The following is a 118,831-nucleotide window of genomic DNA, read 5'->3' as shown; positions in this document are numbered from 1 at the left end:
GCAAAGCGAACTTGATGGCTGTCATGGGCAAACTTGAGAGTTCAGGTGGCGCGGAGGGTGTGGCGGGAAGGTGGGAGGGTGCAGCCCTGCTGAACAGCAGGGAGAGCCACAGGAGGTACAAGGACCACATCTGGGGCCCAGCCAGCCACCACCTCTGGCATCTAGTGCACTGAACTCCAGAGAGCACAGCAGAGTGCCTCTGGTGTTTGCTGGGCAGGGCGGGAGTGGGGACAGGGACAGAGCCTGAGGCGGCCCAGGCGGAGGAAGTGGGGACTGAAACTCTTCCCCCAGCTCCTCAGGAGGTCACCCAGGTCCCCACTACTTTTAAGAGGACTGAGACTGCTCTCTCCAGCCCAGATAGTGAAAGTCAGATCCCACCTGCCGCAGAGGAGCAGAGGGGCCCTGTTGTGGGATACACCGTCCCAGCACTGGCTCTCTCACAGCCCTGGGCAGAAACTGGAGACGCAGCAGCAAGTCCGCTAGATTGCACTCACAGGACACCCTCAGGCCCTCTGTGGAGAGCTCCCCTTAATCCAACCAGATCTTAATTCTCTTAAGTGAGACCATTTACTGCAGGTGGTGGGTGTTCACTACAAAGACGGAGGTTACTTTGTCTTCAAAATGTTTGTTGAAAACTTAATGTGGCAAAATATTGCCCTGTGGTGTTTCTAGGTGACCTTGACTGTGGGCCCAAGGGTGAGATTTGGAGTGAGGATTGGCTGAGACTTTTTAACCATCATGCAACATTGTTAATCTTCTAAAAAGAAGGGCTAGTTTCAGTTTTCCCTGCTGAAGGGAAAATTGCTCCATGTTTCAGGGGAATTAGTTCAACCTGCTCCAAGATCTATGCAAACCACTTCCCTGGACCACAGCTGCTTCCCCAAAGCACGTTTCCTCTGAAACGAAGGTAACGTCGAAGTTGGTGAGTGAGCCCCAGACTCTTCCCTGGCTGTCAGTTAGCCAGTGGTAGACTTGTAAGTTAGTGTCCAAGGTAAAATATAGCCATATGCATACTATTTCCCAACCACCACAACACAAATAAGACACACGCCAGAAAGAAATGTTTCAGAAACTGTCCTTGTGGTTTTAGGAGAGTCATAGGTGATAGAGATTTGAGGGGTGTTGGGTGCGGTGGCCATGCCTGTAACCCCAACAACTCAGGAGGCTGAGGCAGGAGGATGGCAAGTTTGAGGCCAGCCTGGACAATTAGCAAGACCCAGTCTCAAAATGAAATAAATAGAACTGGGGCTGGGAGCAGTGGCACTTGCCTGTAATCCCAGGAGCTCGGGAGGCTGAGGCAGGAGGATCACGAGTTCAAAGCCAGCCTCAGCAAAATCAAGGCACTAAGCAACTCAGTGAGACCCTGTCTCTAAATAAAATACCAAATAGGGCTGGGGATGTGGCTCAGTGGTCAAGTGCCCCTGAGTTTAATTCCCTGTATTAAACCAAAACCCAACCACACTGGGGATTTAGCTCAGTGTAGAGCTCCCTGGGTTCAATCCTCAGGACGATTTAAAAAAAAAAAAAAAAAAAAGGTTGGAGGTGAGAATAGAGACTAGATGGGGTGCTGGGGTGGAGGACGAGAGGCAGAGCCCATGCTGGGTGTGGAGTACACAGTAGTCGCTCACCAGCTCCTGGACACTCCTGGGGTGCTGCCGCTGTAACGCTGTTCAGCGGGAGGAGTCCTGGCTTCCCTGAATGCAGGACGCGGAGGCGAGTGCGGAGTGGAAGGTGGAAGGCTTTATTAAAGGGCAGCAGAGAAGACTTCCCACCCGGAGGAAGAAAGGGACCCAGAAGGCAGAATCCGTGGAAGGGGAGGTCTTCTCCCTTTTATATCCTTGGTCTTCCTTTGCCCTCCCACATTCCTGCTGTGATGGCCGATGCAGGTGGGAGCCTCAAAAAGTGGGAAACAGGTGGAGCGATGGGGCGGGGGAGAGATCTGGGCAGGAAGGGCCTGGGTGTCCGGCTTTTTGCTGAGAGCTACTTCATTCACAGTTTTCAGGACAGCCCGGCCTTGCGGAAGCCAATATTTCAGTTCCCCAGGTGGTCTTCTGGCTTCCCTGGCTCAGAGTGGACTCCATTTTCATGATTGGACTTGATATTAGACCCAATTTACCCAACTACGCTAACTGCCTATCTTTGAACCTGGCTTCCGTGCTGGGGTGGAAGCCAGGTTTGGGCCAGGTGGGGCCAGCGCTCTGGCCCTGAGCCAGCCCAGCTGTCCTGGACCCTCGGTCACTTCACATCTGGGGGCTTATTTCTAGCTGCCAACCTGGCTGGACTGAGGGGTTCCTGGAGACCCAGCATTATTTGGGGTACGTCTGTGAGATGTAGCAGAGGATATGAGCACAGAAGTCTGGGTGGACGAGGCAGGGAAGGTCCACCTCAGTGAAGTGGACCCCCAGTTGCCCAGGAGCCAGTACAGGACAAATACCGAGGGCAGCCTGGTCTCCCTCCAGCCGGGCAGCTGACCCTTTGTGCCGCCTGGGACTTCAGAGCTGGGCTCCTGGGCCTTAGCCCAGCACAGTCTCTGGCAGCCCCAGGATCTCGGGCCTTCTGCCTGGGACTGGGAACCGCACCACTGGCCTCTCTGGTCTGCAGCCTGGGGCTCCAGTGAGCAGCTGTGTTCCTGTGCAGTGTCGGGCTTCCGTCTCTGTTTCTGGGCAGACATGTGCTGAGCTCCTTGGAGCCTCTGAAGGGAGAATGTCTTTTCAGAGGCCATGAGTGGAGACAGGGCTTAAGGTCCCCAGGTGGCTTCAAGACCAGGAAGCCCAAGGCCAGCCTCAGCAACTAAGGAGACCCTGTCTCAAAACAAAACAAAACAAAACGCGCTGAGGATACAGCTCAGTGGTAAAGAGCCTATGTTTCAAACCCCAGTGCAATAAAAAATAAATCAATAAGCTGGAATTCCATCCAGGTGCGGTGGTGCACACCTGTGATCCTAACAACCTGGAAGTCTGAGGCAGGAGGATTGCAAGTTCAGGGCCAGTCTCAGCCACTTAGGAAGACGCGGTCTCCACATGAGAAACTAAAAGAGTCGGGGATGGAGCTCAGTATAGAATGCTGCTGGGTTGGATCCTTAGTCAGAAAACTGATTATGCTACCTTTACTCTCCTTGCCCCCTTTGATTCAATGTCTGCACACATTCATTGCATTAAGCCGAGAGCTGAGGAGTAAGGTGGATGGAGCAGCCATCATTCACAGAGCTCACAGCTGTTACCCCAGGGTCATGGGACTGAAGGTTCAAATAAAACGGCTGCTGGGAACGCGGGGCACAGGCTTGCTACTGCGCCTGAGAGGCATTCCTCTAACAGGCAGGCTGGGAGAGGCCACCTGGAAGGTTCTCGCCCCCAGAGGGAGAACGGAAGGAAAATGGCGCAGGAGAGGAGAGCCGCTTCTCTGAAGCAGCCTGGAGAGGGCTGCCCCTCTTCCCTCCAGGTGACTCTGCTAAGGTGGGATTGCAACAAATCACGGAGTGTATCTTAAAGCAAAAGATGGAAGCTTTAGTATCAGCTGGCGGTCCGGATCCACCAGCCGGTGGGCCAAGGGGTAGGCTGGAAGTGTAAGGCCAGATTCGTGGGACCCCAATAGACCTCCAGGAACCGAATCCGATGCAATCACACAAGAGTCTTTATTGCCAGCTCCAGCCTGGACTCACAACCGTTCTGACACAGCGGTCCCAGGGAGTGAGTCCCGGTCCTTTGTCCAGTGAGATTTTATAGGTTTTGGGGGATACTGTATGTGTCACAGCATCACACAGCAAATCATTCCATACCACGGGAAAGTCAAACAACAACTCAGCATTGATTAGCACAGTCACTGGTGGGAACAAGTTGGGTAGGGTGATTGGTTAGTACAAGAGGGGGTTCCTTTGAACTGATTGGTTTAGGCCACGTGGGGTGTACGTGCTGAACTACATGGTTTCCCAACACGTTATCAACCACCATAAACTACTGGGGGGTCATCTGGCATCCCAGGTATTTCCCTGTCTCATGCTGATTGGAGGTTGCTAGGGGGCTGCTATGGGTCCCCACCTAGCCTGACTGATGCAGTAGACCTCTCCTGTTATTTGTAGACAAACATCTCAGCAGGGTGGGAATGTGCCTAGGAGTGCTCTGTGGGTCTTTCCAAGGACAAGGGTCACGGCCCCTTCCTTAGGACAGGACTTGAGGTAGAAGCTGCTGTTATTTATTTATTTTCAAAAATGGAGTCACATCAGTTTCTCATCCCCCCTTTGTCTGAAAACCTGGGGACCAATCTTGGTTCCCTCAGTTGGGGGTCTATTTGGGCAGGACCTACATCTTGGTGGGATTCTCCTTCTGGGTCTAGGGCTTGGGAGTGGGTACGCAGAACCATCATCTGAGCTGTGTCTACTCTGTCCTTGACGAAAGCCCCTAGCCTGTTCAGAATACCTGGGCCAAAAGTCAAGACTAGAAGCAATATCACGAGTGGTCCTACTAAGGGGGACACCAGGGTTGCCAACCGGGGGTCCTGTTTCCAGCGACTCAAGTCATCCCCGAGAGTCTTCTCTCTCCCTCCTCTTAGCTAGTCCCTCCTCTTAGCTAGTCCCTCCTCTTAGCTAGTCCTTCCTCTTAGCTAGTCCCTCCTCTTAGCTAGTCCCTCCTCTTAGCTAGTCCTTCCTCTTAGCTAGTCCTTCCTCTTAGCTAGTCCCTCCTCTTAGCTAGTCCCTCCTCTTAGCTAGTCCCTCCTCTTAGCTAGTCCTTCCTCTTAGCTTGTCCTTCCTCTTAGCTAGTCCCTCCTCTTAGCTAGTCCCTCCTCTTAGCTAGTCCCTCCTCTTAGCTAGTCCCTCCTCTTAGCTAGTCCCTCCTCTTAGCTTGTCCTTCCTCTTAGCTAGTCCCTCCTCTTAGCTAGTCCCTCCTCTTAGCTAGTCCCTCCTCTTAGCTAGTCCCTCCTCTTAGCTAGTCCTTCCTCTTAGCTAGTCCCTCCCTTAGCTAGTCCCTCCTCTTAGCTAGTCCCTCCTCTTAGCTAGTCCCTCCTCTTAGCTAGTCCTTCCTCTTAGCTAGTCCCTCCTCTTAGCTAGTCCCTCCTCTTAGCTAGTCCCTCCTCTTAGCTAGTCCCTCCTCTTAGCTAGTCCTTCCTCTTAGCTAGTCCCTCCTCTTAGCTAGTCCTTCCTCTTAGCTAGTCCTTCCTCTTAGCTAGTCCTTCCTCTTAGCTAGTCCTTCTTGAACTTTTGTTAGGGAAGGGTCAACAGAAAAGCAACATTCCTCTTTTAAGGCAGCATGTAGTCCCCCTTGGTGCCCAAACACCAGGTCCAACCCTCTCCGATTTTGGAGTACATCTTCCGATAGGGAAGTTAGGGACTCTTGCAAATGGGCCATGGATTTTCCCAGCTCTTGAATGTCCAAGTCCACCCTTCTGGTAAGCTGTTGTAGGAGTGCTTGGAGGTGATCATGGAAGCCACTCCTGTCCCTACTCTGGCTAGACCCAGCAGTGTTCCAATTGTGGTTGGAACTACAGTTATTGGCTCCCTGAGTGTTCTGTGGAGCCCTTCCTTGTGGGCTAGCAGAACTTCATCATTAGAATGAAGAGTTCTCTTAGCACTACCTACACTGGTACGCAAAAGGTCTTAGTTTGGTTCAGGACTTGGGTGTGGATGCAGGGAGCGAGACCACCACTTGGGTCGAGCAAGCCCACCGCATGTTTTCAGGTGGAACCAAGTACTGGGGTGATGAAACGTGGGCTCCCCAAAGGGTTTTGTTTCACAGTGGGGAGGGATTGGCTCCTCTGTCCCCGTAACACAAGTGCCTTGACCTGTTGAAGTGTTAGGCGGGAGGTGGAGGGGGTCCCCCGACACGGGAAATCCTGTTACTCTTGGTCTAGTTCCCAGTGGCTGCTATCCCCTCATGAAAGGGAGGTCCAGCAGTGTGACAAGCCAGCCGTCAGTGGTCATTCTAGGCTTGGTCTCATTGAGTAGGCAGACTGACCCTTCAAGGAGGCCAAAAGGGTGTGTCCCTGCACTTCCGGGGAGCTGGGGAGCTGATGGCCTGGAGCTGGTAGTGACTGAGGCTCTCGGTGTTACAGACTGAGTGACTGGGGGTTCAGTAGGTTTCAGGGGTACTAACACTGTGTCGGACCCACGGGTTTCACATATGTGGGTGTGACAAGCAATCTTAAAGTAAACAGTAATCCTGGACCATACCCCGATTGTCGGACCCACGGGTTTCACATATGTGGGTGTGACAAGCAATCTTAAAGTAAACAGTAATCCTGGACCATACCCCGATTGGTACGACCTTAATCCCCCGGTGCGCCCAGCCTCCCACGGACTCAAGTCTTCTCCAGCCTCTGTAGCCTGAACAGAAACTGGGTTGCATAAAAATGAGGCGCGGGCCCCGAACCTAGGGTGGAAGCTTTTTCGGGGGAGTACACCCCGTTTGACTGAGGTAAGACCATCTGTTACTGGTGGGGGCCAGGCTATTGACCCCGTACTCTCACATCCCCCACATTTTGGAACTTGTGAGCTACTCCTTCCACCTCCGGGGCGCACATAAAAGGGCGTGCCCTGTAAGGCTGCCCTATTCAGTCCGTGCCCACATCCAGGGCCTCTTGACCTGACGGGGGCAGGTGCGTCCTCCCCTCGTGGGACCGCATTCTGGTTTGCCTTTAAGCCCAGCTCCAGTCTCTAATGTCCCAGCTACCCATGGCCAATCGGCCTAGATCCAACTGTAACGTGGGCCAGCCATGACCTCTAGGGCTTCCGAGGGAGGTGGAGTTGAGAACGACCCCAGTTCCCCTATTAATTATTAGCCAAGCTCAGTTATAGGGCTGATGTGGGTTCTGATTCTGTGTTAAAGTCTCACCAAAATGCATCTCTCCTCTAAAAAACATGACCATCATTTTCAAAAAAGAGTAACATGGTGACAAAAACCTACAGCTAACAGCCGCTGCTGGACATCAACAGCTGAAATATGGCACCCTGACCTAGTTTTCTCTATATTTAAGCTTAAGCTTAAAGGGATCGTCCTTATTTCTGACCTCTTGCCACCCTGGCTGATCTGGAATGAAGTCCTTCACCATAGCCCGGGGGGCCGCAGGCCTGGCGTGGGTGTAATGGAGCCAGGCCGCGATCCCGGCGACCTTGGGGGGAGTGGGACGGTCAGCACCACTACCTAGGGTCCTTTCCAGCCAGGTTCCAGGTTTCCTCGCCGATGCCTCTCGACCAACACCCAGTCTCCTGGCCTGAAGCGGTGGGGTTCCAGAGGTGGTCCAGGCCCACAGAGGGCCTTGAGTCGTGGCCACGCATCTTGGTGGGCCTGCTGCAGGGCCCTGAGGGATTGTCAAAGCTGGTAGTCGTCATATTCAGTTAGCCAGTCCGACTGCAAATCAGGACTCAAAAGGGGACGCTATTCCAGACATGATTTCAAAAGGGGCGAGTCCTATTCTCTATGGAGAGTTCCGTCCTCTCTCAGGGCATAGGGAAGGAGAGCCACCCAGTCACCGCCAGTCTCCATGGACAATTTAGGTAGGGTCTCTTTTAGAGTCCATTCATCCTCTCTCATGTCCTGAGCTTTGGGGTCTATATGTGCAATATAGTTTCCAATCGGTCCCCCAAACAGTAGCCAAGCTCTGAATTACCTTGGAGACAAAAGCTGGTCCATTGTCTGACCCTGTCATCACTGGGAGGCCACACCTGGGCAGCATGTCTTCCAGCCGCTTCTTCGCCACCATCAGTACTGTCTCATGCTTGCTGGGAAATGCTTCAACCCATCCTGAAAGAGTCTCCGTAAAAACTAACAGATATTCATAGCCACATTTTCCTGGTTTCACCTCAGTGAAATCCACTTCCCCAAAGGAGTGTTCCAGGCCGACTGGCAGGGCCTCAGCACCTCCAATTCCAACAGACGCCGGATGTGGGTGTCATCCCCACTCTGGCTACCATGGACATGGGGTACTGTCAGACCCTGACGGGGTCTGCGCCAGGTTCTAACTCAATAAAGATTGCAGGCCTCTGCTCTTGGAGTCCCATCCCGGCCCATCCCGGCGGTCTCCACCCAGGCCCAAGGGTAGGACTGCAGCCCCTGTCTATGGGGGCCGGCTGCTCCTGAGGCCAGTATCCATCCTCCAGGGCAAGAGTTAATTCCTGGATGGGGCGTCCTCCAGAGTCTGACACTGAGATGCCCTCAGGTTGGAAGTGAATCTGAGCCCCAATTTGAGTAAGCAAGTCTCTTCCCAATAAGGGGTACGGACATTCTGGAATCACCATGAATGAGTGGGATACCTGGCCCAGCCTAGGTCCACTGTCCTTCCGGTAGTCCATGAATATTGGCTCATCCCAGTTGCTCCCTGTACCCAGGATGTCTTTCCTGGTAACTTTCTCTGGGGTTTCAACAGGACTGAATGCTGAGCTCCAGTGTCCACCGGAAAGTCTATCTGAGTCCCCTCCACCTTAAGAGTTACCCTGGGTTCGAGGAGGGGAGCTGAACCCCGTCCCCCTACTCACTATCTGGGTTGTTCATAGTTAGAACTGGGCGAGGGTGGCCCCCTTCTCCTTGGCCCCTAAACTTTTGGGGACAGTCCTTGAGCCAGTGCCCTATTCCTTGGTTCTTTGACGGATCCCGACTCCCTCTAGGAGGGCTCCTCTTACCCCCTGGCAGTCCTCCAGTCCTGGGGGTCACTGCCGCTGGCTGTTACCAGGACTCTCTCATCTCCCCGGTGGCCTTCACTTGTCTGTCTTCTGGCGAGTCCCGGTTGTCGTACACTTTCTGGGCTATGGCTAGCAAGGCCTGCAAGGTTTCCCCTTCCAAATCGTGCAGCTTCTGTAACTCTCTTCTGGTGTCCGGCGCTGGCTGCTTTACAAAGGCCACCACTCGGCCGCTCAGTTTTCTTCCGTTTCTGGACTGTCCAGTAGCCTCTCTAAACACCTGGCTGAGGTCCCTCTGTATCTGGGCCAAGAGGGGAGGTTTTCAGCTGCCATTAGGGTGTGGCGGTCGCCGGGAGCCTCTCCCGGCGCGGTCCTGGCCTGGGCGGCTCCGGGGACAGGTGGGGTCGTGTGCATTATATCCGGATCGGTCGTGGCCGGACCATCTGGACACGCCCTCTCCCGGGTCTGCGGAGTCCGAGCACCTTGGACGGTCAGCGCAGGTGGCCTGGTGGGTGGAGGGCGCTGTCCGAGAGTCAGTCTGATGGGTTCTCGGGAACCTCGCACTCTGGTTTCTCCAGTTGTACAACGGCCAGTGGTGACGGGGCGGAATCCCTGCCTCGACCGGGGTCTCTCCGCCCCCCCCCCACACCGTCATCAGGGCAGGGACGGGCGTCAGGGGCCAGGGGCAGGGTAGGGATGGCGCGGGGGTCAGGGACGAAGGGTTGCTAGACCCCGGCGGAGACAGGAGTTCCTGGTCCCAGCTGCTCTGCAGAATCGGGTGAAGGGTTCCGGGGCTGGAGGACGGGCGGGGGCGCTGGCCGCCACACCATTGCCTCCTTAAGCGCCAGGACCTCTGAAGAGTTTCTCTGCAAAAAAGGAACCAGCCAGGAAGGGGGTTTCGGACTAAATCCTGCCAGACCGGGATGAAAGGCACCTGGTCCCCGTCCGGAGCTACCTGGGAGAAAAACGTGGGTTTTAACGAGAAGTTCAGTTTCTGAGTCAAAAGTGCCACTAGGTGGCCATCCAACGCCAAAAGAAGGCCATTCAGAAGTACAAAGGGTCCGAAGTTTTCTTTTTTTTTACCGCAACACTCAAATCTCACCCTCTTCCCTAACCTCATCAAAATGAGACACTAGCAAAGAAAGGGGGGTAGTCCGAGTCTGTCCCACTTCGTCTGGTGTCAGTCCCACGAAAAACAATGCTGTCACACTTAACAGAGACACAGACACAAAGACACACAAAGACACAGATGCCCTTTTCAGAGTGGGGTGCTGGTCCCAAGCCAACTGGGGCTTTCCCCTCAGACAAACAGATTGGGGGAGTATCCCCCTCAGATGGGCTCTGAACCCCAGATTGGGGAAGTATCCTCTTCAGATTGGGTCTGACACTCCAGATTGGGAGAGTATCCCCCTCATATTGGGGTCTGGGACGTCTCCCAGGAGCCCCGGCTGGTGACCCTATGTCAAGGCCAGTTGCCAGCCCAGAATACAGATTCTACGGGCCGTAGTCAGAACAAAGCAGACAACAGACACACAAATAACAAGACTCATCAGTGTTAGACTCTCTGGTTCGGGGGTTCTGGGGTCTGGAGGATCCCAGACGAGCCCCCAGATGTAATGCCAGATTTGTGGGACCCCAATAGACCTCCAGGAGCCGAATCCAATGCAATCACACAAGAGTCTTTATTGCAAGCTCCAGTCTGGACTCACAACCGTTCTGACACAGCGGTCCCAGGGAGTGAGTCCTGATCCTTTGTTCAGTGAGATTTTATAGGTTTGGGGGGATACTGTATGTGTCACAACATCACACAGCAAATCATTCCATACCACGGGAAAGTCAGACAACAACTCTTAACATTGATTAGCCCATTCACTGGTGGGAACAAGTTGGGTAGGGGTGATTGGTTAGTACAAGAGGGGATTCCTTTGAACTGATTGATTTAGGTCACGAGGGGAGTACGTGCTGAACTACACGGTTTCCCAACATGTTATCAACCCCCATAAACTACTGGGGGGTCATCTGGCATCCCAGGTATTTCCCTGTCTCATGCTGATTGGAGGTTGCTAGGGGGTTGCTATGGGTCCTCACCTAGCCTGACTGAGTCAGGGACACCTGGCACCCCAGACCTCTCCTGTTATTTACAGACAAACATCTCAGCAGGTTGGATATGTAATTAGGAGTGCTCTGTGGGTCTTTCCAAGGACAAGGGTCACGCCCCCTTCCTTAGGACAGGCCTTGAGGTAGAAGCTGCTGTTATTTATTTTCAAAAATGGAGTCACATCAGTTTCTTAGAAGTCTACACCCTCGACCCCTCCTGGGGTCCCCGTTTTATAGTCCTAAACCACATTAATCATAAGTGGCTGCTGCTATGATTCAAACTCCATAAACAAATGTCATGAGATCCAAAATCACTAGCAGAAAAGGGAGTGGGCCAAAACATCCCTAGTTGACTACAAGTTGAAGAACGGTTACTAACATCTAGACCATCAATCTCTGACAGGGCACATTGTCCAAGAAAAAATGGGAACCAAAGAACAATTTTACATTGTATAAGAATTGCCATTTTGAGGGGCTAAGGTTGTGGCTCCTTGTAGAGCACTCACCTAGCACATGTGAGGCCCTGGGTTTGATCCTCAGCACCTCATAAAAATAAATAAATAAAATAAAATTATTGTGTCCAACTACAACTAAAAAATAAATATTAAAAAAGAATTGCCATTTTAACTTTAAATCCTAAACCGAGGAGTAGGATAGCTGGGTCAAATGGTGGTTCCATTCCCAGTTTTCTGAGGAATCTCTATGCTTAGTGGTTGCACCAATTTGCAGTCCCACCAGCAGTGTGTGAGTGTACCCTTTTCCCCACATCCTCTCCAACACTTACTGTTGCCTGTATTCTTGATGACTGCCATTCTGACAGGAGTGAGATGAAATCTTAGAGTAGTTTTGATTTGCAGTTCTCTAATTGCTAGAGATGTTGAACACTTTTTCCTATATTTGTTGATCAATTGTATTTCTTCTGTGAAGTATCTGTTCAGTTCCTTAGCCCATTTATTAAGTTGTTTGTTTTTTTGGTGTTAAGTTTTTTTTGAGATTATTTTAAACCATGACACATAGAAAAGACCACAGACTCCAATTTTTTTTATAACTTTATTTTATTTTTTTTATATGTGGTGCTGAGGATCGATCCCAGGGCCTTGCATGTGCGAGGTGAGCGCTTTACTGCTGAGCCATAACCCAAGTTCCTCCAATTTTAAATCAAATAAAAGCAAGCATGTATTTGTGTACACTGGAATTGGCCAGGACTATCTCTCCCGAAGACCCTGTGCTAGACGACAGTACCCCAGCTCTCTAGGAGCATAGTTTTATAGCACAGAAAGTTGTGAAGGGGGGGTGTCTTGAGAACTTACAGATAACAGGATTTTGACAAGCACAATACAAAGGCAGATAGTAGGTTAATGATCTACATGGCTTAACATTTCAAGGTAATGAATAAATTTAGAGTCAATCAAATTTAGAATAAATTTGGAGTCAATCCTAAAGGATTGATACCTAACCATATTTGGCAGATGGACATCACACACTTGCCAGAATTTGGAAAATTAAAATATTTGCATGTTACAGTTGAAACTTCTTCTGGATTTTTGATGGGCTCCCTTCATGCCGGAGAAAAAAACTAAAGATGTTATAGCTCATTGCTTACAAAATTTTGCCACTGTGGGCGTTCCAAAACAGTTAAAAACAGATAATGCCCCTGGTTATACTTCTACCTCTTTTAAACAATTTTGCTCATCATTTGGCATTACTCATATAACAGGAATCCCATACAATCCACAGGGACAAGGCATAGTTGAAAGAGCTCATCAAACTATTAAAATGTACTTATTAAAGCAAAAAGAAGGAATTGGGAAGGGGTATATATTCCCCAAAGATAAACTTAAAATAACCCTTTTTACTCTAAACTTTTTAAATTTGGATTCATCAGGGCTTAGTGCTGCGGAAAGGCATATGTGTCCAAAAAATGTACATAAACCCAAGGTACTTTGGAAGGATATTCTAACAGGACAATGGAAAGGTTCTGACCCAGTAATTGTCTGGAGTCGGGGGTCTGTTTGTGTGTTTTCACAGGGAGAACAGCAGCCGATTTGGATTCCAGAGAGATTAACTAAGGTTCTGACCCAGTGATTGCCTGGAATTGGTGGTCTGTTTGTGTATTTCCACAGGGAGAACAGCAGCTGATTTGGATTCCAGACAGATTAACTAAAGCGATTTCTACAGACAAAAAAGAAGATGTGATATCCAGAACTCCAGTTTGGTTATTCTTACATCTTCGACAGAACCAGAATGCTTTTTTCAATATCTATTTTATCATTGCCCTTTCCCATATTTTGTTTTTTTGAGCTCATACAGACCTAGGTTAATGTTTTGCTGATCAGTTCTATTTTTTGACTATAGAGTTTTTAAACATTGCAATGGAGATTTCACCTGTAAAAAGTTATAAGGCCTTTACTATTATGTTATGTGTCGTATGTATTATGTGTGCACACTTGTGTTTTGTGTTTGAATGTACGTATGTCCATATGTCATATATGATGAGCGCTCATGAAAAAATTGATCCAAATATTTTTTTTTAATTTATGTGATTTAAATGGTTTGATTTAAATTGGGTAAACAGCTGTTGAAGATTGTTTTAAAATGTGAACAAAAAAGGAGGTTAACAGATCTGTTTGTTTACTTTCACCTTTCCTTTTCATTATATTTAATAATTCTCTTAAAGATAATGTAAATTGTTAAGAAAATTGTTTTCTTTTAATGCCTTCTGGAATGTTACATAATTTTTTCTTTAGCCATTATTGCCAGAATTCCTATCTTCATCCCAGTGCATGAAGACAAAGATAAAACCAATCTACAGCTTCTGCAATAGCCATCACTGAACTGCTTGCAGAACTTGCCTGGACTATGTATCACTTGTATGCATTGTGAACTCACCTGTATGCATTGTGAACTATCTGTTAGTGCAGCGACTTGTGGTAGTGTTGGGGTATTTATGCTGATGGTGTCATCGGTGGTACAATTTTTCCAAAAGGAGCCGTCAGCTGGCTTGGTGTATCTTCCTCCCTTCTGTCTGTCATGATCGTTCAGCTAAAATTTGGGGGCCAACAGAGGTGAGGCAAAGACCTCACCCCGCCGCTGGTACGAAGACCTCTACACAGGTGTGGCTATATACTGGACTGGTAGTCAGTGACGGGTAAGATCCAATTACTATGGTACCAACCTAAGACAGGAGGCTGATGCCTTGAGGTCAGCTCATCTGATAACGGGTAAGAACCATATGTACTATTGGACAACCTAAGGCAGGCACGGTCCCTAAGCCACATGCTTGTTGTTTAAACAGAGAGGGGGAAATGTTGAGAGCCACAGCTGAAGGGGCCCCAGCAAACTTTCAGACTGCCAGCTGATGATTGGCTCACAGCGGCCCCAGCAACATCTAGCTGATTGGCTTCTCTGCGGTGATGCTCATTGGGCTGTTTCCCTGCCCTTTCAGACCACGGAGCTGCTCATTGGGGGACTTTTTTGGCTCCGCCCATGCGACCCAGCCAATCGGCCTCAAGAGCAGGAGGATTGTGGGAGGAAGAGGTTGTTGGGGTGTGTGGCTTGTGGGAAGCCGGTGGTGGCAGTTGGGCTCTGAGGGTTTTTTCCTGAAGAGCTGTTTTGTTTATCTTGTGTGGTTCTAAAAATAAAGTTAGTTTCTTTTGACAAGTGGCTCCTGAATTGTGCCCAGCCAGACTACAGCATTCATCAGAATTTACGAGATGCCACTGAGGTTTCAGAGAGGGTTGTTATCTGGTCAGGGGGAGCCAGGAATGGGTGAGTTCAAGGCCTGGGCAGGCATTCCAGACAAGTTTAGAAATTGAATAATTTATAGTAAAACAGAAATTAACTTTTCATGACTTTGTGATGAGATGGCTCCCAATCTTGTTTCTTTCTTTTCTTTTTTTTTTTAAGAGAGAGAGAGAGAGATTTTTTTAATATTTATTTTTTAGTTTTCGGCGGCAGACACAACATCTTTTTATGTGGTGCTATGCCAGGCGAGCGCACTACCACTTGAGCCACATCCCCAGCCCGGCTCCCAATCTTAAGGTGGAATTAGGCTGGGTTCATCAATCATCCTAGATATCCTAGAGATTAATTCTTTATCGGAGATGCACATGGTAAAGATTTTCTCCCAATCTGTAGGTTCTCTCCTCCAGTTATTAATTGTTTCGTTTTCTGAGAAGAGACTTTTTAATTTGAATCCATCCCATTTATTGATTCTTTTTTTTTTTTAAAGAGAGAAAGAGAGAATTTTAATATTTATTTTTTTTTTAGTTTTCGGCGGACACAACATCTTTGTATGTGGTGCTGAGGATCGAACCCGGGCCGCACGCATGCCAGGTGAGCGCGCTACCGCTTGAGCCACATCCCCAGCCCAAAGTTTGACTCTCTTTTTCTTTTTTTGCAGTGCTAGGGATTGGACCCATAGCCTTGTGCATGGGAGGCAAGCACTCTACCAACTGAGCTATATCCCCAGCCCCCATTTATTGATTCTTGATTTTACTCCTTGCACTTTGGGAGTCTTGTTAAGGAAGTCAGGTCCTAGGCTGATGTGGTGAGGATTTGAGCCTATTTGTTCTTCTATTAGATGCAGGGTCTGTGTTCTAGTCTTTGATCCACACTGAGTTGATTCCATAGAACTGGAAAAAAAACAAAAACAAAAGCATACATATAAATATATATATATATATATATATATATATATATATTTATATGTATATATATATATATATATATATATATATATATATGGAGTTAAGCTGAACACAGTGACGCACTCCTATAATCCCAGTGGCTCAGGAGCCTGAGGCAGGAGGAAGGAGGATAGGGAGTTCAAAGCCAGCCTCAGTAAAAGCGAAGCACTAAGCAACTCAGTGAGACCCTGTCTCTAAATAAAATACACAATGTGGCTCAGTGGTCGAGTGCCCTAAGTTCAATCCCTGGTATCCCTGCCCAATATACATGTGTGTGTGTGTGTGTGTGTGTGTGTGTATGAAGTTACACGAGTTGAATCTTCAAAGAAAAGAAGAGGCAATTCAGGAGAGAAATCAAATGTGGAACACCACATGGCCATCACCACATGGCTTCTCCAACCTGGGCCTCTTCACCGCCGTCTTTCTTTTCTTTGCTCCTGGGGACTGAACCCAGGGGTGCTTAACCTCTGAGGCGCATCCCCAGCCCTTTTTTAGTTTTCACTTAGAGGCAGGGTCTTACTAAGTTGCTGAGGCTGGCTTTGAACTTGTGATCCTCCTGCCTCAGTCAGGGCAGTGGAATTACAGGTGTGGCCACTGTGCACAGCACATGATCCCTGTCATTGTGACCCCCCTCACCTCCACCAGCAGCTCCACTTCCAGCAGGAGCGGAGGTTAAGCTGCTTGTGTGGCCACACAGGGGGTCTAGACAGAGCCCAGTGATCCTGGGCCACACAGTCCTTACCTGGAAAGCTGACCCACCTTTACCCTGCTATGGGGGACCCCGTGGCCCCTCTTTAAGACAGAAATCAAGACACAGCTTTGTAACTGGGAGCCCTGGCCCAGCTGAGGCGGTTTAGATGGTCGTGGTGAGGGCAGGAGGGTGTGGGTGAGGGAGGGTGCCTGCCACCAACCAGGACCAAGATCTTGCAGAGAAGAGATCTTGAGCCTCCTGGCTCAGGCTCGCTGGGCAAACTGAGCCCACCTGCCCTGGACACAACTGGGCCCTCTCTAGCCCAGACCCAGGCTGGCTGGCGGGCAGCAGGGGGCCGGGCCACGGAGGAGGCATGGGGGACTCCGTCTGCACCCGGCAGCCACCCCCTGCTCAGAGGGCCTGGAGGAGGGGCTGATCAGATGGGGAGTGGGACCCCAGCAGAGGCTCCTGGGGCCGAGCAGCTGTGGGCCCACCCCGGCAGGTCCAGCGACCCCTCTGTCCAGGCCACCTGTTCCAGAGCAGCCTTTCGGGTCTTGATGCACAAACGCTCCTCCTTAAGGTGCAGGGAGCCGCTGCCCCGGGAAGCCGCATGCGGGGAGTCAGCTCTTCTGATGGGGAGCGGGGAGGTTCCCGCTGCCAGGCTCCAAACAGCCCTCACTGGTAGCCTGAGGCGGTTTGCAGAAGCCGGATGGCGCCTGTCACGGGGAGCTTGTCAGGGGCGTCCAGGGAGCACCGGCAGTCAGCACCCCTGCAAAGCCTGAGGGAGCACCCTGAACTCCTCCCCACCCGAGGAGCGCCAGCCTCTGAGCGGCCCCAGACTGGGTCAGGAGCCTTCTCCCTGCCCCTCTCAGCGCCCCTGGAGGGGCTAGGGCGCCGGAGGTGCCAGGAGGAGGGGTGCGGAGGTCAGGGAGGACCAGCTGCTGCGAAGAGCAGGTCCTTGACGGAGACCAAGCTCTGCGCACCCTCCCTGGACCCCCGTCCCCGCGGTCCCCAGCTCTCCGCTGGGGGAGAGGACGGGCATTTGCAGGAGGAACTGGGGCTCCTGTTTCTTCCCTAAAATGGAAGACGGACTTGGGACCTGCGGGTGTTGGAGGAGGAGTAAAGACTGCCCTGAAGCCAGAGGGCTGTGGTTCAGACTGGGCAGGTCCTTGGTCCTGATCATGAGACTCCCACGACCTGGGGAGGGGGTGCAAACATCCGTGGCAATACAGGGTCCCACGGGGAGAAGGAAGGGTTGATGCCAACCTGGGCGTGGGGGCACATGCCTGTATTCCAGGGGCCTGAAGCAGGAGAATTTAGTTGGAGGCCAGCCTCAGCAACTCAGTGAGGACCTTTCTCAATATTAAAAGGTGTGTGTCTGGGGGGGCGGCGCTGTTGGGGATTTAGCTCTGCCTAAATTGTCCCTGGGTTAAATTGCCACTACCAAGAAAATAATTTGAGACCCGTGGTATGGCAGTCTGGATGGTTGGTGTTTTGGAGGGACGATAGCCAGGGTTGTGCTGGGCAAGTCCTTTACCACCGAGCTACATCCCCAGCCTTTTGATTTTGTATTTTGAGTCAGACACTCATAGGTTGCCCCCCGACCTCAGAGCTCCTGCCTCAGTCTCCTGAGTCGTGGGATCACAGATGCACCATCATGCCTGACTTGGCTGGTCGGCTTGAAGTAATCTTTACAGTTGAAACCTTCTCAAATGTCCTGACTTGATGCTCAGTCCCCTGGAATCATGGGTAGTGGACAACGCTTGCTTTGGGTGACCCCAGGAGCTGTGCTAGGGAGGGAGGGGCCCCTGGGGGCCGCTGTGAGGAAGGGCAGGTGCTGACAGGAGGCACCAGGGAGCCCACTCTGGGTGGAGCCTGGGGGCTGCCCCATGAGCCCCTGGTGTGGGGCTCAGGGGGCCTCCTGTGAGCTGCCTGTGGCAGAGAGGTGGGACTGGAGGCAGTTGCAGGAGATGAGTGCCTTCAGGAAGGAGGAGGGGTGTTTAGGGAAGAGGTTTAGGACAGCTGAGGGTTGGCCAAATGTGGTCAAGTGTGCATGACAACCAATGCAGGGCTTCAGCCATCTCTAAGACCAGCCAGGGCTTCAACGGGCTGCTGTGCTGTGTGGGCCTGGCCACCATGGGGCTCCAGAACTCGCTTGACAGCTCCAACCAAAACTCCCTTCCCGTCAAACTTCAGCTCCTCCCCTGCACCCGCCCTCTGCCCTCCCTTCTGGCTCTGTTCCTGGTCCGCTGTGAGGGACGCGCTCTGCCCAGGTCCTTCAGCTCTGGCTCACCCTGTCGCAGGGAGTCAGGATTTTCTTCCCCGTCAGGGTTGCTTAACACTCCCTTGCTGGGAGGGACTACGTGTGCCACCCACCGCCCACTGAGGGGCCCAGAGGTTGCTTCCAGGCCCTGGTGGTGTGAGCAGTGCTGCTGTGGATGTCCACGTGCAGATGGAACAGTTGGTGCGGGATGAAAACATCTTTTTTTGTAAGTTATATTCCCTGGTGGCATGTTTTAATTACTTGATTTTTTTTTTTGCCATCTATTATAGATTTTTGCTCTTTGGTTATGATAAGGCTTAGAAAAGACATTTTTTTATTATCACAAGTTTGAAGTGATAGCAAAAAAGATAGAAAAGGAGAAAATTACTAACAGTGAAATCTGTGCTTGTGTGTCGTTCCTCTCCACAGAGCTGTCTTATTTTCCATCGGTCTCACGTGCCACCTCTTGACATATTAACGTGGTGGCATCATCGGTGGTGGGTTGGTCCTAAAGACATGGCTCCGTGGCGGAGGCGTCGTGTTTGCAGTGTGGGGTGCTCTGAATTGTCTGCATCCCCTCTGCTCCCTGGATGTGGCTTACTTTCCAGTTCTTTCCTTCCACCCCTCTCTCCAGTTTCACTGTCCTTAGCATTTAGGACAGGTCTGGTGGCAATGGACATCCTCACTCAAAAGCTGAACGAGTCGACCTGGCCGTGGTTTCTGCGTGGTAGCTTTGTGAGTACAGTATTCCCGGCTTGCAGTTCCCTGAACACCTGGTCCCACTGCCTCCGGCCTAGAGCCTTCTGCAGGGAAGTCGGCCCAGAAAATTGGAAGACCCTGTGTGTGGATTATTTTCTTTGAGGTTTGCCACCTGTCTACCCACAGGCAACGTGAGTGTGTTGTAGGGTAGACTTGGTGGCCTCGAGTCTGATCTTTGACCTCCCTGTACCTGCATATGCTTTCTAGTTTGGGAAGGTTTTCTGTCACATTCTCTTTCTATAAGCTTCTCTTGAACCCCATTAGCACCAGTATTGGCTCTTTCAGTGCTGTCCCCGGGTTTCCATCAGATTTCCTGTTTCCTTTCCCTCCTCCCACTGCATGTCCAAGAGCCTGCCTCTGAGACCACGGGTTCTTCTGTTTGATCTCTTTGGCTCTTGATGCCTTTCCTCATATAGTGAAGGTTGCTTGGTGTGTTTCTTAGCTCGAGGAATTGTGACTTCTTGTTTTTTACTTGCATGTGTTTTGCTGACAGAGCACTGACTTATTCTCTTGAAGCTCTTGTTTGGTTCTCACAGCTTTGAATTCTCCACCCAAGAGATCGTGCATGCCAGTGGCCACGTAGTCGGTTGATGGGCTGACCTCGCCTGTTAGGTGAGGTCATGGTCCCCTGGTAGTTTGATGCCTGTTTGCATGTGGCATCTGCACGTCCCTGTACAGGGTGTTGGGTTCCGGTCCTTCCAGGGGTTGTAACTGGCTGCATGGGTCTTCGGATTCTGCGGTCAGTCCATGGTTCAGCCCCGGAGGGAGGCTCAGTCCAGGTTTGGCCCGAGTCTGTGGTTGGTGCGTTATCACGGTCTAAGGTGGGGGCTACGCCCACTTTCACTGAGCTCTGCAGACGGAGTGTTGTTCAGAATGAACAGGGTGAGGGGTTGCCTGAAGGGAGCATTCTCCCTCTGCAAGCCTCTGCCTGGGCAGGTGCAGCCTGCTGCTCTGCCCACCGGCACCGGTCTGCAACCAGGTGCCACAGGAGTTTACCCATGGATGGATTGGCCCTAGGTTTCTATGCCACCATTTGGGACCACCTCTCTTTTCTCTCCCCAGTCAGATGCTCTTCCTTTTTTCAGCCTAGAGCAGATAAAGGATGTGGGAGTCTCAGGGCCACCAACACTCAACACTGATCACGCCAAGAGTCCACAGCCCAACGAGCTGTTAGCACTGTCCATCTGGGCTCCTCTCTGGGTGCACCAGGCAGACCAGCCAGCTGTGGAGAAGGTGTCCTTGCCCAACACCGGGGTGGCTGCCCACAGCTGTCCTCTATGTCCAGGACAAGAGATGCCAGCTGGAGAACACTTGGTCAGACCCTGCCACTTATTTTGATAACTGGAATTTTACCAAATTGGTAGCTCCTGCCTCCTAACGTTGAGGGTTGGCCAAACTGTCATGCACCAGAGACACACCTTGGCACTTGATCTCAAGTCCTCATGGCACAGTAGAGCCAGACCAGAAGCCGTGCTGGCGTCCACCTCTGCCAAGGGATGGAGCACGTGGTCAGCTCCGGGCTCCCTTCAGCAGTCCCTTGAAGGTGTGCCGCTCTTCCTCGTCCAGCTCCGTGAGGGTCCACTGCAGCCCAGAGCTGCATGTGCACCTGGTCCCCTTCCATCGCTGTGGAGGCTGAGCCGTGGCCTATGGGGAAGGTGGAGCTGGGGGAGGGGCCAGCCTCAGCCCACAGCACTGACTCAGTCTCCTTGTGGGTGAGCAAGGTCCTCTACCCTCGTGGGAAAGATGAGAGATGCCCAGGCACAGGGGACAGCCCTTCAAAGAGCCAGCATCAGAGCTGGGCAGGGGGAAGCACGCCTGTCCTCCCCGTGGCGTGGAAGCAACCTTCCAAGGTAGGAGGGCCGCAGATTCCAAGCCAGCCTCAGCAACTTAGCAAGACTGTGAGCAACCTAGTGAGGCCCTGCCTGAAAATTAGCCATTTTTTCTAAAGGGCCAGGGATGTGGCCAGTGGGTCAATACCCCTGCGTGCAATCCCTGGTGCCAAAAACAACTTAAAAAAAAAAAATAACCCAGCATCAGTGGCCATCCTGTCCATCCTGTCACTAGGAGTTCTGGGACAGTGTTTATGACCCCGCCGTCCCCCAAACTGCCCCTGGCACAGGTGAGGCTCAACATGCCCATCTGAGGCTGAGGCTCGTGGACATGCAGGGCAGAGCACTTGGGTTCCCGGCAGTTGCCACCAGTCTGTCCCACGGCATCCAGTCAGCTGAGATGCTGTGTGCATAGCCTGGCTTTGAACTCGAGGTCCTCCTGCCTCAGCCTCCCAGGCTGGTGGGGTCACAGGCCTGGGCCACAGTGTCCAGCTGGTCCAGGACTGTCGATGCACACGAACACCACTGACAACGTGGTACCCAAGGCCACAGTGATGTGCTGTGCTTGACGTGTCCAGCTGCTCTGTCCTGCCTGACTGTCCCCATGTCCCTAGGGAGGCAGGAAGAGGGCCCGCCACTGGTGCAAGAGCAAACAAGTGCCATCTGCTCGGGACGCTGGGGACACCACCCTGCTTAAGCCCTGGCATCATTAGACACGGCCCTGCTCAAAGCAGCGGGACCCTACAGGGCCTGGGCCCTCAGTGCAGGTGGGCTGCCTCCAGCACGCACCCTGCCCTCAGCACAGGGGGCTCAGTGCGGCTGGCACCCACCCAGGTGCAGAGGACCAGGGCAGAGACACCTGGTGGGGACTGAGAGACACCTGCCGAGGGCAGCCCTCCACGCTGTCCTCTCAGTGAACCCTGAGGGCGGCCCAGGCTAGAAATCACCACAGTGGAGGCCAATGACCAGCACCACCTCACCATCGCCCACATGGCAGACTGATGTCAGAGACCACCGAGGGTCAGGCCCTGGGTGGCGCCAGCAGGCCAGCGGGAGCCAGCGAGTAGGTGCCTTCCTAGGGGGACGCAGCAAAGGCTGACGGGGTGCAGTGGAGGAGAAATGCGTCTTCTTCAGGTAAAAAGGCCACATCATAACTGCAGCCCAAATTCCCGAGTTTCCCTTCCTCAGTCCATGGGAGGACCACCCGGAAGCCTGGGCGCTGGAAAACAAAACGCTCTCAGCTGCTGGGTGGGGCGGCTGGGCCAGGAAGGGGCCAGCCTGGAGGCTGGACTGCAGCTCCCTGAACACTTCCACGTCCACGCGGGGAGCTGGGCCCCTGCCCACTGAGGCCATGCCCCAGCTGCAGGGCTGGGGAGACCCCCACCTAACCCAGCAGAGGGCATCAGTGCCAGGTCCTCCTCAGGGAGGGAAGCACCCAGAGCAGGGCACGTCCTCTTCCCTAAGGCCTGTCTGAGGGGACCCGGGGCAGCCCGAGTGGCTTTAGATCAGCACATCAACATGGAGTGTTCTTGCTCAGGGCAGAGCCAGAGCCCAGGAGGCTCGGGTCAAGAGGCTCCACCCTTCCAGGACATGGGCTGGGTGTCCCCCACCCGGAGAAGAGGGGGTGGGGCCAGGGCTCAGGACCCACCGAGACAGCAGACCCCTTCCCCTGGAGCCCGAGGCAGGAGGGACTGGGCAGCAGGAGGACGTCACTCCAGCCCCCGCAGGTGCCAGGTCTGAGGGACAGAACAAGACCAGCTGGGCTGCTGCAGGCCTCCAGAGCTCAGCTGTCCTCCGCCCACGTTCCCTGACCCACCCTGGCCTGAAGGACGGGGACCAGCAGAGGAGACCTGGCCTGGAGGCCCAGCAGCATGCAACCCTCGCCCCAGGGATGCCCTTACCCTCCTGCAGCTTAAGCCCCAGCAAGATCTGGCCTTTCCACCTCCCTGGCTCACGGTCACCTGGCATTAGCAGGTCAGTGCCCTGCCCTGCCCTCACCTTAGGCCTCAAGCCAGGGAAGGGACTCCCCCAGTATCCTAAGGACGTGTACCTTTCCCCACAGGGACCCGCCATCCTGCACCCCAGCAGCCCCAATGACAGCTGTGTTTGCTCAAAGCCCCACCAACAGAGTAAGAGGCAGAGGTCTTCTCCCTTTTACATAATTAAGAAATGGGACCTGTGACTCTCTAATCGGCATTTCAAGGTCCCCAGGTCTCGGAAGGTTGATTTCCCTAGCCCATTTCAGTTCTTCCTCAGCACTGACGACTCCTCGTGAATCAGACAGAGAAATATAGTTCCCAGCTTGTCACGTGGCCTTTGCTTGCATAAAGTATTTTTTAGAAATAGAGATGGTTTAAAAACCTTCATGATTTCCTTTCCTCTGTTGCTTTTGAAGTTGATCTTGGGTAGGGACGTCCTCTCCAGGGCCTGGTGGTAGGGACACTCAGGCGTCTCCTCCTGGGGCTGCTGGGGTCCAACTCCTTTCTGCATTTGCGCCTCTGACCACGTGGAGATGGCCCTGGAGGTGACAGTCCCTCCACCCGCCAGAGACGCCCTGCTGTCAGAGGGGCATGGGCTGATCCTGCACCTGGCTCCTAGGCCGCCCGCCTGCCTGTCTGTGCCTCTGTCAGGCCTCTGCCCTCAGGAGGAGGCTTTGGGCCCGTGTCTTAGGTCTCCTCCTCCTTCCTCTCCCTTCCAGTAGGTTCCTGGAGAGGCCTGTGGAGTGGTCAAGTGGCATTCTGGGGCGCGAGTCTCAGCCCCAGGATCCTGATGGACAGAAGCCTTGGTGGGAGCCTTCCACGCAGGAGCGGGGCTCTCTCTCCTTAATGGGTCACTTCTCCTCCTAGGTCCTGCGGGGAGCAACTTCCTGCTTTTCTCACCTGAGGATTCCTTATGGTTAAGTTAAAAGGAGGCACTTCCTTTCCTTCCTTTCCTTCCTGGGCTAAGGCGCCTTTTCTGTAGTTGCTTCTCATTCCATCTGCACTTTGACCTCTGTGCATTTTCAGGGGCTCTCTGGCCGGCCGCGGTGAGTGCCCACTCTCTTATTGTCAGGGTGGTTTTCTAGGGAGACTTGTGGCTTTCCAGCTCTGCAGTCAGATCATCTGTGACGGGCTTCCCTGTCCCTTTCCAGTCCTCACACCTTTCTCTGGTGGCTCTCTGACTGCCAACTGAAAGCCGTTCCTTAAACGTGAAGTCCTGGTGCCTGTGGCCGACGCACTCTCTGTGGCCTGCGCTGTGTCTGAGCAGGTGCGGCTGGAGCTGCCCTGGCTGGTTCCTGAAGTCTCCTGTCTGCGATGGGCGCTTCCCTGGGGTTCTCCTGCAGAAGCGGTCACTCTAGGTGGCCTCCACCATTTCAGGCCTGCGTTCTGCCCAGCCTCCTGCGTGGGCTGTGAGAGCTCTCTGGCAGTTGGAGAGGTGGTGGTCAGGGCTCCCTGGACACCCTCTGCCTGCCTGGTCCCGCCAGGATCAGGAGTTTGCTGCCCGCCCTCCTGGTCTCTGCAGGAGCTACAGCCTCCTGGGCCAGGACTGCCCAGAGTCTCGCCTTCCAGGGCTCTTGCACTGCGGTGCTGGGGACCCCTGGGGACCTCCACCTTGCTGGGCTCCATGGGAGACTGTCCTCAAGTCCCTTTCCTGGTCCCTGCTTCTGAGTCACCTCAAGCGCCCCGTGTGACGTGCTCTGCACCAAGGAGAGTTGATCCTGGCTGTCCAGCTCTGTGCACTGTGGACGTGAGAGCCCGCCTACCTGCCCACAGGCAGCTAGAAGCCCAAGGGAGGGTGGTGTGCAGGTGCTGGGCTGCACAGCTGGGGGCACTGAGTGTCCTGGGGGCAGAGGACAGCCACCTTCTTCCCTCCACCCTGGCAGACAGTTTGCTTCCTAGGGCCCATCAGTGCCTCACTTTCTGCCCAGACTGATGTCAGGCGCTTGGCCCTGCATGTGCCTCTACACGTGTCAGCTGTGGGCCTTCCGTTGACGCCTCCCCTCCACACTGAGCTGATTAGTCTCCTCGGTGGGAGCTGAGGGTCTCACTTCCTTCCTGTGCCCAGCAGCCTTTCTGGCAGACGCTGCCCCTCCTGGAAGCAGCAGAAGGTGTCCTCCCGAGTAGGTGTGGACTCCCACAGCCCAGGGGTAGAATTACCTGACCTGTCCTTGTAGCCCTGCCCCTCTTGACCTTTTTTGGATGGAATTTTCTAAAGAATGAGGGTCCCCCCAATAAAAGTTCACTTTTGAAAGTGCTCGCTCTCTCGCTGGTCTCTTGTGACATTCCTCAGTGTCCCATTTGGGGAGCTTGAGGCCAAGAGCGGAGGAGCCCTCCTGAAGCCTGATGTAAAGGTAAGTTGTGTGTCTGTTTTATTTGGTGTCCTAGTAAATTCACTCGAGCGACCTTTAGTTTAGCCACTGTGCTGGTCGGTGGACTGTTCTCCACTTAAGTGGGACATTCTACTTTCCCAATCATCCTTTCATGATTTTCAGCCCCCTCCCCCCTTTATTGTGGTAAAATATGCACAACATCCCTTTTTGCTGTTGAGACAGGGTCTTGCCAACCTGCTGAGGCTGGCCTTGAACCCTCCAGCCTCTTGCCTCAGCTTCCCGAGTCCCTGGGAGGACAGGTGTGCACCATTTTGCAGTGCACATCTGTGCTCACAGGATACACTAACAGTGAAGGGGGCTTGCAGCATATGTCCACAGCGAGGTCTTGGTAAGGCATGAAAAGCTCAGTGCGGTCACTGATGGACGCAGCTGAGCACAGGACAGATGCTGGAGGCTGTGCACCCATCTCATGACAGGGCTGCCTGAGGCTCAGGGGCAGGGAGGGACAGGCTCGGTTTGCCTCCACTTGCAGTGTGAGGTGGAAGGACTGTGTGGAAATGTGTTTTCAGAAAGCCTTTGTCAGGAGAGAAGAAAAGAGCCCCCTAGACCCCAAGAACTGTCAGGAAGGCGGTCAGTGTGGCCAGCGCCTTCCCAAGTCACCTGAGAGGCGGCCATGTGTAACCCGCGCTCCTGCTTGTCATTCACCAGTGACAAATTCCATCTCAGGGATTCCCAAGTGTTCTGAGATAGGATAGTTTATTGGGTTTTGAAAATGTCCTTGGAGACAGACCCTCTCACTAGATCTTCTACCCTTTCAGCCTCTTCTCCAAGGCCACGGAACAAATTAAAGACCGTACCCTGCAGGACACAAGGGAAGGGGCTCAGGGAAGGGACACCTCTGTGCCAGGCCCCGCAGTCCCCCGCACTTGTCCCTGGGAGGGGGCGGGAATCAGGGTGGAGGGGATAGGCTTGCAGCCTGGTTCCCCATGGGTGCTCCCTCACTAATCCATGGAGATCTCGCAGGGAGGTGGGTCATTCTGACTGAAGTCGAAGCAGAAACCTTCCTCTGGCGAAGGCTTGCTCACTCTGCAGAACAGAAAACAGCCCTGTGTCAGTCACACTGAAAATCTCACCTTCTCCCTTATTTCCTCCAGGCAGATTGCAGAGATCCTGGGATGCTCCAAGGGACAGACGCCCCGTGATGAGCAGAGGTGGCGGGTGAGTGTTCAACACTGGACTCCACCCTCCCAAACCCCAGTTGTCGCTTGGCCAATTTCTGTGACGTCAACTCTCCAACTGACCACATCCAATCTCAAGCTGCCAGTTAGACACCACTGACCAGCGTTGATGTTGGAAGCCCCAGTACACGGACACACGCGCACACCCACACGTACACACAGGCACACAGAGACCTGGGGTTTGGGGGCGAGAAGCCAATGGATTTGGAGTTATGCTTTAAAGAGAGAAAATGGTAATAATTTCTGTGGCCTGGGTGTCCCACCACTTCTTGTTCCATTTTCACAGCCACCCCGAGGACACCAGGGGTGTCCCCACGACTGGTGAGCAAGACGCTGAACCTCGTCAGCTCTGAGCCAGTGACCAGACGCGGTGCAGGCAGGACCCGAGGCCCAGTGATTCTCTGGGCCCCGCCTGCACCCTACGACACACTGACTCGGATATGACAGGCTCGGGGCCCCTGTGTCCTGCTTCTTCTGTGGATACATGTGTCTCCTGTTTGAGATGCCTCCGTATGTCACTCCCTGGCGTGAACCCCGTCCCCATGTACTGTCCCCTCAATGTGCATCTTGGCAAGACGCTCCAGGGAGTGGGAAGAGAGCAGCGCTGGCCATTTAGTCCAACGTACTTGGGTCACTGGATGCACATCCTCAATCCCTGCCTCATGCCATTACTGCTACTTGGCAGAGAGAAGATGGTAATTGGAGAGGACAAGAGCCTTGCCCAGGCCTCCAGCTGGACACATGGGGCCAGAACTGAGACGCAGACCCCCAAGGCTCAGGACACACAGCCAAGTCGGTCCACCCATCGACATCGGCCCCCCGCACTCGACACTCTGAATGGCTCGCCAACGTCCAGAGGGAGAGCCACGGGCCCAGCACCCAAGGGTCCCCCACAGAGCGAGGACAGACTGCACACTACGCACCACGTCCCCACAGGAGGAGCACTGGGCACTGGGGTGGGGGCTACAGTTCTAAGTCCACGGGCTCCTTTCTAGAAGCCGGGGCCGATAGCTGCCTGGGATGGCTTTGGTCCTGAGGGTGGGGAAGAGTGATGTGTAAACGGTGTATCCCATTACACTGTTTCCTAATGTGTTCACTAGTGAATCGCATAGTGCAATGGGAACGACGTGTTCCTGACTGTCAATGGCACAGATCAATATACCTTACACCGTGGTCCAATCCAGGTCTGTATTAACATAACTTATAATTTGTTTCCAAATATGAAGTTCTGTTTGTAAATACAGATCCTTCTCAGGTCGCGGTGGGATGGCATTCTGACTAACCAGTGTGTTAGGGTTCAGATGTGAGGTGTCCCCAGGAGCTCACGGGTGACACAATGCAAGGATTAGAGGAGAAATGATTGGCTTGTGGGAGCCCCGACCCACTCAGTGAACTCACCCCCATGGGGTTAACAGAGTGGTGACTGGGGCCAAGGGCAAGGCTGGAGGAGGTGCCTTCGGGGTCCTGCCTTTGGGTAGATGTCTGTGTCTGGAGAGGGGCGTCTCTGCCTCCTGGTCCCCCTGACGTGCGGGGCGTCCCTCAGCCACTCTCCTCCAGGATGCCCTGCCTTCCCTCGAGCCCCGACGAAGGGAGCTGACCTTCTAGGGACTGAGACCTCTGCCACGTGAGCCCCAGATGGACTTTTCCTCCTCTGCGGTTGTTCTGTCAGGTGTTCTAATCACAGCAGCGAAAAGGCTACGCCACCACGGAGGCTGAAGACGTTGTCAGACACACACACACCTCACCGCCTGACCCACTGAACCCCACAGCTCCACCTTGCTCACCTACGGCCCGGCAAGCACCCAGCACCCAGCTTCCTGGGTAATAGCGGACAGGACGCCTCACATACTGCTGAACTCTGCACTGAGAGGGAGAACCGTGTGCACGGGTGCCTTTTTTACACCACTGTAAAGCCAAGAATTGTAGGTCACCCCCGTCCGCATGAATGTACGTTCTATCTACAAATGTAATGTGTGCGACTTGTGTTACGGTGCCAAGTCCCTTTATGGGCTCCCACCTCCCACCCGCTGCTGGGAACGGGTTTTACACTCACCCTTCTGTTCCTGCGACACCTGGGCAGGAGCTTCCCTTGCATGTGGCAGCAGTGAGCCTGTACCCAGCAGCTGCCCAGGGGAGCCCACACCGACGACAGGCAGCTCACCTGAGCTTCCGCAGGACTCGCCCGGGCAGTGACGTGGCCAAGCACAACAGTCGAATGGTGCTGTTGTCCAGGGGGTTGCCCCTGAGGTCCAGTTCATTCAGACTCTTACTGAAGGCGACGATGGAAGCCAGGATCTTACCGCCTTCTCTGGTCAATTGGCAGGAATTCAGGCTGCAAAAGAGAGGATGTGAGGAGCCCTGGGTGGTTCCAGCCAGACTGCCCAGGCTCACTCCGCAGGCCCTGGGCATCCCCCTTCCTCCGTGATACAGTCCTTTCCCCAGCCCTTGGATAGGGACCAGGGCTGAGAACCTCACTCTGAATAGTAACCTGGCACCCTGGAAGCAAGGTTCTGCAGTTCTGGGCCTCCCCTCAGATGCCTGCTAGGTTTCTCTTCCTTTTGCACTGGGTGTCCACCCCAAGGTCGCTCTACCACTGCCCAACATCCCCTTCTACTTGGAGAGAACTTCTCCAGAGTTGCTGAGGCTGGCCTTGAACTTGTGATCCTCCTGCCTCAGTCTCCCTAGCCACTGGGAGGACGGGGGGGACCCAACACACCACCTGGTACACTTCCTGATCTCGTGGAACCCCAAGGCGCTGCTCAGGGCTGCACTGTGTCCCCTCAGAGGGCCCGTGTTGAAACCCCAGCCCAGGTGTGACTGCACTTGGAGACAGTCTTTGTGGAGGCACTGAGGGTGGACCCCAGCGGGCTCTAACTGGTGTCCCTGCAGGAACAGGAAGTCCAGGCGCACACAGGCCCAGAGGGAAGACTGAGGACAGGGAGGAGGTGGCACCAGCCCTGGGCACCTTGAGCTGGGACTCCCGGCCTCCAGAGGCCTCCAGAACCCAGCCACCTGCGCTCAGGGCATCTCCGTCTCTTGGTCTGGGCACTTTGCTGGGGCAGCCTGATGAACACATGCAGTTGCTGTGTCAGAAGCCGGACTAACCATTAAATGAGACGTGGGCTGCCTGACTGTCGTCCCCAGCTGCAGGCCAGCCTGCCCGACCAGCCCAGGGCGAGACCAGCCATTCCCAGCCAGGATCAGCCAGCAGTGAGCGCTCAGGCAGCCTCGGGCAGTGGGGTGGATGGGTGTGCAGCAGCAGCCAGGTGCGGCTGCCCTCACAGTCTCCTCCTGCCCATCAGCCTGTCCTTCTGCCACCAGAGGATGCCCCCACGGCTTCCCAGCACCCACCTGAGTTCCTTTAAGCCACAGTGGGAGTGTAGCACACCTCCGCTCAGGAATGCCATGCCGATATCTCCTATGTTGTTACCCCCGACATCCAGGCTTCTCAGGTTTGGGTTGGTCTCAAGGACGAGAGCCAGGTCCTGACAGATCCTCAAAGTGATCCCACACCTCTGCAAACTGTATGGCAACAGCCAACACAGAGACCTGTTATCCCGGGCACCTCCCGAGGCCTGGAGGAGGCCCAAACGTCTCAGTATAGACTAGGCGCAGGGAGAGAAGAACCAGAACTAAGAAACATTACAACCATGTCCTGGAAGGAGAGTGTGATGGTCCCCGTCTTGGAAGAACCAAGAAGCAGACACTAGGTTTGGAGGTGACTGAAGCCTGGGGCCCTGGGGACAGCTATACTGCTCTCAGGGGGTGCACTGCAACATTCAAGAGGCATCAGGACAGAAGCCAGGTACCACAGCCGGTGCCCCGAGGACCTACACTTAGATTTCATGATGAACTTCTTCCTTCACCGGGGCGAGGAAGTTCCTAAATGTTCATGATTTTCCAAGAGTTATGCTAAAGGGATAGGTCTGAATACAGACATTCTGTCTTTTAGGCAGATATTTACTTTTAACCAGTTTGTATAGAGATTTGCACCCACTGACCTTTTTCTAAGCATCTCCTTTGGGAGGTGGGGAAGGGCCCAGGGCCCTGCAGCTGCCCAGCCTAAGCTCTGTCTGCGAGCCCCACCCTCCCCCTGACCTTTCTGATGCTGGGACAAATCGGGGTGAATTCCCTCAACAGAGTTTTGGAATTTGCCTGCTGCCGGGCTCCTTACTGCCTCTGCAGTTCACGGAGGGCACTACACAGCACTTGTCCTTTCCCACTCTCCTGCTGTCGCTGCTATCAAGATTATGGTGTCCTCCAGTGTCCGTGTGGGGCTCTCTTCTCTTTGCCGTCTGCAAAGACTCTGACAAAACTGCTCTTCCTTCAGGGTCTAGTGAGAGTCGCTGGAGCAGGCTTCTTTCTAAGCCACACTGGGCGGGTGATCTCGTTGTGTGCATGGTTTGGAAGCGTTCACGCTTCCCTGCAGCCCAGCACTGAACGGCGGCTCGTCTGTCCTGAGATGCGGCAGAGTGTAAGCCAGGTAATGAGTCTCAGGACAGAAATGTACAGAGCCTCACTAATTCTTGTGTGATCACATATTGGAGCCCAGCACTTGATACACGGGTAAGTAAGCTGTGTTCTTAACTGGTTTGGACCTGACACTGAACCCTCAAGTAGTTAACCACTCAGCCACTTCCCCAGCCCTTCTTATTTAGAGACGGGGTCTCACCCAGTTGCTTAAGGCCTCGCTCACTTGTTGATCAACTCCTGATCCTCGAGCCTCAGCCTCCTGAGCCGCTTGGATGACGAGAGTGTGCCACCACGTGATCCAGCTAGTAAACTGATTCAACTTCCCCGCTCAATTTCACCATTGTGTACTGCAACTCCAACATTTCACACAGCATGCAGGGCCGGCACCACACTCTGCGGGAGAAGGTGGATACAAGCGGCCCTCTGCAGAGAGCAGCAACGAACTTGCACTCTTCTGGCCCTTTCGGCTGTCGGCGCCATCTGTTTCTTTACTTCTCTCCTGTTCCCTGCATCTCTGTGGTTTGGCAATTGAGACAATGTTGAGCTGGGCACACTGGCTCACGCCTGTAACCCTAGTGGTTTGGGAGACCAAGGCAGGAAGATCCCAAGTTTGAGGCCAGCCTCAGCTATTTGGCCAGACGCGCGTCAATTTAGAAAGTCCCTGTTCTTGGTCAAGAACAAGTTTTAGAAGAGGACTGGAGTGTAGTTCCGTGGCTGAGCACCCCTGGGTTCAGTCCCCGGTACCTCTTGCACAAGTGTGCCTCATCTTTGGCCACTCTTTCTTGCATTAGTTCTAACCCACTGTGCAAAGCATCTGTGAGGTGAACCAGACCCTCATCTCTAGGTGTTCTATTATCTGCTGCTTCCACGGGGTCCCTGTTCCTCAGAGTTGAAAGGTGATCTTTTGTTGAAGCAGAACATGCAACGGTTTGACCCACGAGTCTGAGGTTGGGGGACCTCTCTCTTGTCTTCTTGCCACTGTTCCTTATCTCCTTGGAGCTTAGGTTCTTTTCAGTGGGTTGAATTTATTGACCTTGGAAGATCCATTTGGAGTATGTCAAGGTCACGGCTCATGTCCTCCATCATCGGCCCCCACAGAGGATTATTCCATGGATTTTTACGGGGGTCTGGCTGACACTAGTTTGGGATTCTTGTTTTCTAATCCAGTCTGAAGGATTTGGGGAGAACCTCTCGTGACCTACACTTAGACTACAGCTTAGGTCTATTGCTCTTCCATTTTTACATATTGTGCTGAGGTTTTGGTGGCTTCTGTCAGAGACTGACCGGCAGCGTAACCCACCCCTGCAGGAAGGAGATGGCTGCTTCTCCTGCTCTTTACGATGGCATCTGACGTCCCTGCAGCCAGGACCACGAGGTTCATGCTCAGATTTCCTAGGGGATCAGGTGAACCCCCCCAACTCCGTGGAGCCTGGAATTCTCAGGCAGGCACCTGATCAGGACGCGCTGACCTCCCGCTTCCCGGGATTCTGTCAGGAGGCTCCTGGCTGCATCAGCCTGAATCCCCACACGGATGCTGGGTCCCATCGCCACGTTTCCCCTGGAGGGAGGGCTCTGTTTTCCCTCCTGATGACACAGGTTCACCTTGGGCACACATGCCAGTCATCTAGGCCAATGCGCTGCCACCACAGGGCCCTTCCCTGGGTCACCATCCCTACGCCCCTGAAGCACCTGCCCCAACCTGTGCATCTGAGGCTCACAGGAACATGTCTACCCGAACCTCAGCCCGAGAGCCTTCAGCTCCCTGGGAAAGGCACAGACACTGTCCTTCCTGAGCAGGGGGCCTCCCCAGCCAGGGGCAGGGCCTGGCCACCAGGCCACCCTCCACGCCTACCATAGCGTCTGCAGTCTGCAGGTGGGCTGTCGCAGGGCCTCACACAGCTGTGCCACTCCCTCGTCCATCAGGGGGTTTCTGCTGAGGTCCAGATGGCTCAGGTTTGCGTTGCTCAGGAGAACCTCAGAGAGGTGTGGGCAGAAGTGCTCACAGATCTGGCAGCCGGCCATCCTGGGGGGAAGCAGGGGACAGCAGGTCACGTGAGGGCCGAGGTCCCAAGGATGGCTCAACTGCACGCTCAAGGTGGTCTTTCTGTGGCCCTGTGTACGAACTCAGTGGGACCCCATCTCCCCTTTGAGTGCTCCTTACCCACGTGAGACAGGCAGGAGGAACCAAACCGACACAGAGCCTCATGAGAAAACCAGGGGTGAGGGGCACAGCTCAGATGCCTAGAATCTGTCAGTTCTAGTTCTGACTCTGCATCTCACCCCGTCCTGGGACAAGCCTTCTGCCCCCTGAGGCTGTTGCCCAGAGCCCGGGTGACGTGCAGGGTGACGTGCATGGGTCATCTCAGGTACCAGATCCTCAGCTTGTCCGGTTCTCGAGAATCCTAGCAGGTTCTAATGGCTTCTTACAAGGAACGCTCTGCCACGTTGGGAGAGCCAGGGGGCACAGGAAAGAACAGAGCAGAGGTGGCAGTGGGGTTTCAACAGGGGCCGCTTCTGCTCCCGTTCACAGAGGGGCAGCCCGCAGCCGGGAGGCCCGGTGACTGCTGGAGAGCAGCAGACCCGGGGCTGGACCTCGAGCCGTGGATCCTCAGCTGGTGCCCTGAAGCCCTGCTGCGGTCTCAGCTGGTGGACAGAGCGCAGCAACCCGGGATCCTGCGTGCCCCTTGCCCACCCCAGTCCACTTACACCAGCGTCTGCACGGTGCAGTATGGGTGTCGCAAGGCCGCGCACAGTGTGGACACACCATCAGCCAGCTTGTTATCACTGAGGTCCAGCAGCGTCAGCTTCCTGTTTTTTGCCAGCATCGAGGCCAAGGCCTTGCAATCCGAAGCGGAGAGGCCCGAGTCCTGAAGCCTGCAGGGAATGGACACCACATGCTCTGGGCTTCCCTGTCTGGACTGGCCCCTGGTGCTGGTCCTGCCAGGGCCTGTCCTTCACGGAGCCTCCTGGGGAATCCTGTCATCACCCCCCAACCCCCGTCCGCACAGCTGGGCCCAGACTCAGTCACTCTGTGCTTACCCCCAAGTCACTTCCCCGACCCCAGGGCAGCCCCACACACGATCGTGTCCTGCGAGGCCCCTCCTGCCCTCCAGCCTGGGCCTCCCACCAACCAGGCAGTCTTCCTGGAGGTCTCAGGATGCTGTCCCCAGCACGTCCCCTTTCCAACTATTGCCCCACTAGGGTGGGTTGGCGTTGCTCAGGGAGAGTGTGACAGTCCTCCCCAGCAGAGGTGACGCCTCCTAGACAGCATCCCAGGGGAGAGTTGACCCTGAGGGGGGGTCTCTGCCTGTAGTGTGACTCCCATCTCCGTGGCTGTCCCTGCGCGTTGGCACACACATGCGCTAAGCCCCCGGATGACAGAATGGACATATTCACAACCTACACAGGTGCGCGTCCATGCAGGTAAGACCGCCAAGCCTCTGAACACAGCCCTGTATTTCCCCAGGGAGATTCTGCCGCAGCTCCTGGGTCTAAAGATGCCTGTGGCTTGAAGATATTTTCAAGAAGTGAAAACAATAGGATTTGGCCCACATCATACCCTACCTCCAAATTAATTCAAAATGGATCACAGATTGAAACCTCAGAGTCTAAATGATAGGGCTGGGGTTGCAGCTCAGGGTTGGAGCCTTTGCCTATCATGTGTGAGGTTCTGAGTTTGAATCTCAGCGCCACCGAAAAGTAAAAGCCCATCAACAACGAGAACACATTAGACCAAACTTCCTAACAATGAACAAGTTCAGAAAATGATCTGAGACCTTGGGTTAGGCGATGGTCTCTGGCAGGCTGCACAGAACACACGGGGAGCACAGAAACAAGAGGAGGCCCCGAGACCCTTCAGAGCAGGGCTGTGTGCCAACCAGATGGCGTGCACATCGCGAAGACTGCACCCACCACGCAAAACGTGTAGGCTCAGGTGAGGGTGGACGTCCCTCCAAGGAGACACACAGACGCCCTGACAAAGCAGGACAGCACAGGAGGGCGTCACGCCCCCAGCGCTGGCCATGGCAACAGCAGGACAACCAAAGGCGAGAGCAACCTCACACTGTCCAGGGAGACCAGAAACTAGGCAGCAGGTCCCGGCAGGGGACTCGGACTCAGCCAGGAAAGGACTGAGGCACTGACAACCCTCAGCCTGTTACCACTGAGGTCCAACTGGAGGGCAGCGTGGCAACCTTGCGCTCAGGGACTCAAGCTGTTCCTGAAGGATCCCAGGCCGTGAGTCGACGGAAGCACGACGTGCAGAACATGAAGATCCATGAACCCTGAAGCGCATCTGTGGGTCCCGGGGATGGACACCCAGAGGACAGGCATGGACTCGTGGGTAGGGTCTCCTCCTAGGTCCCGCAGACCTTCCAGAATCAGAAGGTTGTCATGGCTGCACACCCCTGAGCCTCTGCTAAGACCACTAGATTCACTCTTCAAAGCACGGGGTTTGGGGGTGCGTACTGTTCCTCGATCAAGCTCGATCGGCAAAGGGATCTGGGTCTTCATGCTCGCGAGAGGAGTGCCCAGAAAAACAGCAGAGAAAGAGCTGTCGGAAGTGTGTGAACATCACTGGGCACAGTGATGGGCCCCGCCCGCCGCCCCAGAATCCCAGCAGCTAGGGAGATTGAGGCCGGAGGACCTTGAATTCAGAGCCAGCCTCAGCAGCTTGTTGAGGCCCTAACACCTGGGGGCGTGGCTCTGAGGTTAAGTGCCCCAGGGCTCATTCCCCAAACAACAACCAAAAAAGGACCTAAGTCTTGGGTACCAGAGAGCAAAGAGGATGAGTCCTTATTTGATTAAAAATGCTTGAAGCAGAACAGAGAGCACAGTTTCCAGGAGAGGGGTGAGGTGCTGGCCAAGAAACCCTCCCAAGGCAGTCCAGGTGATATGACCGGCCTCCAGGCCCTCCTGGTCACTATCCAGCTCCTCCTGCCTCCGCCCATCACCAGAGGTGAGCACCACCAGGCCTCTAACACCACAGTCTTCCCATCTTGAAACCTCAGAATGAAACCCTGTGGTCCACTCCTGAGTTAGACTCTTTCCACCAACAATATTGGAGATTTGTCTGAAATGTTACCTGGGGTTGTGGACCAATCGCATGGGATCGGAGAATGCAACCACAGGTTTCTTGTCCATTGAGGGAAATTTCCACTTCTCAGGCCTTAGGAGGTCCTGCCCTAAATGTTCCAGTGTCCCTCTCTCCCCAAACTGAGCCACCAACACCTGAAGCACTTCTCCTGGGTTATGTTGTGCCCAGACTGTGCCACAGCTGAACTGGGGTTTTGCAAAGCGCCCGTATGGATTTAGAAACTAACTTCCCTATCCTGGTCTCGATTTCTGGAGAGCAGACCTCTGTACCCAAGGGACAGGAAACAGGACAGAGATGCCCACGTGGAAGCAGCCCAGTCCTCTCTGGAATCCACCCCCGAGGCTGGCGGGCAGCACTCACAGCAGCTCCTGAAGGTTGCACACCGGGTTGCTCAAGGCACCGCAGAGGAGCCAGAAGTCACCGTGGGGGAGCCGGGTGGAGGTCATGCTCAGCTGTTGCAGGTTTGGGTTACTGGTGAACACCTCAAAGAAAATCTCGGTCTCACAGAAAAAGAAAACTTTATTTGTCCTGCAAAAGGAAAGGTGACTCTGGATGATTCTGATCCAACCATCTCCAGCAGCGCAGCGTGAACGCCTGCTGTGGTCACCCCTGCGCCATAAATGACCCATGGGCCATTTCCACGACCCAATGGCCTGGGTGGGTTTACCCCCAAAGGCCACGTTTGGAGACGGTGTGGTTGGCAGAAGTAGAGGAAGCCATGGAGTCTTCCTTCTTGTAGGGGAAGCAGAGCCCAGGGTGCCTCTGGGACCCACAGTGCATGCACAGGCCGACCACCAAGGAAGAGCTTCCCGGGCAGCAGGGGTGCTGGGCTGAGACACCTCCCTGGGGTCCAGCCTCGACCTCAGGCTGGCAGGGAGACTCAGCAGTCTCCACGCCCCAGGCCCATCTTCAACTCACTCGAGCCTCTGCACGGGGCACGTGGACTGTCGCAGCTGACAACACAGGACCAGCAGCGTCCACCTGCCGAAGATGCTCTCTACCACCCGGAGTTTCTGGAGGTGCTCATTGGCGGTGAGCACAGAGCAGATCTGGCGCCACCAGAGGAGAGTACGGCTCGACCTGTAACAGGAGAGACGAGAGGTTCTCCACAGAGGTCACCTCAAGGCAGTCACAGCCTCTGAGCACAGTGTCACCTGCTTGGACCCCAAGAGGGGGAGAACGAGGTCAGCTCTCCTCCTGGGGCCACTTCTCAGCCAGGACCCTTGGTCACGCTGCAGCCTTTCAGGCCCATACTGCCCAAGGGCCGGGGCTCCTGGCACCACTGGGCAGGGCCAGGGACGCCTCTGAGCATCCTCCAGCTCAGGACAGCCCACAGCAAGGCCATAGCCCACCCAGGCCACCTAGGTCCTGGGGTTGGAGACCCTCCCTTGTTACCAGTGGAGGCTGCTTCCAGGAAAGAGGAGGCAGGAGGCCAGAGCCAGCCTCCAGCCAGATCTCCTGGCCTCCAACTTGGCCCTGGCCCCATCCTGACCCTGCCGTCTTGGTGGGCTGACGTGACCTGTGTGTCCCGTTTCCTCCCTGCAGCACCACAGTAGGAGGGTCCACCTGGTGGCTGACCGAGTCAACCAGGAGTCTCAGAACACAACAGCACTGGTCTGCAGCTGGGAGGACAGGGGTCTGGAGCCTGGTCCCAGGGAGCGACCCAGGGTGACGCCTGCCCAGGGCCTGGAAGGGAAGGGAAGGGAACGCACCCCAGGGAGCCTGGCCTCCCCCTCAGGACAGTCCTTACTGCTGCTTTGGTGAGGAGACCCGTGCAGCTAGGAAAGGGCAGGCTCGGGGACGGGGCCACGGGCTCCCCACGAGAGCTGCTGTGCACTGCATGAGCAACGTGCCCCATCCACGAGCGCAATGGGAGACGAGGGAGGAGGGACCCAGGGCTGGGCTCAGCGGTGGAGCGCGGCCCTGCACCTGGGGGCTCAGGGCTGGATGCTCAGCACCAAGTCAAAATGAGATTAAGAAAGCTACTGTGAACATCTACAAGTAAAAATAATTTCATTAAATATTTTCAGTTGTAGTTGGACATGAAAATAAATATCTTTTAATTTATGTACTTAGGGGAAAAATATAAGGGGGAGAAATGAATTACAGTAGAGGGGTTAGAGAGAGAAGAGGGGAGGGGAGGGGAGGGGGGAGGGGGGATAGTAGAGGATAGGAAAGGCAGCAGAATACAACAGACACCAGAATGGCAATATGTAAATCAATGGATGTGCAACTGATGTGATTCTGCAATCTGTATATGGGGTAAAAATGGGAATTCATATCCCACTTGAATCAAAGTGTGAAATATGATATATCAAGAACTATGTAATGTTTTGAACAACCAACAATAAAAATTAATTTAAAAAAAATTAAAAAATAAAAATATCTTTATTTAAAAAAAAAAATTATGTACTTAGGAGGTGCTAGGTGACCACTCTACTGCTGAGCCGCAACTCCAGCCCCAAGTAAAAATATTTTTTATTAAAAAAAATACAGTAAAATATAAGATGAGTCAAGACTACTGGACAGAAAAGGCAGGCAGTGACCCCAATCCACGTGAAACGCCCCGTCACCAACACCCTGTGAGCACACACAGATTCTGAAAAAGGGTGGAAAGAAAGTGACGGCAGGGACTCACATGGGGTCTGGTCCCCTCTCTTCCGGAAAGATTTCTGGGACTGAGACAGTGAGCTCCCTCAGGCTGCAGCAGTATTTTAGGCAGTAGGCAGCAACCGCCAGGTCTGGCCTCTCCCGAAGGGGGAAGTGGGCCTCGCGGAGGCTGCTCATCAGGTGGCTGGCATAGGCGTCACTCTGCACCTCGAACAGGGCATAGAACAGCAGCAGGAACTCCACCTGCTCCTCAGGATCCTCGATCTCCACCAGGATCCTCAGACATCCCAGGAGCTGGGGCGCCAACTCCCGCGACCTCTGCATCCCGAGAAGGGCATCCAGCCTCTGTTGCTCACTTTCATGTACGAGGCCAAACAGGAAGCAGCCCATGAACACCCAGCTTGCTCTGTCTTTCCTGAAGAACGTCAGCAGCATTGCCTCTATGGGCATCACGGCCCGGCTGGGGTGGTCGCGGGGGCTGTCCAGCAGGTAGTACATGGCCGCACAGAACTCCTGCATGCACATGTGGATGAAGGAGTAGGAGCTCCCCGACTCGCTGTACTTGCGGAAGAGCCTGAGGTCCAGCAAGGTGGGGGTGTCAGTGTCCGCTATCCCGTTCCTCCTGAGCTCCTCTTTGCCAAACACCCACGTGTCGGTCCACATGCCCTCCGCAGCCAGGGAACACAGCGCCTTCAGCAGGCCTTGGCCCTGCGGGCTGGGCCGAGTAGCGCCCTTGGGTGTGAACGCTTGAAACATGAAAGACAGGAACACAGAGCTGGACCTGCAGCAGGTGGCTGCCAGGTCCCTCCCGCGCTCCATCTCCTGTTTCAGAGAGGTGCACACCATCCAGCAGAGGAGGGGGATGTGGCACATGGTGAAGAGATGCTCATTGTTTTGCACCCAGCTGAAGGCTGCCATGGCTCGGCCCCTGTCTTCAAAGGAGCAGCAGAAATACTGCTTCACGTGGCTGTCCTGGAAGCGTCTGAGCTCTTGCATGTTTGGGTGGTCCAGTTTGCTCTCCAGAGCTTCTGGGCGCATGGGCATGGCAGCCAGGAGCAGAGCCGACTCTGGGAGAATCTTCCTCCTCAGCAGGCTACTCAGGACCGCCTCCACTGAACGCTCCTCCCTCCAGTCAAGGCACAGCTCCGACTCGGGCTCTGTCAGGGTGCACTGCAGCTCCTCTAAGCTGTCGACGATGAACAGGATCCTCTCTGGTTGGGCCACGATGTCCGCCAAGGGGACAGAGTCATCGGGCCTTTCTCTGGAGATGAGCTTGGCCAGGCTGGTCACCCTCAGCTGCTTCAGTTCTCGGCAGCATAAGTAGAAAATGAAAGAGAATTTGTCCCGATAGAGGGTACCGTCTGACCAGGCCAGCATCAGCTTCATCAGGAACCTCGTTTTGCCCACTCGTTGTAATGCGCGGAGGACGACCGTGTGAGGCCTCCTGGGTACCCTTGGAGTGAAATACTCTTCCAGACTTTCACGCTCTTCACGGGTCAGTGTCTGGTCAAAGCAGCCAGGGATCTCAGTGAAGGCGTCCCTGGACCACATGCTGATCAACTTCTTCTGTATGTGAGTTTGATAGGCATTTGCTGGTCAGCAAGGGCAAGAGAAAAACACAGCACGTCAGAGTGGAACCCCGCACAACCTGAAGGCTTCAACCCGAATCTCTCCTATGGGAAACAATGTCCTCAGGGCCTGCAGGTGTGGACACTACCTAAACCACCAACCAGACAGCCCCGAGGGTCAAAGGCCTGCCAGGCCAGCTCCAGACACACACACATGCACACACACGCACACACACACTCACACACCTGTTCATCTCTGCCAGGAGAGCACAGAACTGCAAAGCTCTGCTGGCTTCCAACTGAAGAGTGGAATGCAAACCAGGGAGGGGCCTCCCCATGCGGAAGCAGGGCTCTGTGTGGGGACAGGACCCTGCCTCTGGGCTGTGGTGGTGCCCAACAAGGGTTAGCACGGGAGGAACCTTGGCCTGGCCACTGTGTCTAAGAGACTGGCACAGCCTGCGTCCCCCTGGAGGGAGCCTGGTGCACTAGACGTGACAGGGCCCTAGGATTCACCCAACTCCATCCTGGTGAGCCTTCTCGTCCTTGGCAGGGCAGAAGGTAGAAGTATCCAATCAAAAGCCAAACAACAAAAGGGCTCAGCCTCTAGAATCCCTTCAGGCTGAGCTGAGGCCGGGTCCTGCTCTGCAGTTGCCACAGGCTCTGGTGACACGGGAAGGCTGGGGTGCTGAGTGACATCAGAGGGGACCCTGCCACTAGGTGGTAGACGGGTGAGGCTGAAAGGGCACAGAGGGCCGCAGGAACGCGGGAAGTGCACAAATGAAGGCCAAGGAATTTAGCAGGGATGGCTGGGCCAGCTCTCAGGTTAGGAAGAGAGAGATCCAAAGGACTCCACAGAGGAAGGCAGCCAAGACCAAGGTCACTCCCTGAAGGACCAAGGTCACAGAAGGACAGAGCCTTATCCTGAGGGTCCAGTGGGGGTCCTGGGGGAGGCAGGGAGACCACCAGTGGCAGAAACCACATTTAAACAGGCAGAGCCGGAAAGCCGGAGCTGAGGAAGGCGGCTGGCCAAGAGGACAGGACCTTGGGGACACCTGTGCAGGACCAGCGTGAAGAGCCCCATCGGGCACCTCGCAGCAGACTCCAGAGATCCCCGACTGACCAGGCAAAGGACCATGCACAACACCACCTGGGCCTCCAGGGCTGTGCAGCCCAGGGGTCACAGCCATCCTGCCTGCACCTCTGCCTGATGAATGGAGTCACCCCCAGGGCACCAACTCAAACCTGGGGGGGGCACCTGCATCTCAGGGCCTTTCCAAAAGGCCCCAGCCGCACCTGACCCACCCGAGCGGGAACTCGGGTCCAGGTGCCAGGTGCCAGGTGCACCAGCTGTCACTGCTGCAGTCTGCGCCCAGTCACAGCCCTCTGCGGGGGGAGCTGGCCCAGGACAGTTCCCAGCTGTGGGTGGGTTCCCGTGACCACGCCCACCTGCCCTCTCTGCCCTGAGGTGGGATGAGGCTGCTCCCCCAGCCTGGGCAGCTCTCCCCTCCATGGCTCCCCCTGGAGACCCTGCGCCCCAGCCCCTGCGCTCTCCCAAGGAGCCCACCACTCACCTGCGCTCTCCCTGGCGGCCTTGTCACAGAGGTCCTTCCTGTGGATCTTGGGGAAGATACAGAGGGCCAGGTCCCATGCTGGCTGCTCCCCATAGCGCTGGGTCATCAAGCCCGCCAGGTCCTGGCGCTTGGCCTTCTTCACCTGGGCCCAGGGAATGGGCTGGAGGCCGCGTTGCACAGTCTCCTGCTTGAGCAGCTCCTTAAACTTCACGAGCTCGTTCTTCCTGAGTTCATCCAAGTACCACATGAGGCGGAAGTCAGAAATGAAGGACGCTGCCATCTTGTGCAGGCCGGAGAGGAAGACGCTCAGAGACGGGGACCAGGAATCAGACAGCCTGAGGGAAACATCAGGGTGGCCGAGTTACTCAGAAGGAAAGGGCCGTGCTCAGCCTCCTCTGGTCCTGGGTGAGGGCTGGGGACCCCCCAACCCCGTCCTGTCCTCTCCTCACTGACGTGGGCATGAGAGCAGTGGTGACTCGGACACCAACCTGCGCTGGCCTTCCTGTCCACCCGCATTGCCTGCGACCCAGCTCAGGCGGTGCCCGGAGGGAGCCCGACAGAGCCCCAGGGTTAGCATTAGAGAAGCTTCCCCGGGCAGACAGACAGCCTCTGCCACAGCCAGCTGCCACACAGGACGGTGGCAGTCGCAGCAGGCACGGGCCTGCCCTCCCAGGCTGTGGGCGATGGCGGGAGGATCTCCAGGGGGAGGATGCATGGAATAGTCCAGGAGACGCAAGCACAGCACCCCACTTCACCTGCACCTTCCACACAGAAGCCGGCACAGAGGCCCCCAGAGGGCGGTAATGGTCTCCTCAGTGACTGATGGAGGAGCCCTGCCCTCCAACACCCGCCGCTGCCTTCTGTCGAGATTCCATGGAGAAGAGCAGTGCTCAGCAGAGGAGGCTGTACAGCTGGAGGCCGGGCAGAGATGAGCCTGGAGGGAGCCCAGACCTCACCCAGAACCCAGCAAGTCTGTGAGAAGGGGCAGGAGACCAGAACAGACGCTGGGGAGAAGCTAGGGGGTGGGACGTTAGGGGTTGAGAGTCGCTGGACGTCACTCCTCACCCAGAGGCTGAGCACCGGACTCTGAAGGAACAGCCTGGTCACCCACAAACGTGGCTCAACTCACTGCACTGGTCATGCCAACCGCTGGGGACGGTGCCAGGCCACAGGCCCTCTCCTGTGGTGGCCTGGGAAATGTACAGCCGCCCGAGGAGCCCTCTGGAACAGCCTCCTGGACTGTGAGAATAAACTCCGGCTTGAGAGTCCCGCAGCCTAGGGAGCCTGTCACTGCGCCTGGTCACAGGGGTACGGAGCCCTTTGCAGTCAGCACCCAAGTCTGTTAGTGATCCCCCAGTGTCGGTGAGCCCCTGGGACATCTGTGTCTTAGTAATGGCAGATGTTAACCTGGGGGACAGTGGGGCCAGGGACCCACAGGGACCACCCTGGTGGTAACTGGAGGGCACCTGGGGTGGGGGACCCACAGACTCTAGGCTCCTACTCTTTCTGGGCCTACAATATTTCCAAAATGGAGTCTAGAAACCTAGGGAGAAACCATCCTTATTGATATAGGTGTGTGGGTGGTAGACGTAGGTTTCAAGTCGCACGTCTTCCCAGGGACATCTGCAGAATCCTACACACAACGGAGCCCTCTTCAAGCACACACACCTCATTCGCAGCAACTGACTATTCCCCGAGTCATAAAGCATTCCTAACACCACAAGAAAGGCTGAAAACAGACCATCTTATTCATCAAAAACGCAACAAAGTCAGGTGCCGATAATTCAATGATACCGTGAATAGGAGTGGAATTTCATTCAGGTGTGACCATTAGGCAGCATCTCCCCCAAATAGTAGACTAGGTGATTTAGAAAAATGAATAAATAGATCTTAATAGCATTAAAGGTTAGAAAAGGAGGGGGAAACACGAAGCCATACACAGAATGAGAACACTATTACACAAAGGTGCCCTTCACGGGCTCTGAAGTCAGGGCTTCTAAGAAACCTGCTTTGAGTGACACCTTGAGTCAAGGCACAAGGATGAATCTTTAGGCCCCCAAGAAACAGGCCCAAAGCCAAGATTCTCTGCGAGGCCCTCCAAGCAACATCGGCACCAGCTGGGTCCTGGTTCCCCCTGGACCTGCTGAGTTCCCAGGGCGTGGTTCCCAGCCCTGTGTTAGTCCTGCAGTGGATTCTGAGGAAGCCCCTGTTTGAGAGCCACCCACTTTGGACAAGAATCCTGCTGGCACTCTGTGCCGAGACCTGCGATCCTGGTGCCGGGCCTCCTGCTCCGGTCCGGGGCCCTCTTTACAGGGGGTTCAGATTGCCACAGTCGCATTTTAAATGCCCTCCCAGACACATACAGGCTTCTACCCCCCCCCACCAAGTCTCCAGACTTTCCCCGACCCCCTGCAATAGCATGTAGACTACAGCAGGTGGTCCTCAGGGCTGGCTGTGACCCCCTGCAGACGTCAGAGGTGGGCCCGTTACCCTCAGAACCACAGAGGGTGAACTGGGTTGGAAACAGGGCCACGGTGGACGAACCGAGTTCAGGTGAGGTCGTTCTGCAGTGTGCTGGGCCCCTACGCCACCAGGTGGGCGTCTTTACTACAAGGGGCACATTCAGACCCAGAGGAGGGGAGAATGGCACTGAGAAGCCCAAGCAGCCAAGGAGCAGAAGTCAGTGGAGACAGAGGGATCTGCCGCAAGGCCTCCCAAGGAAGGGACCCTGCCCACGTCTCCCCTCTGGCAGCCGGGCCCCCGGGACTGAGACACCAACCTCCCTGGTCTGAGCCACTCAGTTGGTGGCACTGTGTTCTGGCAGCCCCAGGAAACCAAGGTAGTGTTACCCTCAGCTGAGCAGAGAGGACCAGACAGGGAGGATGACGGGGCCTAACACTTGTTATGAGAGCCCCAAAGGAGAGGAGAGTGAACGTGGGACAGAAGAAGCAGCACTTGGCCCCTGACTCGGCAGCGTCCTCGCAGGAGTCCCTGCCCCACCATCACTAGGTCATTCTGGTTTCCCTGCAGGGTGCAGCCCCTGAGGAGAGGCATTGACCACTGCATTCCCAGCCTGGCTTTGTGTTAGCTGAGCTAGTCACCTGCCGGCCAGGGCTCCCACCTGCTGCAGGTCGGCTGGGCTGTGGTTCTGGTGGCATTCTGGGGCCTGAGTGCGTCTGCCACTGACAATGGGTTTACTGGGATGCAGCTTCCTGTATGCCGCGGAGCATGTGGGAAGATGCCTCCTGGAACCTCCATTAACTGATGGGACACCTGCATCTGCTCCTCAGGGAGCTCAGGAGCATCAACACGTCCACACTGAGCCTCATTCTAGGGAAACAAAGACATTAAAGACAAGAAAAACCTGGACGCTTTCCACAGTGGTGGTCAGGAGGAGGAGGACGTTCCCCAATCAGTGGTGCACTTAGACGGACAGAGGATTGACCAGCTGCTGGAGAAAGCAGCCAGTCATGGAAAGTGCTGGAAGTTGCTGATTCAAGTCTAACCAGAGCCCTGACCGGCGCTGTTACCCTCAGAACCACCGAGGGTGAACTGGGTTGGAAACAGGGCCACGGTGGACGAACCGACTTCAGGTGAGGTCATTCTGCAGTGTGCTGGGCCCCTAAGCCACACAGGTGGGCGTCTTTACTACAAGGTGCACATTCAGCACAGATGATGATCCAAGACACAGGGAGGATGCCATTAGAAGCCCAAGAAGGTGAAGGTGTCAGAGGTTAGTGGAGACGAGTGTGAGCAGGAGGATGAGAAACCTGCAGACACATGAGGCTCTTTCCAACAGCAGATTCACACCCTAACGACTTCTAGACGCTGTCAGAAGATGACCTTTAGGAAAACTCAGAGGCCTAGGGAAGGAACAAATTCCTTTTGGAGTCTGGTGAGGTACGAGACGGAATTGAAATTCATCACCGTGCCAGTGTGAAAACCTGAGGAGGAGAATACAATCAAAATCCATCAATGGGGTGGACTTACACTATAAAGCTTCTTGTCAGTGAAAGAGTGAGAGAGAAAGCCCACATCTGGGAGCACATTTTGCCCCATGCACATCAGATAGAGCACTGATCTCAGGATACGTAAAGAACTCAGAAATCTCAACACCCCAAACCCAATCAATGAGTGCGCTGAGGAGTTGCACAGATGCTTCTGAGAAGAAGCTGTACATTCCATCAACAAACACATGAAAAAATGTCCATCTCTAGTAATTAGAGAAATGCAAAAGTACTCTGAGATTTCATCCCACTCCAGTCAGAATGGCAGCTATCAAGAATACAGACAACAATAAATCAATAAGTGTTGGCTGGAGGGTGGGGAAAATGTACACTCACACACTGCTGGTGGGACTGCAAATTGGTGCAGCCAATCTGGAAAGCAGTATGGAGACTCCTTAGGAAACTTGCAATGGAACCACCATTTGTCCCAGCTATCCCACTCCTCTGTCTACACCCCCCAAAGGACTTAAAATCAGCATCCTATAGTAACACACCCACAATGTTCATAGGACCACAGTTCACCACAGCTAAACTGTGGAGCCCACCTAGATGCCCTTCAGTAGATGGATGGATAAAGAGACTGTGGTACATAGACACAGTGGAATGTTCCTCAGCAGTAAAAAGAATAACTCGATGGCATTTGCAGGTAAGTGGATGGAGTTGGAGAGTATCAAGCTAAGCTTAGTAAGTCAATCCCCAAACTGAATACGTGGATGCTGATCATGGATGGGGGTGGGGCATGGGAGAATGGAGGAACTGGGATTGGGGAAAGAGGAGGGAAGGGAGGGGACATGGGGCAGGAAAGGTGGTGGCATGAGATGACATCCTCACCCAGGTACACGTAGGACTGCACATGTGGTGGGACGCTCTGTTGTGTACAACCAGAGAAATGAAAAGTCCTGCTGCACTTGATACGATGAATCAAAATGCATTCTGCTGTCAGGTATGCCTAATTGGAAGGAAGGAAGGAAGGAAGGAAGGAAGGGAGGGAGGGAAACCTGAAGAGGAGTACCAGAATATCAAGGGCCCAGCCTTCCTCTCTGGGAAGATGATCAAAGTAGACATCTGACAGCAATTTCCAATAAACCCCAAACAGATGCTAGAATTCAGATATAACCGAAGAGCTTTTATCTGCCAAAGCAAATAGAAGGAAAAACTAACATCCAGAAAACAGCCATCGAGGATGGAACAGGGTCATGGAACAGATGGAATAAATAGGAAACCAAAACATGCAGGTGGAATCTCTTAGTGGTCAATGCACAACACAAGGGTCTCCCTGGTCCAGGGAGACCGAGCTCTGAGCAGACAGAAACACACACGCTTCAGGAGGCGTCAGACAGCGACGCCCCAGAGAGGAAGAGGAAGCATGGGGATTCTGCCCCGCGCCACCCCTCACCCTGCGAGCTCCCGACCAGGAGCCGCCCATGAACACCAGCATGGATGCAGAGGCCAGGAGACCCCGGTGCACAGGAGGGAAACTGTGCCTTTCCCGAGGACAGTCACGTGGCCCAGGCACACCTGCTCTCAGGGCTGGCGGGAGGCCTAGGAGGTGCACAGGTACCCAGGACACTGCACGGACTGCACCAGGAACCAGCCTCACAAAGGCAACGGGGAGCCTGCAGACACGGCAGACCTTCCTCTGGGCACCACTGCTGGAGCAGCTGCAGAACACATCATGACAGAGGGCTCGTCCATCCGCCATGAACTGACCCCAGGAGCAGGTTTCAACACCTGACCACACGGATGCTGTGGCTAATTCACGTCCAGAGTCAACTGCGGAATGAGGAGAAGGTGCCAGAGGCCAGGACTTTGCTCTAAGGATGTGGCCCAAGAAAATGGGGTACACAGTCCTGAGCTGAAGTGACCTTTACTCATGCATCCAGGGAACAGCCCGAGCCGGGTCAGGAAGCCACAGTGGCCTGCGGCAGGAGCTTGAAGTTCCAGGAGCAGATCACACAGGCACAGAACAAGGAACATCAGGACAGAGTGCTCCCAGGGACATTAAACATGAGCTGGGCACGGTGGCCACGCCTGTCGTCCCCATGACTAGGGGGCTCAGGCAGCACGGTTTCAAGTTGGAGGCCAGCCTCAGCCACATGGCAAGACATGGTCTCAAAATTTAAATAATATTAAAAAAAAGGACTGGGACGTGGCTTAGGGATCAAGGGCCCCTACACCCAACCCCCCGTCTTAAGAAACACAGATACAGGACGCGAAGTCGGTCAACTCCGTGAAGACAAAAAGGTGAGAAGCCCTACGAGGTGGGATGAGAAAAAAGCCAGGTGCAACCCCCCAGGAAAGAAAGCGATGGCCACACACCTGGACGGCCTCACAGCAGATGGCGGCCACCTCCAGTCAGTCCAGCTGACAACTGTGGTAAAACACACGAATTCGTGGAAAAGAACAAGCTTCCTCTTCTGCTTCTGTGTGTCATGTTTTGAAAGCTATTTGTTGTAACATGTAAAAGAAATGGTACCCTCCAACAAGACTCTGGCTCAAACACCTTCTGCAAGGTGGGTCCACAGTTAAAGTCCCTTTATTTTCCCAGAAACACACACGCTCTCTCCGCCCTTTTAAACACAGGCACACACTGCTCCCTTCAACTGAGGTGGAATACTGAAAACCAAAGAGTGCACTTGAGAATTCAATCAAGAGTTAATTCTCTTGTGAAAACAAATTTTTAAATTTGTTTTTACTGTCGTCAACCTGAGGGTAAACTGCTTATGTAGGTGGGAGAGTGTGAGTGGATGTCCTGAGGTTGCTGGGCTGAGGTGGTGGGTGGAACACTGATGACCAGACCAGAGCACCTGCAGGGCGTGGGTGCAGGGGTTCAGGGGAGTTTTGGGGTACCTGGTGCCACGTGCACACACTGCATTCAAGGAGCAGGACACCCACTGAAGCAGAGTGAAAGCCGCAGGGCAAACGTCATGCTGGGGCCTCGGGTGAGGGCCAGAGACTGGCTGTCAGGCTCCCTTCTCCTCCCAGCAGATTTGTAAGTGAAGAAACAGCACCCTGGTTCCCTAGGCTGCCATAGCCAAGGCCACCAAGAGGTGGCCTGAATCAGCAGACCTCGATGGTCAAGGCCCCGGAGGCCAAGTGCCCAAGGGAAAGCTGTCAGCAGGCCAACCCCACCCCACCCCACCTGCGGAGCCTTCCTGCCTCTCCCGGTCCTGTGGGCAGCTGGCCCTCCTGGCGTCCCTCAACTGCAGAGCCCTGGTCTGGCCCATCCCCGGTGCCTGCCTTCCTCCAAGGACCAGGCCTCACAGCAGGGCCCACCGTGCCAGGACCAGCTGGCCACGGCTGAACACACGCAGGGCCCTCCCTCGCCCCTGTGAGGCACCGGGGAGGGACATGGGTGCATTTCATCAGGTGGAAACAGTTCACCTCCACACAAATAGCAAGGATCCCCTTTGGTTGGTAGGGAAAGGTCTCCCCGAACTCGTTATTTCATCTTCCAGATGAGCACTCTGGGAGCCAGTGGGTCTTGACCTCAGTTCCCGAGGTCTCTTTGCCCTGGTCAGAGAGCACACCTGCCTTCACAAAGGGCTCTGACCTGGGTGTCCAAGCCGCCCTCCCCTGCCTCCTGCCCTCCCAGGCTCCAGGCTGGCCTTCCTCTCTCACTGGTGTGCCCAGGTGTCCTGAATTAATGCACACGCACCCACCGCCCGCCCAGGTCTGCAATCCCGGGTGCTGGACAGGACCCTCACCTCCGTCTGCACTTCAGAGCCCACCCCACTCTTCCTCCTGGGTCTCAGCCTCCACTGTGACTCGTCTTCTCACCAGCGAGAGCCAGGTGACCACAGGGTGGCCTGGCTGGGGACCTGCAGGAGCAAGCTCAGAACAATGGGAAGTCGGCAGAGTTTCCCTAAAAGGAGGTGGAACAGGGCACTGCAGATTGCCTCGTGGGCCAAAGCCCAAGACCTGGGCCAGGAGTGAGGGGGCTGGTGGGCGAAGGGAAAGGCAGGACGAAGGGCGAGTAAGCAGACACCCCAAGTGTGAGGAAAGAGTGGAGCAGAAGCGCAGGGAGAGGCCTGACACTCACCACCCGGGGCTTCCTATTGGTCCTCGATGCCTGGCAGCTGCAACTGGAAGAAGAAGGCTCTGGGGCCTGTGATTGGCGGCGAGCTTCTCCCTTCCCATTGGCCCAGGATGCCTGGTGGGAGAGACCCAGGGGCTGCAGATTTGCCCCCTTGGAATTGGTCTCACCTGGCCCCTGGCAGCCTAAGGAGCATCAGCTGTTCCACAGCAAGGTTCTGACTTGGGATTCCTGGGGCTTCTGACTGAAGCTAGTCCCCAGCCTCCCCCAGGACCATTAGGGAGCCAGCATGGCTCTGTGCCTGACCCCTGCTTCCCCTGAGCCTCCTGCCGGAGCTCCTGTTGGTTGGTGCTCTTTCTGCCGTCTGCGTCTAGCATGTCCTAGGGCCAAGGAACCTTGGCGACTGTTGATGCACTGTGGGCACCCCTGTGTTCCCCCAGAGCGTCTCACTGTGTGAGTCGGTTCTTCCCCTTACCGGGTTTTTGAGATTTGCAGAAGGTCCTTTGCTTCAGCTGCACTTCACTTAGTTTAATGACTGCCCGTGTTTCAGTGTGACTGTCACAACTTGATGACCCTGAGTGGTAGGGACTGGGCCTTGTCTTGCCTTCAGCCAGTCTGAACAAGGAAGGCTCTTGACCCTCCTTGCGCACCCTGCTCCAGGAGTGTTGGGTTCCTTGAGTGGACGGCTGGTCATAGAGACGCTGGCTGGTCCTGAGTTCAGTTCTTGGGTCCAGAGTAGAGACGCGCTCTGGATCCAGGAGGAACCGGGCACAGGAAGGTTTGCTGGGCACCCCTGGTTGTGCCAGGAGGAAGAGCCATGTGGGGACAGGAGCCCCAGGCTGACCCTGGGTGGGCCAAAGGCGTCCAAGTGGAGGCAGGATTAGGTCTCTGGGTGTCCTCAGCACAGAGGGGCCTGGGTCCCTCCTGCTCCTCCTCTCCGGGCTCCTCCTGAGGCTCGGGCCTCACCACCCTTCTACCTGCCCTGGGGTGACTTGTGCCATGCTCCGGAGGTCAGGCAGCTGGTGACCTGGGTGACTGCTGTGAGGCGAGCTGCCCTCAGCCATGGGAAGCCTCATTGCTCTCTGCAGGGTGGAGCCTGCCCTGGCTCTGCTGGCCTCTGTGCTGACCCCCAGCCTCCCTCTTCCCGGCCTGTCTTCTCACCCCACAGCCTTGAAGCGGACCTCACCTTCTAGCTCCTGCTTCACTAGTGGGTGCTGACCCCAAGCCTGGGAACTGCCTGGCTGTCATGGCCCTGGACACAAGACGTGGGCATTCCTTAGCTGTGTGGTAGGCCGGGCACTGGGGTTGACCCCAGGTCACTCTGCCACTGTGCTGCATCCTCAGGCTTCTTAATTGTTTATGGTGAGACAGGGTCTCACTCATGCCCAGTGTGGCCTCCGGGTGCCATTCTCCTGCCTCAGGCTCCTGAGTAGCTGGGATTACAGGTGTGTGCTCCTGGGCAGCCCCTGCGCAGTCCTGCCTTGTTCTGCAGCGTGGGGGAGAGGCCTTCCCTTCTCCTCAGACCTGACAGGGGGTGCCCCCAAGGGTGATGAGTGAGAAATCACTCATTGAAGTACCCAAGCTGCAACCAAGCATCTAGAAATGACAGTTTCTCCTCTGAGCTCATGTAAGTGATGTGGGGGAGAACCCCAGAAACCGCTGGTGTCCTCTAAGAGAAGATCATGAAACTGGTCTTTAGAGCGGAAGGTGGACAAACCAGGGATGTGGCTGGTTCTCTGACCCTCGGGGCCAGATTTGGTGAAGCATGACATTATTTGGCCTTGAGCTACTTGCCACATGCCCAGGAAACTTGACCCCATGAGAAGTCAAGGGGGAAGGCTGCTCCGTCTAGTCAGAGGCGCTACATGGGCAGGTGAGCAGGGGGTCTGGTACAGCTTGGAGGTTGTACAACTGAACTTGGGAGGGGACAAATGGGATCTTGATTGACCCTGTATCTGCCCTGTCGAGCCCGGTGTCCCACTGTGACTGGGACATCACATACATGCCACTTATCCTCTGGTCAGGTGTTGGAAAGCTATGACCCATGGGCCAGATCCCCCTGCCTGTTTGGGGACCTGAGGGTGGTTGGCCACAGCTGTGTCCCCGGGTGCATACCCTGTTGATACTGCTGGTTATTGGTGACGAGCCCTGCTGTCCCACACGTGGAAGTCTGAACCTCAAAGAAGCAGCTGAAGTGTATGAAGCAGGGTTTATTTAAAAAGGGGTAACAGACTTCTGCCAGGGAGGAGGGGCCTAGCTGGTGTCCCGTGTCCCCAGAGGCAAGGTGTTCTGCCCTTGTTCTAGGTCCCAGGGTTCCTCTGTTCTCCTTTCTCTCCTTATCTTTCTCCTTCCTGCAGAGGTGACTAGGCCCAGGAATGCCGGTGGGAGGACCAACAGGTGGGAACAGGTGGACTGAAGGGGGAAGGGCGGGGTGGAGCAGACAAGGACACATTAACAACCCTATAGCTCCCTGTAGAGAGGGGAAATTCCTGGGATGGGTCACCTTGGCAACAGGTTGGAGCCGGGCAGGTTCTTGATAAGATCCCTCAGGGGACAGTCTCCAACTTCCCAGACTCACTCAAAACTGGCCTCCTTGACCAGACCTGGACCTGACTCTATTTACCTATCTACACCGACTGCCCGTCTAATTCTGGCTTCTCTGTGCTGCCTCGGTGTCCACGCTGGGGATTCCTGATTGAGCCCTGGGAGTGCACAGGCCTGGGCGCCCCGCACTGGGCCCTGCACAGGGCGCCACCCATGAGCACCTCTGAGGGACCCAACCTGACCTTTTCTTTTCTCCTTTTTTTTTTTTTAATATTTATTTTTTAGTTCTCGGTGGACACAACATCTTTGTTTGTACGTGGTGCTGAGGATCGAACCCGGGCTGCATGCACGCCAGGCGAGTGTGCTACCACTTGAGCCACATCCCCAGCCCCCCAACCTGACCTTCTTTTAAAATTGGGAGCCATCTCGCCACAAAGCCATGAAAAGATAATTTGGGCTTTACTATAAATTACCGCAAATTCTGAACCTGCTTGGAATGCCTGCCCGTGCCTTGAACTCCCCCCTGCCTGGCTCTCTGACCAGAGGGCAGCCCTCTCTGAAACTGTAGTGACGCCTCACACATCTTGGCTTTCCCTGGCCAGATAACGACCCTCTCTGAGGCTCTAATGGTCCTCATAAATTCTGGTGTTGGGGCCAGCAAAAATGTAAACTGCCATGAGTGTCATGTTCCTCAGAGTTCTGTTATCTGTAACCCCTTTGTGTAACTTTCTGGGCTCTAAAGCTGGGCTGCAGGAAAGCTGGGGTGCTGTCTTGTTCCCACGGTTTTGGGAGGGAGAGGCGGCCCGGCAGGTTGAAATAATGAGCTTGCTTTAATTTGATTTTAATTGGAGTCAGTGGTCTTTTCTTGCGTCCTGGTCTAGCACCTCAGGGAGGCGAGAGGTGACCCAGTGTGTGAGGAAGAGCAACTGGAGAAGCTGAAGATGGTGCTCCAGCAGTGTTCCTGCATATCCACAGATGCTTCCCAGCAAGAGGAAGAGCAGTAGTGACTCATCAGCTCAACATTCTCAAGAAGGTTGCAAATTGCTAAATGTCGTTTTGAAGATGTCAAACCTACTTATTTGGCTATTTGAAATTATTTTTTATTTTTTAGGATTTGATGGGCCTTTATTCTACTTGTTAATTTTTATGTGGTGCTGAGAACCCAACCCAGTGCCTCACACATTCTAGGCAAGTGTTTTAACACCAAGCTACAACCCCCCCCCCCCTTTATTTGACTTTTAGTTATAACTAGTGAAAGGATGTCTTAGAATGAGTACTATGAACTCTAGTGGTATTTTCCTGTTACAGAAGTGCTATAAGCTGGGAAGGGCTCAGCAAATGCTCACCCCCTCCATCGGGGCCCAGTTCACCCTGTGCAGCTCCCCTGGACACTGTGCCCCTGGCTTGGGGTGGAGGTTTAGGCCAGGAGTCATGTGGTCAGTTGTGCGGGCTGGCCATACTGCAGGGCACAGAGTGACCCGAGCCCAGTCACCTCATTGGTGGCAAGGATCCCAGCTGCATCTGCAGAAGGACACACCTGGCCAGGCACAGACGTCACACAGGAGGAACCGCAGCGGGGCTGGGTCAGAGACCAACCCCACACAGTGCCCGGTGCCGCTGCCAGAACCCAGGGCCCAGGCCTGGCCCTCCAACAGCCTCCACCTGCCCCGAGGGGAGGGGAAGGTTAGGGTTAGGGCCCCAGCCCACGATCCAGAGGGGAGCAAGCAAGGCCCTCTGGAAGCTAAGGAGAACCCGAAGCCCTGCCTCCAGAGCATCCCGAGCCCCTGGGGTCCTTTTCTATAACCCTTCATGGCTGACTCTGAAAGGGTGTCGCTCAGATCCAGCTGCTTTGAGCTGAGGACCGCTAAATTGTTGGAGGAAGCGGGTCGTCCGCCCCTGCTGGTGCAGTGCCACCACTGCAGGGGGTGCAGAGGCAGTAGATGCCGAGGTGACCGTCCCAGCCAGGGTAACAAGGCCAGCCCTCAGCCGTCAGGTGAAGTGATTCCTCTGTTTTTTTAAAGTTTTTAAAGTTTTAAAGTAGCACCTCTTGCATAAATGCTACTGAAGGTGTTTCCTGCCATGGTTCATTTCACAGGGAGCCCTCTGGCTACTGGCCTTCTGAGTACCATAGGGGCTTGTCCTGGACTCTACCATGTGGTCGACTGGTAACATTGTAACAGGCAGTTTTCACCTTTCAGGTGACATATACTTTGTGAGGCATTGTGTTGTATTTTAATGGATCCAGACAATAAAACAGGGATCTAATACACCTGCTGTGAGATGGGACTCCTTAAGAAAGGAAATACTGAGATGGGTGACATTCTCAAGGTCATTAAGGCTCCTGAGTTAGACCTGTTTTCCATACCGTGTCCTGAATTGGCCCAAGGTCCATTCTCAGGGCTGGAGCTGATGACTCTTCCTTGGGCCGGTAAATAGTGGAGTTGGACTGTGAAACCGTCCCCCATGAGATCATCCCCGTCCTGAAACCCTAGGTTCTCCACCAAGACCAGCCTGAGGAATGTGTTAGTGGGAGTGAGAGTGGTCACCCCTCGTCCTCCATTCTGCCTGATTATTTCTGCTGCTTTCCTCACCTGTCCCGGGGCCTGGGGTGTGTCTCCCAGGTTCCAGGCGTTAACATTTTCACCTGCAGGATCCTCACTGAGGTGATGAGCTTGTTGCAGGTCCAGCGTGGCTCTTTGGGAAGTTAAAGAAGATATGCAGGAAACGGAGAAGAAAGAAATTTGGGTGGGGGTTAAGTCAACGAATGTCCCTTGAAGCCAAAGATCCCAAATGAGGTCTCACGCTTGAGAAGGAGAAAGATGAAGGGGGTGAGGGTGAACACCATGAATTTGATCAGCGCTGGTAAGAGAAGGGGAAAGGAGGGCTGAGAAAGGGAGATTAGGGATTGTGGGTGTGAGGCGCAGCAGCTGCCAGGAGTGGCAGAGGGAAGGTAATGCAGGGGAGTGGTTAGAAGGACCTCAAAGGGGCACTTCCCCTTTTCCAGTAGGGGGCTACAAGTTGGGATGGGGAGAGGTGAACTGAATCTCCGCTGGTGATAGGAGGAGGGGCCCAGAAGGGGTGGGGGGCTGGGGCAGATGGGTGTGGGCATACTTCCCAAGGGCAGCCCTTAGGTGAGCCGGGAGGGGCTTCCGGGAGGACCTGGGGAGGAATGCTAGGTGATGGAGGTTGAATGGTGTGTGGGAGGAGGGCTCGCCCATAAAGAAGTTCTCAGGGGCTTTGGGGGTAGTGCTTAGATCCAGAGGAGGGCCAAAGGGAGGAGCCTAATTCAATCTAAGTGGAGGTCTAAGGATGACTGTGGTTAAGGTTGCCTTCAATCCTGAAGATTGTGGATGGCGGGCAATGTGGGAGGTTCTATTTTATAGTTAGAATTTTAGCCAGTTCTTGAGGAATAGAGGAAGTAAACTTGAGGCCATTGTGGACTGGAGGAAGGCAGTTAAATCAAAGGGTGGAATTATTTCCCGGGAAAGAAAGGCTGCGAGCGTCGAAGGCCTCGTATTGTTAGTTAGAAAGGGGCTTCAACCCATCCAGTAAAGGTGTCTACGTGGCTAGAAGATACTTGGTCCTTCTTACGGGTGGCATGGAAGGAACATGACCACAGGCACGACTTGGCCGTGTCTGGACATCATTGATGAGGACCATCACCTAGAAACAGACAGAGCGACACTTGGGTGAAATAAAACATTACCCAAGCCTTGTCCCCAATGCCAGTCAAATAACGAGGACACGGTTTTGACAAACGGGAAAAAAGAAAGTCTGCTGCTTTGCTAGGGAAGGAGAAACACAGGGGGCTCCTGTGGAAGGCTGTGGTCATGCCCATCCGCACGACCTGGGGGCTTTTGGAGAGGTGACTCAGAAATGGGATTAGTGAGAAATCAGGGAGGGGAGTTTAGGGAAAGAAGACTGGGAGGAGGAAAAAGAAGACTGGGAGTGTCAAGGACACAGGGACAGGTCAAAGCCTCTAGACGCCTGTTACCTGAGGACAAGACCCAGGAGCACCCGCTTGGTATTTAAACCGGACTCCGCCACTCCGCCACTCTCTGACGACCTCTAGCCGAGGGCCAGAGAGAACCACCAGACAAAGACAGGACGGCCACGCCAGCTCTTTGGCTCAGAGAAGTCGCGTGCCACCGGAGGTACTTTGGGCGCGTGGTTACCCTGGGGTGGTGTGACGCGCTTGCTGTGCTTAACTAGTGAGAACTGAGTGAACTGCTTGTAGTTGATGCTGGGCATGATCCATGTAGGCCTCCAAGTAATGACTGCAAGTGCCGCTCGCCGCTGCCGCGTGGCAGGTGTGTGGAGTCAAGTTGCCAGTCCACGGCTGGAAGGACCCCTCTAGCCCGGGGTGTGGGAAGTGGGGGTGGTCTCCAGACAGGTTGTGCACGATTGGGAAATTTGCTGGAGGTGCTGTAAATCTGAAGGGGCGGGTTTCATCCATTCTTGAGGAGTATTTGGAGAGAGTGCGTGTCCGGCTGGAATAACTGACGGAGATAAGACAAGGGGGCCTTGGTCTCATCAGGGGGAAGCTGGAGTTTTGTAGGTGTGGAATATAAAACTGTCTGGGGGTGGTGGCCAGACAGCAATTTTCTTAGCAAGCCTGTCCGCTTCCTGGTTCCCCAAGGAAATTAATTTATTCTGACGCCCTTTACAGTGTAAGGTCGCTACCTTATGGGGTAAAAGTGCTGCTTCTATCAAATGTTTTACGTTACAGGTGTTAAGAACTGGGCTTCCTGAGTTAGGAAGCCCCTTTCTCTCCACATGAAGACTTGGGACGAATGATATCGTGTGTGTTTGGAATCAGTCAAGAATCTTGACTGCTCTATCCCTGGCTCCTGGTAGAGTTCTGGTGAGGGCCACCAACTCGGCTTGCTCGGCTGTGGTCCTGGGGGTCAGGGAGAGAACCCTGAGATCTGGGTGAGGATGAAAGGAGAATCTGCAGGACCTTGTCCTGGAGTTACAGCCTAACCTTCAAGGGAAGGCCACTGTTTCTGGGAGCTCCCATCTGTGAACCAGCCTGGGGAATGGGGTACGTGCTGATCCATGATGTGGGAAGGGAGAAGAGTGAGAAATCACCGGAGCAGAGGGGTTTTTTTTTGTTGTTGTTCTTGGGAGAAGAGGAACAGGTTTAGGGAGGAGCCTTGCTGGAAGGTCCCTAGGGGATTCAGGAGTTTGGCGGGCCATAATTGGACTCTGGGTGGGGGGAAGGGATATCCGGGAGGGGGTGTGGAGTGAGGAGAGCAAAGGGTTGATATGCAAATTCTGTTGCCTCCGGATCTGGAGAGTGCTGTGGCTAAACCCTTCAGGCTCTGGGGCGGCCTGGGTAAAGTAAGTGTAGTTGTTGGTGTGGGAATGCAAGGCTGGGGAGTCTCAACTCCCCCGGGGGTGTCTGTGTTCCCAGTGGAGTGACGTGCCAGGAAAGAAGGCTTGTTGGGGTTTGGTGAATGTAGAGTTGAGGAGTGAGAAGAGAATCCTGGAGAGTAGAAGTGGTAGAGGAAGAAGAAGGAACCCGGACGTGGAAGAGGATCTGAAAGGTTCCCTTTCCCAGCTTCATGGAGGGATTGGGCTAGGAGGGAGAATTTGGGAACCCAGATGCAAAAATAGTTAAAGAGGCCCAAGAGGGACAGCGTGTCCCTTTTGGTGGTCAGTAGGAGAATGTCTTTCTAGGGGTATGGTAAGGGAGGTGGGGGTGCATAGGACACCTAAGTGTTGTTCCCTGGGGAGCAGAGCTGGGCCTTAGGTAGAGAAACCGGTACCCCCAGGAGGCCGGGAGTTAGGATGCTGGTGTGATGTGCAGAGTACTCTAGGGAAGGGGGCCTATCTCAGAAGCCCTGCGGGGAAAGGTCCAGGTAAGTTGCTGCGAGTACTTAGTGTCTGGGACTGTCCAGGTAAAGGTGAGAAGTGGGCATGAGGCAGGACAGAGGGGAAAAGCAAAGAAGGCAACTTTCAGGTCTAAAATTGAGAAATGTGTGACGGAGGCTGGGAGATGAGATAAAAGGGTGTAGGGGTTGGGTACTGCATCGTGTGTGGGAACAGTGGCCTCGTGGATTTTTCTGAAGTTCTGTACTAGCTGGAATTGGCCATTGGGTTTCTTTACTTCTGAGAATGGGGAGGTTATGAGGTGAGTGACTTGGTCTGAGGAGTTTGGCCTATAGTCAACAGGAGATGATGGGCTTCAAACCTTTGAGGGTTAAGAGGGTTAAAGGATATGGGCAGGGTCTCTCAGTTGGATGTGAACCTGGTAACGGGTGTCGCTATTTTAGGTTAAGAAGTATCCCAGATTATGGGGTCAATCCCAGCAAGTAAAGGACAGTTGGGAGGCTTAGGGAGCAAGGGATCTGTCCGGGCCAGAGTGTACTGAAAGGATGGTAGTGGATTTTAAAGGGGGAATGATAATGGAGGCTTGTAACTTGTGGAGGAAATGTGGACTTGTAGAGGGATGGGGCAACTTGGTACCACCACAAAGGAAGGGGAAGTGAAAGAGATTCAGATGTGCAAAGCCAGGGCGGGTGTCTGTGTAGATACGCAGAGGCCCTGAAGCCCTCATAACTGGGGTATTTGGTTTGAAAGCCTATCCATACCACTATTTAAGAGTAAACGGCTTACCCAGTATTGACCACAAATGAGACCGCATGGCCATTCACCATCCCTGTGACCTGGGGCTCCTCGGATGCGCCATCTGAGGTGGCAATAGAGCCTGGCCCCTTATCCCAAGAACTCCATGAAGGGGACCTGGGAATCGGGTGGCTGCACGTGGCGGGGGATGGGGGTTGTCCTTCCCTGGGGACATTCCACCTTCCAGTGTCCTCATTGTCCACTGTTGGTTCAGGGTCTGGAGGGGGGGCAGGCTTTTGCCCAGTGTCCATTTTGCCCACATCAGAAGCAGGGTCTGGGAGGTATATTGGTGGGGCCATGAGCCATGGAGATATTAAGGGGTCTGGTGGAACCCTGAGCCATAGGGGCTTTCCTTGGGCTCTGGATAGCGGAGGCCAGGAGCTGATGTGGTGGCGCCTGCCTGTCATTCCAGTGGCTCTGGAGGCTGAGGCAGAAGGATCCGGAGTTCATGAGTTCAAAGCCAGTCTTAGAAACAGCCAGGCACTAAGCAACTCGGTGAGACCCTGTCTCTAAATGGAATACAAAATAGGGCTGGGGACGTGGCTCCTGGTTGTTGAGCGCCCCTGAGAGTTTAATCCCGTACCAAAAAAAAAAAAAAAAAAAAGTTTCTCTCCTTTTGGCCTCATCTTCCCAATTATTAAAAACTTGGAGAGCTGTATCTAAAAGTAACTGCTGAGGAGACTCAAGGCCCCTTTCTAGCTCTCTGAGTCTCTTGTAGAAGTCAGGTGCAGACCCACTGATAAAGTTAAGTGGAGAAAGAGACTGCCGAAGGACTGTTCACGTCCAAATTTGTATATTTGGTGACAACCTGAGTTAAGTGGGGCCAAAAATAAAGTGAGATTCTTATCGGGTCCCTGGATAATTTCCTTTCTCTCTTTCCAGTTAACTTGGGTGTGAGAATTTTTTGTCATTCCTTCAAGGAGGCAACTGACCTGTGTTGAGGTCTAATGACACCCCCCCACCCCCCACCCGGTCTTGGAGGCTGATAAGTCCAATCAGGTCCAACTGCTGGGATGCTGGGGTAGCATCATCGGCTGCTGGATGGACACCAGGGGTTTGGGCCACTTAGGAGGTCGGCGTGATCGTCACCATGGGTCAGGGTGGATGTTCACATATAGTATTTACCTGCCCAAGTCAGGGCAGGCCTGAGTCAGATGGGCAAACTCTTTCCAGGTGTGTTCTCCATATGGGACATGTCGGTCATGGAGGAGGGAACATGGACCCGTACCATAACCTTCAGCCCCTGCCACCTCCCAGAGAGGGTTAGGGTTAGGGTTAGGGTTAGGGAGATTTTTAGACCCTGTGCGGGTAGGGGATGGCAGGGAAGAGGGTGAACTTGTGTGCGGGAGGTGGATCTGATGGGGGGGATGGGGGGTCAGCTGTGGGAGCAGTGGGGCTGGGGGGTGGGGAATTTGGGGGACAGATGAACCCCCCAGGATCTGTAAGGAGGGGGTTCATCTGCTATTTCTGGGACTGTAAATGAGAAAGAAAATTGTGAGTCCCTAAAGAATTAATTGCAAAGTGGGACAAGATTTGTATAATGAGGCCTTGGAGGAATAGAATGAGGCCTAGGACCTCACACCATCTGCCAAAACCAAGTTTTTAAAATTTTTGTAGACTTTCTTGATCAAAGGCTCCATATTTGGGCCATTTGTGCAGATTATCTAGTATATATTGTGGCCCAACTTGTGAGTGCTGAGCTCAATGAAGTGTTTGAGTTTCAGTACAGTTTGGGAGTAAAGGGTTTTAAAATTACGACTGAGACAACCCCAAGGGGGTCCTGTGGAACTGACTGACGGACTCCCACGTTGGGAGGCGTGACTGGGGTGTGATCCCATTGAAACCCAAGGGTCTCCCGGATTCTTTCTGACACCGAGTTGGACACGAACCCACCAGGAAATGGGGGAATGTCTTCACCCTAACTTCACTGGTGGGGGGACGCCGGCGTTCTAGTGGGCCAAAAGGCGGGGTCTCGAGCCTGGTACCAATCTGTGGAGACCAGACAGATGGACGGATGGAGTCTTACCTCCCTGGAGAATCTAAAGTCCCGTGTTGGATTGCAGGGACAAAATGGCAAAGGGGTCTCTGATCTGGAGGTCTGCAGGGCATGGGGAAGGGGCGAGTGGGGGGAAGGTGGCCAGGGTTACGGGGAGGGGGTCAGAAAGAAGAGCCTCCAGCACCAGTGAAGGATTCCCTACTGCTGGTCAGGGACCAGCAGCCAAAGTGGACTCAGGGTATGGAGGGTCCTTTTCTGTAGGGTGGGGCATGCACAGTCAGTTTGGGGATACAGCCATAGCTGCCCGAGGAGCCGTGGCTGGGGGCGGTCCCCCGACCTCAGAGATACTGAGAAGTGCCAGACAAATCAGTGGTCACTGCCCAGGCCTCATCCGCTGCTGAGCTGAACTGTGGGGAAAGCCACAGGCTTGAGGGTGTGGGAAGGGCACATTTTATTCATACCTGCTTTTCCCAGTTGGTGGAGGAACCCAAAGTGTAAGCCCACAGGGACGCTCCCAGACCTCAACATTCAGGGAAGCCCTCTCCTCCTGTGCAGACTGGAGGTGAAAATGGCTGTCGGTTACAGAGAGAAGGTCAGTTTTTGAGGGTGGTTTGATCATGGGAATCTGTGGATGTGCCACTGAAAGAGTCAGGGGCCAGTTGTGTAGGTTCAGACTGGCCCTCGCTCGGGAGGGCAGGTTTAAAAGGTCGGGACTCATGGGTACTTGGGGAGAAGGGAGCCCGGATCCTGAGGGATGAGTCCTTAAGTTTTGCTCATTTTTCTTCTTTCTCTAGGATTCCTTGTCTCCATATTCACTGTGCTTTCATGTAGGAGTAGTTTTGCACATTGGGGCAGGGACCCATCTGCTGCTTCTTCTGTCCCACGTTCACTCTCCTCTCCTTTGGGGCTCTCATAACAAGTGTTAGGCCCCGTCATCCTCCCTGTCTGGTCCTCTCTGCTCAGCTGAGGGTAACACTGCTTTGGTTTCCTGGGGCTGCCAGAACACAGTGCCACCAACTGAGTGGCTCAGACCAGGGAGGTTGGCGTCTCAGTCCCGGGGGCCCGGCTGCCAGAGGGGAGACGTGGGCAGGGTCCCTTCCTTGGGAGGCCTTGCGGCAGATCCCTCTGTCTCCACTGACTTCTGCTCCTTGGCTGCTTGGGCTTCTCAGTGGCATTCTCCCCTCCTCTGGGTCTGAATGTGCCCCTTGTAGTAAAGACACCCACCTGGTGGCGTAGGGGCCCAGCACACTGCAGAACGACCTCACCTGAAGTCGGTTCGTCCACCGTGGCCCTGTTTCCAACCCAGTTCACCCTCTGTGGTTCTGAGGGTAACGGGCCCACCTCTGACGTCTGCAGGGGGTCACAGCCAGCCCTGAGGACCACCTGCTGTAGTCTACATGCTATTGCAGGGGGTCGGGGAAAGTCTGGAGACTTGGTGGGGGGAGTAGAAGCCTGTATGTGTCTGGGAGGGCATTTAAAATGGACTGTGGCAATCTGAACCCCCTGTAAAGAGGGCCCCCGACCGGAGCAGGAGGCCCGGCACCAGGATTGCCGTCTTTTGCAAGAGGTTCACCTCTGATCCTGATGCTAACTCCACATCAGGAAAAGTCCAGCCGAGGCTCTCCCACAGCCTGGGAGGGCAGGCCCGTGCCTGCTGCGACTGCCACCGTCCTGTGTGGCAGCTGGCTGTGGCAGAGGCTGTCTGTCTGCCCGGGGAAGCTTCTCTAATGCTAACCCTGGGGCTCTGTCGGGCTCCCTCCGGGCACCGCCTGAGCTGGGTCGCAGGCAATGCGGGTGGACAGGAAGGCCAGCGCAGGTTGGTGTCCGAGTCACCACTGCTCTCATGCCCACGTCAGTGAGGAGAGGACAGGACGGGGTTGGGGGGTCCCCAGCCCTCACCCAGGACCAGAGGAGGCTGAGCACGGCCCTTTCCTTCTGAGTAACTCGGCCACCCTGATGTTTCCCTCAGGCTGTCTGATTCCTGGTCCCCGTCTCTGAGCGTCTTCCTCTCCGGCCTGCACGAGATGGCAGCGTCCTTCATTTCTGACTTCCGCCTCATGTGGTACTTGGATGAACTCAGGAAGAACGAGCTCGTGAAGTTTAAGGAGCTGCTCAAGCAGGAGACTGTGCAACGCGGCCTCCAGCCCATTCCCTGGGCCCAGGTGAAGAAGGCCAAGCGCCAGGACCTGGCGGGCTTGATGACCCAGCGCTATGGGGAGCAGCCAGCGTGGGACCTGGCCCTCTGTATCTTCCCCAAGATCCACAGGAAGGACCTCTGTGACAAGGCCGCCAGGGAGAGCGCAGGTGAGTGGTGGGCTCCTTGGGAGAGTGCAGGGGGCTGGGGGAGGGTCTCCAGGGGGAGCCATGGAGGGGAGAGCTGCCCAGGCTGGGGGAGCAGCCTCATCCCCACCTCAGGGCAGAGAGGGCAGGTGGGCGTGGTCACCGGAACCCACCCACAGCTGGGAACTGTCCTGGGCCAGCTCCCCCCAGCAGAGGGCTGTGACTGGGCGCAGACTGCAGCAGTGACAGCTGGTGTACCTGGCACCTGGCACCTGGATCCGAGTTCCCGCTCGGGTGGGTCAGGTGCGGCTGGGGCCTTTTGGAAAGGCCCTGAGATGCAGGTGCCCCCAGGTTTGAGTTGGTGCCCTGGGGGTGACTCCATTCATCAGGCAGAGGTGCAGGCAGGATGGCTGTGACCCCTGGGCTGCACAGCCCTGGAGGCCAAGGTGGTGTTGTGCATGGTCCTTTGCCTGGTCAGTCGGGGATCTCTGGAGTCTGCTGCGAGGTGCCCGATGGGGCTCTTCACGCTGGTCCTCCACAGGTGTCCCCAAGGTCCTGTCCTCTTGTCCAGCCGCCTTCCTCAGCTCCAGCGTTCCGGCTCTGCCTGTTTAATAGTGCTTTCCGCCACCAGTGGTCTCCCCCCTCCCCCAGGACCCCCATTGTGCCCTGAGGATAAGCTCTGTCCTTCTGTGACCTTGGTCCCTCAGGGAGCGACCTTGGTCCTTCTGCGACCTTGGTCCTTCCCTGACCTTGGTCCTTCAGGGAGTGACCTTGGTCTTGGCTGCCTTCCTCTGTGGAGTCCTTTGGATCTCTCTCTTCCTAACCTGAGAGCTGGCCCAGCCATCCCTGCTAAATACCTTGGCCTTCATTTGTGCACTTCCCGCGTTCCTGCGGCCCTCTGTGCCCTTTCAGCCTCACCCGTCTACCACCTAGTGGCAGGGTCCCCTCTGAAGATCAGTGAGAATCCACATGTTCACATTGCTATTCACTTGTCCTGGTACAGGAAGTACTGGAGGAGGCAATGGAACTGGAAGGAGGCAGGTGGGCACCAGCAGGGATTTTTCTTTTTTTTTTTGTAAATATTTACTTTTTAGTTTTCCGCAGACACAACATCTTTGTGTGTATGTGGTGCTGAGGTTCCAACCCGGGCCGCAAGCATGCCAGGCGAGCGCGCTACTGCTTGAGCCACATCCCCAGCCCCGAGGCTCAGCCCTTTTGTTGTTTGGCTTTTGATGGGGCACCACAGCCCAGAGGCAGGGTCCTGTCCCCACACAGAGCCCTGCTTCCGCATGGGGAGGCCCCTCCCTGGTTTGACGTGCATTCCACTCTTCAGCTGGAAGCCAGCAGGGCTTTGCAGTTCTGTGCTCTCCTGGCAGAGATGAACAGGTGTGTGAGTGTGTGTGTGCGTGTGTGTGCGTGTGTGTGTGTGTCTGGAGCTGGCCTGGCAGGCCTTTGACCCTCGGGGCTGTCTGGTTGGTGGTTTAGGCTGTGGCCACACCTGAGGACATTGTTTCCCATAGGAGAGATTCGGGTTGAAGCCTTCAGGTTGTGCGGGGTTCCACTCTGACGTGCTGTGTTTTTCTCTTGCCCTTGCTGACCAGCAAATGCCTATCAAACTCACATACAGAAGTTGATCAGCATGTGGTCCAGGGACGCCTTCACTGAGATCCCTGGCTGCTTTGACCAGACACTGACCCGAGAAGAGCGTGAAAGTCTGGAAGAGTATTTCACTCCAAGGGTACCCAGGAGGCCTCACACGGTCGTCCTCCTTGGAATACCAAGAATAGGCAAAACGAGGTTCCTGATGAAGCTGATGCTGGCCTGGTCAGACGGTACCCTCTATCGGGACAAATTCTCTTTCATTTTCTACTTATGCTGCCGAGAACTGAAGCAGCTGAGGGTGACCAGCCTGGCCAAGCTCATCTCCAGAGAAAGGCCCGATGACTCTGTCCCCTTGGCGGACATCGTGGCCCAACCAGAGAGGATCCTGTTCATCGTCGACAGCTTAGAGGAGCTGCAGTGCACCCTGACAGAGCCCGAGTCGGAGCTGTGCCGTGACTGGAGGGAGGAGCGTTCAGTGGAGAGGGTCCTGAGCAGCCTGCTGAGGAGGAAGATTCTCCCGGAGTCGACTCTGCTCCTGGCTGCCATACCCGGGCGCCCAGAAGCTCTGGAGAGCAAACTGGACCACCCAGACATGCAAGAGCTCAGGTGCTTCCAGGACAGCCATGTGAAGCAGTATTTCTGCTGCTCCTTTGGAGACAGGGGCCGAGCCATGGCAGCCTTCAGCTGGGTGCAAAACAATGAGCATCTCTTCACCATGTGCCACGTCCCCCTCCTCTGCTGGATGGTGTGCACCTCTCTGAAACAGGAGATGGAGCGCGGGAGGGACCTGGCAGCCACCTGCTGCAGGTCCAGCTCTGTGTTCCTGTCTTTCATGTTTCAAGCGTTCACACCCAAGGGCGCTACTCGGCCCAGCCCGCAGGGCCAAGGCCTGCTGAAGGCGCTGTGTTCCCTGGCCGCGGAGGGCATGTGGACCGACACGTGGGTGTTTGGCAAAGAGGAGCTCAGGAGGAACGGGATAGCGGACACTGACACCCCCACCTTGCTGGACCTCAGGCTCTTCCGCAAGTACAGCGAGTCGGGGAGCTCCTACTCCTTCATCCATGCGTGCATGCAGGAGTTCTGTGCGGCCATGTACTACCTGCTGGACAGCCCCCGCGAGCACTCCAGCCGGGCCGTGATGCCCATAGAGGCACTGCTGCTGACGTTCTTCAGGAAAGACAGAGCAAGCTGGGTGTTCGTGGGCTGCTTCCTGTTTGGCCTCGTACATGAAAGTGAGCAGCAGAGGCTGGATGCCCTTCTTGGGATGCAGAGGTCACGGGAGTTGGCGCCCCAGCTCCTGGGATGTCTAGGGAGCCTGGTGGAGATCGAGGATCCTGAGGAGCAGGTGGAGTTCCTGCTGCTGTTCTATGCCCTGTTCGAGGTGCAGAGTGACGCCTATGCCAGCCACCTGATGAGCAGCCTCCGCGAGGCCCACTTCCCCCTTCGGGAGAGGCCAGACTTGGCGGTTGCTGCCTACTGCCTAAAATACTGCTGCAGCCTGAGGGAGCTCACTGTCTCAGTCCCAGAAATCTTTCCGGAAGAGAGGGGACCAAACCCCATGTGAGTCCCTGCCGTCACTTTCTTTCCACCCTTTTTCAGAATCTGTGTGTGCTCACAGGGTGTTGGTGACGGGGCGTTTCACGTGGATTGGGGTCACTGCCTGCCTTTTCTGTCCAGAAAGCTCCAGACTAGCCCTAAACTCCTCTTTACATGTATTTTTTTTTTTTATTAAATTCAAAAATAGTTATTGGGGCTGGGCTGGTGAGGTACTAGTTGTGATCCTTAGCAACACATAAAAAAAAGATAATACCATTGTTTTATTTTATTTTATTTATCTAGAACTCCAAAAAAGAATACATGTGGACACATTCCCTTAATTGTACTTATCTCATTTTGACTTGGTGCTGAGCTTCCAGCCCTGAGCCCCCAGGTGCAGGGCCGCGCTCCACCGCTGAGCCCAGCCCTGGGTCCCTCCTCCCTCGTCTCCCATTGCGCTCGTGGATGGGGCACGTTGCTCATGCAGTGCACAGCAGCTCTCGTGGGGAGCCTGTGGCCTCGTCCCCGAGCCTGCCCTTTCCTAGCTGCACGGCTCTCCTCACCAAAGCAGCAGTAAGGACTGTCCTGAGGGGGAGGCCAGGCTCCCTGGGGTGCGTTCCCTTCCCTTCCCTTCCAGGCCCTGGGCAGGCTTCACCCTGGGTCGCTCCCTGGGACCCGGCTCCAGACCCCTGTCCTCCCAGCTGCAGACCAGTGCTGTTGTGTTCTGAGACTCCTGGTTGACTCGGTCAGCCACCAGGTGGACCCTCCTACTGTGGTGCTGCAGGGAGGAAACGGGACACACAGGTCATGTCAGCCCACCAAGATGGCAGGGTCAGGATGGGGCCAGGGCCAAGTTGGAGACCAGGAGATCTGGCTGGAGGCTGGCTCTGGCCTCCTGCCTCCTCTTTCCTCTAAGCAGCCTCCACTGGTAACAAGGGAGGGTGTCCAACCCCAGGACCTAGGTGGCCTGGGTGGGCTATGGCCTTGCTGTGGGCTGTCCTGAGCTGGAGGATGCTCAGAGGCGTCCCTGGCCCTGCCCAGTGGTGCCAGGAGCCCCGGCCCTTGGGCAGTACGGGCCTGAAAGGCTGCAGCGTGGCCAAGGGTCCTGGCTGAGAAGTGGCCCCAGGAGGAGAGCTGACCTCGTTCTCCCCCTCTTGGGGTCCAAGCAGGTGACACTGTGCTCAGAGGCTGTGACTGCCTTGAGGTGACCTCTGTGGAGAACCTCTCGTCTCTCCTGTTACAGGTCGAGCCGTACTCTCCTCTGGTGGCGCCAGATCTGCTCTGTGCTCACCGCCAATGAGCACCTCCAGAAACTCCGGGTGGTAGAGAGCATCTTCGGCAGGTGGACGCTGCTGGTCCTGTGTTGTCAGCTGCGACAGTCCACGTGCCCCGTGCAGAGGCTCGAGTGAGTTGAAGATGGGCCTGGGGCGTGGAGACTGCTGAGCCTCCCTGCCAGCCTGAGGTCGAGGCTGGACCCCAGGGAGGTGTCTCAGCCCAGCACCCCTGCTGCCCGGGAAGCTCTTCCTTGGTGGTCGGCCTGTGCATGCACTGTGGGTCCCAGAGGCACCCTGGGCTCTGCTTCCCCTACAAGAAGGAAGACTCCATGGCTTCCTCTACTTCTGCCAACCACACCGTCTCTAAACGTGGCCTTTGGGGGTAAACCCACCCAGGCCATTGGGTCGTGGAAGTGGCCTGTGGGTCATTTATGGCGCAGGGGTGACCACAGCAGGCGTTCACGCTGCGCTGCTGGAGAGGGGTGGAGCAGAATCATCCAGAGTCACCTTTGCTTTTGCAGGACTAGTAAAGTCTCCTTTTCCTGTGAGACCGGGATTTTCTTTGACGTGTTCACCAGTAACCCAAACTTGCAACAGCTGAGCATGACCTCCACCCAGCTCCCCCACGGTGACGTCTGGCTCCTCTGCGGTGCCTTGAGCAACCCGGTGTGCAACCTTCAGGAGCTGCTGTGAGTGCTGCCCGCCAGCCTCGGGGGTGGATTCCAGAGAGGACTGGGTGCTTCCACGTGGGCATCTCTGTCCTGTTTCCTGTCCCTTGGGTACAGAGGTCTGGTCTCCAGAAATCGAGACCAAGATAGGGAAGTTAGTTTCTAAATCGATACAGGCGCTTTGCAAAACCCCAGTTCAGCTGTGGCACAGTCTGGTGCACAACATAACCCAGGAGAAGTGCTTCAGGTGTTGGTGGCTCAGTTTGGGGAGAGAGGGACACTGGAACATTTAGGGCAGGACCCCCTAAGGCCTGAGAAGTGGAAATTTACCTCAATGGACAAGAAACCTGTGGTTGCATTCTCTGATTCCATGCGATTGGTCTACAACCCCAGGTAACATTTTGGGCAAATCTCCAATATTGTTGGTGGAAAGAGTCTAACTCAGGAGTGGACCACAGGGTTTCATTCTGAGGTTTCAAGATGGGAAGTCTGTGGTGTTAGAGGCCTGGTGGTGCTCACCTCTGGTGATGGGCGGAGGCAGGAGGAGCTGGATAGTGACCAGGAGGGCCTGGAGGCCAGTCATGTCACCTGGACTGCCTTGGGAGGGTTTCTTGGCCAGCACCTGGCTTTTCTCCTGGAAACTGTGCTCTCTGTTCTGCTTCAAGCATTTTTAATTAAATAAGGACTCATCCTCTGCTCTCTGGTGCCCAAGACTTAGGTCCTTTTTTGGTTGTTGTTGTTTGGGGAATGAGCCCTGGGGCACTTAACCTCAGAGCCACGCCCCCAGGTGTTAGGGCCTCAACAAGCTGCTGAGGCTGGCTCTGAATTCAAGGTCCTCCGGCCTCAGTCTCCCTAGCTGCTGGGATTCTGGGGCGGCGGGCGGGGCACATCACTGTGCCCAGTGATGTTCACACACTTCCGACAGCTCTTTCTCTGCTGTTTTTCTGGGCACTCCTCTCGCGAGCATGAAGACCCAGATTCCTTTGCCGATCGAGCCTGATAGAGGAACAGTACGCACCCCCAAACCCCATGCTTTGAAGAGTGAATCTAGTGGTCTTAGCAGAGGCTCAGGGGTGTGCAGCCATGACAACCTTCTGATTCTGGAAGGTCTGCGGGACCTAGGAGGAGACCCTACCCACGAGTCCATGCCCCGTCCTCTGGTGTCCATCCCCGGGACCCAGGATGTGCTTCAGGCTTCATGGATCTTCATGTTCTGCACGTCGTGTTTCCGTCGACTCACGGCCTGGGATCCTTCAGGAACAGCTTAGTCCCTGAGCGCAAGGTTGCCACGCTGCCCTCCAGTTGGACCTCAGTGGTAACAAGCTGAGGGTGTGTCGGTGCCTCAGTCCTTTCCTGGCTGAGTCCGAGTCCCCTGCCGGGTTGCTCTCACCTTTGGCTGTCCTGCTGTTGCCATGGCCAGCGCTGGGGGCATGATGCCCTCCCGTGCTCTCCTGCTTTGTCAGGGCGTCTCTTTGTCTCCTTGGAGGGACGTCCACCCTCACCTGAGCCTACACGTTTTGCGTGGTGGGTGCAGTCTTCGCGATGTGCACGCCATCTGGTTGGCACACAGCCCTGCTCTGAGGGGTCTCGGGGCCTCCTCTTGTTTCTGTGCTCCCCGTGTGTTCTGTGCAGCCTGCCAGAGACCATCGCCTAACCCAAGGTCTCAGATCATTTTCTGAACTTGTTCATTGTTAGGAAGTTTGGTGTAATGTGTTCTCGTTGTTGATGGGCTTTTACTTTTCGGTGGCGCTGAGATTCAAACCCAGGACCTCACACATGATAGGCAAAGGCTCCACCCCTGAGCTGCAACCCCAGCCCTATCATTTAGACTCTGAGGTTTCTATCTGTGATCCATTTTGAATTAATTTGGAGGTAGGGTATGATGTGGGCCAAATCCTATTGTTTTCACTTCTTGAAAATATCTTCAAGCCACAGGCATCTTTAGACCCAGGAGCTGCGGCAGAATCTCCCTGGGGAAATACAGGGCTGTGTTCAGAGGCTTGGCGGTCTTACCTGCATGGACGCGCACCTGTGTTGGTTGTGAATATGTCCATTCTGTCATCCGGGGGCTTAGCGCATGTGTGTGCCAACGCGCAGGGACAGCCACGGAGATGGGAATCACACTACAGGCAGAGACCCCCCTCAGGGTCAACTCTCCCCTGGGATGCTGTCTAGGAGGCGTCACCTCTGCTGGGGAGGACTGTCACACTCTCCCTGAGCAACGCCAACCCACCCTAGTGGGGCAGTAGTTGGAAAGGGGACGTGCTGGGGACAGCATCCTGAGACCTCCAGGAAGACTGCCTGGTTGGTGGGAGGCCCAGGCTGGGGGCAGGAGGGGCCTCGCAGGACACGGATCGTGTGTGGGGCTGCCCTGGGGTCGGGGAAGTAACTTGGGGGTAAGCACAGAGTGACCGAGTCTGGGCCCAGCTGTGCGGACGGGGGTTGGGGGGTGATGACGGGATTCCCCAGGAGGCTCCGTGAAGGACAGGCCCTGGCAGGACCAGCACCAGGGGCCAGTCCAGACGGGGAAGCCCAGAGCATGTGGTGTCCCTTCCCTGCAGGCTTCAGGACTCGGGCCTCTCTGCTTCGGATTGCAAGGCCTTGGCCTCGATGCTGGCGAAAAACAGGAAGCTGACGCTGCTGGACCTCAGTGATAACAAGCTGGCTGATGGTGTGTCCACACTGTGCGCGGCCTTGCGACACCCATACTGCACCGTGCAGACGCTGGTGTAAGTGGACTGGGGTGGGCAAGGGGCACGCAGGATCCCGGGTTGCTGCGCTCTGTCCACAAGCTGAGACCGCAGCAGGGCTTCAGGGCACCAGCTGAGGATCCACGGCTCGAGGTCCAGCCCCGGGTCTGCTGCTCTCCAGCAGTCACTGGGCCTCCCGGCTGCGGGCTGCCCCTCTGTGAATGGGAGCAGAAGCGGCCCCTGTTGAAACCCCGCTGCCACCTCTGCTCTGTTCTTTCCTGTGCCCCCTGGCTCTCCCAACGTGGCAGAGCGTTCCTTGTAAGAAGCCGTTAGAACCTGCTAGGATTCTCGAGAACCGGACAAGCTGAGGATCTGGTACCTGAGATGACCCATGCACGTCACCCATGCACGTCACCCGGGCTCTGGGCAACAGCCTCAGGGGGCAGAAGGCTTGTCCCAGGACGGGGTGAGATGCAGAGTCAGAACTAGAACTGACAGATTCTGGGCATCTGAGCTGTGCCTCTCACCCCTGGTTTTCTCATGAGGCTCTGTGTCGGTTTGGTTCCTCCTGCCTGTCTCACGTGGGTAAGGAGCACTCAAAGGGGAGATGGGGTCCCACTGAGTTCGTACACAGGGCCACAGAAAGACCACCTTGAGCGTGCAGTTGAGCCATCCTTGGGACCTCGGCCCTCGTGACCTGCTGTCCCCTGCTTCCCCCCAGGATGGCCGGCTGCCAGATCAGTGAGCACTTCTGCCCACACCTCTCTGAGGTTCTCCTGAGCAACGCAAACCTGAGCCGTCTGGACCTCAGCAGAAACCCCCTGATGGACGAGGGAGTGGCGCGGCTGTGTGAGGCCCTGCGACAGCCCACCTGCAGCCTGAAGACGCTGTGGTAGGCGTGGAGGGTGGCCTGGTGGCCAGGCCCTGCCCCTGGCTGGGGAGGCCCCCTGCTCAGGAAGGACAGTGTCTGTGCCTTTCCCAGGGAGCTGAAGGCTCTCGGGCTGAGGTTCGGGTAGACATGTTCCTGTGAGCCTCAGATGCACAGGTTGGGGCAGGTGCTTCAGGGGCGTAGGGATGGTGACCCAGGGAAGGGCCCTGTGGTGGCAGCGCATTGGCCTAGATGACTGGCATGTGTGCCCAAGGTGAACCTGTGTCATCAGGAGGGAAAACAGAGCCCTCCCTCCAGGGGAAACGTGGCGATGGGACCCAGCATCCGTGTGGGGATTCAGGCTGATGCAGCCAGGAGCCTCCTGACAGAATCCCGGGAAGCGGGAGGTCAGCGCGTCCTGATCAGGTGCCTGCCTGAGAATTCCAGGCTCCACGGAGTTGGGGGGGTTCACCTGATCCCCTAGGAAATCTGAGCATGAACCTCGTGGTCCTGGCTGCAGGGACGTCAGATGCCATCGTAAAGAGCAGGAGAAGCAGCCATCTCCTTCCTGCAGGGGTGGGTTACGCTGCCGGTCAGTCTCTGACAGAAGCCACCAAAACCTCAGCACAATATGTAAAAATGGAAGAGCAATAGACCTAAGCTGTAGTCTAAGTGTAGGTCACGAGAGGTTCTCCCCAAATCCTTCAGACTGGATTAGAAAACAAGAATCCCAAACTAGTGTCAGCCAGACCCCCGTAAAAATCCATGGAATAATCCTCTGTGGGGGCCGATGATGGAGGACATGAGCCGTGACCTTGACATACTCCAAATGGATCTTCCAAGGTCAATAAATTCAACCCACTGAAAAGAACCTAAGCTCCAAGGAGATAAGGAACAGTGGCAAGAAGACAAGAGAGAGATCCCCCAACCTCAGACTTGTGGGTCAAACCGTTGCGTTGTTTTTTGCTTCAACAAAAGATCACCTTTCAACTCTGAGGAACAGGGACCCCGTGGAAGCAGCAGATAATGGAACACCTAGAGATGAGGGTCCGGTTCACCTCACAGATGCTTTGCACAGTGGGTTAGAACTAATGCAAGAAAGAGTGGCCAAAGATGAGGCACACTTGTGCAAGAGGTACCGGGGACTGAACCCAGGGCTGCTCAGCCACGGAACTACACTCCAGTCCTCTTCTAAAACTTGCTCTTGACCAAGAACAGGGACTTTCTAAATTGACGCGGGTCTGGCCAAATAGCCGAGGCTGGCCTCAAACTTGGGATCTTCCTGCCTTGGTCTCCCAAACCACTAGGGTTACAGGCGTGAGCCAGTGTGCCCAGCTCAACATTGTCTCAATTGCCAAACCACAGAGATGCAGGGAACAGGAGAGAAGTAAAGAAACAGATGGCGCCGACAGCCGAAAGGGCCAGAAGAGTGCAAGTTCGTTGCTGCTCTCTGCAGAGGGCCGCTTGTATCCACCTTCTCCCGCAGAGTGTGGTGCCGGCCCTGCATGCTGTGTGAAATGTTGGAGTTGCAGTACACAATGGTGAAATTGAGCGGGGAAGTTGAATCAGTTTACTAGCTGGATCACGTGGTGGCACACTGTCGTCATCCAAGCGGCTCAGGAGGCTGAGGCTCGAGGATCAGGAGTTGATCAACAAGTGAGCGAGGCCTTAAGCAACTGGGTGAGACCCCGTCTCTAAATAAGAAGGGCTGGGGAAGTGGCTGAGTGGTTAACTACTTGAGGGTTCAGTGTCAGGTCCAAACCAGTTAAGAACACAGCTTACTTACCCGTGTATCAAGTGCTGGGCTCCAATATGTGATCACACAAGAATTAGTGAGGCTCTGTACATTTCTGTCCTGAGACTCATTACCTGGCTTACACTCTGCCGCATCTCGGGACAGACGAGCCGCCGTCCAGTGCTCAGGGATTCCTGTGGCTGCAGGTCGCACTGCAGGTCGCGCTGCAGGTCTACACCAAGGGAGGCAGCCCACGTCTCATTTAATGCTTAGTCCGGCTTCTGACACAGCATCTGCGTGTGCTCATCAGGCTGCCCCAGCAAAGTGCCCAGACCAAGAGACGGAGATGCCCTGAGCGCAGGTGGCTGGGTTCTGGAGGCCGGGAGTCCCAGCTCAAGGTGCCCAGGGCTGGTGCCACCTCCTCCCTGTCCTCAGTCTTCCCTCTGGGCCTGTGGGCGCCTGGACTTCCTGTTCCTGCAGGGAAACCAGTTAGAGCCCGCTGGGGTCCACCCTCAGTGCCTCCACAAAGACTGTCTCCAAGTGCAGTCACACCTGGGCTGGGGTTTCAACACGGGCCCTCTGAGGGGACACAGTGCAGCCCTGAGCAGCGCCTTGGGGTTCCACGAGATCAGGAAGTGTACCAGGTGGTGTGTTGGGTCCCCCCCGTCCTCCCAGTGGCTAGGGAGCCTGAGGCAGGAGGATCACAAGTTCAAGGCCAGCCTCAGCAACTCTGGAGAAGTTCTCTCCAAGTAGAAGGGGATGTTGGGCAGTGGTAGAGCGACCTTGGGGTGGACACCCAGTGCAAAAGGAAGAGAAACCTAGCAGGCATCTGAGGGGAGGCCCAGAACTGCAGAACCTTGCTTCCAGGGTGCCAGGTTACTATTCAGAGTGAGGTTCTCAGCCCTGGTCCCTGTCCAAGGGCTGGGGAAAGGACTGTATCACGGAGGAAGGGGGATGCCCAGGGCCTGCGGAGTGAGCCTGGGCAGTCTGGCTGGAACCACCCAGGGCTCCTCACATCCTCTCTGTTGCAGCCTGGATTCCTGCCAATTGACCAGAGCCTGCTGTGAGGACCTGGCTTCTGTCATTGCCCACAGTCAGACTCTGCATGAACTGGACGTCACTGGCAACGCTCTCAGCCCTAGTGGCGTGAATCTCCTGTTGGAGGCCATAAGATGGCCTGGGCGAGTCCTGCGGAGGCTCAGGTGAGCTGCCTGTCGTTGGTGTGGGCTCCCCTGGGCAGCTGCTGGGTACAGGCTCACTGCTGCCACATGCAAGGGAAGCTCCTGCCCAGGTGTCGCAGGAACAGAAGGGTGAGTGTAAAACCCGTTCCCAGCAGCGGGTGGGAGGTGGGAGCCCATGAAGGGACTTGGCACTGAAACACAAGTCGCACACATTACATTTGTAGATAGAACGTACATTCATGCGGACGGGGGTGACCTACAATTCTTGGCTTTACAGTGGTGTAAAAAAGGCACCCGTGCACACGGTTCTCCCTCTCAGTGCAGAGTTCAGCAGTATGTGAGGCGTCCTGTCCGCTATTACCCAGGAAGCTGGGTGCTGGGTGCTTGCCGGGCCGTAGGTGAGCAAGGTGGAGCTGTGGGGTTCAGTGGGTCAGGCGGTGAGGTGTGTGTGTGTGTGTGTGTGTGTCTGACAACGTCTTCAGCCTCCGTGGTGGCGTAGCCTTTTCGCTGCTGTGATAGAACACCTGACAGAACAACCGCAGAGGAGGAAAAGTCCCATTTGGGGCTCACGTGGCAGAGGTCTCAGTCCCTAGAAGGTCAGCTCCCTTCGTCGGGGCTCGAGGGGAGGCAGGGCATCCTGGAGGAGAGTGGCTGAGGGAAGTCCCGCACGTCAGGGTGACCAGGAGGCAGAGACGCCCCTCTCCAGACACAGACATCTACCCAAAGGCAGGACCCCGAAGCCACCTCCTCCAGCCTCGCCCTTGGCCCCAGTCACCACTCTGTTAACCCCACGGGGGTGAATTCACTGAGTGAATTCACTGAGTGGGTTGGGGCTCCCACAAGCCAATCATTTCTCCTCTAATCCTTGCATTGTGTCACCCGTGAGCTCCTGGGGACACCTCACATCTGAACCCTAACACACTGGTTAGTCAGAATGCCATCCCACCGCGACCTGAGAAGGATCTGTATTTACAAACAGAACTTCATATTTGGAAACAAATGATAAGTTATGTTAATACAGACCTGGATTGTACCATGGTGTAAGGTATATTGATCTGTGCCATTGACAGTCAGGAACACGTCATTCCCATTGCACTATGCGATTCACTAGTGAACACATTAGGAAACAGTGTAATGGGATACACCGTTTACACATCACTCTTCCCCACCCTCAGGACCAAAGCCATCCCAGGCAGCTATCGGCCCCGGCTTCTAGAAAGGAGCCCGTGGACTTAGAACTGTAGCCCCCACCCCAGTGCCCAGTGCTCCTCCTGTGAGGACGTGGTGCGTAGTGTGCAGTCTGTCCTCGCTCTGTGGGGGACCCTTGGGTGCTGGGCCCGTGGCTCTCCCTCCGGACGTTGGCAAGCCATTCAGAGTGTCGAGTGCGGGGGGCCGATGTCGATGGGTGGACCGACTTGGCTGTGTGTCCTGAGCCTTGGGGGTCTGCGTCTCAGTTCTGGCCCCATGTGTCCAGCTGGAGGCCTGGGCAAGGCTCTTGTCCTCTCCAATTACCATCTTCTCTCTGCCAAGTAGCAGTAATGGCATGAGGCGGGATTGAGGATGTGCATCCAGTGACCCAAGTACGTTGGACTAAATGGCCAGCGCTGTTCTCTTCCCACTCCCTGGAGCGTCTTGCCAAGATGCACATTGAGGGGACAGTACATGGGGACGGGGTTCACGCCAGGGAGTGGCATACGGAGGCATCTCAAACAGGAGACACATGTATCCACAGAAGAAGCAGGACACAGGGGCCCCGAGCCTGTCATATCCGAGTCAGTGTGTCGTAGGGTGCAGGCGGGGCCCAGAGAATCACTGGGCCTCGGGTCCTGCCTGCACCGCGTCTGGTCACTGGCTCAGAGCTGACGAGGTTCAGCGTCTTGCTCACCAGTCGTGGGGACACCCCTGGTGTCCTCGGGGTGGCTGTGAAAATGGAACAAGAAGTGGTGGGACACCCAGGCCACAGAAATTATTACCATTTTCTCTCTTTAAAGCATAACTCCAAATCCATTGGCTTCTCGCCCCCAAACCCCAGGTCTCTGTGTGCCTGTGTGTACGTGTGGGTGTGCGCGTGTGTCCGTGTACTGGGGCTTCCAACATCAACGCTGGTCAGTGGTGTCTAACTGGCAGCTTGAGATTGGATGTGGTCCAGTTGGAGAGTTGACGTCACAGAAATTGGCCAAGCAACAACTGGGGTTTGGGAGGGTGGAGTCCAGTGTTGAACACTCACCCGCCACCTCTGCTCATCACGGGGCGTCTGTCCCTTGGAGCATCCCAGGATCTCTGCAATCTGCCTGGAGGAAATAAGGGAGAAGGTGAGATTTTCAGTGTGACTGACACTGGGCTCTTTTCTGTTCTGCAGAGTGAGCAGGGCTTCGCCAGAGGAAGGTTTCTGCTTCGACTTCAGTCAGGAAAACCCACCTCCCTGCGTGATCTCCGTGGATTAGTGACGGAGCACCCATGGGGAACCAGGCTGCAAGCCCATCCCCTCCACCCTGATTCCCGCCCCCTCCCAGGGACAAGTGCGGGGGACGGCGGGGCCTGGCACAGAGGTGTCCCTTCCCTGAGCCCCTTCCCTTGTGTCCTGCAGGGTACGGTCTTTAATTTGTTCCGTGGCCTTGGAGAAGAGGCTGAAATACCCTGTCACTAAATCTTCTACCCTGTCTCCAAGGATATTTTCAAAACCCAATAAACTATCCCATCTCAGAACACTTGGGAATCCCTGAGATGGAATTTGTCACTGGTGAATGACAAGCAGGAGCGCGGGTTACACATGGCCGCCTCTCAGGTGACTTGGGAAGGCGCTGGCCACACTGACCGCCTTCCTGACAGTTCTTGGGGTCTAGGGGGCTCTTTTCTTCTCTCCTGACAAAGGCTTTCTGAAAACACATTTCCACACAGTCCTTCCACCTCACACTGCAAGTGGAGGCAAACCGAGCCTGTCCCTCCCTGCCCCTGAGCCTCAGGCAGCCCTGTCATGAGATGGGTGCACAGCCTCCAGCACCTGTCCTGTGCTCAGCTGCGTCCATCAGTGACCGCACTGAGCTTTTCATGCCTTACCAAGACCTCGCTGTGGACATATGCTGCAAGCCCCCTTCACTGTTAGTGTATCCTGTGAGCACAGATGTGCACTGCAAAATGGTGCACACCTGTCCTCCCCGTGGTGAGGTGGCCACCATGAGAGGTGGCCACTGTTTCACAAGAGAATCGATATCGCTGATGCTGGCTGTGCAGCGGGTCTCTGGGACCGAGTCTCGGACCCGGAACTGTGACTCCATCACCCTCCTTCAGAGGCCCTGGCCGCCCTGACTCTAGCTGATTCCGAGTTCACAACCCGGGCCCCCACCTCAGAAGTCACATGGTGGTTGTCCTTCTGTGACCGGCTTGCTCCACTTAGCTTAATATCCTCTGGATGCTGTTGTTGGAAATGGAAACTTCTTTTTTAAGGCAGAATAAAACCCCATTGTGTGTAGAGACCCCATCTTTCTCCATTTATCAGCTGATGGACATCAGGTTGCTCCCAGGACCGGGCTGTGGTGCAAATAGCTCTTCCGGGTCCTGACTTCAGATCTCCGGGGTGTGTGTACAGAAGTGAGATGGCTGTGTCGTGCCCTGGTGGTCTCTATTTCTTGTGGGATGGCCACGCTGTTTCCACGGTGGCTGCAGCATCTATTGGGGGACCTAGAACTTGAGCAGGAATGTGGTTTGAGCGCACGTGGCAGCTCCTACCCACCCTCCTGCTCCCCGACAGGCGTGGAAATGCCCAGGAAGCGTCTGGGGGAGCCTGTCCGCAGTGCACAAGGTGGGTGTGAAGGGCCCTCTTGCCGTAACCTGCGGTCTGGCTGCCCATTGTCCCAGGGCTGCTGGTGTCCAGGTCCGTCCCTCACATCTGTGTCTCTGACAGGCTGCTGTAGAAACCCCCGTGGACGAGTCCTGGGAACTCACCGGAACTTGCAGCAGGTCAACCTGGGAAGCAGCGTCCTGAATAAATGGGCCATGACGACACTGCGTCCAGCTGAAGTGGCCGGCCTGATGTAAGGCTGCCCAGCCCGGGTACAAGAGCGTCTCTTCCCAGGACTGTCATGGTCTCCCGCGACCCCGAGGGAAGGCCCAGCAGTGACCCCAGTGTGCTGAGGGGATGCGTGCTGTGGAAGGTGGCGGGAGTGACTGGAAACCGTGCCACCAGATTGCTGAAGCCAGTTCCCTTCTTCTGGCTCTTGAAGGGTGAGTAGGAGTCGGTTGGGAGGGAGAGTGGGGGGAGTCAGCAGGAGGCGGCACCAGGATGAGGGCCATCAAGGTCGCGGTTGCTCACCTCCCTCTCCGCCCCATCCCTCCCTCTGTGAGCCAGGCTGAGGAGTTTGATTCCAGAATCAGGGGTGATCCCTCCTCCTGACACCCCGCAGCCTGGACTTCCCCGGGAGCCTGGGCCTCCCCCGCAGCAGTGTCCCGTGAGCACCATGGTGCCCAGCGGTGGTGAGCAGCTGATCCCCCAGCACACATCCCCAGTGTCCCCTGAATGCTCCTGCTGTGACACTAATCCTAATGACTTCTAATCCCCGTGGCCCACACTGGCCTCCCGTGGCTGAGCTGCTTTCCCTGCTGCACCCTGCGCTCAGCAGGCTGCATCTGTCCTGCACACTCTGCCCCCAGCCAGCACTGTTGGATGCTGGTCCTCTCCTCCTGGACCCCGGGCTCTCTCTGTGCTCCTGTATGTCTTAAAATTAAATGGCGACTTGAGAGCCGACACAGGAGAAGGGGAGGAGGCAAACCCAGGAGGCAAGGCCACGTCAGTGTCTGTCCCCTCTGCTCTGCAGATTTAAAGGTGCGGAGGGCACTCCTCATCAGACGGCTGGACCTGGCGGCTCTGTGGGAGGCGGAGGTGAGGGGCCTGTGGGGCCTGCGGCAGCCCAGCTCCTGCTGGGGGCTCTGAGCTGAGCCTTGGCTCCACGTTGGTCCTTCTGCTTTTTGATTCTGAAATAATTACAGAAAGTTTCAAAAGCAGAGTTGGGAAGACGGGGAGGCTGGGATGGGTGGTGCTGCGGGCAACTCCCCCCAAGCAGGTCTTGGTGCCCACAGTGGCACCATGAAAGCTAGCTGGCAGCGACCTGCATGACCACAATGACAGCAGGCTCTGCTGCAGACACAGCAGTGACAACCTGCAGGCTTCACAAGGGTGAAAACGGCCGTCGCAGGAGGTCGCTGCCCTTCTCCAGTGGTCACAGCCTACGTGACCACACCACAGCCATTAACACCAGGAGGCCCTGGCACACACGAGTCCCTCCTGTAGCCTCCTCGGCCCGGACCCCTGCCGTCCTGCACTCAGGACGCCGCCTGGCACTGCCGCCCGCTGGTCTCATGCCTCCCTGAGCCCGGTGGCCCCTGGTGCTCTCCGTCTACTTCTGGGGTTGGTGCTGCAGTAAGATAGGACCATGGAGTCATGGCCTGAGACCACAGCTTCCTCCCAGCATGGCCCTCAGGTGGGCTCCTCTGTAGCTCAGTGCCAGCAGGTGGCCAGGCCATGCCGTGGTCAACTTAAGGTTTCCCTGACCAGAGGCGTCTTGGGGTGTCCAGCTTCTGGCAATGACTGTAGCTTGTGAGTCGGTCAGGGTAGCTTGGTCAAAGATGCTGCACCCATGGCCTCTGCAACGGGCAGCCTGATGCCCAGTGGCCAGGAGAGACCAGGTGTTGTGCCACTGCCGTGTGGGCTTGGGCCCGCGACTCGGGTACTGCACCTTCACAGTGCAGCAGTGTGCTGGCCAGAGACGTCCTCAGGGTGAGAAGGGCCCCCGGTGTGTGGCTCCCTGGGGGAGGCGGCTGCCAACTCTCAGCCCCCCATGCCCCCCTCCACTGGTGGGGCCTTGGGTTCAAAGGGAAAACGGCGGACCTTGCCAGGCAGGAAGGAGGTGGGCTGTTCAGAGCCTAGAGCGGGGACGGCAGCTCCCCGGAGGCACACTGGGCTTGTTCTTGGTGGCTCCAACAGGCAGGACACCTCCGTTTCCCTCGACGCTATATCCCCTGCCCTCTCTCGTCGCTGTTCCAGGGAACACGGCACAACAGCCCCGGATGGCATTTGTGCTGTGTTGGGTGTCATGCCACCTCCAGGTGACAGTCCTTGGGGGACCACCTGGTCTCTGCGAGCATCACACCCTTTTGCAGCTGGGGCATTTGGTACCCAGGACTGGGCTGACACCAACCCTCCGGGGGCACAGAGGGGCTGCGGAGGGGTCGGAGAGCTCCGTCACCACCTTCGCTGGCTCTTGCGAGCCACAGGTCTGCTGCGAGGCGGGCTGCACAGTGTGGTCCCGCTCCACGCGTGATGAGCAGGTGGCCATGGCTGGCGTCGGTCGCACATCTCACGTGCTCAGGGGGCGGGCACCATCCCCGGTTTCCAGAGGGTGAGCTGGGCGGTTCCAAGGACGTTCAGCTGCCTGCCAGGCGGGTGCTTGAGTGCCCGGTGGACCTGGCATGGAACGCCAAGCCACAGGCTAGATGCACTTCCTGCCGTCAGACTCGGCCCGGGGTCCTGGGTTGGGCCTTCTGGCAGATGCTGGGGGCTGTCTGTGGGCCACACAGTCCTGTGGCTGCTGGGTGCAGCAGGGAGCCAGGTGAGCCGGCCTCTGCCTCTCAGAGGTGACGTTCTCAGCAGGAAGGTGGCCTACAGGGACGCCCCCGGGTGTGGGGAGCTCAGTGGGTGAGGCGGGCAGTGCGTCCAGCTTGTTCTGAAGAAGTAAGACGAGTGAGACCTGGGCCGGGCAGCGCAGGGGCAGGAGCAGCGTCCAAGGTGAGCGAGAGCCGGACATCACGCCGCCCATCTCTGCAGGCTGGACTCCCACGGGGTGACCCCGCCTGCTACCCACCCATCTCCCAGATGCTTGCAACAGCCACCAGCCTCAAACCCCTCAGCCTGGCAGGGACCCCGGGATGGACGAGGGCCTCGAGCCGCTCTGCACAGCCCTGGGGACCCCACAGTGCACGCTGACGGAGCTGGCGCGATGGCTCCCCTCCAACCCAAGTGGGAACAGATGGGAGGGTGGCCCAGTCAGGGGGACCAGCGGGTCACGCTTCTGAGTCTGTGGGGGCAGCAGCAGGAATCTGCCCTGGGCAAGCGACCCCGTGTACCCTTGAAGCCAAGCAGAGCGGGAGGCGGTGACTTCCACGGCTGGGGCACTGGCCCCAGTGACTGAGGCAGACTCCCCGAGCACCCGGTTCTGGCACCGACTGGGTAGACAGGAGGCAGGTCCCGCAGAGCATGCCACGATCCCGGTGGGACTCCCCTGCCTGCCCAGGGGAACGGGGGGGACAGGTGTGGTCTAGCAGTCCTGCGGGGCACCCTGCCCTGAGCCGCTGGTGGGCAGGGAGAGCTGTGTGCCCGCAGCTGGGCCACTACGCCTGGCTGGTCTCCAGGCTGTGCCCTGGCTGTCGCTGGAGTGCGTCACCCAGCTCCAGAGTCCCAGCCACGGTCGAGAACGGCGGCACGAATCACCCTCTCGGGGCCAGAGGACAGAGGGCCCTCCTCCCTGGCCAAGCCGCCAGGCGGCGTCCTCACAGGAAGAGCTCTGTGGTCCTCCGAGGGCCCCTGGGCCAGGCCCACGGCACACGGACGGCGCTCGCATAGCCACAGGCCTGGAGAGCGGCCGTGGGCTCTGGTGGGCCCTGGCTTCCAGGTGCAGAGCTTCTTCCAACAGCCGAAGCCAGGCGGCCGTGGGAGGGTTCCCACAGGCTCTCAGTGCTGGGGACAGGGACGGGAAAACCTCGCGGGATGGGGGAGGTGCTCCAGGGGTGGACCCCTCACCTCGTCCCGCACAGGTCCTGCAGGCTGGACACCTGTGGCCTCATGGCCTCCGCCCTCGTCAGCAGCCGCGGCCTGATGCACCTGTGCCTGCCCCAAAACCAGCTGGGGGCGAGGGCTGAGCCTGCCGGGCCCCCTCCGGCTGCTGGTCTGTACCCTCGGGAGGCGATGTGAGTCTGCCTGCTGCCCGAGGGTGGCCACGCGGCTTCCTCCCAGAGTGCAGAGCTGGGGTGGGGTGGGGGATGCCGCCACCAAGGGACCTGAGACAAGCCCCCGGGATCTGCAGGATGGGGACTGGTCCCGGGACCCCACAGATGCCTCAGCAACTTAGGGAGACCCTGTGTCAAAGTACCCGAAACGACAATGGCTGGGGATGGGGCTCAGTGGTGGCCCAGGCCTGGGTTCAGTCCCTAGCCCCACGGGGAGCAAAGCACAGGACCTCAAGTACAGTGGCCTTCAACCCTGAGGCTCCCGGCTGCACGGCGGTGCTGGGCCTGGCGGCTGGAGGGGTGCCCACCCAGCTGTCCACGCCTTATCCCTGGGCCTGAGAATGGGCCGCCTCACGTGGCGAAAGGGACTTCGTGGCTGAGGTTCAGGATCTAGACACCTGGATGGACTACGGGGCTGGCCAGGGGCCATTGGGGCCTTTACAAGGAGGGTGCAGTGAAGCACCGGTGGACGTCCTAGGGATGCGTCACCAGCCATGGCGGGCAGCGGCTCCTCCCTGGACCCTGCGGATGACACGGCCCTGCTTCCCGCTCAGCCCCAGCTCAGGGGGCCCCCGTGCTGAGTGGACGTCCAGCACCATAAGGGAGTGGGTTTGAGTCCTAGGCAACTAAGTTGTGGCCCCTCGCGAATGGCAGCCACGGGAAGGGTCCAAGGAAAGGTAAAGAGAAGAATCTGGCGCCCCACATGCCCAGTGCCCCTGCCCGTCCATCCTCACAGCTCCGCAGCCCTCCTGACCAGGCGCGGCCCTTCCCAAGGGGAGCGGGCCCCACCCTCCCTGCCTGCCCTGGGGTCCCACAGACTGGACCATGTGGCTTGGACGTGGCGGGCTGCGGCTTCCTCTCATTGGCCCTCGTGAACAACCTGTGGTGACACTCCTGAGCCTCAGCAGGAACCCCGTGGAGGACATGGGTGAAGCTTCTTGCAGGTCCTGTAGGACCCTGCTGGAGCGCACTGCAGGTGGGCTGGGGCTCCTGGGGTCCACAGGAGCTCCTCTCTCCCATGGCAAGCAGATGTTTGGGTGCAGAGAGTGTGAGGGCAGATGCCCTGAGCTGCAGGTCCTGGCCGTCAGACTAACGCACTCCTCTGTCAGACCTCAGAGGGCACCACCATCGCAGCCTGCAGGCGCTAGAACATCAAACCCTGCTTGTCCCACTCTCCACCCTAGATAGGGTGTGGGAAAGCATGACACAGTCCTCCACTCAATGGTGGATGTGGCCTTTAAAATCCCCTACAGGTGGGCACTTCCCTTAGGTCCCGTGTCTCAGTCATGAGCACTTAATAGCATTGTCTCTCAGGAACAAAGACAGAATTGGTAGACCAAAGAGCAGGTCCATTTTGAAATCTCTGCCCTCCCACTAGTGAGTGGAGTTGGAGAGATTGTCTTACTAGCCTGTGGGTGCCCTCAGAACAGATCCCCACTGGTGTCAACCAGCCCCCTGAGCCCTACTTCTGCATGGGATAGAACTTCACCCTCAGTCGACTGGAGACTCGGGGATTTTGCACTAACTGCTGGGGATTAGGGGCCCTCAGTGTCATTGTAAGGCACAGCCTCCACCCTAGCCCTCAGATGTGAGCCCCCATAGCTCAGGCCCTCCCCGTTCTGACCTGGGGGTCACTTTACTGTGGTTTCCAAGCTGAAGATGCAAGTCAAATGTCCCTTGTCCAAGGTGCCTGAGCCAGGAGTGTCCTGGACTTTGGGTTTACCCCACAGTTTGAAATGTGCGTAGATGGAGACATGGCGGCGGGGACCCAAGTGGACACACAAGTCACTTCTTTCACGTACACCGTACCCCGGGGCCTGAAGGTGGCTTCGTGTGGTCTGCAGGGAACCTGGGTTGGCTGACCTGTCCCACAAGCAGGGGTGGGTGGGCCATTAGTGGCATCTGTAAGAGCTGGGTTTGATCTTGGAGCATTGGGGTTCAGGGCGCCCAGCCTGTGCAGTGCAGACCGTCCCATCATCGCTACTCAGATGCGCCTGCCGTCCTTCCTCAGCGGCTCCACCCCGCTGCTGGGGACCCCAGGAGCCAGGCCCCTCCAGGAGAGCCAAGCTCTGACAGGCTCACTTCCTTTTCCAAAGATGGCCCCCAGCCACAGGGAGTGAGTGAAGCCCACCGGGTCTCTAAGCCCGCCTTGGCACTGTCCCTAAGATGGCCACCTCTGCTCTCTGCAGCTTGGTTGCCTGCTCACCATGGCCTGCTGCAAGAACCTGTCCTGCGGGACCTCCACACACAACTCCAGAGCTTGGACCTTGCCAGCAACGTCCTGGGCACAGTGGAGTGACAGTGCTGTGTGAGGGACTGCGGCAGCCAGGCAGCTCGCTGAGGAGATGGGCGAGCTCCTGGGATGGCCTTGGAGTGGGGCACTGGCGGGAGCGGGGGGCCCAGGTGTGGAGGAAGAGGTGCTCAGGTGGACAGGTGCAGCCGGACAGGCCTGGCCTTCAAGTCCAGCCTGTCCTGTGGATGAGATGAGGGGCAGCAGGGCCTCCCCACTGTCAGGGAAGGGGTCTTCGGATAAAGCCCTGGGGTTCCCAGGCGGCCCGTGGTGCCGGGCAGTGGGTGGGGCTGGTGGACCTGGTGTGGCTGTCCAGCAGTCTCCCCAGGGGCTCCCAAGTCCAGAGGGCGTCAGTCATGGGGCTCTTTAGGACTCTGCTGGATCGTGCATGGGACCCAGCTCAGCCATGTTGGGACCTGCCACAGCCCACGGAAACCTTGGAAACACGCCACGTGAGAGGGACCAAAGACAAGGTCACGTGTGTGGATCCCATCAGTTGGTGATATGCAGGAGAGGTGGCTGTGCTGTCAGGGCCTGGAAGGGACAGGCCCAGGGCCATCCCCATGTGCCAAGGAAGCTGGAGAACCAGGAGGGGACGTGGCCACCCAGCCTGTGAGCTGCCCAGGGGCTCTGCTCTACTCCCTGGGCTCCACCTGGACACCAGCATTGCAGGCTGAGTGGCCCTCCCCAGGACACTAGCCCACCCCACGTGGCCCTCCCCAGGACCCCCGCATGCCCCACGTGGCCCTCCCCAGGACCCCTGCATGCCCCACGTGGCCCTCCCCAGGACCCCTGCATGCCCCACGTGGCCCTCCCCGGACCCCCGCCCGCCCCACGTGGCCCTCCCCAGGAGCCCCGCCCGCCCCACGTGGCCCTCCCCAGGACCCCCGCATGCCCCACGTGGCCCTCCCCAGGACACTAGCCCACCCCACGTGGCCCTCCCCAGGAGCCCCGCCCGCCCCACGAGGCCCTCCCCAGGACCCCTGCCTGGCCCATGTGGCCCTTTCTAGGACCCATCACCACGTGGCCCTCTCAGGACCCCGCCCCACGTGGCCCTCTCCAGGACCTCAGCCCACCCCACATGGCCCTCTCAAGGCCACCCTGGCACCCTACGTGGCCCTCTCCAGGACCTCACCACCACGTGGTCCTCTCAGGACCCCCGCCCCACGTGGCCCTCTCCAGGACTCCCTGCCCCACGTGGCCCTCTCAGGACCCCCGCCCCACGTGGCCCTCTCCAGGACTCCCCACCACCACGTGGCCCTCTCAGGACCCCCGCCCCACGTGGCCCTCTCCAGGACCCCCCCCACCACGTGGTCCTCTCAGGACCCCCGCCCCACATGGCCCTCTCCAGGACCCCCGCCCCACGTGGCCCTCTCCAGGACCCCCCCACCACGTGGCCCTCTCCAGGACCCCCCCCACCACGTGATCCTCTCAGGACCCCCGCCCCACATGGCCCTCTCCAGGACCCCCACCACCACGTGGCCTTCTCCAGGACCCCCACCACCACGTGGTCCTCTCCAGGACCCCCCCCACCACGTGGTCCTCTCCAGGACCCCCCCCACCACGTGGTCCTCTCCAGGACCCCCACCACCATGTGGCCCTCTCCAGGACCCCCACCACCACGTGGTCCTCTCCAGGACCCCCACCACCACGTGGTCCTCTCCAGGACCCCCACCACCACATGGTCCTCTCAGGACCCCCGCCCCACGTGGCCCTCTCCAGGACCCCCGCCCCACGTGGCCCTCTCCAGGACCCCCCCCACCACGTGGTCCTCTCAGGACCCCCGCCCCACGTGGCCCTCTCCAGGACCCCCCCCACCACGTGGCCCTCTCCAGGACCCCCCCGCCCCACGTGGCCCTCTCAGGACCCCCCCACCACGTGGCCCTCTCCAGGACCCCCCGCCCCACGTGGCCCTCTCCAGGACCCCCGCCCCACGTGGCCCTCTCCAGGACCCCCGCCCCACGTGGCCCTCTCCAGGACTCCCTGCCCCACATGGCCCTCTCAGGACCCCCTGCCCCACGTGGCCCTCTCCAGGACTCCCCACCACGTGGTCCTCTCAGGACCCCCCCCACCACGTGGCCTTCTCAGGATCCCCCCACCACGTGGCCCTCTCAGGACCCCCCCACCACGTGGCCCTCTCCAGGACCCCCGCCCCACGTGGCCCTCTCCAGGACCCCCGCCCCACGTGGCCCTCTCCAGGACTCCCTGCCCCACATGGCCCTCTCAGGACCCCCTGCCCCACGTGGCCCTCTCCAGGACTCCCCACCACGTGGCCCTCTCAGGACCCCCGCCCCACGTGGCCCTCTCAGGACCCCCCCCACCACGTGGCCCTCTCAGGACCCCCGCCCCACGTGGCCCTCTCAGGACCCCCGCCCCACGTGGCCCTCTCAGGACCCCCGCCCCACGTGGTCCTCTCCAGGATCCCCCACCACGTGGTCCTCTCCAGGGCCACCTTTGGTCCCACGTCCTGTCATCTTTATTGGTCTCCTCTGGGCTGTGGCCTCCACCTGATATGCTCCCACACCCGCCCCCCAAGACCCAGGATCCATAGGCTCTGAAGTGACAGGCACAGGCGGGCTGGGGGCAGGGGCACTTGGGGGTCACGGACGTCCCCTCCTACCTTCCCGGCATCAGATTTCCAGCTCTTGTCTTCCCTTCCAGTGACATTCATTCCAACCAACTCCCTTCCCATGATCCTCTGGGCCTACCTTGACCTTCCTGGGACTTAAACCACACGGCCCCCGCCCCGTGGCACCCCTTGCGAGGAACGCGTGGGACGTGCCACCAGGGAGCCTCGGGGTCTGCACCTCTGCCTCCCTTCTGCAGACTGCCCACGGCAGAGACCCCACAGTCCGGCCTAAGCGCCTGCTGCCGCTGTCCCCACCCCGTGCCTCTGTGCTCAGCCTCCCTAACGGCATTTTCTGTCCTCGTAACTGTTCCAGAACCCAAACCCAAGACCTGACCCTGGGCCCAGCCACACTATCGCGTGAGTTTAGAACCCCAAATCTGAAGTGAGCACACAGCCCTCCCCACCACCTGCAGGGGCCTCGCTGCCGCGTGCCTGTGGAGCCTCTGAACTCCTCAGGCCACAGCTCTCCGGCCTCCCCACTGTCAGGCCTCAAAGCCTGGGGAGACCGCCCGGTCCAGCCTGGCCCTCCCACTGCCTGCAGCTGAGCTCTGGCCGTGCGCTCTCCAGGTGCCCCGCAGGTCCTCCTGTGCAGGGTGTGCGCGGCCTCCTGGCTCCTGTCCTGCTCCCCTTACAGCTCTCCGCCTCCTGCCATTCTTCCCAAACTGTGATTTGAGTCATCCAGCGGCCCTGAGGGGAGCTCAGGGGCAGGAGTGTTGCCTGGGGACATGCCTGCAATGGGAAACTTCAGGTCGGTCCTGGACCTGCCCAGCCCAGAGACGGGGTGCAGACCCCACTGCTACTTGACATTGAGGTGCAGGACCCAGCACTGATCCTGGGTTGTTTCTTGGCCACCTGCTGTGGCAGGCTGGAGGCGTGCAGACTGACCACTCATCGCTGGAGGTGCTGTCCTCGGCCCTGTCCTGCAACCCGCACCTGACCAGCCTGGACCTGCTGTGCAGTGACTTCGACCCCTCAGGGGCCCTGGCTGTGCTCCGCCTGGCCCGGCCCACGTGCAGCACCTGGAGGGTGTGCTGGGGCACAGGCCTGCGTCTCTGGCAGGCAGGCTAGCTGGTGAGAAACAGCTGCTGGGGACAGTCGAGGGTGGCTCGGCAGCCAGCTCTGTCCCCACTGTGGGTGCTGGCTGTGTCCCAGGCTCCACGCTGGACCCTGGGGCACAGGGTCGAGGAGATGGAGGCACAGCGTCTCGTCTCAGGAACTTGCTTTCAGGTGGGCTGGGGAGGGTGAGGAGAGACTCTGCAGATACCCAAGCTCAGAAATCAACAGGGTGGCGCCAGGACCAGCAACGGCACGGCAGGTGTTGCCTCGGCAGCTGAAAGCAAGCCTCGGCCTGGGCACCACTGCGCAGCAGCCGCGCTCAGCAGGGGCACCCTGAGGACCTTGCACTGAGTGGGCTGGGACACTGGTGTGCTCTCCAGGAGGGGCACCCCTGGTCTCAGGGTGCGAGGAGAGGGGCTGGGAGCGTGTGGGTTCTGCAGAAGCAACCACACAGGTGTACTGATGGCCACGGAACAGCACTGGGAAGAGGGACGCGGGCAGTTCTATGTGTATTAAGGATTAAATTAGAAGCTAAGTTTCGGGATCACAGCAGATGGTCAGTGCCATGGAGGGAGGGAGATACAGGAGCGGTGGATTTGGGGAGGCTCACGCAGGTCACAGTGCTCACCACAGCCTCGAGTGCACAGCGAACGTGGAGCTGGGAGCTTTCCTGGCTGAGTCGAGGGCAGAGGCTCCTGCAGGTGGAGAGGAGGAACAGTGGTGAAAGCTGCGGTTGAGGAGATGGTGGAAGACAAGCCGATGGTCAGGGAGAGCCTCAGTCCAGATTGTCCCAAATCTGACCATTAGGACTCAGGAAGGCCTCCAGCATCTCTGCATCTATGATGTGAAGGTGTGTGACACAGGAGCTTGGGCAGGACGCAAAACAGGACAGACGCAGAGGTGGCCCCGTCCCAGAGGGCTGCGCCGGTGACAGCCAGGCTGCCCCACACTGCTGTGCTGTACAGCTGGGGGCACGCTGACAGGTTCCCAGGGGCCGTGGGCCCCATTCTTGAAGAACGTGGTCTCCTTCCCATGAAGGGCATGGTCCAGAGACGTGGTCTCCGTGTTTCAGGGCTTCATCCTGGTGGTACGCGTGGCTATGACCTGAGCAGGCTGCAGAAGGGCCTGCAGCACCAATGACGCCACCCCACAGGGTGGCCGTGGTGTCCTGGGCCGACGGCAGATGTCTCGGTCAGACCCCGCCACAGAGAGTTCATAGGTTCAGGCTTGGCACGGGTGTGGCCAGCAGGAACTCGGGAGTGGTCGTGTGACCAACCCTGGCCCAGGACGGGGTAGGGAGGCAGGATGGCCAAGGGCCTTGGGCATCTGCTCCAGGGGCTGCTTGAGCCAATGCTGGAACCGTAGGCACAGGGTGGCACCAGCCACCAGGAGGCCCGGCAGCCTCTGGGGCTGCGTGAGGTGGACGTGGTGGAGAAGCAGACCTGGTTTCTGCTGGTCACCTTCCGTGAGCCTGTTCCCCTTCTGCTTCTCTCTTGGGATGTGCGGGGTGAGGGTGGGGACTGCCCTGCCCATCGCTGTTCCTCCAAACCCATGACAAGGCCTGGCACGGAGATCCTCAGGAAGGGCTGGTGACAGTGAACAGGAGGGGAGCCCAGTGTGGCCTCTGATGTGTCCGGGGGCTCCTTTGCCTGGAGGGACTGACCCGTGTTCTGTGGGGACCGTGCAGTCCCCCTCAGGCGTGGGCAGAGGCTGGGTCCTTTGCTGGAGGAAGGGGATTGCGGCCTTGGCGTAGTGATGCCCTCTCTGCCCACAGGCTGCAGAAGCCGCAGCACCAGAGGCAGATGAGGTGGCCGCTGGAGGAGGAGCAGCGGCTCAGGCCCCACGTGGTGATCAACAGAGGCTGGTGCTCCCTTGACAAGGACAACTGGTGCTGGGGGGAGAGCTGAAGATTGGAGACCTCGTCTGCAGCCATCTGGACCTTCAAGAGCGCTCTGCGGGGCTGCAGGACCATCTGGCTCTCTGCCCTCTCTCCGTGGGGTGGCGATTCTCAGCCCACACCACTTGGCCGCTGCATTGGAAGGCAGGGACCTAGTCACAGGACCTAGGCGTCTATGTCTGTCCCACACTGAGCACAGAGGCAGTAAAATAAACATAGCATTTGGAAACGTACCACGTGGGCGTCTCCGCCAGCCTGGGGACAGGGTGTACGGCAGGGTTGGAGCACCTGGGTGACCCCACAGGCACAACACTGATGCTGGCTCTGAAGCTCTGGCTGGACATTGGGCAGTGACCTGCCACTCTGACCCACAAACAAACCTGGAGCCCCTGCCTGGGTGGCGAGAGCAGGACTGCACAGTCTCTGCAGGCGGGGGGCCGGCCTGGGTGCTCCGTGTGGGTGGCTCACAGCACGCAGTGTGTCATCAGGGAGCCCCTGTGACTGGCTCTGGGAGCCCCCAGAACCAGAGGGCAGCCAGTGGTGGGCTCCTGGAAGGAGTCCCTGGCGAGTCACTGGACGGCTTGGGTGACCCAGACCTCTTTGGTGGCTTCTGTGGGCATCCCAAGGCTGCAGAAGCCTCTGCTGTCCTGAGGAATGGGTGGGTCAGCTCACCACCCCAAAGCCCACCCAGGACAACTGGCTCACAAAGGCCAGGGCTGCTCGGACTCCAGCTCAGGAGGCCTCCGTCTAGGCGTGGCCCAGCGAGGCGGCTGGTCAATGGGGGACCTGGCAGAGCCAGGCCCACTCACCTTGGAGCAGGGTGGGAGCAGGGAGAAAGGGGCCTCGGTCCCCCTCGAGGACACCCTCATGACAGAGCAGCGGGGAAGGGACCTTGGTCTCCCCCGAAGAAAACCTCATGACCAAGGAGCGCGGGCCGACTTCCCAGAGTCCATCCACACCCCGAACGCAGCACTCTGGGAACATTCTAGCTCCAGCCGCAGCCGTGGCCTGGTCCTATGCCGCTCCTGTCCTGTGGTGGAAAGTGAGCGGTCTGCCTGGCCCTGACTGTGGCCGCCTCTATCTGTACACCAACTCCCCCTGCAGCCCCTCCTCGGGCCAGCACTGGGCCCAGGAGGCCTGCAAAGGCAGAGCTCCTGGGCAGCAGTGGCCACTCAAGCCAGGGACGCACATCGGAGCCCGTGGTGTCCACTAAGACCTCACGGCCTTCCCTGGCCGCAAGCCGCCTTCTTAGTAAAGGCACGATGTGGCAAGCGCCTCTCCAACCTGCGGGGTTTCCAGATTGCTCTTGGGAGAGCCGCTGGTGCTGTCGTTCTGCGTCCCCCTGCACTGCAGCTGAGGAACAGTGGCCCTGGGGACAGGAGGGACACCCGCCCCGTCTGCTTGCTCTTAGTGGCCTCCTCAGCCGGTGGCTTCTTTGCAGGAAATCTTGAGACTCTTTCTGGGAGAGTCAGCCCACCTGCGGGCATCTGGGCATGGGGACAGCGTGGGGCAGGACATGGGTGGACGAGGGAAAGATGGAGGGAGGGAGGGTACCTCATAGTATTCCCAGCTAGAGGAGCCTCCACCTCCCGAAGCACTCGGGCGCCCACTGGGACCACCTGCACGCAGACCAGGTGGACGGCCACCCCTGGTGTCCACCACGGGTAGCAGCCTCAGCTCAGCCTTTTCCAGGAGATGTTGCTGTACACAGCGACCACAGGGGCCTCGGCTTGTGCCCACCCGCTAGCCCATTACCCCACGGAGTTGGCTCAGGCTGCACTGCTGTCCTGGCCCTCTTACAAGTGGACGCTGGGATCTTTCCATCTCTGAAATAGGAAGACGTGTACCTACCTCAGTGTCGGCTTGAAGGGGAGTCCTGAAAGGCAGCCACGGTCCTGCCGCCCACGTCCTCTGTGGGCAGGAGAGCAGACACCAGCAGCCCTGGGGTGTGGGCAGGGCTGGGGGCTCATCTGCCTCTCCCTGGGAGCACTCCTGTGGCCTCGGCATCCTGTGGCCTCCTGCCTCGGGCCCCTCTGCTCTACTGTCCCCTCTGCGTGGAGGTACGGCAAGGCTGGCAGAAGAGGACCCCCAAGCAGCCGTGCCTCATCACAGAGCCAGGTTCCATCCACTGCCCCCTCCCCTTGGCCAGCTGCAGTCAAAGGTTCTCTGAGGCAGAATGGGCCCCAGGAAGCTGGGGACATTGAAGTCCACGGGCCCTGCTTTGCACTGGGGAAGCTGCCCTCTACCACACCTGCAGGAGGGAAGCGCTTTCTCTCTGGTCCTGGGCCTCTCTAGGTAGAGGAGGGACCAGCCTGGTGGGGTGGGAGCCAGGGTCCAGCCCTGCTGGCAGTGGGCTCTGCCCAGGCGGCTGGCCTCTGGGGCTCAGGGCCTGCACACCCCCCTCCTTCTGCCGGCAGCGAGTGTTCCGGGTGCAGGGCTCCATGCACCTCAGGAAGCTGAGCTGCTTCGGCTCAGGACCCGTGAGGAGCAGAGGTGACACTTGAGTGTCATCTGACGCCTTGTTTCTTATTGGATTCCAAATTCTAAACAGATGAAAGGACGATTCTTCTGTGAAATCCCTTCCACTGGGTATGGGCTCGGGTTGTCAGTAGCAGACAAAGGCCCTACTCTCTTGGAGGCCATTCCATCCACTGGGGGACAAGGCAAGACCACCCCTGTTGTCAGAGCTGGTAGACCTGCCCGGGGGCTGGAGAGCAGGCGCTATTTCCTATTGTGTGGTCTGAAAGGCCACTGTCCCTGCGCTGGCTGTATATCGCTTACAGTCAGGTTTGGGGTATGCCTTGGGCACAGTGAAAGGCCCTGTTTAGTGTGTGTCCTGAGCTCTGATGCCCAGCTGGACACCATAAGGAGGGGACAGGGCACCCACCTCCCGGAGTCCCCCACCTGCCTGTGGCCAGCTCTCTCCCTACTTCCATCCCTTTTCAAGGCTGATGTGGAAAAGGCTGCTCTTTGGAAGGTGCCGGGAGACCTGAACATGGGGGAGGAGCCCCCAGGCAGGGCTCCTGAGATCTGCTGCAGCTGTGGCAAGGCCCTGGGGTTGCAGCCAGTGCATGAGAAAGGGGCCTGCGTCAGTCCCCTGAGGACTCTGCTCTGAGTGTTCTGGGCACAACAGAAACAAACCCTCATTTGGCTGTTTCAAGGAAGTCACTCTGCAGCTACCCTGAGCATCAGATTTTGGCCTCTTTGGCCTTTGGACCCCAAGACTTGCACCAGCGCCCGCAGAGCCACCTGGGCCTCCAACCTCAGAAGCGGCCTCAGCCTCAGAGGGGCGTCAGCCTTGGAGGCTCCTAAGCCACCAGCCTCAGAAGGGGCTTCAGAGGCTCCTGGACTCCAGCCACAGAAAGGGCTGCACCCTCACCCTCCCAGGGTCTGAGGTCCTGGCTTCATCATCTCTGGCCTCCGGCACACCAACAGCATGGTGGGACTTCCCAACCACTGAGGTCACCTGACCAGCTTCCTGCTGAACTCCCCCGTCTATAGCCAGTAGGATCGTGCATATAAACACGACTGGTTCTGCTCTCTGGAGAACACTGGCTGATGAACCAATAGAGCAGCCGAGGAGCAAGGGGCAGAGTGTGGCCGTGTCTTTGTGGGTCGGTGGAGCTTGCTTGGGGAACTGGGTGCACTGTCCAGGTGTTCAGACAAAGGCTGGAGAGGACCGCAGCCGACACCTGGCCACCAGGGCCGAGGTCTCAGTGCTCCACTACTTTCCGCTCTCTGCAGAGATGAGCAGGGCTCCAGCAAGGGGGCAGGGAGCCTGGCTGCCTAGGGGTACCTGGGGGCCAAAACTGACTTCTAGAAAGACACGGGGCTCTTGGAGGACGTCTAGGAGTGGGTGTCTGTACCCAGGCGAGTCACTGCCCACGCCCCAATTGTCCCTTCCCTATTCTTAAATAGGGGAAGGAGCAGCAGGAGGACGGGAACCCTCCCCAGAGGGTGACGGGTGAGTCCCCTGCACTGCCTCCAGCGGCCTCCCACTGTGGGTGGGGCCCAGCGGGGTGCTGCCTTTGGACAGGCCTGGACTCCTCTGGGACCCTGTCCTCCTCTACCAGCCTGGAGCTGGGTGAAGTGTGTGTGAAGCCCAGTTACCTGACGCCTTCAGCCACAGGCTGTAAACTGGTCCCTGAGAGAAGTGTCCAGTGTCCCATGGTGTAGTCCTGCGGCAAGCGCCGGGGTCCAGCTCACCTGTAGCGCAGGACTGCTGGAGCACGGGTGGGCGGAGAGAAGGAGGAGCCGGCCTCCAGCCTGACATGGGGGCACCCAGCTCTGTGCTGTGGCGTGACCTGTGCACCGTAGGATGTGCTAACGCTGGGACACCCACCCTCCAGCTGCGGCAACCAGACAGGTTCACACAGATGTTCCTGGGGGGGCTCCATCTCCCCAGGCTGAGAGCAGCTGGCCCCTCCCAGGCAGATGGCCCTGACACTCCAAGGGCTCTCTCACCTCAGCAGAGCTGATTTTCACATGATCCCACGTGGCAAGACATGGGCAGCTCTGGCATCCTGCCGCGGGTGGGGGAAGCTGTTTAGATCCGTTGTCATGCACCACTGCCTTCCTCCTCTTCAGGGCTGAATAACACTCCACTGTAGGCCCACACTCCCTGGCCCGCCCACTCCCTGATAGGAAAAGGATCCCGCTGCTCTGCAGCGAGGCAGAGCTCCGCCTCCCTGAGCCTTCCCCTCTAAGTGCAGGGCTAGGCCAGGCAGGTGAAGAACCAGCTTGTAGACAGTGCTCATTAAACCCTCGCCTCCCTCCTGCAGTCTCTCCAGTGTTTGCCACACCAAAGCCCTCATTGGGAGGGCAGGCGGGGGCAGTCCCTGCATAGGCTGCTCTGCTCGGCAGGCCACTTGTCATTCTAACATCTCGGGAGCGAGCTCCTTCCTCCTGCAGGCCCAACGTGCCAAGACAGGACACAATCTAGTTGTGGCTTTGTTATAGCAGCAGATGACTATAGAGGAGCCACCCATAGGTTAAGTCCACCCATGAGATGCCACGGGCCGCTCTGGAGCAACCATAGGTGTGCAGCTAGTTAGACACACAGACAGCAGTCAAGAAAGACTAGGTGGATGACAGACACAGGCACACAGACCACAGAGGCACACAGATGACTGCTGACAGATGTGCAATGGCAGAAGCAGATGGCGTGTGCTCCCACTTGATGGTGTTTTCATCAAGGAGAATGGAGAGAGAGGAATGAGGCATGTGGGAGCTGGAAAAAGAAAGATCTGTTTTTGATATTTATTTTTTAGTTGTAGTTGGACACGATACCTTTATTTTATTTATTTATTTTTGTGTGGTGCTAGGCAAGCGCTCTACTGCTGGGTCACAACCCCAGCCCTGTGAGAGATTTTGTAAATAAAATTTTCTTCCAAGTATAATTCTTTAAAAACAAAAAAATCTTGTGATCAAACATATCAGTTCTTGACCCAAGCCCTCCTGGTACAGAACCACAGCCCGAATGGCCAGCCGGCCTGCCCACTGGCGGCCACCCCCAGTGCACAAGCATCCCGGAGCCAGGCAGTGAGTGGGTGCTGCACGTGGCTGCTGGGCCCTGCTGGCTGGGAGAGCTGGGGAGACTGGGCCCCACCTCCTGCCCCTCTGAGTCCTTGTCTGTAATATGGGGCACACCCTCCTGCCGCCGGAAACCCCACGAGGCTTCAAAGGAGGCCTGTGAACTGCCCCTGAGACCCAGGGTGGGGCTCTGTCCACAGTACTGAAGGACCTGACCCAGAGGCACCACCGCTGGGGACCTGCTGGGGGCCTCCTGGGTGGAGCTGTCCATCGAGGCAGGAGAGGGGAAATGAGTGGGGTCAGAGACAACACTTCCCCAACCACAACCTCCTTGGGATAGGAAATGCACACCGCGGCCACACAACACACACTGCACATCCATGCACAAAGGTGTATGAGACGTGTGTACTGACACATACGAATGCACACATAGACAACTACATGCACAGATACACACACCCCCGACACGCACACGGTGTCCTGACCACTCCAGCCCAAGATGCTCTGTGAATGGAGATTTCATGACAGAACAAGTTCAGAACACGGCTTGCCCACCCTCCACACCTGTGCCCACCCTGGAGTGCAGAATCCCAAAAGCTTTGGGTGGGATGCCTCTCTACAGATCATCCAGACCACCAAATCTCCATTATCTGCCATGTGCCAGGTGGGCACTGTGTCCAGGCTAGGGACAAACCCAGCACCTCCCGAGGTACCTACATGCAGGGCGGCTTTCTCCATTAGTATGGCCTGGAACCTGCACTCTCCAGGACACCCTGAAAACAGGGCTATAGGGAATACACAACTCTGGACACTGCTCAGAGCAGACAGTCCAGTGGAGGACCCCTGCCCTCACACCCAGAAAGCATCCCTCCAGGAAACTGCCTGCTGCTCCTGCCCCACCAGGGACCTCCTGCACGTCCTACCTCCCGTCTGCCTCTTTATCCTCAATTCTTGGCAGCTGTCTCCCCTGGGCCTAGAAGATGAGCTCCACAAGGGCAGACATTGTGACCACCAAGGTCACACTGTTCCCCAAAGAGCCCGTGGCAAACAGCATGTGCTCAGTAAACACGGAGCAGTATGTGGCCTCCTCCATCCAGGAGGGTGGTGGTGGGCTCAGGGCGGGGGTGCAGCAGAGGCTGCATAGCCTTACAAACTGCAGCCCAGAGTGGATGGCTTGAGTGATGGGTGTGAAGTCCTAAAACACGGCGGCAGGAGTCATCTCTGCTGCCACCGCAGCTAGGGCTTCGTGAGATTGGAAAGGTGGCCCAACCAGCTTGCCCCCAGCTTGCCCGCCCACACACTGTGTGAGCAGCTGCAGTGCCAACCTGTGGTGAGTGCCTGGGAAGGGAGGCACCCCCCTTCTGAGACAGGAGGGCCAGGTCCAGTGCCAAGGACACTTGTCTAGGCCCATGGACATATCAGCTCACTAACAGAACTACTATTAAATGGATCCCTGCATTAGGGAAAGTAATGTGGGCCCAGAGGATTTGAGACTTGCCACTTGGTTCTACCCCTGTCTGGGAGGCACTTGCTCTGGGACCAAGTGCTGAGCTTGGATCCCTTCCCAAAAGATTGCCAGTAAGATAGGCAATCTTTTCCTTTCACAGAGGAGGAAACTGAGGCTCACGGTTTTGCCCAGAGCCAACAGCCTGGTAAGAGGCAGGGTGGAGACTGGCCCTGAATCTTGCTCAATCTCGGCGTCAGCTCCTGGGGAAGGGGCCAGACTTACCTCACTGAGTGGGCACCAGAACCCCACTGCTTACCTCCCACTCCTTTCCCCACCTCCAGAAGCACCAAGGTTAGTGCTCAGCAGAGGAACATAAGGGCACGAAGCCCAGTCTTCAAATTCCCCATGACTCCCAGCAAACCACCCCCTCCTTCAGTGACCCAAACTTCCAATGAGCTGGGAGGCAACACCAGCCTCCAACACCTGCTCACTCAGGCAGAAGCCCCTCCCTGCCTCCTGCAGTGCAGGGGAGGGAGCCTGCAGCCCACCCCCTCCAAGCACCTCCTGCATTCAAACTGCTGCCCGCCAGCTTGGAAATACCCACTGGTGGGGTGTCACCACACCCCCTCAAGGCACCAGGAACAGGGGTCTCTGGCCAGGGGCTGTGACCCAGGTAACTGGAATTGGCATCAGGGGACCCTTCTGACAGGACGCTACAGCGGTCCTGAGGGACCAGGCGGCAGACACTGTAGCTCAGTGCTGGACACAGCCACAGCACTCAGTGATACCTAGGTCCTGCCCCCAAATGCATCTCCCACCTTCAGTGCCCTAATTTGTCGCTGGGAATTAGCCCTCCCAGCACAGCTACCTTTGCAAGAAGTGCCCATGTGACCAACTGGCCGGAGGCATCTGGGCAGGAGAGGTGTGGGCTGTCTCCAGGGAGGAAGGCAGGACTCCGGGATTGGAGTACTGCCCCCTGCGGCACAGTGCAGGAAATCCGCAGCTCCTGAGCAGCACCCAGCAGGAGCACCGGCACAGGCGGGGCTGTCCACTGACCGGGCTGACGTCCACTGCTACACCTGGGGTTGCCAAAGCCCTTCAGCCTCTTGCCCTTCTTCCTCCCAAACCCAAGAACCACACGGCTACGGGGACAATCGAATAGTGTGATTTATTGCCCTCACACCCCTTCTTCCACCTGCCCACGCCAGAGAACAGACAGGGCACCCCATCCTCTGAAGGGGGCTACCCTGGGTGTAGGGTCTCCTTCTGCTTCACTCCTCTGCTACCCCACACCCAGGAGCAGGAGGAAAACCTGGGCTATAAAATCAATAGGACTCGAAGGGCAGAAAAAATAGTGGATGGGAGGGGGTAAGGGGTATGATTAAAAGAAAACTCTAAGAGGGCAAGGGCCCCTCTCCCTTTCTGGGACCCTCTAAATACAAAAGGCCAGACTTCCCTCCATCCCTTACAACATCCCAGACAGTGTGGGAAGAGAGGGGCAGCCTCTTGCTTGAGGGTCTGGCCTCTTGACCTCTACAGTTCTCACATTGTCTAGCTCTGGCTCTGGCGGAGAACCTAGAAAGGGCAGGATTTGGAGAGCCAGCGGGCACCTTGAGAAACCACCTTGCCCTAATGCCCACAGGTCCTCTCGCACCAAGACAGCGCAGGCCGAGTAGCAGGGGCAGGAGACGAGGATGCCACCGGTCGCACCCCTCTGTCCATTTCTCCCTGGCCTCCTGGTCTTGTTGTCCCCGCCAAGCCCGAGGGGCCCTGCTCCCCCCCGGGCGCCCCCGCCCCTACCGGCCCTCTGTGCCACGACACTCGGTGCAGCGCCCGCCAGAGGCTGCGTCCTCGTCCTCATCCTCCCCGCCAGCCCGGTAGAAGCTCTGTCCGCAGCTGCTGCAGACGGAGGGTGCGCCCACAGCGTGGATCTTCTTGTGTCTGCGGAGCGCAGCGCCCTGCACGAAGCCCTCGCCACACTCCACACAGATGTGCGCAGGCTCCTCGCCGCCCGCCGCCCCCAGCCCGTCCCCGTGCTGAGCCCGCTGGTGGGCCAGAAGCCCAGCCCCATGCCCGAAGCCCTTCCCGCACTCCATGCACACATAGGGCTTGGGAGCCGGGGCGCGCCGTGACCGCGGCCCGGACGCCCGCGCCCCTGCGCCGGCCATAGCTGCGGCAGCCGCGGCGCTCTCGCCAGGCGCGCCCACCACGATGATGCCCTCGCCGTCGCCCACCGGGATGGCGATCTCGCCGTCTGCTGCCGCTGCCTCCTCCGGCGCCTTAGCGCGGCGCACACTGGCTGCCAACACCTTGGCGGCCACACCAGGCCCCGACAGCTCGGGGTGCAGCCGCAGGTGGCGCGCCAGGCTCTTTGGCTGACTGAAGCCGCGACCACAGCGCGGACACACAAAGGGCTTAAGGCCGCTATGCGAGCGCCGGTGCTTGGCCAGGCTCTTGCTCTGCGTGAAACTGCGGCCGCAGTCGGGGCAGGCATAGGGCTTCTCGCCGGTGTGGATGCGCTGGTGCTGCATGAGGTTGGAGCTCCAGCTGAAGCGCTTGCCACACTCGGAGCAGGCGTAGGGCTTCTCGCCCGTGTGAATGCGCCGGTGCTGCACCAGGTGCGAGCTCTGCGAGAAGGTCTTGCCGCAGTCGCTGCAGGCGTTGGGCCGCTCGCCGGTGTGCGTGCGCTGGTGCCGTGTCAGCTTGGACCAGTGGCTGAAGCTCTTGCCGCACTCGTTGCAGATGTAGGGGGCGGGCGGCCGTGGCCTGGGTGGGGGCCCCGCCGGGGGTGCAGACTGGGGCGGGGAGAGCTTGGTCGGGGGCCAGCTGGGGACGTCGTCATCATCCATGATGAGTATGTCCACTGGAAGTCAAGAGAGAGGTGGGGGGAGTCAGAGGCAGCAGCTCCAGAGGGCTGTCCATGCAGGAACCCTGGCTTAGTGCTGACCTGGGACAGCTTCTTGATTGCCTTTATGGAGTACACCCTACCACCAGTGGGGACAGCACCCACATCACAGAAAGCAGGTCGGGTCTGCTGCTCTTCACACCCTCGGCCTGTCCTCTGCTCAGGGCACTGACCTCTCGGGGGCATCTGCACGAGTGTTCATCACCCATCTTCCCCAAGGTGCGCTCCTGCAGGCCGTGGCAGCCATGCCTAGGGAGCAGAAGGACCTCCAGGAAGTTGTTAACTGACTACATAAATGGATGTGCAGGAAGGAGGCCAAGAAAGGCCTCCAGGGAGAACACGGGAAACCCGGAGCACTGAGCTGGGACAGGGAGGCTGAGGGCCGGAGTCAGGCCAGACCCAGATGCAGCCTGGACCTGTGTGAGGGAGGACGCCACCTCCAGCCCACCCCAACAAAGCCTTTCCCGAATTTGTACCATGCCTGCCCAGGCGCCTGTCTCCCAGCCCGTCCCGTTCTTGAGACGTGGGTGCTGTCCACAACACCTGCTCTCCTCATGGGGTCTGCCAGTGTTATAGAATCACGCCAGGGCCTCAAGAGGTGCACCCTGATTTCCTTCAAAGCAGGAATCACAACCTACCCGAACTGTGTTCCCTCTTGCTAACACAAAAGTGCTCAAATGCACCTGTGAGACGTCACTGGCGAACACAGGAAGAAGAGCTAGACCCTCCGAGGGCAGAGCTCTGTGTCCTCTGTATGTCAGATCGCATAAGATGGCTGCTATGAAACATGAGTCTTTGCAAGTGAGAAACCCAGGCAGGACAAGCTGACGCCTGGCACACCCCGACAGCCATGGCCCGCCTGCTCAGCCACCTCCTGCAACAGGCCCTCACTCTCCAGCAGGGTCCCTGGCCAGCAGCACCAGGACCACCAGGAACTGCAGATGCGGACCCCTGGGCTTCACTCCAGTCCACCCACCAGGGGGTTCTGGTATCCTCGAATTTGAGAATTACTATATTGTAAGGCAAAGAACACTAGAGTCACATTGGCAGGGGACAAAATCCAGGCAGGATGTGAGCATCAGGGAGGAACCCTGAAGAGATGGCATAAACCCCAATTTGTTGTCAATACAAATCAAGAAAGAAATTACAATTTATAAGTACATTAAAAAGAGAATTAAAAACAAAAACCTCGGAAGCTCTTAGTCCCAGGTAGAGTGACCGGGCCAAGGGGTAGGAGACTTGCTTTCCCATGAAAACAACAGTTGCCTCGTTTGCAAAGTTGTCAAGAGCATGGGACACAACATGTGATGCAGAACAGAGCTGAGAAGGCCAAGCAGGGCACTGGGGGAGGCTGAGGTGCAGGAGTGTGGCCAGAGGTACTGGAGGAGAGGCTGGTGCCAGCAGCCACCTCCAACACAGCGCTTCACACTGCCGGATGAGCGACCCTCTCATCCCTCAGGAGGCGGGCTCTTCGTCCCGCCATGCACTGGTGCTGCAGGTGGAGGGCAGGCTATTAGGCAGACTGCCACTTGGGTCCTTCAGTCTCCCTATCTCAGGAGGAAGAGGCTACCATGTTCCCAGAATCCCCGCAGTCCCTTAAAAGGACCGGAGAAGCTGGGGATGCAGCCCAGCAGCAGTGTGTGCCAGGTCCTGGGTTCAGTTCCCTAGCACACACATGTGAGTGCACAACAAATCCCCGGGAGGAGAGTGGTGCAGAACACAGGTACTCGATGAAAACCAGCAGGAACCAGGGCGACTGAGGCTGGAACAGGGCCCTGGGCGGAGGGCAGGATCCCGACACCTTCCTATTGCTGAATGTGCCCATGGATCAATTCAACCCCACAGCAGACCAATGTTGTTCTCAGCTTGGGGACAAGGAGTTCAGGGGTCCTGCAGCTCCTCCAGCCCTGGCACAGAGCAGGCAGTGTCCCACCCCTCAGACCCCCGAAGTGGAGCCCAGCAGCCACAGTTCTGATGTCAGCCTTCTGTGGCACACATGGCAGGCACAAAGAGCTCCAAAACCAGATGCAGAGGTAAGAAGCTCAATATAAAGACACACCAGGTCAGGCATCTCCGTCACCCGCAGGGAGATCCCCCCCACCTCCCAAGCCCAAGCGGATCAGCTCCTGGTACTTCTTCATAGCTCTGCCACCAGGACTGCACTCTGAGGCACTATGCTTTGGTGTGTCACTCTAAGCTGGCTGGTCCAAAGGACAGCCCGTGTTTCCTCGCAGTGTTCCTGTTGAAGATGGCCACAGGGTCCTCCCAGGCTTCTGCCAGGCAGCTCACTCAGGCACAGCGTGGCGTCGTCCTGCTTTTTCCAGAGGGCTCACAGCATCTCCTTGTGTGTCTCCACATAACGCCGACAGAGTGGACCACAGGTTGAATGGGGTGCACAAAAGGGCCCTCCCGTTGCCCTCTGTGTTGAAGCTGAACTGAATCCTACAGACCCCACACCTGCCCCTCAGCACCCAGTGCAGTCTCAGGAGGTGATGGCAGCTCAAGAGCTCACTGCCCCTCAATGGCAAGGTTTTCAGGAAAAAGCACTGGCTCCCTGTCATCTGAAGTCCCCTCTCCCCAGCACCACTAGGGATGAAGGTGGACAGCTGGCAAGCTCCTCCTACACCGTCTGCCCACAGGACAAATGGCCTTCAGTAGCACCACCTACTTCCACGCTCCCTGCCCCAGACCCACCATCACCAGTGTCCCCAGAGCCCTGGCCTCTTGTGGTGCAAAATGGCTTTCACAAGCAATATCAGGAAACACTCACTGCTTCTTTTTTTAAAGGTCCTCAGGAGTTCACAGTGAGACCCCCCATTCAAATCTGGGACTCCAAGGTTTTAACTTAGCCTCTCACATCTGACACTTGCACCCCACTTCTCCCCGTGAAACCTGGTTCTCAGTGACTCAGTCACGCACCTAAGGGACCCCACAGCATCTGCTGTCCTCATGCCCCGCACACAACTGTGCCCACCCACCAGGTGTACATGTGGACAGCCTCATCCGCGCAGTCCTGGGGCCTGGCCGCTCACCGCCCACAGCCGCCCTCTGAAGCTCACTGGTCTGCCATCAGACTCCTTGGGAGGGCGCTCAGGCACCTGGAGGGGGTGAGCACGAGCTCCTGGGCGCACGGCTCACCTGAGGACTACGCCTCTGCCTCTGCCTGCCTGCCCTGGGCGCTGGACAGCGGTGCTCACCCACTCAGGTCACGCCACGTGCTACTTCTGCTGCAACACCAGAAGGGGCAGGCAGTGGGGGCCCATGCTGCGTGGCCTGCTTGGGGGTCTCGGGGGGCCTTCTGCTTCACTCTCTCGCCCCGACATCCTCTGCAGGGCTGCCTCGCGGTGCGTGAGCTTTCCCTGTGCCTGGCCTCAACACGCGTCACTGCTGACACTCTTCATTTCCCTTCCATTTTACATCCTCTCTCTGTCACCTCAGCTGTTCATAAGGAATCCTGGGCTCTGCAGTTCTGGGGTTCTTCCACGCACTGTGCATCTTGGCACATCTCAGGGATCCTCACCTTCCTGGTGTGCTCTTCTGTTTTCCTTTGCAGGGTATCTTTTGGGGGCTGCCCTTGGCATTCTTCTGTGGCTCACGAGGATCCGCGGAGGTGGTGAGTTTGACCTCAGCTGCCTGCACCCCCTGCTCACGGTGGCCACACGCGGGGCTCTCCTGGCTGCTCCCATTTTCACTGGGACCCTCTCTCCTTCTCTGTCGGCAAGGACAGGGGCCCAGCAGGCCTCCTGTTGGTTCTGGCTGATCCAAGAGCCGCAGGCCGGGCTGCTCCGGCCCTTCAGACCTCCCTTGCCTGGACAAAGCAGCCCCTCCTTCAGCTGCCGATCTCCGAGCCCCCTGCTTCCCAGTGAAAGCCTGAAGGCGACCGCCCGCCCCATCTTCCCGCGCCCTCGCCGCAGTCCACAGGGCTTGGGCCTCTGTTGTCGGCAGGGTGCTGGCTTGACTGTCCGACTGCTGAATCCCTGCCTGGGAACCTGAGGACCGTCCAGGGCCACCCAGCAGCTGAGAAAGCTCCTCAGAATCTGCTCGGCTCCTTAGGAAGTCATGTGGGCCGCTTCTCCTTTCATGCCCTTAGCTAAGGCCCTGGAGGGCCTGGGGGCTCTCCCCACCCCCCACTGCTCACTGCATACAGAGAACCCCAAGTCGGGCCGAGCCATCAGGAGACTAGGTGCCCAAGAGCCAGACGGGGCTCACCTCCACACCCTGTCACGGCTTCTGCTGCCTCACCTGCGCGGACAGGAAGGATGGCACTGATCAGCAGGAAGCCCAACCTCACTGGGCTCTGTGTGGGCTCCAGGAGACCACCCCCCTCAAGAGGACTAGAGGGGACAGGTAAACGAAGTGCCATTCTCGGTGAAGGACTGGCTTGGAGGGCCTGAGCACACTTCTCAGACACATTCGAATACAGAACACGATGATAAAGCCTCCAGTTGCACCGAGACCCTGGCAAACCGACGAGCCCGAAGACGGCCCCCTCGGCTCTCCTCCGCGTCCCCCCTCGATGGGCTCCAGTGGAGAGGCAGGCACCAGGCAGCTCAGTACCCTTCCTCAGGAGCGCATGCTCCAGCACAGGCCTGGCCACAGTGCCAGCAGCAGGTCACTGCACTGGGTGGCCAGTGGCAGGTCAGAGGGCAGGAGAAACACGGGGAAGCAGCAGTGAGTGCTTCCAGACGTCAGGATTTGTGCCCCTCTCTCCCTCCAGCCCCATGTAAGTAGGCACAGGGCCACGTTCTGGGTGCAGACGCAGGCCCCAACTGAGCCAGCTGAGCCTCAGGCTATGTGAGCAGTGCTGCCCGGGCACAGAGGACGCCAAACCTGGGGTGAGGCTGCCTGTTGCCACTGCGCCTCTTCCCAGGGCCTTCTCATCCCTGGGCTGTAGTCATGGCAACAGAGGGAGTGAGTGTGTGGTGGGCTGCGTCTCAAACACACCCTGGACTGTGCAGCCTACAGATGCGTTTTATTCACCCAAATACTTTATTAAACAAAATACATTGCCAACGCGCAAAGATTTCACGGTGACACCCATCAAGTCCCCTGAAACACAGGCACCCACCCTCCAGGCCGGTCACTGCTGCCTTCCAGGCCCTGCACTTGGGTTGGCCACCCCTGGTCTGAGGAGCAGCCTGCCAGGGAGCAAGGGCCACCTGGAACCAGAGGCCAGTGGAAGAGCAGGGGTACCCTCAGCAAGGGACAGGGTGCTGCCCCAAGCTGGAGGCACCGGAGAAGAAATCAGACAGAGGTGGTCCCCAAGGCCTCAGGACGGTTCCACTGCAAGGACAACTGGAAACACCAACAGGAGCCCCTCCAAGCTAGGATGCAGAGCCCTGGGGAGGAGAGGAAGGGGAGGGAAACCAGGCGTGCCAGAGTCACAGCAGGGGGAAGAGCATTCCCCCCTGGCAGGAGGGCAGCGGAGTGGAACCTACAGGGCCACCTCACCTGGGTTCTCGTGACTGGCCATCTGCTGGTCCTCAGAATCCAGCGGCCCCGGAGACCAGGCCTCTTCCCGAAGCTCCATGTCTACGTCCCTGTAGGAAGTGGATGAGACAGAAGGTCACAGTTTACAGGGCACCAGATGGAACTGAAGGCCTTGGGGTCAGGCACTGCACCAACAGCCCAGCAGACAACGCCCACGACTCGCCTCTGACAGGGAGTGGAGGGAAGGCCTGGGGCAGCCACTCAGGCCACAGCCACACCAACCTCCTGCCCAGCGCCACCTACGGCTGGGACACAGCGTACAGTGCTGCCTCTGTGCCTCAGTTTCCTCATAGGCAAGATGAAGGACCTCAGGTGCAAACAGGATGATGCACACAGCACTCTTGCCACGGAGGGACTCCTGAGCCACAGAGGTTCTTGTGCCTATGACAGGTCACCTACCAGCACAGGAGGACTGGACAGCAGCAAGTGCACCTGCCTGCCCTGAGGTCTTCCTATATCCCAACCACACGAAGTCCTCAAGCCAGACACAGTGGGCAGGTTCCTGACGCCAGTCCACCAGCGCACTGGAAGAGAGTAACTGGACCTCAAGGGTATCTGGTCAGACGGCAGCCAGACAACACTGGAATCCAGGTGTGGAGGGAACTCCAGTGACCACATGGCATCAAGGAATGGCAGAGCCAGCAGGCAGCTTCCAGATGCTAGGACTTCACAAACAAGGAAGTTCCAGTAGAATTTGGAGAGGGGAACTGACACAGTGCTGCCAGCTTCTACAGCCAAAACACAGCAGTAAGAGGGAATTCCAAACACAAAGAACTCCTGCCTCCTGTACAGGCACTGCTGACTGGCTCTCAAGTCCCCAGCACCTGCAGGAGGCAAAGCTGTCACAACTCCAGACCCTCAAGACAAGAGCCATGCACGGGTCTTGCAAGCAGGCAGCAGAAGGGCCAGCCAGCTCTGGGCCTCGGGAGCAGCCTCGGCGGCACAGCCATCTCCCATCAGCCCAGCCAGCCCAAACCCCTCAACGCGTTCCGAGACACCGTCTCCAGAGAGCCTCGCACTGCCGGCCCTCCTCCGGAAGGCCCTAGCTCCCTCGCCTCTTGCTGGTCGGTCTGCACGCCCCTGCCCACTGGCAGCACTAACCCTGCACCCCTGCAGCGCCAGGCATGGGGGCGCTCTCGGGAGTGTGGACCAAGACTTGAGGGAGCAGTCTGCTGAGACAGAGCCTGCCGCACCCCACGCGCAGGACCTCCCCACCCGGCTCAGGCAGAGCTCGCAGCAGGAGCACGCTGGGGACAGACACCAACAGCCCAGGAGCTTGCACAGCATGCAGGCCCCTGACCAGGTGATCACCTTCCAGAAGCCACTCAGAAGGGAAAACCAAGACCTCAGCAGACGCTTTTTATGAGGGAAAAAAGATCATGGCAGAGTTTAGCACCAGAGAACCAGCAAGGTCACTCATGCCCAACAATGGAAGGAGTGTCAGCGAATCACACTGGCCTACTCCAGAGGGTGGGCTGGCCCCAGTGATAGCAGGGTGCCAGCCACAGGGACCACCTGCTCATCACATGAGGATTGATTCCAACTTCCTTCTGACTCTTTTTTCCTGATTTAATAGTAAAATATAATTACTTCTTCTTTTTTTTTTTTTTTAGTTTTCGGCAGACACAACATCTTTTGTTTTTGTATGTGGTGCTGAGGATCGAACCCGGGTCGATCCATGCCAGGCAAGCGCGCTACCGCTTGAGCCACATCCCCAGCCCATAATTACTTGTTAATAAGAGAAAAAGACTATAAAGACTGATTTTTTTGACAGTTGTGAGAACTGTATCAAATGGGCAAGTGGTGGGCACAAGGGCAGAGTGGGGGGCAGCAGAAGTGCCCGGGATACGGCCAGCCAGGGCTGACCTCAACCACAGAGGCAGCGGCGACTCCCTTTCTGCCTGAAAGCAGGGGAGAAACTCCCACATGCAATGTGCTCTGCTCCTTGTACCGGGCAGCAGAACGACTTATCGCAAGGTGGGAGCCAAGGCCACGGCCTTCTGCACAAACAAGCCCTGCTGAAGCTCGGATTCCCCTCGGCCCCAGCCACGCGGCCACCCTCCCGGTGGTCCCCAGCCTTGGGCCTCCCTGTCCCAGGACGCCTCCAGCACACAGGCAAGGTTAAGGCACATGCTTTTCTCCTGGTCATCTGTCTCATGTCAGCCTCTCTCAGGCCCAGAGGCCCTACAAGAGGAAGTTCTGCTTCCCCTGCAAACACCCAAAACTGGCCGGTGTGGCGGCGCACGCCTGTAATCCCAGCACCTGGGAGGCTGAGACAGGAGGATTGCGAGTTCAAAGCCAGCCTCAGCAATGGGTGAGGCACTAAGCAACTCTGTGAGACCCTGTATCTAAATAAAATATAAAACAGGATGGGGATGTGGTTCAGTGATGGAGTGCCCCTGCGTTCAACCCCTGGTACCACCCTCCCCCCCAAAAAATAAAACTGCAGCCTACACAATACATCATCAACCTCCAAACACCCAGGAGCCAGGCACAGTGACCAGACCTGTAACCTCAGTGACTCGGGAAGCTGAGGCAGGAGGATCACAAGTTCAGGACAGGCTCAGCAACTTAGCAAGACCCTGTCCCAAAATAAAATTTAAAAAAAGGACTGAGGATGTAGCTTAGTGCAAGAGTACCACTGGAACCAATTCCCAATACTAAATTTTTTTTAAAAAAATCAGGCAGAGCCTGGCACACTGCAAGGGACAAAGAGTAGTGCCCAGCTTTGGGAAACAGCCTGGCAACTCTTCCAGTGACAAACGCACTGACTACAGACCCTCAAGTCCACTGCTGGGCCCATACCCAACAGAAGAAAACACTCATGTCGGCCACAAGTGCCACAGGTGGTGTTCATGGCAAGCTGTTCCCAATGGGCAAAAAGTTGGACCAATCCAAGCCAAAGTAAGGGCACAAGGCACAGGGCACACATGGCGGGGACTCCCCGTGCAGGCTGTCTGCGCTAGGAAAGACACAGTGGCTGCTGGAGGTCAAGGCAGGAACAGGAGTGAATGCCGAGTGGTGGGGGCTCCTGGAAGGTGAGGAGACACTCTGGAACTAGACAGTGGTGCTGCCTAAGCAACTCCGTGAACCATAGAGACCACCAAGCTGTACACTGCAGAAGAGCGTCTCGGTGCACACATACCTCTAGTAAAAAGTGAACTCTAGAACAGCGCCCCGCCCACTGACTACAACACCACAAACGTTGTTTAAAAAAGCATGGGAAGAGAACGGGAGAGACGGGAGGCTGCTGCCAGGGGCCGCCAGGGCCAGGGGAGGGCCAAGCCTCATGGCCTTTGCTGTTTGAGCCTTCTCTGCCAAGTGCGATAATGTTTCCCTGAAACGAAAGCCTAAGCTCAAGAGGCACAGGGACTTCCCAGCTCAGAGCCCTCCCTGGCCCCAGTCTCAGGCCCAGCTTCTGCAGGGAGGGGCAGCCCAGAGCAGTGAGGCCACAGGCATCAGGGCCAGGAAGAGAGCTGGCAGCTGAGAGGTGGAGGGGTTGACCCTAAGCTCTCTGTAGGAGTCTGAGGTCAACAAACTCCTCCCACCTGCCAATGGTCATTGTCACATTTTAAGACTTATCTAATTACCTACATGAATGACAGAGGCAACTTGCCTCCTGGTCCACAAACCCTAAAATACTTGAGAAGTGGCTCCTTATAGAAGTTCACCGACTCCTGATGTGAACGATGGGGCTACAGGACAGGAGGGAAGCTCTCAAGGCCCAGCAAAGAGGAACCCGGGGGAGAATGAGGACGGGAGGAGGGAGGAGACAGGAACAGGGCAGGCAGGAGGGAGGCCCCAGCTTGACCTCAGTGTTGTGTGGCTGCTGACCCCAAATTCCTGATGATTCTGTCTGTGGATCCAAGGTTCATAAATGAGGGCTGGTGGGCGGGCTCCCAGGTGACATACCACATAATAACCCAGCAGACACAGAGCAGCCTGGGCAGGGGGGAGGCCTTCCTCCAGCTACTCTGTACAGCCCGAATCGCCACTGTGCACCGGGGCTCTGCAGCGGGCGTGGCAGAAGGGGCGCATGGGCACTGAGCTGGAGCACAGGCATCTGGCGGTCAGCTGCAGGGGCGGGGGTCTTGACCAAGGCTTAGGTGCTGCTTGCCCCTGACTTCTCCCAGTCGGTGGCTGCCGAGAGCAGCTGCGGTCTGGGGCAGGGCAGCATCCCTGGGAGGCAGATGTGCATACACAAGCTGAGTGCAGACACCCTCTCTAGTCCCTCTGCAGCACTGCTCTTTGACCTTGAGCAAGGCTCCGCTTCTTCAGGCCTCAACAGCATCCTCCGTAGGATGGGGACAAGGAACAGCAGATGACTGGTACCACTGAGTAAGAATTAATCAGCAAGACTGGCAAAAAGCCTAAGAAGGGTAGCTGAAATGCCACGCAGTCCTCCTCCTCTCCATTCACCTTCCCTTACACCCTCACCTGGGTGCTGGCCCTCCTCCCTAAACCTCTGGGCTCTGGGGCCCACCCCTAGGACCTCACAGTGTGGGGAGTGGGGCTTCATCTGCAGGGTCAAAGATGAGGAGCTGGGGACCTCGGGCAGCTCCTGACTCCACTTTCAGGACCCAGGGCAATTCCCTGGAGAAGGTCCCTCACCTGCTCTCAAGAAAATCCCAGGCATGAGGCCCTGGTCTGACCCCCAGCACCACACACTAGAAAAGAAGAGCACTGCAGGAATTCAAGGAACCCCGAAGCAAGAGGCAGCAGCCTGAATCAGAGCCTACCCGGCCATCCCTGCCTGTCCTGCCACTCCCTTCAGGGCCCTCTCCGGCAGGTGCTCACCCTGCTCTGACCTCCACCTCCAGAGGAGGGAGGGGAGGGCATCTCCTGCGCCCACCCCAGTCGGGCCCTCCAGCAGTCCAATTAGCACGTGGATCTGGCAGGGCTATTAAGCCCCAGACAAATTATTGTTATTATTGTTGTTATGAGGTCCCACCCACCCTGCTGGATGCCTGCCCGCCAATTATCCCCTCTTTCTTCTACTGCCAATCCAGCCTCCTCCTCCCCTCCCCTCCCTGTCGCTGGGGCTGTGGGCAGGGTCAGAAGCAAGCCCTCCCAGCAAGGCCAAGCCAGGCTGCTCCCAGCAGATGCTCCCAGACCCCCTCTCCCACCCATCTGCATCCTCACACACTGGCTAAGCCTCGCAGGGGGGACTGTACCTCCTTCTCACCTCCTGGGCAGCCCTTGACCACCTGCACTCCTCCCACTTAGCAACTCAGTTAAGAAACACCCTCTGACTTTTCAGTCACCCAATGCTGCAGCCACCCTTCAACATGAACCTTCTGACATCGCTGTGGCACCGGCAAAGGCATGGGCACGGGCACCTCATGCACTCCTCCTGTTTCCTTCACCAGCACAGGCTTCTCTACCCACCCTTCCCACTGCCAGCTCCTGGGGGCCCCCCCCTCGGCTACCACAGTGCAGGCTCCCAGCCTGCCCTTCTCAAGTCCCCTCCCACATCACAACCAGTGAACCCTTGTAAAAGTCACTCTGTTCAAATAACCCTGTTAAAAACTGGGCACCTGGGCTGGTTCCATAACTTAGCTATTGGTGAACTGTGCTGCTACGAGATTGGGTTAAAGAAATATGATATTTATACATAATAAACTTTTACTGTCATAAAGAATAAAATTATGGCATTTGCTGGTAAATGGATGGAAATGGAGACCATCATACCAAGTGAAATAAGCCAGACTCAGAGAGTCAAGGGTCAGAATGTTTTCTTTCACATGCAGAAGCTAGAGCAAAGTAAGGGGGGAAAGTTGGGGTAGGGGAGGAAATGCCATGATTCTAGGAGACCCGAAGGGAGATCAGTGATCAGAGGAAGGAGACTGAGGTGGAGGGAGGAGGGACGGGGAAAAGGGAGGAGCCACGGAATCGGACGGGTAAACCTCACTACATACACACATAAATACATCACGGTGAATTCCACCTCTGTGTACATCCATAAAACGCCAATTTTTAAAAACAATAGAAGGAAGACAAGCGTGGAGGAAGGGGATCAGGGGGCAGGGGAGGGAGGGAAGAGGAAGCCCTGGAGAACGAGTGGAGCGAACGGTATTCTGTGCATGTGGGAGGTGGTCAATGTGAACCCCACCATGGCGCGTAATAAGACATCTAATTAGGAACACTGGGCAAAGGCACTGAACAAGCATTTTTCCAAAGAACACACACAAGTGATGGCAAGCTCAGAGAACTGCCCCAGGCCATCGGCTCTCAGGGAGACTGAAGGAAGCCTAAGGAGATGGCACCTGGCACCTCGCACCCCTGGAACACGGGCTCGGGGCTGCTGGGGGGACTGTAAGCCTTTCCTGGGCAGGCTAGCGCACTGCAGTGGGATATGGGCAGCCCTCACAGGCCAGCACCTCCACTCCTGAGCGCTCACCCAAGAACACAGCCACCCAGAACCCCCAACGTGAATGTCCACAAAAACGCACTCTCCACAGCCAGAGTGGAGGCACCCACCGCCCAGCTGACACACACCCTACAGAGGAGCCCTGCAAACTCAGGGCTCAGAGTGTGCCAGGCAGAGGGCACTGCCTGCCTCTAAGTGTGCGTGATGTCCAGATGTCTGGGGAGAAAGACAGTGGACTGACAGCTCCGGGACAGGCAGGTAGACAGGATGGCCACTCAGAAGGCAGCTTCTCTTGGGGAGGAGCACGGTGTTCTAAAATCCACCATGGCAATGGATGCACAACTTGGGAAGGCACACCTTACATGGGTGAGCTGTGGCATGGGGGACCTTACCTTGACAAGAAAAAGCAGCGCAGCTCAGTGCTCCCTGCCCACGCGCCCACCACTGGCCCAAGGAGCACTGTGAAACCCAGATTCCTCCACAGGGCCCCGTCTCCCCTGCAGCGGTGTCTTCCTCCAGACCTGGATTCCCAGTGCACTGCCACCTCTCCTGGCCACATCTAGCATTTCCCTCTGGAGAGCCCTGCCCAATCCTCCACCTGCCAGCCCATTCCCCTTTTCAAGGGCGGGCTCAAGGGTCCCCTTCCTCCTCCACTCTCATCATCCTTTCTTGGTTCCTGCGGTGCTGGGGATTAAACCCAGGGCACTGTGCACGAGAGGCAGGTGCTCCACCACTGGCCACCTCCCACCCTCTAGTCCCCTTGTCTATTCCTTCCTGGCCACAAGGTCCTTGAGGGCGAGCTCTAGGTGTGCCTCCCCCTTTCCCCTGCACCCGCAGTCCCAGACACACAGACTCATGACCTCAGTGGACCTCTCCATCCTACCACCCCCGCCTCTTCCTGGGCCCAACAGAACGACCACTGCTTCCCCACCACCTCCTTCCCCCATCCTCAGCTCATGCCAGTCCTGGAACCCATTCTCCTCCCTCCCTGCCCCCCGATCCCAGGACTACATCTGCACAAGGCCAAAGCCAGGCCCTCAGCACGTCAGCCTGGGGCGAGGCCTGACCATCGCCTCTGACGCATGTCAGGCTCTCACTCCTGTTTGGGGTGAGCCCCAGGTTCCCGCATCTCATCTGGAGCCACTTCTGATAGACCACATTCTCTGAGAACACTATCTGCGCTTCAGTCCATTTGAGGCTGCATTTAAAGGTGACTGGGAGCACCACAGAGCACCTGCTCCCCATCTCCCAGTCTTCTTCCCACTCAAGGTCAGATGCTGGGCATCTCTGCTGCCTCAGCAGACCAGTGCCCAGCCCCCCTGGTTCCCCACACATGACTGAGCAGGACGTAGATGGCTCTTGCCCTGGAGTCACACCCGCCTTCTCCACAAGACATTTCTAGAACCCTCACCTACTGTGAAGCTGCAGTGCAGCTGGAGTGGCCGGAGCTCAGGTCCCTGGGGAGCAACCCTGCCCCTCCCTGTCCACGGGCTGCCCTCTGTGCATGCTGATCTTCAGGTCTACCCCCAACACTCAGATTCTCAAATGCTGGCAAATAACTGAAACCTGCTAAAACCCAACAGATTACTCTTCAGAACGTACACTATGGACTCTGGTGGTAACAGGTGACGCAAGTTCATCAGGGTTAACAAACATGGCCATGGTGAGGGTGGAAAGACAGGGACACACAGGAGCCTGCAAATTTTACTCAGTTCTGTTGCAAACCTAAAACTGCTCTTAAAAATTAACATACATGCCAGACATAATGGCGCACACCTGTGATCCCAGCTACTCAGGAGGCTGAGGCAGGAGGATAAAAAGTTCCAGGCCAACGTCAGCAACTTGGTGAGGTTCTAGTGACTTAGCAAGACCCTGTCTCAAAAATAAAAAGGGGCTAGAGGGTATAGCTCAGTAGTTAAGTGCCCCTGGGTTCAATCTATAGTGCCCCTTAAAAAAAAAAAAAAAAGCATATTAAAAGATAGGCAAGAACAAGCACAGACCAGCCCCCAGCAGGGCACTTTCTGGTCGGGCGTACACCCTCCCATCAACCTTCCGGCAACACATACTTGCCCCTAACTCACTCGCCTCTCTAGGTTGCTCTCTGCTGAGGCAGAGTGCCCACTGACAAGCCCCATCATCAATGGCCCCTGCCTGGAAGCTCTCCGACTGCCCCTTCCCCCAGCCCAGCTCCACTGTCCTCCTTACCCCGAAGCAACAGAGCACATTCATGGAGCACAGATCAAGCCCCAGACCCGCAGGCACAGAGTGCCATAAGCACGGAAGCTCCACTCCTGATCCCCTAACACCTAGGAGAGATGGCGAGGCGCAAGGACAATCTCTCCAGGCAGGCTGCTGGGTCAGCAAGCAGCCCCACCAGAGAGCCAGTGACCTGGGCAAGGTGCTTTGCCTGCGTGTCTGTCCTACGCTCCCAGGGCCAGGATTGGGATCCAACAGGATAACGCATGCTGAGAGTTCGACAAGCAGCAGCAGACACAGTGAAGGTGTCAACACCATCATTGCCATTTGATCCAGAGGTTGAGACAGGCTGTGTGGCTGGCGCAATGCCAGAGCCACAGAGCCCAAGCCGAGACATACAGTCTGCCATCTCTCAGTGCTGGCATTGGCTCCCTGTCAGCGCCTGCTAACATGGGTGAGACCTATGTTCCCTAGGAAAGATGGCTACCTAACCTCCGTGGCTCCTGCCATGGGACCCCCTGGCAAGTCCTAAACAGCGTCCAGCAGAGTATGTCCTCAAGGAGGGCACAGACTACTCGCAGCACTGCCCAGCACAAACCCTACAGCACCCTCAGGAACCAATGGCTCTGAGCAGCCTGACCCTGAGCACTGAGTCTGCGACTTCATCTGATCTTCCCTGGGTCCCTGGTATCATCTACTGCAAGGCCGGCATCCTGGGGGGGGGTTGGACAGGGCTCCCCCTCAGCACAGGATAGAGAAGCCACTGTCTGCAAGCTCACGGGGAGAGGGCAAAGGGTATGGCAAAAGCAAGAGTGGAAACCACTGGGGAGGGCCCCAGTGGCCTGGCCCACCTGGGCCAGGGCTCAAGCTGGTTGGCTCCTCCGTAGCAGTAAGGCACGTGCTCTCTGAGCTCCTAGGACAGGGCCACCAGCACTAGCAGTGTGACAACCCCAATTCCCCCATCCACTTGGCTGGCATGAATTTCTCCCTACGCTGCGGGACCCCTAAAATGGGAGGCTGGTTCTCAAAGAGTCCCTTGAAGCAGCCAGCAGCCCTGCATGGAGTTCTCATGACAGCGCACCCCACAGAATGGGGAACCCAGAGACGACAACTCTACAACTAAGAGGCCTTCAGATCAGGTTCATCTCTTCTGACTCGGCTCTTAGCCAAAAGAATCAAGCCAACAGAGGGGAGGTACAGTAGTCAAAGGCCAGCTCTGTGACTAAACACAGCACAGTGTTCTGATGGTGCTGTGGGTCCTGGAGCTTGTGAGCACTGACTGGCCTCCATTCAATCCTGCCAAATGTGGTAACCACCTCTGCCCCAGGGCCTTGAAGAATTCAGGGCACACCAGACACTAAATGCATGGCAAGTGTCATCAAGTCTGCAGACCTCTAAATACCAAGGCCCAATATTGGCATGACCTCGGCTCCAGAGGACAACTAACCCAGGTTTAGGGAGGCCTATGAGGTGTGTCTGGGCACAGTCCTAAGAGCTGGGTGTCCATCAGTGACTAGAAGACCCTGGGGCAGCTGCACAGTTGCTATGGCCTTGACTATGCATCCTGCCATCCCCTGAGGTCCCTGGGTCCTCTTGGCTATTGCCTACTCCATCTACCCCAGATGTGCTGCTGGCCCCGCACATTCACCTGACAACAGTGCGCTCCCTCTGGGTCCCTGGGGCCACTCTGGCAAATCACCCCATCTCTCTACAGCCACTGGGCCTGGCTCAAGAGGCACTGGGACCCTCCTCTGCCACCCAGTCTGGGGCCCCACAGCACAGCAATACACTGGAACCACCTGTGTCTGCGTCCTTGGTGGACTAGTTTATTAAGGGAATTTCACCAGGCTCTTCACATTGCAGGAGGGAAGAAGAGACAGTCCAGGAAAGAGGAAGTAACACATCCAAGGTCACAGAACTGGACTAGACTGGGCCAAAATGGGAACTCAATGCCTGGCGCCAGAGCCCTTTCCAGAGCTTTACACTGACCTCTTGAATTCTGCCCTGGCTCTTAAAGGGAAGTATCAAGAACCTTCTACTGAGGCTAACGCTGTCCTTATCAACCAGGGCTGTCCAGGAAGAAAAGGAGTGTAATTTCCTGTCTCCGGCCGTGGAAGGAAGGAGGGCAGGCTGAAGGACTGGCGCCCCAGATTTCTTGGGGAATACTCCCGGCCGGCCAGCGCCTCTCTTCACCCTGGCATTGCGCCACGTGCCAGGCAGGATAAGCCCTTCCCATTCCTCAGCTCAGCTCGGAAGGTTAGGACCTGCGGCACCACAAGTAGCTGTCAGACCGGATGTTCTCTGGGCAGAGGCAAGGGGTCTAAACTGAGCCCAAGAGGCTCAGGGTCTGCCAAGGCGCCAGGACACTGTGCTTGCCCAGCACCGAGGCCAGACCTCAACTGGCTCCTCGGCACTGCCCAACAGGAGCCTAGAACCAGAAAACCACAGGGAAAAAAACAAGTCGCTGCCCTCCTGAGGCCCCGAGGGCTGGTCGGGGTGGCTCCCGGACCCAGCAGGGCTTTGGCAGGGTGGTGCCCTGTCAGGGTTCGCTGTCAGCCCTCCACCTCGGCCCGTGCTGTCTCGCGGTCCCTGATGCCCAGTACGGGCAGACACAGGCGGCCTCCGTCCTCACTTCATTTGCTCCCCCGGCCGCCACAGGGGCAGCGGGGGAGGCGCGGCGGCCGGCGGAGCGCGCAGGGAGGCCGCGGCCTTGGCCCCGCGCGGCCACGCGGCGCTGACCTTGGCCCGGCCGCCTCCCGCCCGGGACGCGCTTCCTGCCGCCCGCAGGCGAGCGGGGGAATGAATGGGCCTTCGCTGCCCGCATCCCCGTAATTACCCGTGGATCAAAGGGCAGAGCGGCCCGCCCGGGGCAGCAGCGGACCACGGCGACTCGAAAAGGGGAAGGAAGAGACCCGCGAGACCTGGGGCCGCGACGGCCCGGCCGCCGCTTCCGGCCAGCCCGGCCCCGCGCGCGGCCTCTGCCCCGCCCGGCCTCAACTTCCCCCCCCCACCCGAAGTCGCCAGCACTTCCGGCCGCGGGGGGCGGAGGTGCCGAACGGCACGGAGAAGCCCCGGACCCAGCCACCCGACCCGGCCCGGCCCGGCCCAACAGTCACACGCGCGCCACCGTGCCGCGCGCCCGCGCACTGCCCCAGAACCGCGGGTCGCGCGCACGCGCAGTCCCGGTCGCGCGCCCGCTCACGTTCCCCCCCCCAACGGCGCGCACGCGCGCTCGCCCGCCTGGCCGCGCTCGCCCGCCCGCCTCTCCACCCACCCCCGTGCGAAGCCTGGCTCCCGACGCGCGCCCCCCGCCACCCCCGACGCGCGCCCCCCACGCCCGTGCCGCCCTCACCTCCTCCGGCCCGGGGCCACCGCGCCGCACTCCTCCTCCTCGCGCCCGCCTCGCGGATGGTGGCAGCGGCGGCAGCGGCGACTCAGACCCTGGGGTCAGGGGGACGGGCGCCCAGGCCGGAAGTGACCTTCCCGGCCACTTCCGCCCGCGCCGCTCCCCCTCCCCTGCCCCTCCGCCCGGGCCGCCACCCCGTCCTCGCCGCTCTAGGCAGGAGGGCTCCTCGACCCCTGGCCGCAGCCCCCCAGCTCTATGGTGCCGAGCGGCGCCGAAGGAAGCCACTTCCGGACGCGTCTAGGACCCGAGTCCTCCGTCCCCGCTCTATGGCGCCTCGCGCCGAGGGGCTCCGGCCCCGCCCCTCCCAGGACAGCAGGCTCGGCTCGGCCCGTTAGGCGCTGACTTCCGGGTGTCTGGGCGGCCCCCAGCCGGCCGCTCGCGCCTGCGCGGTCCGCAGGCCGCGCCACCCCGGGGACGCTCGCGCCACCCGGTCCTCCTGTCGTCTCTATCATTGTAACCCCTTCCGTCCCGGGATCTGGCCCTGGGCCCCACGGCTGCCGGACAGTGCTGCGCTTCAGGCGCCGCGCTAGGGAAGCCTGTCCCTGTCGCTCCTGTCGGCCTCAGTTTCCCGCTCCCGAAGGACGCGACACGCGCGGTTCCTCCCCTAGGTCCTGGCACAGCCAGGCTTCGTAATGGGTCTCCTCCCCACTTGCGGAGCGCGAGCGGTCAGGGCGCTCACTGAGCGACTCGCGAGGGTGCGTTTCGCCGTGACTGTGCACACTCCGCGACGCTCGCCGCTCGGCAGCGGGAGTCGCGGGCCCCGGGCGCTGCCAGGCAG

The 118,831-nt window shown here is 57.2% G+C and overlaps 3 protein-coding genes across 5 annotated transcripts; 1 reads left to right on the top strand and 2 right to left on the bottom strand.

Annotated features, from left to right (window-relative positions):
* Positions 1–26,239: 26,239 nt before the first annotated feature.
* Positions 26,240–56,631, bottom strand: LOC143384173 (NACHT, LRR and PYD domains-containing protein 4-like). The gene is made up of 12 exons (XM_076839222.2): positions 56,556–56,631; positions 55,183–55,239; positions 54,972–55,074; positions 41,794–42,128; positions 38,683–40,246; positions 36,963–37,124; positions 36,405–36,572; positions 33,656–33,823; positions 32,802–32,972; positions 29,828–29,998; positions 28,638–28,808; positions 26,240–26,324 (listed from the first exon to the last, which is right to left on the bottom strand). Exons 1-12 carry the CDS (start codon positions 56,629–56,631, stop codon positions 26,240–26,242), a joined length of 3,231 nt encoding a protein of 1,076 aa, XP_076695337.2.
* Positions 56,632–63,030: 6,399 nt separating this feature from the next.
* Positions 63,031–77,284, top strand: LOC143384171 (NACHT, LRR and PYD domains-containing protein 4-like). Its single transcript, XM_076839221.2, has 8 exons — positions 63,031–63,310; positions 64,888–66,448; positions 67,668–67,829; positions 68,220–68,387; positions 70,928–71,095; positions 71,778–71,948; positions 74,691–74,861; positions 77,200–77,284. The coding sequence occupies exons 1-8, from the start codon at positions 63,031–63,033 to the stop codon at positions 77,282–77,284; spliced, it is 2,766 nt and encodes a 921-aa protein (XP_076695336.1).
* Positions 77,285–98,835: 21,551 nt separating this feature from the next.
* Znf787 (zinc finger protein 787) lies at positions 98,836–118,371 on the bottom strand. 3 transcript variants are annotated; one of them, XM_076838105.2, is made up of 3 exons: positions 118,000–118,371; positions 106,043–106,131; positions 98,836–100,549 (listed from the first exon to the last, which is right to left on the bottom strand). In XM_076838105.2, the coding sequence occupies exons 2-3, from the start codon at positions 106,119–106,121 to the stop codon at positions 99,483–99,485; spliced, it is 1,146 nt and encodes a 381-aa protein (XP_076694220.1). In that variant the 5' UTR covers positions 106,122–106,131; positions 118,000–118,371; the 3' UTR covers positions 98,836–99,482. The 3 variants fall into 3 exon arrangements, with proteins under 3 accessions (XP_076694220.1, XP_076694221.1, XP_076694222.1); XM_076838106.2 differs by lacking the exon at positions 118,000–118,371 and adding an exon at positions 117,484–117,567; XM_076838107.2 differs by lacking the exon at positions 118,000–118,371 and adding an exon at positions 106,481–111,157.
* Between the last annotated feature and the right edge of the window lie 460 nt (positions 118,372–118,831).

The sequence above is a fragment of the Callospermophilus lateralis genome, chromosome 18, assembly GCF_048772815.1.
Source record: "Callospermophilus lateralis isolate mCalLat2 chromosome 18, mCalLat2.hap1, whole genome shotgun sequence".
NCBI classification, from domain to species: Eukaryota; Metazoa; Chordata; class Mammalia; order Rodentia; family Sciuridae; genus Callospermophilus; species Callospermophilus lateralis.
Note: the sequence above shows the minus strand (reverse complement) of the source record. Positions and strands in the feature narration are given on the sequence as shown.

Bases quoted from the DNA above. Each gene is read 5' to 3' on its own strand.
- LOC143384173 (XM_076839222.2), bottom strand. From the start codon at position 56,631: ATGCCCAGCATCAACTACAAGCAGTTCACTCAGTTCTCACTAGTTAAG. The intron at 36,573-36,962 runs GTGAGTTGAAGA...TTCCTTTTGCAG, and splicing joins TGCCCCGTGCAGAGGCTCGA to GACAAATAAAGTTTTCTTTT. The intron at 29,999-32,801 runs GTAGGCGTGGAG...GTTGCCATACAG, and splicing joins TGCAGACTGCAGACGCTATG to TTTGCAGAGGTGTGGGATCA.
- LOC143384171 (XM_076839221.2), top strand. From the start codon at position 63,031: ATGGCAGCGTCCTTCATTTCTGACTTCCGCCTCATGTGGTACTTGGAT. The intron at 67,830-68,219 runs GTGAGTTGAAGA...TTGCTTTTGCAG, and splicing joins TGCCCCGTGCAGAGGCTCGA to GACTAGTAAAGTCTCCTTTT. The intron at 71,096-71,777 runs GTAAGTGGACTG...GCTTCCCCCCAG, and splicing joins TGCACCGTGCAGACGCTGGT to GATGGCCGGCTGCCAGATCA.
- Znf787 (XM_076838105.2), bottom strand. From the start codon at position 106,121: ATGGAGCTTCGGGAAGAGGCCTGGTCTCCGGGGCCGCTGGATTCTGAG. The intron at 100,550-106,042 runs GTGAGGTGGCCC...CTTGACTTCCAG, and splicing joins GGCCAGTCACGAGAACCCAG to TGGACATACTCATCATGGAT.